Raw genomic sequence first — 144,179 nt, forward strand, 5'->3', positions numbered from 1 at the left:
AAGAAAGAAAGAAAGAAAGAAAGAAAGAAAGAAAGAAAGAAAGAAAGAAAGAAAGAAAGAAAGAAAGAAAGAAACTCAATCTGGTAGTGTTCAAGAGAGGCCAGAGTCAGTCATGCAGGTGCTGGGAAGAGGAATTGGTATTTGGAGACTCTGTTATGGCAGTCATGAAAAACAAAGATTTAGATATGGGGCTATTGGTGTGTCTTCCTTCCTTCCTTCCTTCCTTCCTTCCTTCCTTCCTTCCTTCCTTCCTTCCTGCCTCCCTCCCTCCCTCCCTTCTTCCCTCCCTTCCTCCCTCCCTCTCAACATGAATTCAAACATTTTCAATAACTGGTGAATTCTCACTGTTGCTGTTACATTCCTCCTTCCTTGGAGTACCCCAAAAATTCAGCAGTTGCTATAGGAGCAATACTTCAGGGCTTTCAATACCATTAGTCTATCCTATAAAAGCACAAGCAGTTTAATAGCTGAAGGCTGCCAAAAGATTCAGTAATTTGTTGGAAACCTGAAGTTCTGTGCACGTGTCAGAGTTAGTCAATGTACACTAAATTTTAAAAAAATAGAAAAAGCAAAATTTTTACTTGGAAATGACTTGTGGAAGGAACCTCACAGAATCTCTGAATATTTTTAAAGGGAAAGATGTAGCAGATCATGCACAGGATGACTTGCAGATTCAGCCATGCCTGCCCTGAGGGCCGCAGGAATTCTGTGTGTCACTGAGTGGCAGTTTGTCCCTGCAGGGCTTGGAAGACATGGTAAGGATGAAGGGCCATCCTCACAGTGAGTAAAACATTGCATCAGGTTTGGGTGGCTTCCAGGAAGTTCTCTTATTTTGCTCATTTGCTTATTGCTTTACCATTTCTGCTTATTAAACCAGCCAGAGTGAAGCTCAATTTGCAAATTAATTAATTAATTAATGGATAAATACTCAGTGATGCAGAAGAAGGCTGGTTAAGCCTGAGACCTGAGGAGCAGGCTGCAATAAGGCTCTTTGCAGACCTCCCCCATAACTTTCCTAATGGTTGGTAGAGGGAACCTATAGAAATTTACTCTTTGATTTTTGGGCAGTGTGAAAATCCCCAGTAAACTTGTATAAAGGCCTGACCGTGTCAATAATGGCTGTAATAAGATTCTAATAAAAAAAACAGTGAAGGGTTTTGTAAGTAATTCAGTCTGTAAGCTTAAGAAGAAGTGAGATTTTTTGTTTCTTAGAGCTCTACAGCTGCAGAGTTGTTGATTAAGGAATCACTTTGTGGATGAGAAGTACCCTGATTCCTGAGTGCAGTTCAGTTTCATCATTCTGATTAAAATATTCCCATCCTGCAGTGATAAACTACTCTTCAATATCCTGGCCTTTGGCCATTTGAATTCACTGTAGGATTTTTTTCACCCAGTTTATTTCTCAGTGTTTTGGATTATTTAGACCAAAAAAAAAAAAAAAAAAAAAAAAAAAAGCAAGCAAACAAAAAAATGTTTAATTTCACAAGAAGATGAAAACTTTCATAAAGATTCATGGAGTACAGATCCTTGTACAGGGAAGATCTCGGGAAATGCTCTGGGAGGAAAAGGACACTAGATTCAGGGTCTTTTGAAGCCTCCACTAGGCACCAAAGAGCTTTGAAGTCCTTTAAATGGTTCTTTTATAAGCCATTGGCACCAAGCTCAGTTAAAGCCCTTGGCTAATTTTTAATCAGATCTATGGAAAAACATAGAATAAGAATATGGATTTATTTTCTGAGGTTTGTTGGCTTTTAGAACAGTGCAGGGAAAAAGGCAGCTGCATTTCAGTGCTTAATGTGCCTTAATACTGCATGACCAGAAACCATTAGGTTCTTCATCTCATAGGTGATTAATTTCCAGGGAACATATGTTTAGAGAATAACATATATCCCCAGACTTCCTTCCCAAAAAGGTTCTCACCAAGCAATGTTAATGTTTTGTATTTACTGACACAAAAACGGGATAAAAAAGCCAACAAAACAGAGAGATGAAAAATCAGAAAATTATATTTTTTAGCAAAACTAGCTTTAGTCATTAGAGGGAAGACAAAATATTTCCCTAATTTCTGGAAAGTTCTGTGAAGCAATATGGTGGTGATGAGCAAAAAAAATATTGCAGCTAACTTTATGTGAGCATGAACTGCATCATCACTGTTCCCTGACTTCTGAAACTGGGTCATGCAAGTTCATAAAATGACTGTAACTTCTTAGGAAAAAACTCTATTTAATCTCCTTTCAAATAAGCAGAAATGTCATCATGTTGCCCCTTTCCTGCTTTGAACAGACAGCTCAGTGCTCAGGATCCTTTGTGGGGGCTGATGCTGAGCCTGGGGAGGACAGGGACAGGATGGGAAAATTGTCTGCCCAGACTCCTGAGAGAATTTGGCTGCCAAGTGCTAACAGGTCTTCACTGACCATCTGTAAAGTGAGTTTTATTCCCCTCCTCCCCACCCAGGCTTAGGCATCTTCTATATGGGTTTTCTTAGGGCAGGATCCATGATGAATGTACGAGGTTATCCAGGATCCTGCCAGCCTCCACAGCCCAGCCCCTGAGCAATGCTGACATTCCATAAAAGAACTGTTGTCAGGATTCTCTCCATCCTAGCTCTGCCTTTTCACTGAAACTTTTCACCTGCTTTATTTCTCCAAAACTTTATTGTTTTTTAACTAAACCTGAAAACAAAATTAATCTAAATAGTTTATATTTGACAATTTACGAATGTTTGTGTGTGTATTTGTCCAAGGCAGATCTTCAGTGTGAGGTTCCAGCACTGTCTCCAGTTACTGTGTAAGGACAGCCCAACAGGGTTTTCAAGTTATGCCATGCAATTGTTTGAAATGTTATGTACAGCTAAGTCTGTCTTTAAAACTCCCTGTTTATTCTGTAAGCTTTCAACATACGGACCTAAATATCAGTATTGAAGTCATCTATTTCACCTGTCTCATTAGAGAATTATATGTAAGAGCCGTAAGAATGTAAGGGTTATATAAAATTGTATCCACTATTTATGTATTATTGTCTCCAACACATATGTCCTTTCCATATGGGATGTTCTCACTGTACAGAACATGGTCGCTTCCAAGTATAACTTAACAGAAGCACTCAACCTTTGATTTTAAAACTGTGATCATCCCCACTTCAACAGCCCACGCTGGGAGGAGATTCCAGATTGTGGGGGGGAAATGGCTGCCAATCTGAATGAGGAGAAACGTCGTCAGATGGCAGGGAAGTATTTGTACGAGTTGTATTAACAGAAGCACTGACCTTTACACACTCCATAAAAAAGACAGATGGGCCTTGGATCACAGCACCCATTTGTCGAGCAAAACTCCTGAATCATCTCAGGCAGTGTTCAAATACAGCCAGGAGAAGCCTGAACACAAAGATCTCCCCTAAAATACAGCCCTGAAGCAGCAAAGGCACACCAGGTTTTGAGGTAACTGCTGTTCAAACCTTCAAATTCTAGGCAATATTTTGTTGCATAAATTTCAGCTTATCCATTGTCTGAGATGGAAAACAGATGGGCTGCAGTTTAGCTTTGCAGCAAGAATCCAAATTCAATTCTCTGGCTTGTTCTTAAGAGAGTTAATGAAAGTTGAATAATATGCACTGGCAGCCCCTAAAACCCTCTGTGGTTTTCTTTCTCTTTTCCTTGGCAGGGCAAGGCCATTCTGCATTAAATTTGCATATGGCCACCTTTCTCCCTAGAGTACTCCAGTGATTCATCTGACTATATTTCTGGTGGATAAGGGCCCTAAACTTCAGGAACTTAGCCCTCACAGAGAATCCCCATGTTCCTTGCAGCTCCTGCAAGTGAACCAGAGGGTCCTGCAGGAGTCAGCAATGATTCTGTATTTACCCTGTTTTTTCATTAAACTGGTGAGGGTGATATTCTGCTCCTCCATGACAACACTGATCTTTAACTGAAACAAATTAAACTTTCTTAAGGCAGAGAATGCACTGAGTTGTGGATGTTCATGGCAGGGATATTAATAGAGTGCTCAGGGTGGTAAACAGAACACATTTTAAAAGGAATCTAAAAGAGATCAAGAAAGAAAACACCATTTTTCAAGGAAACAACAACAAAAAAAAAACCCCAGACAAATTGAGCACGTAACCTTTGCTGTGAGTAGCATGAGTAGAGCAAAAATAGTACATTGGGTTCTGCTAGGAGAACCTGGAGGAGAGGAAGAGCTCACATGTGAGAACTCAGAGCTAAGAAAACAACACAAACGTTGCAGTCTTCTGAATTTAAGTGATGATGGGATTCAACCTGACAGACTCATTTTGAAGTTTCTGAGAGGTAGAAACTCTTTGCCAGATAAATAACTGTGAATTTGGCCTGTTAGGAGTGAGAGCCTTCTTCCAGCTGGCTGCTGCTTCCTGCCATTCCACTGTGAGCACGGAAGCTTTCCTGAAGGAAGGACTGGGAGGATTTATCCTGCTTTCTGTTTTCTGACCTGCCTGGCTCTCTGCTCAGACAGCAGCGATGTGCTGAGCCCACAGGGAGCCCTGGAACACAAGAGGGTTGGGAATGAACCCTATAGAGAGGGGATGAAAGTTTCCAGGGGTCTCTCACTCTCCTCAAAGATCAATGGGCTTGTGAGAGAAAGGGATTTTAAGAGCTGCAAGGTAACATTTGAAGTCAGCTGAGATCTGGATTCTTTCAAAGGATGCACCCTCAACAGACCTGCTGTCAATGGAGCTGGTAGGGTAGATAGCAGCCCTTTCCTGTGGCACAGAAAGCACCTTGCTCACCATGCCTGTGTGTCCCCTGTGCTCTGGAGCTGGCTCTCCATCGTGGCCGTGCAATCCAAGTGGTGGCTCAGGTGGGCATTGAGGCCTGAGTCCCTCTCATGCCTCACACACACTCAGCTTATCTCTCCTGCCTTGGAGGCTTTGATTTCTCGCCCCATAGGACATTGAGCCAATTAGACCAAAAACACTTTTTCTGAATTTTTTCTCATCCCACTCTTCTCTGAAAGAGTTTTCAAGACAAAGAATAAAGCTCAGGGAGACTAGGATGGTTTAAGGTGAGCTCCTCCTCCTTCCACTGCTCTCTGGTATTTCCAGGCAAGCTCCCTTCCTTAGAAATACTTCTATTCCCTTGCTTCCTGACTCCCCAAACTAAAAGCTGTTATTTTCTGTCTGAAGGGTGGTGGTTTTGGTTGTGTGGTCACAGTACATCATTCTCTTGGCAGATGCAGCTCTGCATTGGCTCACCTCGACTGCTGCCAGGGCAGCCCAGGTGTCCCATCCACTGGGCAGGGAGCCCTGAATCTCCATCGTCCATCAGTGGCTGTTCCAGCTTGTGACTCCCAGGAATATTTCACAATGTGGACCTCAGAGTGTGCAGCCAGCACAAACTGAAGCAGAGGATGATGACACCTGCAGGGTGTGAGGGAGGACACAGGAAAGGGCACACAAAAGGGCAAATGAAAGGACACAGGGAAGGACACAGGAAAGGACCCAGGAAAGGAACCAGGAAAGGAGCCAGGAAAGGGCACAGGAAAGGACACAGGAAAGGACACAGGAAAGGAAAGGGCACAGGAAAGGATCCAGGAAAGGACACAGGAAAGGGCACAGGACAGGACCCAGCCTGGGCTGGTGGATATGGATGATTCCAGTTACCTCCACAGCACCGACCAACAGAGAGCCAACTGCTGCTGGGCTTGGCTCACCTCTGTAACATGTGCTGGGAAGGGGCCATGTCTGCAGTGAATCACTGACATCTGGCTCCCTACACTGCATGGAGGGGCTGATTTAGGCACTGAGTTTTATAGGTGCACTGAGAGTCTAATGCTCTTTTATTAGCATGACTCCATCCTGACCTCCATGCTAAAAAAAGCAGGAACTTTCATTTCATCTCATAATCCACCAAGGGCAAACAAACAGTCAGAAATTCTACTTTTTCCTTTTCCCCAATTCTCATTAAACCCATGGTCTCTGTTATTACCATGCAGATATTTTGGACTAGTTTTTTATTACAGTCAAGTATAGATGCCCTTTGTATTTTGAGGCAGAGTTAATAGCAAAGCTTTTTTTGCTAAAGTTTCTGATTATCTGCTATGGCTGAGAGCACTTTGCCAGCAATAGTCTCCTTGGAATATCCAGGGTTATGCACAGCTTTTAATTCTTTAAAGAGTTTGGTGGTAAATAGTTTGTGTACACTGTGATCTCACTTGAAAAGCAGCCAGCAGACTTCTGAACGTGCCTGTCCGCTCTCCCAGCACCCAGACACTGCATCAGCAACCTGAAGCTGCTGAGGCAAAAGGCATATCATGGATTTAATTTAGGGGATTTTACAATGAACCATTGGGTACAGCATGCCATGCCCCATGTCCATGCATTTGGTGCATCTGGGGCTCTGTGCTCTGTAGGATGGCTCTGTGCTCTTTAGGATGGTTCTGTGCTCTTTAGGCTGGCTCTGTGCTCTGTAGGATGGTTCTGTGTCCTGTAGGATGGTTCTGTGCTCTGTAGGATGGTTCTGTGCTCTTTAGGCTGGCTCTGTGCTCTGTAGGATGGTTCTGTGTCCTGTAGGATGGCTCTGTGCTCTGTAGGATGGCTCTGTGCTCTGTAGGATGGTTCTGTGCTCTTTAGGCTGGCTCTGTACTCTGTAGGATGGTTCTGTGTCCTGTAGGATGGTTCTGTGTCCTGTAGGAGGGTGCTGGCCTTGCTGCTCTCATTTGGACGTGGCATAGAAAAGGGGAGGAGAGAGCATCCAGAAAGAAAACAAGCTCCTGTTTTGATCTGTATGCTGGAAATGCACAAGGCCAGGCTGGACAGGGGCTCAAAGGAGCCTGATCTGGTGAAATGTGTCCCTGGCCATGGCATGGGCTGGGAACTGGATGATCCTCACAGCCCCTTCTAGCCCCCAGTCATTCTGTGGCATGTTGATACAAGTGGATGGAGGCTGACCTTGCTGGCGATTTACTGTCTCTCAATACAACAATTTTCTGCTGAATTTTTTCTTTCTTTTTCAAAATATTACAAAGCAGCTTCTATTTATTTTTGTTTTATTTTGTTTTTACCCTTACTACAGTTGTGTATTTTTACTTAGGTGAGTGAAACAGTCAGCTCTCTTTGAGTGGCCATGAAAGAAGATCTGCATTTCTAGCTGTTCTGAGTGGGGAACTTAGGTACTATTGGAGGAATTTTCCTCATGAGAGGAGTGGTTCGTGACTCCAGGCACTCCAGAGTAGTCTCCAGTGCAGCAGCAGCCTGGGTGGGCACACAGAGTGTCCACATTGCTTCATTTAATGATTTTTAAACACAGTGTGACACACAGCCTCCAGGAGTGTGGGAGCACTTGGATTCCAGTAGTGCTCCCTCATTCCGCTGACTGTTCTGAGTGCTACCATTTACTCACAATAGTAAACACTGTGCCAGAGCGTGTACACAGCATCCAGGCTTTACAAAATGATACAATTATGGGAACAATTCTGAGAGACTGTGCTTAGGGAAAAGCCTTTGCTGGAGCATTGTGTAAAGCCACAGAAATGGGCAGTTCTTGGATGTCAGGAGCTTTTCTGAGGCTTTTTACTCAGATGAAATTCTGATAGAAATTAAATGTCTTCGATTAACTATGATTTGTTAATGAACAGAATTGCAGAACTTGGGGCAGTGAGCCATTCTATACCTGAGCTCCTCTAAGACTCTTAGCAGGGGTGATGGATGGCTGGATGAGGACAGCTTTTGAAGCATAAACTTTTACTAAATCAATGGACAAGATTTATCAAATTTTCAGTCATTTCCCAGAGCTTCTGCAGCCCCCACAAACAGCTGCTCTTTCATTAATTTTGTGCTAGAGCCACATAAGAGAAGACAAAAATCACGTTCTCTGAGGTTTTATGTTTTAAGACATCCAACTTTCCATTTTAGGAAGCAAAGAATGTAAACAATGGTTTTGCTTCTATGTCTGGCCAACGTACAACAGGTCCAGAATCAGTAACAGAAAATGTTCCTGAGGCCCAGCAGACCTCAAAGAGATAATGTGCATTGGCCATTAATGGTAGGTCATTATGGAACTTATTAAGTGAAGCCTTGGGACTGTCATAGAGCCTAAAGGTTGGCATAAATTTTTCATACACATTGAACTTTGCTAAATGTGCTTGCATTTGATTAATGATGACTTTCTCCAGTGCGCTAATAGGAAGAAGGAAAATGTGAGCTGGGGATGCAGCAGGGAGAAAGGGCTCCTGGAAGGAAGAGCAGTGTTGGCAGCAGGAGAACAATGGGGCTTTCCAGAGATGCCCTGCCAAGCTGGAGGAACTTTATTACTCCCTGACAAACTGCTCCTTACCTCCCAGAGACAGGACACTGAGCACAGCATGAAAGCCAGTTTTGTAATTGTGGAAGTAAAAACATCATAGCTCCAAAACACTGGCAGAAAAATCCACCTTCCATCCCTCTAAAGCCCTCATATATCACAGAGAGCAACCAGAAAACCCAACCTCAGCCCCTAAAGCCCCCCATACATCACAAAGAACAAGCAGAACTCCACCCTCAGCCCCTACAGCCCTCCTATACCACACAGAACAATTCAGAATTCATGTACAGAAAGACAGAGGAGTGGTGTGTCTGCAAGTCCTGCTGGAGACAGAGCTGCAGGAAATTTGCCTTGGCAGCCAATGCAGTGACTCACAGACTCATGGAATGATTTAGGTTGGAAAAGAAGACAACAACAACAAAACAAAGCCTTCACTTGCAGCTAGGTCTGGACAACAGCATATGGATTTGTTCAGTTGAAATAAACATGTTTTTCCCTTGTTTGGAAGTAGAACAAAAAGGGAAAGCAATCAGCAACCTCAGTCCAAAGCAGTCACAAAGTCCAAGATTCTTTCACTAACCACCAAAAATGCAAGATATACCCTAAAATTCAACTAAAATTGAACTCTTAAAAACTACAGGGTAAGTTTCTTGGGATTTTTTTTCACTTTCTAGTTTTAAAGTTGCTAAAGGTCAAACTTTTAAGCTTTTATTTTCTTTTATTTTAAAAGAGCACTCCTTTGAACAAGAGTCTGCCAAACAGTCATAGCAAAGAGGACTCAAGATAAAGCCTTCTCCTAGCTTAGATAGGTGAGCAATCAGGTATTGGTCCTGATTTTACAAACACAAAAGGAAAAAGAAATGCAGTAGGGATATGGCTATTCAATCTCCTGGCAGTGTGGTGTAGAAGACAAAGATTGATTCCCCATCACCAGCAGCCATAAATCTGCCATTCCAGAGCAGTTTTCCCACAGCCTTGGAATGCTTTACCCACAAGCCTGGTTGGTGTTTCAGCTGATGCTGTTCTTGATGCAGTTATGAACTACTGCAAATGGACTAATAAGATACAGAAAACAAAACAGGAAAAAAGTACTAGGCTTTGAGTTTGTCAGTTAGAGAACTCACAAGGACTTTGAAAATCTCAGGTTCAATTCCCTACCCCGGATAATATTTAGTTATAAAACACAAACTGTAGAGTCTGGAGTTCAGACTCTTGAGAAAGAGCTTTGCCTGACCTGGAAGGAGTTCTCAGAGTTACACACAGTCCAAACAAGTCTCTCCCTCTTTGTGCTGGCTGTTTTCTTTCCATGGGGAAACATGAAATGCTCCATGCCCTCTGCAGAACCCCCATGGATCAGGAGCTGTCCCTGCCATGCACGTGCCCCCAGCAGAAGGAGGTCTGGGGTGTCAGCAGAGTCTCCTGTGTGTGTCTAAGATTATGCAGAAAATAGAAAAAAAGATTTTCAAATTACTATGAATCCATGAATCAGAGTGGCTAAAATTGTATTAGGAATTGTAGTTGTAGCCAGTCCAGTTCAGTCAGGTTTGAAAGAACAGCCTTTCTTATCAAACACAGAGATCAGTGATAATAAATAATGGAAAATTTGTGCACTTGCACGCAGGGAATGGAACTGGGTCAAGATGGTTGATCCTCAGTTTCAGCCTAAAAGAGTGAAAACAATAGCAGAGCTCCAGAGACCTGCAGCTCACTCCTTGAAAAGCTCACTCAGACCCTTTTCCAAAGGGTTCCTTTTGCTTTTCTCTCTCATCTTTTTCCTTTTTCTCTCTTTTTCCTTTTTCTCTTTTTCTTTTTCTTTTTCTTTTTCTTTTTCTTTTTCTTTTTCTTTTTCTTTTTTTCTTTTTTCTTTTTCTTTTTCTTTTTCTTTTTCTTTTTCTTTTTCTTTTTTTCTTTTCCTTTCTCCCTCCTTGAGACAGAATGTGATTCTGATGCCATAATTACTCAATTTGTGTTACAGTAGCTCAGTATTTTAGATCAAATGCCAAAGGGAAACTTGCACAAGTTCTACCTGGATTTTTGCTTACCAACCCTTTCATTACAAAACTAATTCTGACAATGCAGCTAGACGGGGAAGACATAGAAGAATTCCACACTTTTGAGTCCCTAAGATTGTCCCTTTGTAAGGCTTATTTCAATTCCTACGCTTTTCTTTCTCTCTGAGCTTACTAGCAGCAACATGGAACACTTCAGCATTTTGCCAGTCAGTCAACATGGAGCCAACAGAACCTGCAAGCTTTTTAATACGCTTTTCTCATCTGAGTTATAGCAGCCTGTGGGTCAGGATATCACCAAGATCACAGAAATGCTGGTGGTGAGCTTGCAAGCTCGTACCCCTGGACATTGTAACAGGAACACAGCAGAGGCAATGTGAGGATTCCCAAACAAGCTCTCCCCTTCCCTATCAGTGCAATTGCTTCTTGCCAGGAGCAGGGACGGTATTCTAAGGCACTGCAGAGACACGGGAAGGAGCAGCACCTTGGCCTCCCCAGCTAGACAATGAGCTGAGCAGTTCTGCCAGCTGGAGCTCGGCATGGGCTCGGCTCACAGAGAGTCCCTCTGGAAAGGTGCTGTCTGTGACTGATGGAGTTTGGAGAGGCATTGTAGCTCCTCAAGTGATCCTCAGGCAGGACTTGCAAGAGGGAACGCTGGCCAAAGCACCACCTGCACTTGCCACTGCCCCCGCCTTACCTGGCTCTGCTGTGGTGACCCTCCTTGTGGTTAGGGTTTTCTCCAGACCCACTGAGGCTTTGATTGACCTTCCAGCTGTCTTCCAGGGATGGGAGGCTCTGTCCTTGGGGCAGGCAGAGCTAAAGCACTGCAGCGGGTGAGTCCCGTCCCAGGTGGGAATGCTGCAGTGACCTATGGCCCTTTTCGGGTGTGCCGGGACTAACCCAGTGCTGCCATGCTGGGCTGGGTTTCACCAAGCTCAGACTGAACAGCCCAGGTTCCTGTGAGCGCCGCAGTGAAGCTCAGTGTCCTGTTGGGTGCTCGTCCAGGTGCTGCCGACGGTCCGGAGTGAGGATAATTCCCAGCACTGACATTAGCAAGCCTAACTTGAAAAAAAGCACTACCATAATTGCACCTTCACTGGGAAGGGAAAAATAATCAAATGAAAAAGGACAAAACCAGCAGGAAAAGAAAATTTATTTCCAAGCATCTACGAGAGTGCTACAAACAATAGAGACTAAAACTCAAAGCATTTGAAACTATTTAAAAATGTAGTTGACAATGTCCTTCTTAAAAATTAAACATAAAAATGTAGAAAATGCAGTTATTAATTCTAAAACTTGCTCAAAAGTGAAATAAATCCAGATAGCATCAATGAGAATGGAGTCCTACGAATTACCTTTTTTTAAACTTTATTTCAGTTATTTAATTTTGAAGTGATACTAATTTATTTTTTTTTAATGTTTATTTAAATTTATAATGGAGAAATGTGCAAATCTAGCAAAATATTCTTTGGATTATAAACAGAGAAAAATCAACAACCAAAGAAATTTGAACCAAGTTAATAATAAACGATAGAATTATATAGAATGCATACAGCTATAATAAAGTGAAATTTTACAATAAATGTAGAGCAAATCTGCTGATTTAGCAAACTCTGCCTTATGAAACATAGGGATATAATGGGAGAAGTGAATAATGTTATGGATATAGAGCTGAAATACCAGTCATCATTTTAAGGAATTAAATTTTAATCTAACTACATATATGGGGAGTCTTCAGAAAAGCAACACGCCAACAAATCAGATTTCCTCTCAGACCAGGCAGTTTGGTACCTGACTGCAAATGAAGAACAGGGTCTGTAAAACTAATGTAGGAAAATGTAGATAATTTCTATTTATTGCCTCTTCCCATATTGCAGCTGCTGATCTCTGACCCTAAACAGGCAACTATATTAAATTCAGCAGAGGTACAGCTGTACTCAGATGCAGAAAATGTTGATGTGCAGAACATATCCCAATCCCTTCCTCCTCCTGAACTAATATTATTAAAAAAAAAAAAAAATATATATATATATATAAAAAAGTATAGATCCCTTTTTGGAGTAAAAACATGCATTAGAAACAACAACTCTGAGAGCACTCTCTATTTCTGTTGTCACAAATGAAAATGTCTCCCTATCTAGAGACGATGCTATTCTACTGGAAATCAGAGGGGAGAAAAAAAAAAAAAAAAAAAAAAAAAAAAAAAGAAAAATAGGAGTTAAGTGCTGGAATCTTAATTACTACTCAGGTAAGGTAATTGTCAGGTAGAACAGTCCTTAGGGAAGTCATAGCAAAACTGGGTCAGATTTCAGTCTCTAGAACCCGCAGAAGCTCAGCCCAGATGCAGAAACTCACCAGGCTGGAGTAAAGTGTAAGTACAGATTACTCCTGTCCACTCACAAAGTCACTCCTGAAACCTTGGGAATCTCTAAGATACAAGATAAATGCATATTATGAGGGAAATATTGAAAAGTATTACACTTAATTTAATCCAGGAGACACAGTAGGACTATATGATGATTCTTACTGTGTTCTGGGAGCAGCAACAAGCTGTAAATAGGGTACAAAATGTTCACCAGACGTTACATTTGTTTCAATCTAAAAAGCATTTGTAAAATGTACTTGATTTTTAAATAATCACTTAACAAGGCAACAAACCAACTACAAACACATAATAAATAAGGCTATTAAAAGGTCACAATTGTAGTAAATTAGTCAGAACTATAAATGGGACATTAGAAACACTATGTCTTTCCTTATATGCTTAATAACCAGAACAAGAATTAAAAAAGAATCAGTTTATTTCAAAGTCTGCTTCTTATATTGAAGCACATATTAAAGCAACAGTACAATGTTCATAAAATATAAGTGTGATGCTGTAACATTTTCTTACATGTCAGAATACTGATATTTGTATGTATACTAAAATAAGAATTTTAAAATTGTACAAATAGATACATTAAAAATGACATAGAAATCGGGCGCCTCCCACCGCAACAAGACAGAGTTTTTATATCTGGCACGTATTAGTTCAAGATGAAAGAATAAGCAAAAAGATTTACAAGAATCAGCAGTAACAAGTTTGATGCTCAAGAGACATAATAATTGTACATTGTACTGTACATACATCATATGGGTTTAAGCTGGCTGAATATTATATATTTCAAGTTTAAAAATGCACTACCATATAGAGTGTCCATAGTTTAAGGCGAAATTACAGCTCAGAACTGTTATCTTTTCTAATTTGTGGAAGCTTCTTTGACATAAAAGATTTAGATGTTCGTAACACATAAAAGATTTCCCTTATTTGTAGGTTCGCTTTTAGCATTTTCCTTCATTTAAATATTTCGCATTTCTTAAGTGGGTTTTCTCCTTCAGTGAAGCTGGCAGCCAACTTCCAGATTTGCCTTTTGTGGGAAAAGGTACTTCACAGTATTTACCACTTTCATGTCCCTTTTTATCAAAGGAATCCTCTCTGTCAAACTTAAATGTCTGAATGAAATTTTTCTTGATTTTTAAAAAAATACCTGCTTACATTTCCTCTGGATTCTTCAGAACTTCAGACGCAGTTCTTAAGGCCAAATCTTAAACTTTATTGTTAAGAATCATCATCGAAAGTGTCTTTGGAGCCATACAAGTCTGCAAGTTTCTTAAATCGAGGTCCCCAGTTTTGTAGATAGTCGTAGTCCAAGTCAGAATCTGTTGTCGCTGACTCCAAGGAGCTGAGGGACCCAGCCACAGAGCCCCTGCCCTCGTAGCCATAGATCTGGATGGAGTCATAGGGAGGGGCCGTGGGGTCGTTGTCAGCCTCCTGTATCCTGGTGTTGATGAAATCATCCACGTCCACGCTGTTGGGCGCAGGCCTCAGCCCTGGCCTGGGCAGGTACTGGTACTCAGGCTTGATGTCCTTGCGGGGCATGAAGCCGTTGATGCCGTCGGGGTTCTGCAGCGTGGCAATGTCAAACGCCTCCGTGTCCTCCTCACCCCCGCCCTCGTCATCGTACGTGATGATGTTCTCCCGCACGTCCTCCTCCTCAAACACGATCAGGGGCTCTTTCTTCTGCCGCTTCAGGGTGACAAACAGCACCACAATGACTGCGGAAAACAAAACACGGGTTAGACTGACTGTCGAACAGCAGCTCCCTTCTAAGGAATTACTGCATCCCCAAGCCCTCGCCTCTTCTGCTGAATTGCTGCATTTTCAGGACTCCTTCAGGTAAAAGCAGCGATGTTTGTACACAGAACTGAACACAGTGATCTGAGGCTTTCTGTCTGGGCTGCATGCCACTGCTCTTGCTAATTGCTCATTACTGCGACACTAATTCAAGGGAAGAGTTTGTGGGGCCCCCAGTGCTGCAGAACACTGTGGCACTGCCTTTGAGCAGCCCAAGCACATGAATGTCTGCAACAAAAAAAAGATGAGTCTTTATCTTCTCCTGTATGCCCAAAGCTTCTCTCTAATCCCAAGTGTAATTTCCATTAAAATGGAATTTTTTTAAGCAACACCTCCAAAGACGTATTTTGTTTGTGTTCTCACTTCAAATTTCTATAAAATAAAGTATATGAGAAAAGAAACACTACAAAACACTACAGGGAAATTAGAAAATATTGTATAAGTTTTTTTTTCCAAACCATCAGGAAACACTTTGCAGCACTTTCTTAAAAGCAGGTCTTCCACTGAGATGAGAAGCTACTCATCTGTCTTCAACATGAGATGGGTTTGAGGGAAATAGCTGGCAGGGGCCATTAATCCTGGCTGACCTCAATAAGAAACTTGCCATCCAGGGAAGATCACAAAGCTTGGAATTTTATGTCATGACCTCCTTTAAGCAGTGTCCCTGATTAGCTGGCATTAGGCCACAGAAGGACATTCTCCAAGCACATCTACACAAATTCAATGGTTTAGGATAGAAGAAGAGGCTATAGAGCTCATCTCTTTTCATCCCCAGCCATGGCAGGGACCCCTCCCAGTGTCCCAGGCTGCTCCAGCCCCAGTGTCCAGCCTGGCCTTGGGCACTGCCAGGGATCCAGGGGCAGCCACAGCTGCTCTGGGCACCCTGTGCCAGCCCTGCCCACCCTGCCAGGGAACAATTCCTAATTCCCAATATCCCATCCAGCCCTGTCCTCTGCCACTGGGAGCCATTCCCTGGCTCCTATCCCTCCAGCCCTTGCCAATTGTCTCTCTCCATCTTTCCTGCAGCTCCTTCAGGCCCTGCAGGGCCCCCCTGAGCTCAGCCCAAAGCCTCTCACAGCCTGGCAGATCAGCACTCCCTAGAAAAATCAAGATTCCTTTCTCCATCTTGGAGCTGAGGGCAGTATTCCTTTTTGGACCAAGCCCGGGGAGCAGCAGGGAAGGGAGGCATTTCACCTAAGAGGATGACGATGCAGGCCAGGATGGCGATGAGCGCGCCGGTGCTGAGCCCCGCGCTGAGCGCATAGGCCTCGGCACTGCAGGAGAGCAGGGAGCCGCCGCCGTCGCAGCCGCACACACGGATGCTCAGCGTGTTGGTGCTGCTCAGCGGGGGCACACCGCCATCGCTGATCACGATGGGCAGCAGGTACAGGTCCTGCTTCTGCCGGCTGAACCCCTCCCGCCGCACCAGCACGCTCGCCGTGTTATCTGGTTGAGGAAGAGAGAGAATCGTCAGTAATTCCTGCACAGAGTCCTCCTGGTCAGTATTGAAAAGGAAATTATCGTGCTGCAATTTTCAGGGGCTCTAGCGTTATTTCTATTATAAACCAGTAGAGAGTGTCGCCTTTCTAATGACCCAAGAGCAATTACAGCATTTTATTAATTCATACAGCACCACACTCAGCTTTAATTCTTTAATTAACACAAGCAACACAGATAATCTCTGTCTGATAGCACCTTTTAGCACCTGTAACTTTCTGAGTAAGTCATAATATTTTTTCAACTATCCAAATGGTTGGACCTTCTTATTGCTGTCTGAGCTGGTTTTAGTGTCTCTCCACAATTAAAGCTTTCAGTGGAGGGATAACACCCATATCTCCCTTACGTGTTCTTGGAGTCACATCTAAAATCATGGTAGAGAGAGATCTGTCCTGAAATGGGCTCTGATAATGAAACTCCCACCAAAACAAAAGCCAGTATTTGCTGTGTATGAGTAAATTTGAGCCTTGTTGTTTCAGTAAGGAATGCTGAAGGTAAGTGTGTTTTATCAGAATCTGGTTTTCACCCAAAGTTCCAAATTCAGCGAGCTTGATCATACATGCAAAGTATGTCTGGGCACATTTTGAATTACATGGATGTGAGGAAGAGCTGAATCACAGAATCAAAGAATGGGAAGGGCCCCTGGGGATCCCTGAGTCCAACTCCTGGCAGTATTTCTGTAACTCTATTGCCATTGTCCTCATGGGAGGTGACCTGCCATGGTGCGGGGGACCAAAAATGATCTGCCACCTCATCACAGGACATTTTGGACAGTCCTGCACACTTCCTCTGCCTGAAGCCTTGAAGGAGGACAGGGTGAGATGAGACCCTGGGCTGAGGCAGCCTGTGCTTCCCGCTCCCAGGAGAACACCAGCAGGGCTCCCTTGTTGTGCCCCTCCTCTCTCTCTCAGCTCAGCCTGAACCAAAGTTTATAGCAGCTGTAAACATCCCAAAGTAAATAAAGTGAAGCAATCATATCCCTGGTTTTCAGACCTTCAAAAGCCAGTTTATATTGAAGATTTATTCCACACAACCTTTCCTGGCTTGGTATGTTCTTTATTTTTATCTATATAACAGAAAAGGGGAAAAAAAGAGAAGTTCTTTTATCTGCTGAGGGAGGGCTGTTCACCTCTGAAGATACCCACTTTACTGCTGCCTCAGGCTTCTGCAGATTAATCGTTTTCCTGTTGAAGAGTCAGCATAAATCCCAGAATTTAATAATGCAAACCATAAAACCTCTCCTAATGATCTAATCACTGCGATTTCCATGGAAATCTGTGAATAAATTATAGAGAAATATAGAGAATATAGAGAAAGAGAAGCATTTTTGCCTTGCATTAACCACCCTTGCAGGCAGTGCCTCTGATGTAGGACAAGGTCTGAAACTGTCCCCAGATGTGGTCAGTCTATGAAATGAGGAGGATGCTTGCACTGCTTGACTCTCCCAGGAACTTCACCAGAAAGGATGAGTATTTTAGATAGGAGCTGCACATTGCATACCAAATGAATGCACACCCCATACATTCACCTGTCCTGCCAGCCCACACCCTTGGTGCCCTGAGTGCCCACCTGGCCATGACACAACTGTTGCTTTTTGGTGCTGAGTCTCACAAAAAGAACAGCTGGGTAGAAAGCAGCTTGTTAACTTCTCCTTTGCACAATGTCACATTTGCTAAGGACAGAGATGCTAATAAAGATCTGATTGTTTGTTACTCGTGGCTCTAGGAGGTGCCCTTTGTCTCTCTCAGAGTCCTCCTAATCTCCTGAATGTTCCCCTGCACCTCCTAAACTCTGGGGCACAATTTTTTACAGCACCTGAGCAATATCAGTATCTGCCTGACAGGAACCTTATCTTAGGACTTTAAATTAATGGGTTCATAGCAATTTGGTAAAATAGGAATACATCTAATATCTATTAACCTATCAGCTAGCTTAAACTAATATACTGATCCAGAACAAAACTGTTCTACAGAATCCTCTAAAATGCACTTAATAATTAATTTCCTCAATGGGAGAACCAAGATCTGTTCCATTAAATGAAAAATCACAACAGGGCAGATTATTCTTGTGGCAAAAAATATGTACATTAACAGGGGGCTGAGCTACAGCTGTCGTCAGGCTGCAAGGGCACTGTGTAAGGAATGACAATACCATATATTAGTACATGTAGTCTTTGGCTATGCATATTTTAGAATGTGTTTTATTTTTCTTGCCTTTTGTCAGCTGAAATAGTATCCCTAATTAGAAATAAGAAAAGGATGGCAAATTGTTCAGCTATTGTACAGACTGGCCTGGTCTAGTGCAGTCACTTAAACTAAACAAAGATGATTTTGATCCAATGGCTGATTTATATGTTTTAATGGGAAGTGATTTTTAGTTTAACATAAATATTTTTAAAGAAAAATCCAAACAACATGCCTGGCTAAAGTTTAAAAAATGACTACAATACATCAAGCCTAAAAGGCCATTTTTTAAACTTTTACTGTTTTATGTTCACTTCTCACATTTAGAAGAAACATAATATCTGTAAGAGAAAAAAAACAAACACCCCTTTCTTACCTAGATAAAAGATAACATATAATCCTAGCTAATATTCTCATCCTTGCTTTTTTATTATTTTCAAGGCCCAGGAGTAGAACTGTAATCCTGGCAAAATGGCATTTTTTAAGCCAACAGAAGTTAAATGTCAATACCAGCTTAAAACTATTACTTAACACACATGGGAACTACTTGACTGTCAGTCCTAATGAACACAATGGGGGTTAACACAAGAAGGAAAAGAACAGTCATCTCAAGGCCATTCCCAAAATTTCACATTTTTCCAGCTATTATTGCCTTGGCTACCCAATATCCAGAGGTGTTGCAAATGAAGATTCCCTGTGCTCTCTGTGAAATCCTCACAACTGGAAGCTAAAATTGCATTATTTTTTGTGATCCTTATACTGATCTACCTGATCTTTGATTTTTGTCTTTTTTTCTGGTGATCATATTGACGATTTCCAATTTTTCCTGTGTGCATAGGCAAATGTATCTTAGGTTTTGTGGGCTTATTAAAACATAGGTTGTGTAAGGAGGATTCTAGATTACAGGAGCTAACTGCAGTGTGAATTTTATCACCTATATCAGGGATAAGTGCTGATTAAGCCACAAAATGAAACAATTCCAGGGGTCCAGTTGTCTAAAATCCTTCCCAGGAGTGGCAATAGCTGCGGATAATCCATGGCAAAATCCTGTGGCTTGATTGCGTGTTTCAAATTTTTTTTGTTGAAAAAATGTGAAGTATGTGTTTGAGTGTAAAAAGCAGATTTCAGGCACAGATTTTTGGGGGCTCACAAGTTTAATTTCAGGCTCTTTCTTGTGAGTTTGGGATTGCATCCCTTCCAGCAATTCCAGGCTGAGGGAGCCCAAGGAAAGGACATCTTAGCACAGGAGCCAGTAGGGTTAAAAGCAGGAAATCCATTTACTCAAAATCTGCCTCTCTGCTGTGAAGGGCCACAAGCCTCTGCTGCTCTTTTGAAGGCCTGACTTCAGTGGGGGAACTGAGCAGAGCCTGGGCAGACAGTGCTGTTTGTTTATGAGCTATAATATAAAGAAACAGTGCAAAAGTAATTCTATGTTTTATCCCAGCATGGGCTACGCCATTATCTCATGTTTTCTATGGGAGATGGGCTCAGCTAAAAACTTGGTAACACAGTGGGCTATTAATAGGATGTAGAACATGATTATGCTTTTTTGGATTACTGCAATATGTGATTACCTTCAGGAGCTGGTAAAAAGAAACTCTATTAAATGATAATTATGGGACTGTATTCACTTTAAAGTTCTGTAATAGGCCCAAACACTGGAGTTTTCATTAACTGTTCTCCACAGTTAATAAAGCCATTTTTCTCTGAAAGTAGCAATTCCCTCTGAAAGCTGTGGCATGGCTTATAGAATACTCAGATTTACAACTGAAAAAAATAACTTTAAATGACCACAGACATTATTTGACTTGAAAACGGTAGCACACTCTCCCTAAGAAGTTTTTTTATATGAGAGTACACAGAATTTTAACTTTTTTACTTTGGTCTAGAATAATTTACTTTAATAACCCACATGAAATATGCAAACTAACAACATCATTGCACTGAGGATTGAACAAAATGAGGGAAAGAAAGGATGGAAATGGATGATTTCCCTCAGACTTACATCCAAAACCCAAAATTATATGGGAAGATTCAATTCCTTAATACTGTCTTCTTGCAATAACCTTTTTCAGTATTGTCAGGTAGAAACAGACATCATAATTTTGACTAGAATGCATTTTTATCTGGGTTAATTTTGCCAGTAATGAACTGGCTGCATATGGAAATGAAGGATGAGTGGGATTGACTGGAGTCAGGAACCATAATATCCATCAGAGTATCTCCACTCTGACCTATGCTTCCTCTGCTAGATTATAAAATCTAATCTACTTTCAGTTTGATGTGGTGACCAAAAAATGTATTTTATAGTGAAATCTGGCCTCCAGGTCTCAAGCAAAGAATACATGCTTATTTACTCCTCTCTAAAAATACACCCATGAATTTTTCAAAACTTGTGTTTTACTACTTTAAAGAAAATAAATATATGCCCTGCACTGGTTCCTTTATAAATTGCTTATGTGTGTACAAGTGTCAAGCACTAAGCAACAGCATTACTTTGATCAGTCAGGAATAACAGAGATTTTGTTTGGGAGCTCTGATGATAATTGCCCTCCCTTCAGATGTGGAGAGCAATATAAAGTGTGCCTCAACAGAACAGTTTTTACTGAAATCATGTATCTGGATTGTGTTGCCTTTTGTACTTCTGGCACTCTTGGATTAATTATTTAAACCAGTTCAACCAAGTTTTACTTTTCAGAAAACAGTCAAGTTTCCTTCAAACATTCAAGCTTGCTAATCAAAACCAATTCCTTAGAAGCTAAAACAGTTTTTTCCCTGAGAAGGGAAATAAAAAATGAACATTGAATCAGAATACAATGAAATAAATTGAATAAATATGTATAATGGCCAAACCTGACTTTTTTTTTCAGTTTACCCACTTCCCCTAGCTCGCTCAGCCTCTGGCAAATTCATGTCACTGATGTTATTATGTTGTGATCAATTGAATTTTGACACTCACCCAGGCCTGAGGGTTTTGCTTTCAAATTTCTTACATCTAGCCATCAATCTGAATGCAAAGCTCTGCTTTATTTTGTGAATATCAAACTGGCAAAGGGATCAGGATATCCAGATCCTGAGGCAGCCAATCCAGGTATGTTCCACAGAACAAATCCCCATTTCATTTCCTGCACCAGGCAGTGATTTAATTTCATTGGAAATCTAGCCCATGTCTCTTGTGATCCATAATTTACAAAAGTTGGCAGGCACAGTGGTGAACAAATACAAGCAGCCTAATAATTTATGCTGTCTCAGCTAATTTTAGGTTTCTCTAAATCAAGGAGATCTGCCAATTCCATTTACTGAGAGTTTGGCAGTGGTTTTATCCCCTTCCTGGGAGATAAAATGGCAGTGGATTCTTCCTGTCGGGTATTATTATGTAATTTAAAATATGCATTCAAGAAAATGCAAGTGAGTTAACAAACATCCCACTTTCTCAAGAACATCATTGCATCTCAGCTGTATGCTTTTGCCTTCTTCTCCTAAATCTCAGAGAAAGACACTCTGCTAAAGTTAATGACAAGGCTGTTGCATTATACTGCCCATTAGTTCTACTTTGTAATTTCTTTGGATTCTGATACAGTGGGAATCTTCACACAAACCTCTGTTGTCTCTGAGTGTAAAATTTGGATTATGAATAATTTCAGGTGGTAAACTGAAGATAAATCTTGGTCCATTGGCCGAGTCATCCTTGTCATCAGCACTAATTGTAATAAATTGCTGTAAAAGAAAAGCACTCTGTAAACAAACAGCTCCTTCTCTGGGTACATCACATACAGACAGCATTCTGAGACAGCCCTTGAGTAAGAATTGTGAAATAGCAGAACCCCCCTCAAATACAAATATATGCAATTCCAAACACGGAGCTGACTCCAAAGTACAACAGCCAATCTCTACTTACTATTGCATTAATCACCCCAGAGTTACAGCTGTAAAAGCACACACCTTTAACATTCTTATACACAAATATGTGTTAATGGTAACACAATAGATTAAATACAATTCTGCAGAAAACTCAGCAGCTGAGAAAGTCCTTTTTAAACTGCTATGCTGACTGCAAAGGCACAGAGCATGTGCAGAGCTCTATTTCTCTGTGCTCCTAACACCTCACAGATTGCCACGAATAAATCTGTTGGCTAAACTCTACAAGCACCACACTGGGATTCTTCCCATAAGACACTGAGTAGTTCCATAATATTTAAACCAGTCTCATAACTGGGAAAGCTGCCCTCAGCCGACTCCACTGCCCCTGTGCTGGTGGGAACTCTCAGCCAACACCAATCCCACTCTGTGCACAAAGCACTGGATAACTGTTGATAGCAGTTCAGAAATAAAGTGCCTTTCTGGGTGCTCAAGGCTTTCTGGCTAAGGCCTCAAAACAAATGTTCATTTATTCCCTCTCATTGGAGCTGACAGGGCAAAACTGGGCTAACCCCCTGCGGGAAGAGCCGTGTGTGGGGAGGTAGGGAATGGGAAGGTGCTGGACAGAGACAGGCTGTGGGAACAGGAAAGGTGGTGGGCACAGGAAGATGTTGGGAATAAGGTAATTGGAACAGCAAGATGGTGGGCACAGAGCAGTGGACAGAGGAGAGATGGTGGTCAGGGGGAAGATGGTGGGCATAGGAAAGGTGGTGAGCACAGAGCAGTGGTGGGTACAGGGGGGCACAGAGATGGGCACAGAGGGGGGCACAGGAGGTGAGCAGAGGAGGTGGGCACAGAGAGGGGCACAGGAGGTGAGCAGAGGAGGTGGGCACAGAGGGGGGCACAGGAGGGGGCATGGGGGGGGGCACAGGGGGCAGCCCGTACCTGATTGCTTCGGGCATTCTCACACACGAACGCGTCGTAGGCCTCCGCAAACTTGGGAGCGTTGTCATTGACATCAATGACCTTGATTGCAACGGGAACTTTGGCTTCCTGGTGCTGTTTGTCTGCAGGGGAGGCAACACCAGGATGAGACAGGAACAGGAAAATCCCCCAAAACAAACAAATTCCCAGCTGCATCCAAGAAAAGATCAAATACGCTGAGATATTTCTGCTGAGATTTCTTGCAGTTTATCAAACTGAGACAATTGGAGGATTACAGGATTCGTAGCACTGATTCTAAAACACCTCAGTGAAATACTCACAGACTTCAACTGCAAAGACAGAGATATTATGCCAAGCCATTTCTTCCCTATCCAGAGTCTTTATTGTCTTGATATTGCCATCTTCTGCATTAATAACAAAATACCTTTCAAGGTCGGTGTGTCGATCAATTGAATATCTAAAGAAGATTGAAAGTCAGTAATTAGAGACAAGAAAGACTTAGAAGTTTCATGCATCCAGATTTGTTCTATATAATCATAATTTCTAAATGATTTTAAGTAGTACACCTATTGTTGCCCTCAATATCATTGTCAAAAGGACAATTGTGTTCTTTTAAAAGGAAAATCACCTGATTGGTTTCTACATTTAGAAAAACAGTACATCAGAATGTTTGTAATAAGTGAAAATTGCTGGTATTTGAAGTCTCTAAATCAAAGCCCTAATATACTCTATATTTTCTTCTCTTATAAAACATGATAAAAATATCTACTGAGATATTTTTCTCTTCTGTTTCATGTTAATCATGGTGATCTTTTAAATCTTCCAATCATTCATTTACTCAGAATATTAATTGATCATGCCAATTTATCAAGTATTATCCACTCTCTGCACATTTGTACAGCTTTATACAGCTCTGACTTTCATAATTCATGTTGAAATTCCTTGAAATGTTAAGTATATCCACAAAAGAGGTCTTCATAATTTAAGTTACACTGAGGACATGACAAACAAAATTAAACTAATAGAAGGCTATTATAATATAATAATTCTTTACTATGAGGATGGGCAGGCCCTGGCACAGGGTGCCCAGAGTAGCTGTGGCTGCCCCTGGATCCCTGGCAGTGCCCAAGGACAGGCTGGACACTGGGGCTGGAGCAGCCTGGGACACTGGGAGGGGTCCCTGCCATGGCAGGGGATAAGAATGGATAAACCTTAAGGTCCCTCCAGCCCAAACCATTCCATGATTCTGTGATTCCAAGACAATCCAACACAACTGCAGAAAGTAGGGGTCTGTGTGGGCTTGTCTTTAACAATTAATACTTAACATTTACCCAGCCCAATCCCTAATCTACATTCTAGACTTTTGTATTTTGAAACATGCTGTGATAACAGTATATTTGTGGAAAATTTAGTTTATAATAGAGTCTACCAAAGATGCTTTTAAATATATTTTAATTAGACATAGCTATAGTATGATACAGGCTTTGAGAAACTGGCTTCCTATGGAACAAAGATGGTTAAAGTTTCAATATTCTGGGTGTCTGTAGATCTGCTGCCCTGTCTTCAGATCGCCCCTATCAAACCCAAAAGCTAATGCACAGAAAGAAACAGGAAATGCAGCAAACCTTATAGCACTGTTGGCAGCATCAGGGTCTTTGGCATGGACTTTTCCAACCACAGTACCAGATGCTGCATTTTCCTGTACTTCAAAAATGTAACTTGGCTTCAAAAACACTGGTGGCTCATCAGCATCTTCCACTGCTATTTTCACTGTCACTGTGTCCTTGAAGGGCCCGTTACTGATGAACTTAGGGTCAATGTGGACATTGGCTGCCTCCACCTTCAGGCTGTAGGACTTTTTGGTTTCATAATCTAAGGTCTGTGAGAAACAAGAAGACAAGTGCATTCCAGAGTCAGGGAAACCAGGCTGTCAGAGCAGCAGGCAGCACCCTAGTGTTCAATGACATCAAACAAATGTGAGCATCTGTCAACAAGCTTGGACTGAAATGTGTGTATTTAAAAACATAAAGACTCAAATGGAAGGAGCTACATTCTATGTATGGAGCAGCATAGGAGGGCACTCAAAATATCACCCCAGAGTCTTGGTCTTTCTCTTGTTTGCTGTATTGCTGACGAAAGCATCTGTACTGGGCAAATTAACCTTGTCTCCATGCAGCCCTCCAGGCAGCACAGAAGTGCAAGGGATGGGAAAGGGGCTCCCACAAGAGCCAAGCTTTATCCAGGCTGGCAGGTATTCCATGTGGATGTAGTCTGAAGTGCTCCTGGGTGCACCATGAGATAGCACACAGATAATTAAATTATTTAGGTAGTGGGGAAACTATGAAGATAGTTTGCAGTGCTTTCATTCCTGCAGTTCTCTCCAACCACGGAATTCATAGCACTTTCCAAAGGGCAGGTGGAATAATGTCCCTTGGAACAAGTCCTTTTGGGAGCCTGATCAAAGCCAGAATACCTCTGTGCCTGCATTGGCATGAAGTGGCAGCAGGGCTGCACCTCAAAATGATCATGCAGGTGGCCAACCACAACTCACAAAGTATGTTAACACCAGAGACTGGGTGGAGTGACAGTTCACCCACGTTTCAAATTACACAAAAAAATCCACTCCCACCTCTAGAACAGAGACAGAAATCTAATCAGGGCAGTTTTGAGCAGAGGAGATCTCTGAGACCCTTCCTGAGGGACTGCCCCAAAGGGCAGGGCAGGGCTGACCAGAAGCTGCCCAGGCCTTCTCCTTTGAGTTCTGATTATCTCCAAGAGAGATAAATAGTTCTAAAGATACAAAGGGCAAAATGATAATGCTTCTATAATGATAAGATTTATGTTCTGTAATTGCAATTTAAAATTAATTTGATAACACTTTCAAAGCTCTGCTGACGGGCTGTGTGTGAAATCCCTTCTGCTGCTTTTCCCATAGCCTGTGACTCCTTCAGAACACTATTGTGGACAATGCACAGCAGAAGAATTCAAACTATAGGTCATGAGGCTTTTCAGACTGAACATAAAGCAACAGTGAATGTCTGCTACTTATCAGCACTAGGCAAAACTTCATTAACAATGAAGCTGATGGCATCGTATTTTACCGTGACTTTTTATTATGAATTCATTTAGTTTGTGCAATTAATCCACTGTACAGTATTTATGTAACTCTTCTTGGTTATTTTCTTCCATTCCAATTCAGCTAATGGGGAAATGGAATATTAAGAGTTAATCACACCTTGAGAAATTAATTAAGTGAAATTTGCATTTACTAATATTTTAGCTTAGGTGGTAATCCATTATTACCAAATATTCTGTCAGCAGCAAAGAACACTACATAAAAGTAGGCATCACTCACCTTCTTAAGCTTCACAACCCCTTCCTGAGTCTCATAATCCGTGGTGATTTCAAACATGTCCATGCCATCCCCATCGATGATGCTGTAGGCCACCAAGCCATTCTCCCCAATGTCAGGATCTTTGGCCTTCACTCTCCCCACCTCCTCTCCCGGCACAGCCGCTTCCGACACCGACATCTGGTACACACCTGGGGCAGGGACAGCAGCACAACAGGCAGTGCCCCGAGTGAGCAGGCTGCTCCCACCTACTTGTTCACTCTTTCAGCCTGGGAGTTCCCAGTAACCACAGCCCTTTTTGGCGTTTTCACACCCCAAAGGAATATTGTGTTCTGTTCTGTTCTGTTCTGTTCTGTTCTGTTCTGTTCTGTTCTGTTCTGTTCTGTTCTAAAGAGCTTTGAGCAGCAAATCAGCTGTGAAACCTTAACCCACATGGATAATGTGTAGGACACAACCTCCTTCCTGCTACCCCTCTGCCCAGGAAGGGGCTTAAAAGGACAACCAATCACCCAGAATGCAGAAATTGTTGTGGCATCAAGGCAACCATCAATAGCAGAGGTGTTATTTCAAAAATAGAACGGAAACTCTCTCTTGCATGATGCATGGTAAAACCTTCACCTCTGCTGCTCATTTCTGCCCATTCATCCAAGATCCATAAATTGTATACAGTAAATTGGATAAATCTTGCCTGCTGTGCTGGCTAAAGTATAAAGCTGCTGCTCTCTGTGGCTGAATTTGGATTGTGAATGTAGAGTAACAATGATTATTAAAAATTCACACCACAGAGAATATGTACCAATTTGTATGTGATTTCATGCCAAGCAAAAAATGTTTTTTCCAAAACAAGCTCCAGTAGGAAAACCATCCCCAAACATCCCTCAGGTGTTTCCCTGAGTATTCAGGAACACCAAAGGACAGCAACACTGCTCCTGGAAAAAATCTGTCTCCAACAGTTGTCCTTTAGGCACTATTGATTCCAAAACTTTCCCAACCCCCTTCAGAATTCAGATAACATAACCTGATCCTAAATATATAAATCTATGTCAGCATTTTCTGCCATATCATCAGCAGTAATAAATTGGAGAGGGGGAAACAAAAAAGGATGATAAAATAAAATAATCAAATTTACTCCCCTTTGTAATTGCTCTTTTTTGCTCCATGGGCAACCCTGAGAATATCAGGAGACTTACACCAGGCAGGGACGTGGCTCATTACCCATAAAAACAATTGCCACATGTCATTGAAACAGATCATTAAATCCAGCCCCAAAGAACCCAAAATTTAAGCATTTAACTTATTAACAGCTTGAGCAATGAACATTAGGAAGAAAAGAAAAGAAAAGAAAAGAAAAGAAAAGAAAAGAAAAGAAAAGAAAAGAAAAGAAAAGAAAAGAAAAGAAAAGAAAAGAAAAGAAAAGAAAAGAAAAGAAAAGAAAAGAAAAGAAAAGAAAAGAAAAGAAAAGAAAAGAATAATAATAAAAATATCAGTAATTTGGCTGTTTATACTGACCGCTAAACCTTGGTTTTGAGTTACAAAGCATTCCAAATGCAGATTTAACCTGGGGGTGAATGATTAAGTAGAGGAACTGCTTTTAGGCATTTCTGATAATTTAAAATGTTCTTGCAAAACACTCAGTAAAAGGACTTGAATTCGTGGAGAAAATTCCATCATTTGATGGAGTTAACAAAATATTGTATCCTGATGTTCCAGGTTATGATGTGGAGTGAAAGGCTTGTTTGTAAGGCATGCAAAAGCTGATTTTTTAGGATTTAATAATTTTCTTTTGATGGGTAGATAATGGTGACACAGAATTTTACATTCAGCTCTTGAATGAGGAGCCAGGGAGCTGCAGCACTGGAAGAAGAGCTGTGAGAGCTGTTGGAGGGGTGGCCATGGCCAGAATATGTCAGGGTCAGAAGTGCTGCTCAGAGCAGAAACACAGTGGGCTGAGATGGAGCCTGCCCTGCACTCAAGAAACCCCAAACCCTCACAGATATGAGCTGCAGAACAGATATGTGGGTCCATTAATATATTTACACCCAGCTGTGAAGGCTGTGTCTGGTAATGTCAACCCTGATTAATTTTATATGTGAAAAGCAAATTGATCAGGTATAAAAAATTGCTGCATTTAACCTCCAATAATACACTTTAACAATTGAAAAATGTAATTGTGCTAATTTTAGTTTGTTTTGCCACAGTAACTATGAGTCTTGAAGAATATATATATGTCTATCTGCTCATATAAATTACACAGCATGGCCCAGTATCTTAAAAAATGAAGTACAGGGACAGGAATCTTTGCAACTTAATCCTGGCCCTAAAAGTTACTCACTTTGCAACACAAAGCAAATAATCCAGACACTAAAGTTCCATATGTTACCAGCAAAAAATGAGTGACTAAGACTTCTTTATTCACGTGTACTGCAGTAATCCAATCCTTCTCACAAGCCTTGGGTGTATCTGATATTTCACAAAGGTGGGTCCTGGTGGGAGATGCAAGAAGGATTGTGCTGGGACTCACTCTGTGGGAACTTTGGTGGGTTGTCATTGACATCTGTGAGCGTAATTGTCACTTTGGTTGTCCCTGAGAGGCCTCCCATGTGTCCTCCCATGTCCTTGGCTTGGATCACCACGTGGTACTCCTCCTTGGCTTCTCTGTCCATGTTGGGAAGGGCAGTTCTGATGATTCCTGCAGGCACAAGGGAAGGTGGCACACACAGCTTTAATGAACACCTGGATGCTGCACTCACAGTGCACAAACTCAGCAATGTTTGCAGTGATGGGGGAGCTCTGCCTCCCCTGAGCATCGCTGTGAGGAAAGCTGCCCTGATATTCCACACAGAGGACAGGCCTGGAGAATTACAGTCAGCACAGAAACAGCCTTTCAACCATCACAGCATACAGAACACACAGAAACAGCAGCAACTTTGTGGCATAGCAGCTCCAGCAAATGCCAGGAGACCAGCCTGCAGCAGAGCAGGAAGCTTTGCTCAGACACATCAGCAGCTGCACCCAGTCAGTGCATTCAGCTCACCTCTGGTCATGAGGTGAATCAAAGAAGCTGTTTAATAATACCTGTTTGAGCCTCCACCGAGAAGTAGGGCTGGCCTTCAAGGATACTGTAAACCAGTTTGGCACTGTTCCCATAGGTAGGGTCATCAGCATCTGAAGCTGTTACCTGAATAACTGATGTACCTAAAAATGGAGAGAAAACACAGGAGGGAGAGTCAGAGGCTTTCAGTCACACAACAGAACTATTCCTAAAATTTTTTATTTCCACGTTTGATAAATGAAAATCAAAATTACTTGACAATTTCTTTATGACAAAATGTACTTGTATGATCAAAAAAGATGTCACCAGCTGTGATGTGGATTAATGCTGTAACTAGAGAAGATATAAAAGTCAGCAGTCACTCTGCACTGTTATGGGTTTTCCCCTCAGTAGTTTAAGCCTTATATTGCTTTTGTTGTTAGACAGCCAAACAATAGTTTTCCTTTACACTTTTCTCAGTAAGTTTCAGACAAATCATTCCTATAGAAATCTCTGAGATGGACACAAGCTCAAACAGGAGATGAAAATTGAATAGATGGGGAGGCAGTAACTTCCCACCTTTATTACACAACTCTGCCAAAGGAATGATCTTCATGTTTACCCCAGAGGATTCACACTCCATAAATTCCAGGGGACTCTCATGCTCCTTTCTAGGAGGAAAAATAGTTCTGCTCTAGGAACATTGCCCAGTTAGGAGCTGTGCAGGGTTTCATTTGGCCAGCAGATTAAACACATCAGGTGAATCACTGGCTGAACACAAACGAAAATTTCCTTCCCCAAATCCTTGACAATAAGAATGAAACAATGCTGAGATGTCCTGGAAGTGCAGCACCTTCCACAAGGGCAGTACTCACCTACATTAGATCTCTCGGGCACATTGGCATGGTAGTTTTCATGGAGGAACTCGGGGGGGTTGTCATTTATGTCCTGAACTTTGACAATGAATTCAGAAGGGGGTTCCAGAGGTCTGTTGGTGTTCCTGTCCACAGCCTGAGCTGTCAGGGTGTACTGAGCTCGCTCCTCCCGATCCAGTGTCTTGGTTGCATGGATGTTCCCTGATTTGTCATCAATAACAAAAATGATTCCCGCTCCTTCACCTGAGAGAATGTATTTAATGTTTCCATCTCCAGAATCAATATCTGAATGAAGCTACAAAAGGAGAAACAGACACACCTTAGCAAGGGAGCACGCATTTCCTGGATGCATTTATGAAACAAAGAAGTGCAGGAAATTGCCATCATTTCACAGATTTCAACTGTGGCTTCAACAGGCAATAATCCACCGTCAGGAATATGCTGTGACCACATGTACCCTGCATCCAGGCAGTGCCAGCCCAGACATCCTCCTGCCAAATGCAGGGTGCTGCTAAACCCCAAATTTCAGATTTAAGGAGGAAAATACACGAGAAGATACTTATAGCAGATTCTTTATTTGCATGAAGTTGGTAGGAGGAGTAATTTTTACAAAGATTTTATACATTGCAATGAATCATGTTCTACTGGGTTTCATGTAAAAAGCTCTTAAAGGACAAATGGGATGAGTTAAGTGATAAATGAGTGAGCCCAGCTGTGCCCAGGGGTGCAAGAAGGCCAAGGACACCCTGTCTTGTAGCAAGTACAATGTGGCCAGCAGGAGCAGGGCATTGACTGTCCCCTGTGCTGGCACTGCTGAGGCCACAGCTCGAGGGCTGTGTCGAGTTCTGGGGCTCTCAGTTCAGGACAAGAGCCCTGGAGAGGCTGGATAGAGTCCAGGGAAGGGAATGGAGCTGGGAAGGGGCTGGAGACTCAGGAGGGGCTGAGGGAGCTGGGCAGGGGCTCAGCCTGGAGAAAAGGAGGCTCAGGGGCCCTTGTGGCTCTGCACAACTCCCTGACAGGAGGGGACAGCCGGTGGGGTCGGGCTCTGAGAACAGGAACAGGGACAGGAGGAGAGGGAACGGCCTCAGACTGGGCAGGGCAGGCTCAGGGTGACAGCAGCAGGAATTTCCCCATGGAAAGGGAGCTCAGGGATTGGAACTGCCCAGGGAGGTTTGCAGTGCCCATCCCTGGAGGTGTCCCAGGAAGGGCTGGAGGTGGCACTCAGAGCTCTGGGCTGGGGACAGGGTGGGGATGGGCACAGCTGGGACACCATGGGCTGGAGGGCTTTTCCAGCCTCACTGATCCTGGGATTCTGGGGGTTCTGTGACTGCCAACTAGTTTTTAATTACATGCTCTCTAATATAAAAGAAGCCACAAATGCTTACTAAATATTATCATACCAGAACCAGTGCACACTTCAATTTGATGAATGAAGGAAACATTGAGCTAAATTACAGATTTATTGATTTTATATTGACAGCTAAAAAATTGCACCATTTTACACCAGAATACCAGCATGGTATTTGCTGACATTGATCCTGTTTCTCCACTCTTTTTCTGCTGGGGTTAAGTCAACACTGTTCTGCTTCCCATTTAGAAACTGGCAAATATACTGGTTTATTTATTTGTTTGTATTTTATTAGTGTTAGACAGTAACAGAATAAAAAAACAGTCCAGGATGTGTGTACATACACACATGTACACAGATATTTACCTCCCTCTATACATAGCCCTCAATATATTTAATTTTACTGATAATTTGAAAATGAGAGGATAAAAGATATCTATTTTACTGAGCTGCTGTGTTATACATTAAAATTTTAATTGCTGTTTTTACAGACCTGAGAATTATATTATTGAGACATATTTTGATATTTATTGAGACATATTTCTGTTCAAGTTGTTGGTGTTGTTCTTGCTGTCTTGCTGAGTAACAGCCTGCACACCTTCATTCAAGGACTGCTGAGGTCAATGGAAATATTTTTATTGACAGAGGTAGTATTTTGCTTCGCACCTAAACTGAGCTACCAGAAAATGAAGAAGCAATGTATACAGCACAGAGGCAAAAGCAAAACAAAATCTACAAAACCCCCTCAAAAAATAAATATTCATAATATCAATAAAATAATTTCAAATTAAGAATATTGGCTGGAAAAGGAATCCTTCCTTACCCTTCCCACCAGCACAGGATCTGGCCCCGTGTACTCCTCGATGACAAAGAACTGGTTCCACACCCAGCCTCTCTTGGAGCGGTGCAGGAGCTGTCCCTCCTTGCCCTTCTCCAGGTGCCCGTGCAGCGAGGGGCTGCCGTGGCTGAGCCTCTCAGTGCCCAGCACCTGGCTGCAGCTCAGCACCCCCAGGCACAGCAGGGCCACGGGCAAGCAATGCTGTTCCTTCATTTTTGGTTATTGTCCCAGATTCCACCCTTCCGCCTGGGCACTCAGAAAGTGGGGCCACTGAGGAGTTTCACACCAGCCCTTGTGCACATAGGATGGCACCACGCACTGAACACATCCCCTTAATGCTCTGCAGCTTCCCAGCTCAGCTCCTGCAAAAGGGAAAATGGGAAAAATCGTCAGTTCCTTGAGGATGTAGTAGGGGTTTTTATTTAGCAAAACAGAACTAGGTCTTTGCTAAATATCAAGATAAGATTACAATAAATACATCAATACTGATTAAATTCTAAATAATGAGCAGATTTGATGTTTTGCTACACAGAGCTGCCACCTTGCAGAATCTCCTGGCTGGCTGGTTTGGCCACTCAGTGGCTGCAAGTTGAAAAATACATAGGAAATAATATTTTCTTAAGATCCTTTCAAATAGATTTAGCCCAAGATGCAAGATAACTGTAGAAATACCTAATTTAGACCTAATCCCTCTTTGGATCTTAGATAGAAGCCTTAGATAGAAGCTGCTAAGGCAAGGTCCAGATATAAGGGAGATCCCAAGACCTACCAGGAATGCAATATTTCTCCACCAGCCCTTTCATGATCAACAGATCCCTGTGCTGAACATAACCACCCCTGTTCTTCTTGGGCAGGAGCAGGCACTGGCAGAGATCCAAGGAGCCCCAGTTTGGATTTAGGCCCTGGAAGGACCTCTGAGGATCAAGGCACCATCAGCACTGATTGCCAATGTGCTGCTCTGGGCTGGGCATCATAAATGCCACAAACCAATAAAAATGCATTCAGACATTTCTGACACTGTAACAATTGATGTAACTGTTCATTTCTATTTTCCCTGGGTGTCAAATTACCAAAATTACATTGATCTCCTACTTTTCAATACTTCTTAAAACACTAGATCAGATTTAATATTTGAGGGAGAAATTGCATAATACAGGGGAACCTGAACTAAGCGGCCTCGATCCACCACAAAGGCCACTTTCTCTTATCCTGCATGTTGGAATACATTCCAACATATTCCCCTTGAATCTTTGCACAACAACAAATTTTGCAAGGTTCCTACAATGCTTGGTTTGGTTTTCGGTGTGATTCACTTTACTCTTCTGCAAGATACTGATAACAATCTTACATTTACACAGACAAATGTATAAGTATGTGCTACCATCAGCTGTAAAACAGAATGATTTTTAAATGTGAAATAAAGAGATCTGAATGGTATTTTTTCAGCAGAGAAAATGTGAATATAGACAAAACCTAAAACCTTGAAGCTACAGCACATTCTGTAACTACTGCCATAGACAAACATCCCACTAGTCCCAAACCCACTCATTTGGGGCTGTCTTTCTCACATCCTATGCAGTCATGTCCTTCTTCTACATCCCTTTTACAGTTACATAAAAATACATTGGCTGACAGGGGTTCATGAAAAAGGAATGAAATATCTGAGTTTATTTCCTCAAAAAAAGATCAGCTTTCAATTTTATTTTACTGAAAACTGAAACCACCTGAATTACAGCACCAAACTAGTTCCAGCACAATGAGTGAAATGACATTCTCACACATAGATGCAATAAAGTCTGGCTTTCCCAAGCAAATTTATTAAAGAGATTTGATATATCCATTTGACTTTTTCCTATTGTTACATCATGACACATTACAGATTACTCCAACCAGCATGGAAGACATGGAAAGGAAAACAATCCCTGTGATTTTGATCAGGAAAATGCTCTTGTTTTGACACAATGTATATGTGTGGAGCATTAGGTCTGTGGTTTCTATTTCATGTCTCCATCTTGCTGAGGGGTACAAAGCAATGTAAGACTTACAGGGCATGGAAACTGAGATTTAATCTATTTTGGACACGTGTTTTGCACCCAGCTTTGCATAGGGAAAGAAAAATAAAGCTATGGGATCACTCATGTGCAGCAGTAAGAGGGCATTTGGCACCCAGAATGTTATAAAGAACCTACATATTCCAAACATGGAATAAGAAGATATTCTTGGACAGCTGTGCATTTCTAGACCTGCTGTGAAAAAAAAAATTAAAAAAATCTGTAAATAGTCTACTTATGTTAATAGATTTGGGGTGCATTTGAAAATTAAACTCACTGACAGTCATTCATCATTAGCATCACAGAATGATCTCAGCTACAGAAAGAAGTAAACAAATGCCCTCGCCCTTCTCCAACTCCTCAATACTGTTATGTAAACCAGCAAACACTTTTAAAAGCTGCTTAACCAGAATGGCAGACCCAAGCTGATACACACACTGCTTATTATCAGCTATTCAAGTGTGAAGTGCTGGAAAAAGAAAAGTTAATCACAGATCCATGCTTATTTACTAACAAGAGTTTAAAGCAATAATTGTTTGTTATCTTTTTTTTATCCTCTACTTGTCCATGTACAGAGATGAAGCAGCAAGGCTCCATGTCTTCAAGCTAAAGAAAACTGTTGTCTTTCATCCACCACTTGAGAGAATCCCAGAATCAAAGCATGTTTTGATCTGCAATGGACTTTAAATCCCACCCAGTCCCCCCTGCTATGGGCAGGGATCCCTCCCAGTGTCCCAGGCTGCTCCAGCCCCAGTGTCCAGCCTGGCCTTGGGCACTGCCAGGGATCCAGGGGCAGCCACAGCTGCTCTGGGCACCCTGTGCCAGCCCTGCCCACCCTGCCAGGGAACAATTCCTAATTCCCAATATCCCATCCAGCCCTGCCCTCTGCCACTGGAGCTATTCCCTGGCTCTTGTCCCTCCAGCCCTTGCCAATTGTCTCTCTCCATCTTTCCTGCAGCTCTTTCAGGCCCTGCAGGGCCCCCCTGAGCTCAGCCCAAAGCTTCTCCTCTCCAGGTGAACAATCCCAGCTGTGCCAGCCTTTCCTTCAGCAGAGCTGCTCCATCCTCTGCTCATCCTGTGCCTCCTCTGGGCTCTCTGCAGCAGCTCCAGCTCCTTGCTGGGCTGGCCCAGGGCTGGGGCAGCTCTGCAGGTGCTCAGGGTCTCACCTGAGGAGCAGAGGGGCAGAATCCCCCTGCCCTGCTGCCCACACTGGCTCAGCCCAGGGCAGGGGGGGTTCTGGCTGGGCCAGGTCCCACTTGGGCTAAAACCAAGTCCGTAAGGCCATCTGTGGCCGTGGCTTCTGGTTTGGGTTATAAAGGCAAAGGGCTCAGTGATAGCAGCAGTTCCAAGCTGGTTCTTTAGAAAGTGACCCCAGGTAAGACTGGGAAAGCTGGAGCTGCAATTAAGGGTCCCTGGCCTCCTTTATGCCACTTCTTCCCTCCTGGAGTTCATGCTCTGCTCACTCACATCATTTTCACTCCAGCAGTAAAACCTCTGACTCTTATCCTCAGAAAACCTAAAATACCATAAATCAACAGGCTTGCACTGAAGGCTGTGAAATTACCGAAATTCAAACCAGCAACAGTCTGGGTTTTGATTAATTACTTGTATTCTAAAAGACAAGGTGCACAAGATGCCTTTAAGTTAAAGCTAAAATAAACTTCATTAAAAAATGAAGCAGTAGCATTAACAAAACAAAACAGAACAAAAAAACCCCAAAAACAAACAAAAAAACCCCAAACAAACAAACAAATAAACAAAAAACCAAACAGAAAAACCCCAACCAAATCTCCTTTTTTTCCCCTTCCTTTATCCTCCAAACAATCTACTTAAAACATTTCAAACATTTCAACATTAACCCAGCTGCTGAAAGCCTACCATTTCCTTCCACTTCAAGCAGAAAACATGAAAAAACCAGCAAAACAATTTATAAAGCAATTCCTTTTTATCTTGGGGGGGAAATACCTCATAATCCTGAGAGTTTGCAATACAGATGTGAGGATGGCAATTGTTGCAGCTGCTGGACTGCTGCCCCAGTGAGCATCTGAAAATTCTGTGTGCAGCACTTGGATTCAGGCACTGCACAGATTTAGACTGATTTGACATGAAAGGTTGCAGCCTTTAAAAAAAAAGTCACAATCTTTGATGCACTTGGATACCTCTGCCCCTCAACTGCAGCAAAGGCAGTCTCAGTGGGCAGCTGACCAAACTGCAACTGTTCTGCTTTTGGCTGGGATAGTGTTAATCTTCTTCCTGGTAGCTGCTTCAGTGGGTGTTTTGGATTTAGGGAGAGAGTGATGCTGATAACACACTGAAGTTTGAGTTGGTGCTGAGCAGTGCTTACACTGAGCCAAGGACTTTCCAGCTTTCAGCAGGCTGCAGGAGAGGCTCCAGTGGGCATCAATAGTTTTGTTTATTAAAAATCTTTCCTCCTTTTATCACTATTTTCTTCCTTTTCTGTCCTATTAAAGTGTCTTTATCTCAACCAGTAAGTTTTCTCACTTTGACTCTCCCAAATCTCTGCCCAATCCCTGGGGAGGAGCAGGGAGTGAGAAGTGCCTGTGTGATGCTCAGTTGCTGGCTGGGGTTAATCCACCACAAACATCATGGTTTTTTGGTTTTTTTTTTTTTTGTTTTTTTGGGTTTTTTTAAACGTGATTGTTTACAGAATTGCACAACGTATAGTTTTGAAATCCAAAATTTTCCTAAAAAATCTGTAAGAAAAGCTGTTTCCCACTTCCTTGAGCACAGGGGATTCCAAGTTTCATGAAAGCACAGAATATCCAGAGGGAAAGGGACCCTCAGGGATGCTGGTGCAGCCCCTGTCCCTGCCCAGACCCCCCAGCAATCCCCCTGTGCATCCCTGGCAGCGCTGCCCGAGCTCCTGGAGCTGCGGCAGCCTCGGGGCCGGGACCATTCCCTGGGGAGCCTGGGCAGTGCCAGCAGCTCTGGGGGAGCAGAACCTTTCCCTAAAACCCAGCCTGAGCCTGGGCAGTGCCAGCAGCTCTGGGGGAGCAGAACCTTTCCCTAAAATCCAGCCTGAGCCTGGGCAGTGCCAGCAGCTCTGGGGAGCAGAACCTTTCCCTAAAATCCAGCCTGAGCCTGGGCAGTGCCAGCAGCTCTGGGGGAGCAGAGCTTTCCCTAAAATGCAGCCTGAGCCTCCCTGGCCCAGCTCCAGCTGTTCCCTGCTGCTGTCCCTGGCCCAGAGCAGAGCTCGGAGCTGCCCCTGGGGAGGAAGTCTCAGACTGCTCTGGCTGAACCAAGATGAGCATTTCCTCAAAAGCATGAACTCCATTAATACCCTTGAACTGTATACAAACCAATATTGGAAATTTTGGTATTGAATAACAGCATTATCAGGGGGAAAGGGTGAAGAAGAGTTAATCAGCCACACAAGGTCTGATCTAATCAGCAAGGCACAGGAATGCAGTGAAATCCCTGAATATCATTTGAATCATTCAGGACAGAGAAATATTTTTGAAGTCCAGTCCACACTCTATAAAACAATCTGCATGGGGAGGTGTATACCAAAATGTGTGCATGGAAATAAAATATGTCCCTAAATAACAGTGAGAACAGGCCTGCTGGGCATTCCTGGCTGCACAGACAGCATGCCTTTGCTGTGTGTTTGTAGTTGTTAATGCAAGCCTTACCAGTTTTGATTTTAACAGAAGAAAAGTCTGTTCTTTGACTGTTAGAAAATAACACCCATTGATATTCCTAATGGAAATATGCTGTTCATCTAAGACTTCAATGAAGAACACAACACCTAAAAAAATAATATATCCTTGTCCACGCAGAAACCATAGTGCAAGCAACCACTCTGCAAAGTCAGTGTGCTGCACACAGCTTCACACAGAGCTGAATGACTGTTCCAAGATATCAACAACAAAAAATGAAGAGGCAGCAGAGATGATTTCAATGACAAGAGCAGTGGCGGAAGTGAAGTCTAGCCAACTTTAAATTCCTTTCATTATTTTTGTAGCAACAATAATCCCCAGTGTTCACCATGATTTCCTCTGTGCTATTAAATGACCATATGCCAAATTATAATAGACTAAACAATTTTTTCTGATTTGTCTAGGCCATAACTTCTGGATGATGCATTAAAATAGCAATTGTTCTCAGGAAGACACTTGGCAGAAGGCAGCCGAGATCACAGTGTTGCAATATAATAATGGATGATTATGTTCTGAAATGTTTTGCAAAAGTAGCAAGTAAATATAGCAAACTCCCAGTCTAAATGAAATTTTAGCTGTAATTAAAATTAGCTGAAAAGATGAAGGATTTATTCTACCATAATTTTATCATCAGAAAAGGAAATGAATAGCTTTTAAATGACAGAATAAATATTGGATCATATTAGTTCTGGAGTTTAGAGTGCCTGAGTTTTGGGCAGAGGGGTGGAGGTAGAGCCCTGGGCTGCAGGGAGGGACCTGCAGTGGCCAGGTGATGTCCCCACCTTCCCCCATGGGATCTGGCTCTGCAAAGCTCCTCAGAGCCTGGACAAGCTCCTGCCTTTGGGATGGGCTGCTCTGAGCAGCCCCAGAACTCCCTGCACAGTTTAACCCCAGGGCTCCCTTCCCCAGAGCCCTTTCCATGAGCTCATGGAAAATGAGCAGCTCCCATGGAAAGCAGGTGGGGAGCAGATCTCCAGATCCAACAAACAGTCGAGTTCCACTTGGTTAATCTTCAGGACATATCACAAATGAACTGCCTTGGGAGTTTTTAGCAAAACACACGAGGTGAGGGATGTGGAAGAGTTCTGTGCACAAGGGTTTCATTCCTCCTGTGCACTGATGAGTGTGGGAGGAGTTCAGCCTGCCACAGATCCTCATCCTCCTGCAGACTGCTCCATGCAAACCCCTGATGCCTACCAATTTCAAGAAATTTGGTGTACATTAATAATAAAAGATTTTTGAAGGATAAAAGTTCTTGTTGCAAAAGCTATTTAGCCTTAACCAGTCATTCTCCCACATTAAACATTTGATTTTTTTCCACTTCAACAAAATGTTGCTCTCTTCCTTGAGTCATTTCAAGAAAATGACATTAAAAAGTAAGTTGATAGCCTATTCCTTATTTATGGAACAAGAAAAAAACACCAGGAATCCATACCTTGCACATTTAACTTAATTCACAGAGTTAATTTTTGATTTCAAACTGTACTGCATTGTCAGACCCATCTTTGAATAGTTTTTAGCTTGGACTTCATGACAAACTTGTGCAAAAGAGGGCCTCTCATTTTATTTACACAAAATAATATTATGATATCAAGATCTGCTTTGCAGTACATTCAGTTGCATGACACATATGGCAAAGCCAGTTCTTCAAATAAACCCTTTAGTTCTGAAAATGGCTGAAATTTTAAATTCCAGGTATGCCAAATTTGGACAAGACAAATTAGGATTACTACATTTTTCCACTGGAACTAGAAACCAGGCTGAACTTACCCTTTAACAGAATTAAGGGAGGTGCAACACTGATGTGTCAAAATTTTCAAGGCCTCCTTTAAAAGAGCAGCTGAATGGGGAGATGAGACAACATCAGCTTTCAGCTGTACTCCAGCAGCTGAGGGCTTCCTGTGTATTTCCAGTCAGGAAATCATCCCACTGGGAGATGGAGTTTTGTTCCTCAAAGAGCCCCTTCTCCCAGGGCAGCACTGGGGCACGGCAGCAGCACAGTTCCCTCTCTCAGTGCCAGCACCACAGGTCTCACCCATCCCATGAGGAACAGCAGAATTGAAAACTGCAGGATTCCCTCTGGATCCAACTGGCTCCATGTGACCAGCCCCAGAGTCTGGTTATGGATATCTGTGTGCGCTGAGAACCAGGCACCAGGAGTGTGGAATGACAGGACAACTGACAGGGAGAAGGTTTAGAGCAGATATTAGGAAAAAAAAATTGTTCCCTGGCAGAATGGGGAGGGCTGGCACAGGGTGCCCAGAGCAGCTGTGGCTGCCCCTGGATCCCTGGCAGTGCCCAAGGCCAGGCTGGACACTGGGGCTGGAGCAGCCTGGGACACTGGGAGGGGTCCCTGCACATGGCAGGGGTGACACTGGGTGGGACTTGAGATCCCTTCCAAACCAAACCATCCTAGATTTTTTTAATGAAGTCCAATGTGCACTGGTCTAATGTAAAATGCTTTTTTTTAGATGACAGGAGCTCTGATCTCTGTACATTCCTGCTGTATATGTAGATGGTAAATCTCATTTTTCCCCAGTGTGTGATTCCAAAGCAGACCAGCAGTCAGAAACTCCCTGTGAGCCCCTCTGTAGCTCTGGGTCCCTCTTGCTAGAGCCCATTCCAGCCCTCACTGCAGAGAGCAGCAAACCACCCTCATCTGAATGCAAATTGATACCAAGTTTTCTGTGCCATTCACGAAACATGATTAGTCTTATGAGACAAAAGTATTTCGTCCAGAAAAGGAAATTCTTCATATTTAAAGATACTTTTGGTGAAAAAAATCTTGTAGTTGTTGCACTGAATAATGAGAACCTCACACTCCTCCAAGTTCATGTTCTGTGTTTTACACTGCAGTGTAAAGGATTAGAATTTGAGGCTGCAGTTCTGCAGAAGTAATTATATATATATATAATTTTATATATAACTTTTTATTTGGTGAGCAAACAACCAAGATTTTAGAGGTATCCTACCACAGAGGAATTCTAGGTCATGGCAATATTTGTATGTATTAAATACATAAGTGAAATCTTTACAGAAACTGGTGGTTTTCATCTTGACAATAGACGTCACTTCAAAAATGCTAAGCAAGTTTTGTAGAATCCTATTCTGAGCTCTGTAGAATCCTATGAAAGGAAATCTTAATCCTTTGCATTTTTAAATTATGTTTTATAGCACTGTATTGGATTACTGAGATGTTTAAAGCCAATAATCCCCAGCTGCTCCAAAGAAAAGTTTTGAAATGTGGTCGTGTTTTCCTGTAGCAGCTTTGAGACTCAGAATTACGAAACCATAGACAAAGCCAGAAAATGATGGCCCTTTGAAAGCAGAAGCCATTGTGCAGGGAAGAGGAAGAGAAATAACCCCCTGAACAGTGTGATGTGCTATCTGTCAGCATACACCTCTGAATTCATCATGGAAGGAGGGCATTTCCCCCAAGCTTTGATTTAATTTGCACTCGTTGGGGAAGGGTGAGATTGCTGCTTGCTGTACCTCATATAAAGCAGGAGAAAGCAAGAAGACAACTTAGTACATTATGGAGTGAATGACACAGAAATAAGCCTGAGAGAGTGATATTAAAAGGTTTGGGAAATGAAAAATGGCTGTAAACAGAGTTTTACATTTACTTGCTGCCCTGGGGAGATCCACTTAAGATAAATGTGACAGAGGCTGTCTGGTTTTAAGCATTAACTCTAGAGGAAAACAACCAGCATAAGAAAGGTAGTCTTATTAAAGAACATGGTGATTGATAGAGTCCTTTCAAGTAATGACTAAGCTTTTGGTAGAGTTTATTTTAAATAGTAATTGTGTTCTTGTGCTTCTCAGACGAACTAGAATTCTCATAATTCCCTGGATGCTCCAAGGCCAGCGAGGCTGCAGCCCAGCCCATGTTAGTGTCAGTTATTTTGTTATTATGTGAGTAGCTATCAGTGGCACTCTGAGGAGGACATAAATGACAACTAAAGTCAACTTACTGGCAACTACTAATGCTGTACTTACATGCAAAGCCAACCCTGAATATTTTTTCCCCTAGGAATAGATATGTATGAATATCTGAATAACACTTGTGCTGTGAGTGATGGTCTCTTTGGTTTGTGCCAGAAATGAGACAGTCAAGATTAGAGAGTGAAAACCTATCAAAAACTAATGATTGCAGGCAGGTCTGTTGAGCTCTCAAACCAAGGCAGACAGAATTCCAGCCAGCAATCCATTTCTGCTTGGTTCCATAACCTCTTGCTGAAGGGCTGGCAGCTCCCACACAAGCAGAAATCTAAATTCAGTCTGTGGTTCTGCACTAACAGCTTCATTTCCAGAGGCAGCTTCAGCAGTGCTGCCCAAGTGCCAGACTATTAAAGCATCCTGGGTGGTCTTTGTGTGTTCCTGTACAAAACATTCTTCCACTTTGAATTTAATCCTGCTGGACTCCTCAATCCCCATGTCCCCTTCAGTTTGGTCTCCCTCGAGCAGCAAAGCTCCTACTGAAAGACTTCCACATTGTGACTCGTTCAGAGAGGTTCACATTACAGCCCCTGGAACATTTATCTTTATAAAACTCAACAAGCTAGGGAATTGCTGAGAGTCCCCTTCACAAATACATTTGCTAGAGAGAGAAAGGTGAGAGCTAAATTCCCAATCAAGAGCCTTCTCCTTTCCCCAGCTTTCTTGGAGCTGCAGAAGGAAGAACTCAGATCCTTTAGCCGTGCCCATGGAAGGTTCTTTTTGATAGCTTGCTTAACTATTCCAGTTTAGTGCAAATTCCTTCCATAAAGAGCATAAAAGCCACTTTGAGATTTTTGAATGAAAAATTGAATCAATAATTAATTTTTGCCTAGGCACAGATTGTCTGTGAGGAGACCAATTTTGGCTCAAAAGCACGAGATAACAGCCTCAGAATATTCAAACACATGCTAAAGCAGCCTCAGTGGCACTAATAAAGGAGACCATCACTGTTTAAACACCTAATGGGAGGCTACAGCTGAAAAGAACAAATCTTCACATTTCTATTATTATTTGCAACCCATTAAATCACAAAATTATAATTAAAACAATATTTGCATGAGTCTTTTCTGAGATGCCTTGCTGTAATTATTTTAGGTTAAATATTTCCATTTAATCTAAAAAACCCCAAGTATAAATCTGAGGAATTATATGGATTTGTGAGGTTCATAGGCTCTAAGGACTAAGGCATAATTCCCAATTTATACTGCAAACCCAAAAATCCAGCAACAGGTGCTAGGATGATGCAATGAGATTCTAAGCATACAAACAAATATAATAATAGCACCAAAAAAAAGAGAAGCGCCAAAAAATAGCACCAAAAAAGACAGGCTGGTGTCAGCTTGCAATAACAATTTGTTTTTCATTCAACTGATCCATTAAAAAAAAAAAGGGCAAATGATTCAGCATATTTTTCATGAGCATAACTAATTTTGAATTAAACTTATTTATCACAACTGATCACATGAACCTCAAACACATCCCAGACATTGTTTGACACTATTTCTGACCTGTAATTACAGATGATGGTGACAAAACATTTCACTTCTGTTCTTGTGACACAACCAGTAACAACAACAGATTTAAGGCAATGTCTTGCTACAGCTGGAATGATACTTGGTGTCATTGTTATGATGCAGAAAAGGTAAATTTTAAATACATTAAAGTGATAATTTCATAGAGGTTTTGGTGGGAAATTGGACATAAACCGGCACTTTAAAAATTAGATTAGTGATATTCATAGCTGAATCTATGAATCAATTTTATTGGAAGTCTATTAGGGATTTTGAGGCTATAAATACCTTTTGCCACTATTACTCTGGTGCTGGGGCAAGTCTTGGCCTTAAGAGAGCAGTGATCATGTCTGGTAGGGTGTATCTGCATGTCCTGGAACTCCGACCTCATTTCTGCATCCTGCATCAGCAATGTCTTTAACCAACAGGATAAGATAAAAGTACTGCAGTGGGAATGAACCTGTGTCCAGTCAGGTAAAGCTTCAACTTCCACTTCAATAACAATTATACTCATTAATGAAAATCCATGAATTTGGGGAAGAGAAAGAGGAAAACCTAACATTTGGTAGGACTGCTGGATTGAGAACAGTTTAATTTTTTGATGAAATGACCTTAATATAAGGCAAGCAGAGGGAAAAAAATTACATTTATAGAAGTGAAATAAATCCAAAACCCAATAATTAACAAAATCCCATGCATGTACAAATATACACATAAAAATACTGAAAGCTCTATTCTCCAGAGCAGGATTAGACTTTTTTTTCCTCCACATTAAACACGCCCTTACATTCAGCATATTTTCTACCAAAATGTTCTTTTCAAAATGTTGCCAGGGTGATATCACTACTTCAATCCAACCAATTTCCTTTGAAGTCTCCCATAACAGTAATTAAATAAATTGGTCTTGGAGTAATTATGGGGTTTTTTTCTGGAAAAGGAACTATTAGGTTAAAGAGAGATGAGAGAGTCTGTCACCAAACATAATCTTTCTAGAAACATTGGTGCTTGCTACATTTATTGCAAGAAGGATGGAATACTTAAAAACTTTGGACCTTTTTAGCTTTTTAAAGGAAATGTCGACTTCCCAGCTGAAATAAGCAGCAAGCTAAAATGACTGCTGACAGTCTTGGGAGTGCAGGGAGAGAGAAAATGGAAGTTGTGTCAATAGAAAGCTTTTAAATTCTATGTATTAAGCCCAAGAGGGCTGGTGAGAACTGGAAGGCTAAATTACAGTGTTAAAGCAAGTGGATGGTGAACAAGATGAAGGGGATGGAGAGCCCAGGACTGATGATCCAGTGGAGGGCACAAAATGGAGCAGTGCATAAATCCATCGTGTTGGAGCCCTTGGAGACTGGGCTGCTGCAGTTGAGCAGGTTCAGTGTGTGGCCATCCATCAGCTCCAGCAGCTGGATTCCCCCCTCTGCTCTGGGAATCTGAGCAGCCCTGAGCCAGGGAAACAGGGCTTTCACAGCCCCATGGAGTTCACAATACCTAACTTGATGTTCCAGCTCTGCTCTGGCTTTGGCTCCACGTCAGGCTAAAATTGTTAGTGCAGCCTGTTGAGCATCCTGTGCGTTTTTGGGGGTTTCTCCCCCAGATTAAGTTCCTTTACCTTTGCTAAGGTAATCCCCTTTATTTGTGGGGATTTGGTATTCATCTGATGAGCAGCACTGATTTAACCCTCAGAACAAGCTTAGCTAACCCTCACCTTGTTCTCTGGCTTAATCTGGTACCTCAGACTTCACAAAATTGAAATTCTGGTGCTTGCTGGTGCAAAGCTTGCTTTGCTTCACATTGCAAAGAACATGGAGCTTTCCACTTAAAGCTTTTCATTCCTTGGCTATGATTTTCTTCATGTGTGATGCTGAAACTCCCACCCTCCTTTTCCTTAAATCTCTCTAGTATATGAGATAATGTTGCATAAGAGTAACCCACATGGACTGGTATCTGAATTTCCTTAGAGAGCCTTTTATCCCACCCAAGGACAGTGACACTGTGCTTGTCTGCAAAGCTAACCCTCTGTTTTCTCACCACTTTGAAGACCCAAAGACAGTGTTTTCAACTTAAAAACTCACAAGGGTGAGCAAAAGGACAATAAAAAATAGCTTCCTGGAAATCCAGTGGTCAGAGGGAATAAAGCACTAGACAGGCACCAGCTGGAGAAACTGGATCTGGGGATTCATCCAAGAACAGGGAACATCTTTCTGAGCAGACAGACATATTTCTTGTTCCAATGGATGGCTGACAGGGTAAACATTGCTATAAAAAACTGAACATGATTTTTTTTTTTTTTTAACCACTTTGTGCAAATTTGGTGAACCCTTTCTGGCTTAAACCAGTGAGCTTAAGTGAATCAGACCCAAGGAAGGGCAAATCAGAATAATAAGCAGGAAGAATAATTATGAAGGTCATGCACAGGCATATGTATTATGTTTGTAAACACAGTTTTAACTAAACCCAGCTATAATACACGACACAAATGATGGTGTAAGCATGAGATTGCCAATAGGAATGTTTACTAAATGCTTATTTAATAATGGGGCTTAAATAAATAGTGTAAAAAATAATTTTCTACATGTTAAGGTGAACTTGTTAAAATTCCAGCACCTGGTACCTCCTGAGGGTAGTGTCACCATTTCTTGTAACATGCCCAAGCTGGAGGGAGCTGCCAGCACAGGCAGCAGGACCCAGCTGGATTCTTAGGCAGCTTCAGCAGCACTTTTGGCCTGTCCAGCCCTTGGGTTTGGTGAAGTTTTTTGGCTGTAACAAGTTATCCAAGGACCAAGGGGCCATTGCCTGACTTGCTTGGATTTTTGCTTAGCTCAGGATGACTGTGCTGTAACACAAGCAGGTTCATGTGCACGTTTGAATGAAGGGGTAAAAATAGCAATGCACTGGTCCACACACAGTGAGCTACCTGTGCAGCCAGGAGAACAGGGGAAAGGGGCAGATCTGACAGTCAGCTCCAGGAGAGTGGTGGGGCTGGAAACTGCTGCACTGCTGGACTGCTCCCCAGGCTCAGCCATGGAACCACTGCAACCTGGGAGCTGCACACAGCTCAGGGGCAGAGTTCAACATCCAGAAAATAAGCTTCCACAGCAGCACAGGCTGGCTGGTGCCCTGCAGAGCTGAGGGGGAGTGCAGCCACATAACAGTGGCTCTGGAAAATGCAAACACAGCAGTGGCTCTGGGTGCAGGGAGGAGGATTCATCCCTGCCTTCTCTGGGATCAGGTCCCATATCCATCCTGCCTCAAGACCTCTGCCTGAGGCAGCTGATGGTTCCTTTCCATCAGAAGGCAGGGGCTGGGAAGCTCCTGTGCACCCCTTTTAACTCTACATAACTTGTGTAAGAGCTCAGTGAGGCTAAGCTGTTGATTTTCTGGTTAGACTCTAGAATTTAGGCCAACAGGACATTCTTGGCTTTTAATTTCTGTTCTTTTTGGTTAGATGAGCTCAACAAGCTGCAGCAGATAAAGCTGGTGGAGACTTAGACTTAAAGGGCCCTGGACTAAGACCTGGAGTAACTCCACAAATGCTCAGAAGCAAAGCACTCATCTGGACAAAAGGCAGTGTGTCAGCCTAGTGTGAGCTGTGCAGAGGGAACAGGAAACAGAGTGGGGAGCAGAGGCAACCTGGATAACCCTAACCCAACCCCTGATTGGGACAGTTATTGAAAAGTCATTACCATTCTATTCTTTACTGGGAAGATCTCCCGCTTAAGCAATTAATTATTTCTGTATTTGCTAAATACAAAGCAAATCCAATGACCTTCAAGGAGAAAAGTGGCCATTCCATTTGTTGAACACACAGCTTTGGTGTCATTCTGCTGATGCTGGGAGCAGCAAGGGGGTGATAACCAGTGGGTCAGGCAGCTTTACTGGGAGAACAGCACAGCAGTGTCTTTGTTGGGCTGTCCTTGGGGTGATGACCAGCCCTGCTCCTGGACTGATGGAGCTGTTCTCTCTTGGGTGTCACACATGGCAGAGGGGGACAGGAGGCAGAACTGCATAGCAGAGCAGTGGGGGCAGTGAGGCTGCAGCTGGCTCCCAACCTTGGGATGAATGATTAATGAGTGCTAAATGTTTGTGTGAGAACATCCACTGGAAGAAATAAGGAATATCTTCTCTGCAGTGTGCTGCAACTCACACATGTTGCCTGCAGTAAGGAGTATGAGAGCAGCTTGGGAGGTCAAGGCAGAGCCTTTGGGTTGGTTGGTTATTTTTGCTTCAATGCAGCCCTGGTTCACAAACTGTAGCTGATGGCAGGAACCCGAGCCAGAACAGGCAGGAGCCTCTCACAGTGGCCAGGCTATGCAGGTTACATAATCTGCTTTTCTATTTTGGGGAGAGAGAAGGGAGAGTTGGAGGCCAAATACCCAAGTTCTCCTGTAAAAGTAGGGATAAAGCTGCAAAAAGTACAGGGGGTCAGACCTCATGACCATGAATACTCAGTATTTTAGGCTGTTGTTTCTAAAGTAAGATCATGTTCATAAACAGAACCAGAAAACACCCTTCAGGGTCAGTCCTGCTTTTGATTCCAAATGTTATTTTGGCTCAGACTTCCCCTTTCCTGGCCTCTCCTGTTATCCCATTGAATTAGGAGGCTGTGGCTACTGGCCAACAGAAACGGGTAATGCATCCCAGAGCCCATATTCTTTGAAATATCTTCTGAGACAGGAATTTATAGCATCACTATAATGAAACTCAGATTACAGCATGAAAGTCTGTCTGCTTGCCACACGTACCAGAATTATACAGAAAATTTGAGCCACGGAACCCTGAGGAAATTGGGGAAAATGTGCACTCCCATCGAGAGGGAGGCTTTAGGACTTGATTGTTTAGGACTTGGTTTAGGACTTTAAGAAAAGCCTCAAGCAAGAGAGAAATCACACATAATGTTACACAGGCAGCAGCAGAAAGAACTGCCATGGAATCACAAACTCTTAGGCTTTGGCACATGGAATTCAGCAAATTTAGCCTGGTCTAGAGCAATTGCTACCTCCTGCCCCTGACCAGCCCTGAGACGTATTTTTTCTTTGATGTATCTGTTTAGTGCTATCTTAGTTATTCTTTGATGCTCTGTTTATTATTATGTATTCAATGATTATCAAATTGGTGCTTCTTATCCCAAAAAATCCCCATTACTCTTCTGCAGTAATTACAAGTATTGCTTTTATAGACCAGAGACTGGAGAGCTTTTTTTCCTGTAACGAAACAGAAGGAGAGGCTTCACCTAAAACCTTGGAACAAACTTTCATTTATGAGACAAGGGAATAATTTTTATTCCATGACATGAATTCAGTGGGCTGCCACAGGCTAGTCATAATCTGTTATTGTTTCCCTACAACCTTGTACTATTAATTTTTCTTTTTAATGAACTGTCCAGTCTAGTTTAGCTGTGGGAACTATGATGGAGCTGCAATAGAAATGGTTTATGTCATGCCTTAGTCAAAAAGCTTTCCCCTACAGCAGCAGAATGTAATTGAAAAGCCGTTTTAAAATAAAAGTAACTGAGTGGTTGCAAATGCAGGTTGTCAGGAACGGAGAGGGAAAAACCTTTGCATTCCATTAGATTTTACCAATCACTACTTGTGTGTCTTTATATGTGTTTATACAGATGAGGAAAGCCACATAGATTGCATTTGCTGCATGCTTATAGCAACAAGTGTTCCTGCAAGATACATTTTTAAGAAGTTTTTCTTCAACTGTGACTAACAGTGTAGTAATTGGCTGGATTAAACACCTCAAAAGAATTAAATACGCTAAATTTTGATTTATTTTATGGCATATAGAATACATCCATTTTTGAGACATCAATCTAACATCTGAGTACAATTCAAATAGCTTTTATGGCATATGAAACCTTGAAAGGCAGAGTGCACAGCCATCTTTTCATATGTAATATATATACCAAAGGCACACTATTTAGCTTTCTCTTGGGTTTATTTTCTAGCCCTGGATGTGTGTATATTTCCTTGGAGACACTACAGAATAAGTTTTAAATATGCTGTTATTCTCCTCCTGACCCTCACTATTAAAACACAAGTGAGCAAATATATAAATATATATATGTATATAGGTATATGTGTATTTTAGTATTTATTGTGAAAGCTGACAACAGTTTTCTCCATAAATTCCTTCCCATTACAATTGCTCCAGTAAGACTCAGATTTAGCTTTTAGTTGCCACTTTTCACCTTTGAATCAACTGAAACTTTGGCCAGAAGTTCATTTTGACAGAGCACAATTTCCAAGTATTTGAGGTTATTTCGACCAGAAGTGGTTGTAGCTTTGGGGAGTTTTTCAGCCAATGGATCAATCTTTCAATGCTCTTTCTCCTCTGCTGGCCAATCCCTGCAGCCTGTGCAAAGATTCCTTAGGGAGTCTCATCCATGGCAATGGGGAATTTCAGGAGCTTCCCCTTCCTTACCCAGCCAGGCTGCTCCAGCTCCTGCTCCAGAGCTCCACCCTGCAGCCAGACAGGGCTGGGGTTCCCCAGAGAGCTGGGAAATACAGGGATGAGTCTATGATGACTCAGTTGTTTCAGGATTCTACCTGGAACAAACTTTTTGCAAAGAAAAGCTGAATTTCAGCTCAGGTGCAAGTTTGTTGTTTCTAAAAATTAATCACTCATTTCAGTATTTTTCTACATTCATGGTTTTTTCAAGGCAACATAAGTTTTTATTAAATAGAACAAGTTTTTATTAAAAAGAAGATATGAAAATCTGAAATGTCCATGTTAGGAGGTACTGAGAGACAGGACAGTGTCAGTGCATTTCCCCACTTGATGTTTTTGAAGCCTTTGTAATTTTAACAAAATAATTCTTCTCCAGTATCTATTTGACCAGAATATGTTTTCTAATGATGCCAACAGTGTTTCCAAAGGTTTTTCAGCTCAAAGTCTTCAAGAGAGCCAAAAAGGCAGAAGTAATAAAGTCAGACTCATCTCATTGCACAGAATATGTGCAGTGACAGTAACTCTTCTCAACAGTTCACTCTCAGCCTCTTTAAGAGCCACCAAGGGATTATTGTACTTTGGAGCATCATCCTACTAAAATCAAAGCTTTTGCCCTCACATATGTGCCTATTTCATTTAGATTACTGATATCCACTCTAAAATACATGTAATGAGCCAAACCTTCAGGTACACTGAGTGACTGTTCTGTGGGTTGACACAGAGAATTCAAAACTCAGGTTTTAAAAACCTACAGAATTGGGTATTTGTAGAGAAGTGAGAGGTGTGAGACAGGCTAAAACAGGCAGCTGGAGGGGGCACACTCTGCTCTGACATGTAGGCCAGGTTCAACATGTAGGACAGGGACAGTGGGAGGTATCCCTGCCATGGCAGGGGTGGCACTGGGTGGGATTTGAGGTCCCAACCCAAACAATTCTGTGATTCTCTGATTTTATTATTCTATCAGAGGACTCTTTTTTTGGGTTCCGAGAACCCTTTATTCATGTGGGATGTTTTGCAGAGTAATAGAATCACAGGGAGGTGTATGTGTTGTGCTTACCCTCAGTCTCTTTTGAAATACAGTATAGAAAATCCAACCAGCACGGGAAGGAAATGTCCAGTCAGGATATTCCCAGCTCCTGAAGCTCCTGGTCACCTTCTGTAGTGACTGAGCCAAGGCTGTGTCACAGCCCCCAGCAGCTCAGCAGGGCCTTGCTGCTGCTCTTTGTTCCATGAACAATGGTTAAACATGAATATTTTACCTTCTCAACTTTTGTCATTATCCAGATACTGTAACAGGAAATTTGCATTCCTGAATAGGCACAGCTGGAAGTAATTTAAGAAAGATCCTTCAAAAGAAGGGAAGAGAATTTAGGAAGCATATGGAGTCACAGGTTTACATGACAATCAACAAAAGCAGCTCTTGTTCCTCCTCTTTTGCAGGGAGACACTTCACACTCCAAGCAGAGGGAACATCCCACAGTCTCTCTGCAGGAAGCTTTCTTTCACAAATTATTTGCTTTAATTCTGAAATGCAAAGAAGTTTATGAAAAAAAAGACAACATTTTGTCAGATAAAACTGGGGTAGGGACCCAGTTAAAATTAATTTATCTCACTAGTGAGAGTGATGGGCTGTTTTCCCTTAAGCTTATTCCTCACAGTCCTTTAATTTTTAAAAATTAAGTCTGTTCTTGACTTCAGAGCTACTTCCAAACAGAGTAGAAAGGGGGCTGATTTGCACTATAGACTGAGATATTAGAAAATGCCAAAAGAGGCAAAACAGTGATGAGAAAATTCATGTAACAGAGACATGCAGAACTAATTTCAGATACTTTCTCTATGTCTGGATGCCCACAGATGGATTTGAAGCCCAGTCAGGAACCAAACCAAACCCTCTTTAGAATCATTCCATTGAGAATTGGGATCTGATCAAGAGCTGAGCACTTTTTGCAAAATGTGCCTTTGGTGCTCAGGCAGGACAAGACTCTGCCATGCTGAGGAGTTAATGAAACCCAGAGCTGCTGCTGTCACCCAGCCTGGCAGCTGCAGTCCCCAGACCTGGGGACACCACACATCCCATGGAGCTGCTCACAAGGATGTCACCAAGGGAGGTCAGTCCATTTGGCTGCCAGAAATGAGATAATTGTCATTCAAGAACATTTTCACAGAAATGAAGCATCTGTCAAGCAGGACCTGAGTGAATTGAACGTAGAAACTGTAAATGAGACAAAGAGCTTTAATATCCTGGCATTGTACTTTTTATCCCACAGAATTCAGGTGGTCTCCTGCCTTTGATTCTGTACAAATGACAGTGTTTATATATTTAATATCTATTACACTTAATCTGTTTCTGTGTTAAAAACAATGGACACTCCTGTAAGTGAGCAATCTTCACCTCTGTGAAATTGCAGCACAACTGAAAGTCACAGAGGATTTGAAAAAGGCATCAGAGCAGCAAATCCAACTATTTCTAGGTCTAGAGTTTCCTATACTCTCTATTTCTACACTTTCCACCTCCTCTGAAGCCTAAGGGTCACTACAAAGTTCCTTTCCCAACCCAAGTCTGAGCAGTTGTATTGAGCTCAATGGTGTTGCACAAAATACCAGAGAGAGTCCAAACATGGAATTAATCACTCACAGACAAAAATAAGGAAAGTATGAACCTGTTTGACTAATCACTTCCAGCTGTAATCATATAAGCATCAGGAAAATCCTAACATTCCTCTTCTTTAGTGCTCCATTGCAGTGAATTTTCAAGTGATACTCTGATGTTTTAAACAAGAAATCCAACAAAAGGGATTGAAAACATCTTATCCCTTAACCCTTCTCAAGCTGGGCTGTACACTGGTAGAAGGATGGTCTGTGTCCTACAGCTGGGAGCTACCAGGAGCTCTGCCTCATCTCTCTGAGGGACCAGTGGCTGCAGAAACATTCCCCATATTGCACAAACATTACAGACACCAAGTCCCAGCCATGGACCCCTGACACCCTCAAGAGATCACAGGCTTGGATGCAGGACTCACCTTCACCCACTGGAAACCTGCTGCCAGTTGATGTAGCATATTCCACACATCTGAAATGCCACCTCAGGAGCTGTGACACCTGTCAGCCCTCTGCTGCCACTCAGCCACTGCTTCAGCTCTACCTGCAAAGAAGGAAAAAGGCCATTTGAAATCCAAACCAGTGGTGGGACCATAATAAAAGGAAACTGAAGTCTGGCCTACAGACTACCACAGCAGCCTAAAGAGAATCTAAGACAAGCAATTAAATACTGCTTGCAATTAATAAATAGCCTTTACCTTAAATCACAGAAGGCCAGGTTTGGACAGGACCTTGAAGCTAACCCAGGGCCACTCTGCCATGGGCAGGGACACTCCCACCATCCCTCCCCTGTCCAGCCTGGAACATTTAACCAACTCACTTTTGCTACACTGTTCCCAGAACTAAAATGCTTGAGGCCCTATCAAAATTCTTTCACATGTCTTTTGTGTTATCTATGGAAAAAAATCTGTTCTGGCAGCGTTACCCAAGACAAGACACACTGTAGTAAAAAAAAAAAAGGAACAGCTGCAGATGACATTAACCAGCAAGATGTGCTTTGAACAGTTCGAAGTGCTCTAAAGGCATATTAGAAAACTAGTGGGTTTATCATTGTGACAGAAAAGAGAGCAGATTATTTTAGGAAGTAGAACTGCCACTACAGTAGTGAAGAAATACGCAAGATAAAACATCTGAAGAAAGAAAAAAAAAAAAAAGATGTGTGTCTCCCTATAAGAAGTTCATCCACAGCTCTTTCAGTGGTTACAATTCTTTCATAAATAGGGCAGGAAGTTGAGTCAGTCTGGACAAAGGGAGCAGAAACAAAAAGAAACCTGCTGAATTATTTCACATGACAAGTCTTGAATTTAAATTGCTAAGTTAAGGATGGTCACAATTTCACAGAGCAGCCATCCTCCCACCTCATCATCCCAGGTGTTTCTGACAATGTCCTCACACAAGTAAAATATAAATAAAATATAATTATTGTGACTGAATGCAAAGCAAATACTCAGTGTGATCTGTTGTTACCACTGCATTCCAGAGGTTCATTTGAGACCTTGATAGACACTTAAACAGCCCAAACTGAATTCTAGGACTAAGATCCATTCCAGCCAAGGAAATGAGGCTAGATTCCCCAGTAGCTCCAAATTTGTTAACTGAAAATTTTTAGACCTAATTATTGAAAACTAGCCTCTGTAATTTTCGCTGATAGACCAAAGTCAGTAATTTTCTGTAATTAATTTAACTGTTACTTTAAGATACCTCATCTGTATCAATCGTTCATTTTATACCCACTTTTCACCCCCATTAAACCAATCAAGTTTTAATTGGGAAAAAAAAAAAAAAACAAACAAAAAAAACCAGTTCAGCAGCACAGGTAGAATTTCAGATTCCCAGCACAAATGTTGAAAAGGAAGCAGGCATTGGCTGTCTATTTTATATTCACTATTGCACAAACATATTTCACTCTTGCTCCAACAAATGAACAAATGAAGTCCCGTGGAATCTGTGGCCCCTCACAACTACAAATACATTTGAGTCCCTTTTAAAAATCTGGGATGCACATGCCATAAAAGCACATTCCTAGACAGGGGATTTTGTTAAGTTCTGTGGCGTGATGGTTTCTTTGATGACTGAGCCACTAATATAAAAGCACTTGATTTGTAAAAGTAATCCACACATTCATGGTATGAAGGACGTATGGCACTTTAAAATATATTCATTTTGCAAGCAATTTTTTTTTTTCATAAAGGACCCTTTTGAACTGATTCACAATTCATATGAATGACTGACACTGAATAAACTCCCTCATTTCAATAATTTGTTCAGTATCTTTACAGAAAACAACATCCTTATGGATGACTTAGTAGCTCAAGATTCATTTATGCCCAAGACATTTGAATTTGTTTGGATAAGGACTTCTCAAAACGTCCTCTTAAATTTCTCTACCATCCAATTTTTTAAGCTCTTCTTTTGCTTTTAAAAGCCTCAGAGATTTGATAATAGACACTGCCAGTCCCCAACTGACCTGCAGCTCCATGAATTTCTCCCTGTGCATGCACCTGGCCACCAGCAAAGTGACCAGTCATAGAACCACAGATTGAGCTGGGCTGGAGGCACAGGAATAATAGATAATAAATAATGAACAATCATTTCACTGCCAATTGCAGCCTCTATTCTTCAGTCACACTGCATTTTGACAACTATCAGGGGTTACCAACTGATATTTTTTGTAGCATTAACCATTTTGTAGCATTAACCACACTAACCATTATTTAAAAGTAATAAAACCTTCATATTAACACCAAGCAAGGAGAAACTCCTCCAGATGTCAATTTTCACTAAAAACATGGCTTGAGACTATTTCCATCCTTGTGACTGTAGACAGTTTAGCTGAGTAATTGAGATTTAAGTACCAGATAACTCTTTACTTCCTATTACCATTTCATTTATCAGATGCCTCTTATTTACTGTAAAACATTTTTTGTTTTCCTATTTTCTCTGCAGCTGAATATGCCTTCAGTAGTTCAAATAACTTTATAAGGCTCAAAAGGGCAAAAAGCCAACCCCCCCCAAGTGCTGTATTTACAGAAGGCTGTTTCAAAGTCCGATTACAATTACAACAAAACTTTAAAAAACCAAAAAAAATTCCATTGAACAGTTCCAGTGCTCCAAACAGATTTGCCACAGTGGCTTTTTACACCACATGGCCTAACAAGACTTTTTTGGGGGGAAAGAAGCCGCGGCTCCAGAGCTGGTGTGTGCCAAGTGGAGCAGTTTGGGAAGGAGAGGGGAAGGAGCCCCGGGCCATTGTCACTATGGCAATTATTGCACAGAGCTGATGTGAGACGGGACGGGACAGCGCCTGAATCCCGCATTGTCCTCGCACCACAAAAACATTTGGGAGCCTGAAAAGCAGAGGAACGAATCTCACAGCTTCTTAGAGTCCCCTCTGAAAGGGCCATTGTACCATCATCATAAATCCTGGGCTCCCCAGGCACTTGACAACTGAGGCGGCGGACAATAGAATTCTTGTGTTGAACAAAACACTCCTTGTCTGCCAAAGGGCTTATCTGCTTCATTTACAAATGTCTTTCATTGTACCCAAATAATTCCCTATTAGAAAAACGATTAGGAACAGCACTAAATAAATATTCACAACTTTGTGGGCCGTTTGGCAAAGTGAATAAACCAATACAATCGAGTTGCATGCAAACGATGAGATTTGCACGGCAGAAACCCAAAACAACCCCAAACCTCTGTTTATTTTCATTTTCCCTTTTCCTGATCCACTGCACACACATTTGTCCCTCTAAAAAGCACCCACATCAAAACACACCCTCTTCAAAATAGATAAAAAAGTACTAGAAATCCACAAAGATCTCAAATTGGAGAAAAACTGTTTCTACTATGCCCCTAAAATTAAATATTTCTGGAAGAGCAGTTCCAGAAATAAACTTGGGAGCATATCTGAGAGTTTAATGAAATAGAGACAAATTGCTCACAATCATAAAAGGATTTAAACTATGGATTTCTAGCTACATATGTTTAGGTCCCACTTACTGAGAGATTCAAAGGCATCAGGGATGAGTTTCTGAAATTAAAAGGTGCCAGATTTTTGCAACTGTTTTCAAGCCAAATGAAAATTCCGGTAAATATCACAGAAACGACTGAAAGAGACTAAAATATTCCATATATACGACACTTCAAAAAGCATTTCTAACATAGTCAGAACTCCATTGCCTCAGGTTTCCACATAAATGGTTTTTTGGTTGCAATTTACTGGCAAAGTGCCTATGGAAACACAACTGACACCGAACACAGTGATCAAAAAAAAACCCCTAAAAAATTCAAATTATTGCTTAAGCAAAGAATTCACAGTGCCAAAGCCATCTGTGTGGCTGAATTAAAACCTGGAGAAGTCAAAACTTCTTGACTGAATTATTGATCATAAGCTACTTATTGAAATCCAATACAGGAACAAGGTTTTTACACAGCTCAGATCAATGGACTGAGTGGCTGAAGGGCTATTTCTCCCCTTTTGATTATTACAAGCCTGCAAAAAATGCAGTTATTTATAACCTGCACATTAAACAGATCACTCCTATTAAATATTCAGAATTATGCAATAAACAGCAACAATAATGATAAAATTTAAAAAAAAAAAAAAAAGAAGAAAGTAAAAGAAAGGAAGCTGATGTAATTTAAAATAAAAATAATGCAGATTTGAGCTCAGAATCACAAAGGTTTAGGAATATGTGAGCTTTCCACGTTTCCATCATGAATTGGCAGTCTGGCCCTGCCACACGTCACTTAACCTTAGAGGTATTGCTGGAAGTGAACAAAGGCATAGTATGGAACATTTCACCTCTGGAAAATGCACTAATCCATATAAAACTCAGAGGGAAGAGGCTGGAGCTCAGCGCTCCCACACGCCAGCTGAGCATCTCTGCTGTTTGGGTGCAGAGCTTCCCCATTTCTTCTCTCACTTGTCTCCCCAGTGAATAATTTACTGTTCTAAAGATGTATGAATAAGATCTGTCTTAAAATAAAGTTTAAACTTGACTTCCCTGATGCTGTTTTTGGGTGTTTGCTGTTCTGTGCTATGCACTGCCCAAACTCCCCTTTCTTCCGAGGCTGGATCATCTGTATAAATATAATTTGCATTAAGTTATTCTGATCATTTTCTGCAATTTGCATTTCAGGAACACAGCTTCAACAAAATTTGTTTCCTGCCAGCTTTCTGAGTTTTATTCTAGTCCCTACTATATGCCACAGCTCCACACCATATTTTTATATAGAGTAATCTCTGTTTAAGTATAAAAAATTGGATCTCCACTGGGGTTTAGGTCTCAGTGTACAACAGGGATTTTTTAACCCTTCTAGAGGACACAGATTTGAGGGCCTTGACCAGGAGTTGTGCCCTTGTCTGTGTAAAAATTGCTCCTGCTTGCCATTATCTTAGCAAATAAGTAAGCTCATGCTTGGAATCACCTTGCAGGAGAATATCTTTTCCCTCTCATTCCAGGCAGCTGAGCCAAGCAATGAGAATCCCACAGTCAGCAACCAACAGAGCAGCCCAGGATAATTCAGGTGGGAAGGGTCTCTGGAGGTGACCTGGTCCGACTGCACTGCTGAAAGCAGCTCCAAATTCAAAGTTCATTTTGGTTATTAAGGCTGTCACTTAATTAATGCCCACAGCTGACATCAGCAGCATGAGCAAGGTCTCTGTGTGGACACTGACACGTAAGGGTTCCAGATCTTGGGCTAAAAGATGGTCAGGTGCAAAGAGATGGAACAAAGCAAAGGGCAAGAACTGGATCAGAAAGGATAAAAGAGCAATTTGGATAATCTGCATTCCCCACCCAGACAGAGTGATAGGGTCTGTTTGGCAGGACAGGGTGAACAACTGATTTCAGAGCTGGGTGCTCTCTGGCCTGTGCTCAGTGCCAAGCCTGCAGCACCAGGGTGGGCTCATGCTGGGCAGCAGGGACAGGAGCACACTGCCCCCCACTGCCTGCAGCTCCTGAGAGCAGCCCTGGGGCTTCTGGGCTGGGAGCTGCTGCTGCCTGTGTCACACACAGGGCTCAGTCCTCAGCAGCTGCTCTCAACTCAAAAAGCCTGACATACACAGAATTTGACTCCAAAGTTGTACAGTGCTGTACCTCCATGCCGAAGGAAAGCATCTCTCCACTCGAGGGGGATGCCTTGTGCAGGCTACACAGGAGCAGGACAAAACACAAGAGCTGCAGAGAAGGTTTCATACAAACAAGATTCTGCTCTAAGCAGGTTAACAGCCCATCTCACTCTTATGAACTATTCTGACTTGACACTCAGCCCAGACATCCCCCCTGGTGTTCCCATCCCTTGCCCACGCACACTGCCTGTGCAGTGGTGCAGGCAGGGTCCCAGGAGAGCAGAGCAGATCCCAAACCTGCACCCCAACATCATCCAGCACCCCAACACCAGCTGGGAGAGCAGAGCAGATCCCAAACCCTCCACCCCAACACCATCCAGCACCCCAACAGCAGCTGGGAGAGCAGAGCAGCTCCCAAACCTGCACTCCAAACCCCGGCCAGCTGGGAGAGCAGAATGGAAGCAGCAGCAGAGTTGTGTGCTCTCATGAGACACAGAACCACATCTCAGTGCTCTGCAGTGTTAACAGCCTGCAGACTAAAGTCCAAATCTCACCCATCTGAGGCCAAATTACCCAGCAGGACAAAAAAGGTTCCTGTGGGCTCACAGGAACAAATTAACCTCCCTCCAAAAGCCCTCTGCAAACCACAGGAGTGCCAGTCCTGTGCTCACCCAGGACAAAATGACTTCATCAGCTTTTTCTTGCTGCTGGGTCACGAGGGCCTGGAGGCAGGCCATGGGCCCTGGAGGATGCATTCTGTATTAATTATCCTCATGCTGCTGGAGCCCTATTCTACCCAGGTACCAGGAATGCAACTGCATTGGGAGGCCTGAAGGCAGGTGTGTTCTGTCATTTTCAATATCACAAATCAAGCCCTCTGTTTCAATGTTTCCAACTTCCCTGAGCTTCCTCTAAAATCTAAATTTGGAAGCATTTTGGACCCACAGCAAGCAGCTACAGACCTTTTCTGCACACACACTTATATAGATATATATGCACATAAATATGAATTAAAAATTATACTTTCTCATGCTTAAATATTTCTATGCACCACACTGTACATAGTTCAAATTACCTTCATGTAGGAGAAGCACTTCATTTGTACTCTAAAACTTGACTTTTTATTTTCGTTGTTGAGCAGATTATCTTAAACCTTTTGTTCTTGAGCTGCTACCAGTAAAAGGCTCGTATATATTCTCTCTTGGAAAAGCAAATTCTACATGCAGAGCATACTAAATCAGTTCCTGCCAGTGCAGGAGGCACACAGAGCTGCTCTGAAGCCTTCTGAGTCACACTGGAGCTCAGCCTCCACTGGCAGCAGATGTCAGACACCACGGACTGGGAGCTCGTCTGCACTGAAAGATTTTTATGGCAAATTTGCCCTACAGTTTTGGGGATTTTTTTGGTTTGCTTCCTCCCCTTGCCATTTTCCTATTCTTTGGTGTTTTCTTCCACTGAACATGAATGTCCAGATCCTTCCTCTAGAGTAAATCCATAGCAGAGGCTGTCCTCACTAGCATTTGGTGCTCTATTTATATTATCTTTCAGGAGGCTGTTCTCTATTTCTTTCCTCTGGCTTTCTTCTGCTCTCTTTTATCAATCTCTTCTAGTGACCTGAAAAGAAGCCTAAAAATTGAGAGCCACTGAAGTATATGCTGAATGCCCCCATTAGTCAAGCTGTAGGGGACACTCAGCACTGAAAATAAATTCAACTAACCTTTGGAAAAATCTTTATGTGAATGTTCTACAAAATCATCCTGCTGGTTCCAGGTCCACTGGAGACACCCAAGGAAGAATAATTCTGGGACATCAGAGATACCATAAAGGAGAATAGCTCAGAATCTGTCCAAGAGACTCAGAGACAGATTTCTTTGGTCTCAGGGACATTTTTTCCTACCTTCTTCCTTTTATTAATAAATAAAGAAAAGAGGAGTTGTTCAAAGCCACCACAGAGATCTGATGCTTCGGAATTTCTGTGAGCCTCATTCAACTCAGTGAATATCTCTGTCAGCCCAGGAAGATTCATGATTCATTCTGGGGAGCCTATTGCAAACCCTGAAATGACTCTTCAAACATTTGTAAGGCTTTTTAAAAAGTTTCATTCAGTCTTATTTCTGGATCAAATATATTCCTTTGCCTATTCCTATTCCATTCTCCTCCCAGACTCCCAGAGGTCACAGCTTGTCTAGATCTAGGGAGGGTGGCAGGAAGGGAAAATTGATTGTAAATTCATTTCAGGTCACCCAGAAGCCATTTGGTCTCCGTCCTTCCTTGCTGGCTTTTCCTCATTTCCTTTTGTGCTTCCTCAAAGGACATTACACACTTGGCTTCTCAATCAAGGACAAGGCAATGTCAAACACATTAATTTGACCATGAAGCAGTCTTTAAATATTGACAAAAGAAAGTTTAAAGAAAGACAGACAGCAAGGTAAGCATTATTAATTAAAATTTAAAAAACAAAAAAGCAAACAAACCCCTCAAAAACCCTAAATCTTCTTTAACTGATAATTTCAGTTTTCAGGACTGAACAATACTCAGTCACTGATACTTTGATACTGTCACAATATATTTGTTTATATATAATATATACACATTTTTATGTGTATTATATATATGTATATATATAATATTTAAGAAATTGCCATTAAAAACAGAGCTAAATATCAGTGAACTTGGGAGATTAGGAAGGACTAGGAGCATTACTTGATGCCTGCTGTGCAGTTCCAACTTACAACTAATAGAGTTTTGCAGTATTTCAGCAATATTTATAGCAAGAATGACATGATTTTCTGCCACCTATCATTTCAGGATCTCAGTCCAGAAATTATAATGCACTTACATTTTTTACGGAGTTACTTTTTTTTATTTCTAACCTGCCTTCCTATCTGTTCTTAGAGCTGAAACTTGAGCACATATCTGTATTTCAGCTGTGGCAGGTTATGAAGTGCCCACAACACTGTAGTTCACAGCCATAAAGAACCAGAATAGTTGACAATATTAATATTTAACATTTCTCTGCTATTTATTATGCCACCCAAATAGCACCAAGGCTTTAATTTTCTGTGGTGTAATTATTGCAAGATACAAGCAAGTGCATTAGCAGGTTTCTTCCAAACAATGGTTGTGAAGGAGAAATACACACAAGCAAACAATAACAGAGCAAGTGCTCTGCATATTCCAGAGAAACTGCACAATTAGGGAAGAATTCCTGCTGGTATCTGTCAGATATTGCCTAGTGGAGATAGTCCTAGGTGCTGTAGGCAGTTCTTTAAATAACAATAAATGAGCTCCAGGGTACCACTGGTAATTATGTAGTAAACTCATATTCAACCAACAAGAGGATGTATTTAGGAAAATAAAAGGATTGTAATAAAAAAACAACAAAACAAAAACAAACAAACAAACAACATAAAACAACACTAACAAACCAACAAACCCTCACCAGCTGGAAGCTGAGAACCTGTCTCCACTATTCCACCAGATTTCAGAAGCACAGCTACTCTCTGAGTTTCAGTGGCTTATTTTGGGACTGAGCAAGGAGCACCCAGTGCTAACATCCCTAGAGAAAAAGGAAGACTTCATGGAAATAACCTCACTGGGAGCAGAGAAGGGGCTCAGCCTGGAGAAAAGGAGGCTCAGGGGCCCTTGTGACAGGAATTTCCCCATGGAAAGGGTGCCCAGGGGTTGGAACTGCCCAGGAAGGTTTGCAGTGCCCATCCCTGGAGGTGTCCCAGGAAGGGCTGGAGGTGGCACTCAGAGCTCTGGGCTGGGGACAGGGTAGGGATGGGCACAGCTGGGACTCCATGGGCTGGGAGGGCTTTTCCAACCCAAATGATTTTATGATTCCATTTTTCCAATTCCTGATAAAAATTAATGATAACTTTGTAATAATGAAAGGAGCAGCTCTGCAGAAATGTGACTCTCCCTAAAAGTACAGAAAAGTCTGTTTGCCAAAAGCTTATCTAAAACAGGAAAGTGCAATTATTTTCATACAGCAGTAACATTTTTCCTTTTCAACAGAATTGGACAGGGGTGGAAGAATGTTCCAGGTCATAACTGAAGCCTTCTAAGTGGCCTTGGGCTGCTTTGCTGGGAGTATCTCCAGGGTGCATTGCTGGCAGATGTGAGCTGTTCCTGCCCCAGCTGCAGGCTGAGCTGGCTAAATGTGGTGAGCACAGAGCCCAGCCCAGCCTAGGGCTGCTGGTCAGAGCTGCTCCCTCAGCCCTGGCATGGCACAAACCCCTGGCCTGGCTGGGCTGGGCTCAGGTGCCACCTGTGCCAGCACAGCCTCTGCTCCTCAGCTCCAGGAGCTGCAGCAGCACTCAGTGCCCAGAGCTGGGGATGTGAGCTAATTGACACCACAACCAGCCATGGGATGCTCTAAACCCAGAATGAGGTGGCCACAGAATCATTTCTTCAGGGAGCCAACCTTTTTCCATATGTGTGCTGTGGAATTGAGCCAAACTGAGGCTGTCTGCACACTTAATGTTCAATTTGGTGAGCTCTCCACTTGGAGAACATAAACACACACTCGTGTCTGTGCTATCAGCTTCGAGTTTGGGAGACTTATGAGCACCACCTGTAATTTAGTTTTCAGATAGTGCCAACCTGAGTTATAGGGAAACAAGCTCCCTGAGGGGTTCACCTGAGAGTGAGGACAACTCAGCTTCAACACCTCGCTGGTTCTACAGTCACAGAAATGATAATTACACTGCAGCCCTTTCTAACAGACAGCATTCTGCATGCTAAATTATGGCTGAACACTACATAAAATTCATCTGAGAGGTTTCAAATGGCAATAATAAGCTTCCCCACTCCCTTTCAAAAAAAGAAATCTAATTATTCATTCCGTCAATCTCATGCAAGATGTTCATTGTTTTTACATTATTGTTTTCTTATTACTGTAACTGCAGTGCCCAGAGAAAGAGAGCATGAGGAATAAACCACAGAAACTTCACTCTTGGGGTTTTTTATTTCAATTTTGGATTTTTCCTTTTATAGTTTGCATTTTATCCAAATGCTGGGTTTATGCTCTTATTTTACAGGGCACAGAAACTGCTCCAGCCACATTGGAGAAAACAAACCTGACCAGTCCTCCACATTAAGACAGTATAATTTTGAACAGTTACATAAATTACCTTCCAAAATACTTTGTGAAGAAGTATCTTGTGGTATTGAGAAACACCCACTGCTGTAACTCAAAAGGTCAAGATCTCAGGGTCTAAAGCACTGCTCATCCCCAAACATGGTGCAATGGACAGACAAAAATGACCAAAAGTCACAATTTGCAGAGCAAGATCTGGTGTTTCATCAGAGAAAAATCTGGATGAGCCACAGTCACATGCTGCTTTTCCTTTTCTATGTCATAATCCACAATTTCACCCTGCTGGCCTGGGGCAGCCTCTGAGGCACACAAACCTGCAGAGCCAGACTTATGGACACAGATATTCTCCAGTGCCTTAACAGGCACTTAACAGGGAGGAAAAATGCACATTATCAGAAGGAGAAGCACGGGCAGCTGGAAGCTGAGCTGTGGAGCTGGTTTTTACCCCTCTGGTTGCTTTGTGCCCTGGAGATTTCCAGGAATGGAGTTACCTCAGTGAAACACAGGAATATTTCAATTAATTAAAGGTAACAATTGGAGAAAAGGACATTAGAGGGAAGAAGAAGTAATCCAAGGCATCAACGATTTTTTTGAGCACAAATTCTCATGGGAGTCTAATGGTTTTGTACAATTAAATCACTTTGACTTGGAAAACACTTGAGATCCTGTACATTTGAAGATCTCCCCCCATACCAGCAAACTCACACACTTTAGTTAAGTAGCAATAAACCTACATCTGCAATGAAAGTTAAGTCAAACTGTTCAGCACCATTCAGCAAATGTCATTTAATTGTCAGAGCCAGAGCCAGCACTGGGTTTATGCTCTAGAGAAAACCCAGCTACCCTGTGTGTACAGAGCTGCCTGAGGATCCTTTGGGAGATCCCAAGCTCATCTCAGCCTCCCTGGATTTCCCCATCTGCCACTTTTAGGAACAACCTGGGGGCTCTCCCTTGGCACAGTGGGGGCTGCAGAGGACCCTGGGCATGCCAACCTCAGCTCTGAGCATAACACAGCAACTCACCACACAGTTTAGCTGTCTTGAGGAATTGAAAAAAAAACAAAAAACAAACCTAAAAAGATCTTTAAGAATGAAGCCAGCAATCTTGGAAGAGCCAGCAGGCTCCCATGTCAGCCATATGCCTTCATATGTCTGTTCTGGAGGAGTGTTACAGCTCCTGCTGTTCCATTCTTCACTTTTTAAAGGAAATGTTACAAGGCCACAAGGACTCACAAACATTTGTTGACATTTCTTCTGGGTCAGCCTTAGGAGGCCTGCAAGAATTTAAACATATGGCAGTATTTAGCTGCGTGAGGGAACGGGCTGTTTCAAAAAAAGCAGTATTTAGTTGCAAAACAGTTTAATCCACCATAAAGGTTTTAAATTTTTTTGGCCCAAATCCAAACTTTTTCCTCATTATAGTTTTCACATTATATTTTTAAAGCAACAGCAGCTTACTTGCTGAGCTGGTATTAGGAAATACTGAGATACTTCACAATGTTTTCTCCACACAAATAGTATCTTGATGTGGGGTTGCAGATCTGATTTGAAATGTGTTTAAAGAGGCGGAAAAAGAAGAGATAATTTGAGCACTGAAATGAAGGTCATTGTCCACACCTAAAGGACACAGAGCCTTTGAATTTTGAACCACAAGATAGGATTAATTGGGTTTTCAGCATGTTTCAGTGGCTCTACACATACATTTGCAAGGCAGAAAAATGGGATTTGCAAGGCTTTGTCTTGTTCTTCAGCTCCCACTGCTCAGTCAGCTGCTAGCAGAGGGACAGTGGCTCATTAGGTCTTGTTGATAAAAGATATACATTGCACACCAGGAGCTGAGCTGAGGTTTGTCTCAAATAATGTAAAAGGCAGCACAATATTGAACTTCCTCAAAACCACACTGGGAACACACCTGACCCAGCTGCAGGATGCAAGGACCAAGGCAAGGTGCAGCCTCTTTTTTCTTCATTGCTGGTTTCCTCCAACACAAAGCTTACAACCAAAAGAGCTCCTGCCACTCGTTTCCCTTCCACAGACTTGTCTGTTAACTGTATTGCAGAATATTTAAAATGAGCACTTCTAGCTGCTGAAATGGAATATTTTGCATGAAAAACAAGGATGCAAGAGCCACTCTCTGTTTTTGGGGTTTTTTTTGCCCACCAAACTGTACAGCAGACATGGTTTTTAAAATGAAGAGCAGATCCTGAAATTATGCTGTTCCTAAAACATCCTGTTAATTAACATCTCCTCTAACACATGAACTAATATGAACCAGGAGGGGACAAACCCCTCTGGTTTTGAATGGTATTTTGGAGCCTCAGAAGGAACCCAATATTACTTTCCTGAAAATATTTGTTAGAAATTAATATATGAATGAGATGGATACAAATTTTATAAAACTATGAGAAAAGCAAAAATGTCTAATTTTAACAAGTAAAATGCATAAATAATTAAAACCTCTGGATGAGGAAGTTCAAAAGGGAGTCAGCTCTTCCTTGGGCATTCATCAGCTGGCAGCAGGCAGGGTTTAGGTGCATCACCTGTGCTGTCAAGCAGATGGAGGAAAGTTCCTTATAGGTCTTATTTTAACTCAATTATAGGCTGGAAAACCATCAAACATTCTGAAATTTCAAATGAGTCAGAGGAAAAATGTCTGTTATTACAAATTAGTGTACACATAAAAAAGATGTGAATGAAACTTCAAGGTCAAGTTACTTTTATCCAACTTTCATAGTCCCCACCAAACTATCACCCAAATTTGGTTAGAGGGATCACTGTCTAAAATGCTGCAGACTGTGCAATCCTTACGAAAAAGAGCATATTCCATCTGGTAAAGCTTTGCAAAAAAAAGAGAAAGTTTTTATAATCTTGCTAAAATTAAGTTGACATTTCCTGAAAGTTACCTGCTTACATTTAACCTTTATCCAAAATTGCCTTTTATTCTAAACTCTTCAATAATAAAATGCATGAGGCATTAGGGGAAGGTAAAAGCTGAATCTCAGAATCCAGTTATCAGCAGTGACCACCATGAGGAAAATGAAGGTTATTCTGAGAAATTTCCAGTAACTCCAGAAGAAACAAAATCAAAAACCCACTGATTTTTAGTCACCACATAACAAATACTAACATTTAGGAGAGATTTGTACTTAAAATCTGAATTGGACAATGATGAAAGGTCCTGACTAGAAGATATTGAAGGGAATGAAGAATCTGATGACCTTAATGCAAACAGCTGGAAAGTATTGATGTGATTAAGTAAATAAAAATTAGAAGGTGAAAACAAACAGTCTAAGTCTGCAGTGCTTAACCTTGCAGCTGAATTCCAAGTTGAAGAATCTGTGGCCAGGTAGATCAAAACATGCATCAGCAGCACAGGAAAAGTAACAAAACAGTGAATAAAAGGCACTGGATGACTCATGCAGATGTCAGGGAGAAAATGGCATCAGAGACCTGAAAGCATCAGCTTGCAACAATAAATAAAAAAGGTTAAAAATAAGTTTTATGTATTTAAAAACCCTCAGGAGGGTTTAGCTGCAAACTTTATGGTGTTTTCAATGGCAAGGGTGGACAGCTTTAATCAAAAGCTGGGAATTCTAAAGAAATTTTAAGAATTAATTTTTCTACAAACACTTGGTGTTAAATCCACTTTTTCTCAACTTCATGATACAAGGCAAGACCCACAAGTCCATTTTTAACTTTGGGTGAGGAAAACGATGGAAATATTTTAAGTGCCCCACTGAGAGGGGAAAAAAGGCTTGTTTATATTCTTGAGTCCACTGATATTTTTTAAGTAGGAAAAAAAGAGATGGATCCAGTTCTGGATCTGGAGATAACATAAACAAATGTAAAAAATGTGAGCATGGAGCAGCAAGGCTGACTGGGGCATCCACAGGAGTGGCAGTTTCTGGTGGGATGCTGAGGGTTTTCTCACAGTGTGAACATGGTGCTGCTGCTGGTTGAGCTTGATGATTTTAAAGGACTCTTCCAAACTTAATGATTCTGTGACTAAAAGCAGAACTATGGATGTCACTGCTTTGCTGTGCAGAGATAAACATCTGTGCCTTGGGCTCCTGGACACAATTTCAGCCATCAGTTATGATGAGAACCTCACTCCAACCCCCTGAAAGCAGAGGGGTTTGTCTGTATTCAGCTGTTTGCCCCAAGTAATCAATTCTTTTTCCACAATAAGAAAATGAAAGTAGTCTGATACGCCCATGAGCCATTATAAAAGCTATGCAAATATTGCCAAAGCACTATAAATATTCATTTCAGATTTAAACATTTTGATCAAATTCACACACTTTCAGATCCTATATCTACAAATGCTTCCCTGAATCCAGATTATCAAGTGCATTTGCTGAAACAGCATATGCTGTGTAACTATTCACAGCAGCCTTTCCAGTTGTCATTGTTAATATTCCTGTCAGGATCCAAACTCCAAGAACTACACACCCATTTAGGAAATGGAATGTTATCACACATCATTTGTACATCACGTCAACCCAGCCCAAAATGCACCAAACAGCGCACAAAAAAAAAACCAAACCCAAATAAACACAATTCCACCAACAATGCAATGACCTTGAACAAATGGTCAAGTGACGTGAGAAAAGTTGATGACATACACAAGACTTTGCTTAACATTTTGCTGAAATTAACTCATTTTCAATTACTATGTTAGCATGTAATTAGTACATGAACCTACTGCAAATGGAAAAGCAGGATGACCTTCATTAAATGAGTTCTTGTAAATTAAGTAATGCTATTAAAATAATCTAAAAAAATGACTGCATGTTCTTAATTACACCAAATCAGCATATTTCTCTTTGAGTCACAGAATCACTGAATGCTTTGGGTTGGAAGGGACCTCAAATCCCACCCAGTGCTCCCCCTGCCATGGCAGGGACCCCTCCCAGTGTCCCAGGCTGCTCCAGCCCCAGTGTCCAGCCTGGCCTTGGGCACTGCCAGGGATCCAGGGACAGCCACAGCTGCTCTGGGCACCCTGTGCCAGCCCTGCCCACCCTGCCAGGGAACAATTCCTAATTCCCAAAATCCCATCCAGCCCTGCCCTCTGCCACTGGAGCCATTCCCTGGCTCCTGGCACATCCACCCATTTAATTTTAACACATCAATTCTGAGAAAGGAGAATGTGTGACTATGATTTTATGGCAAGATAGGAGCATCTGTTTGGATAAACTGTAACAATCACATTTAGAATTTCTCATTAGCTCCATCCAGGTGAACACCCAACACTTCTGCTGTCAAATCCAAACTAATTGTATCCCAATTTACAGCAATCATTAGTTCCAATTAGCAGACAGGATGGCTGCCTCCATCTCAAACAGCACAGTGAGGGGTTGTAATTACCCCCACTTGGGCTGAAATGCAGGTTTGGTCAAGATTACTTCCATTGATGAGAAGTCTAATAAGATATATCAGCTCAAGCATTATTTTTATTAACCAACAATATAAATGTCTTAGTTGCACTGAAACAACAAACACCAAGAGAGGCAATCAGGTGACTTCTGATTTATACTCATATTTTAGGCCTGAAAAATCAGGGAAAAGGAGACAAGCTGAGCACAAGTTCAGCTCATTAGAAGAATTATTAAGAGCTATAGCCATGCTGGTGTATTATTCTGTGCTCTTGGTAAGATGTGAGCAGAAGCTCAGGCTGCTATTGGAGCATATCTGCAATATTTAGCAAGCACTCCATCCTCCTTCATCACCATTTAGTGCCTCTCCAAATAAACAGCACACAGCTGAGAGTAAATTCATCCTGCTCTTGGGAAGGAAGAACTGCAATTCAATAAATCGATGTTAACTTTTTTCCTTAAATATGTTTTCAGTACGAGTTCGAAGTCAGATTTTTAGCTGGAGGTAAAACATCCTGTAACTGCTCCCTGTTTAAGCAGGGCTCAGGATGAAACAGCCCCAGCTGGAGGGGAGGCAGGGTGGGGTTCACAGTGTCTTTAGGAAGAGCACAGCTTTTTCTGGGTGCCCAAAATGCCATTGCCAGGATCTCCTCAGTACAGCTGCTGTGCCAAGGCATCACCTGCCTTGCACCCCAAACTCAGCAAGTTTTAAATGCCTTAAAATTTTCACAGCCTTAAGAATCTTCTTTGCATCTGCATTGGTAATTCTTTTGCTTTGGCCTAACTCACTTTCAACATCCTAAATCCCTAAAACAAAGAACATGTTTTGCTTAATTCACGACTTTTGTATGTAGAAAAGGTGGCACAACTAATAAAATCCAAAGCAGTCTTTGAAACACAGAGCAGGAAAAAAAAAACCAAAAACCAACAATGAAAAACACTGACTCAGAGCTCCCTCCTCTATACACAAAGTAGAAATCAAAACTGCAGCCCATTTTCATTAAATGTAACTTTTGGAGAAAGAAGGACAAACAAACAGAACAAAACAGAAAATCATGGTAAAGACAATATTGCCCAAGGAGTATATATTACTATATATACTAACTGTATAGTAATATATAAATGCATTATGATATAAATCATATGTTTATCAAGCACTTTTCTCAACCTACCAGCAAAGAAAAGATCTGGTGCCAGCTGATGCTCACCCTGCATTTGTACTCCATCCCCACATTATAAACTCACATTTTCATTGCTTACAAACCAAAAATGCTGAAAGGGAAATAACCCCACAAACTCTCTACTTATTCTTTGTCCTACCTCTCCCTAAACAGTCCTGCCTTCAAAAAAACACCACAGGCCTGGAGTAAATAGGTTCTGCACTTACAAGCTTATCCAGAGGAAACTGGAAATGGAGTTCTGCACTGAGGATTGTAATGCACTATGTGTCAATGAGACATTGCTTACCAGCAGTGGATTAGCAGCATTTCCAAGCTAAGAAGTGCTTAATTTTACTAATTTAAGAATTATGTAGCTAGTGAGCTACAGCTCCTGCAGCTTCTGAACTGAAGGGCACTGCTGGTCACTGTTACATCCCTGGGTTTTTAGGTTAGCACATGGCTCTTATGTAAGAAATGTCTTACCTATTTTAGATTACTTAGATTAGAAACTCTTCTGGTTTGACAGAAGGCCCTATCTCCCTAAAGCCTCTAGATTTCTAAAACCATGTGCAAACATATTCCAAGAGATGGGCACAGGCACCTGGGATGGTGTAAAGAGAAGAATGGCCTGGATAAAGGCCATAAAACAAGTCACTGAAAGAATCCACAGTGGTTGGAAAAGAACCCACATTTTTTACTCAGATCTCTCTAGATTAGCAAATGTGACATTAACCATATAGTCTATCAATCTTTTCTGTCAGTTCTTACAAGACCTTAAATCCCTTTGCACTGACACCTCTCTGTGCTGGTGATAACAGTGTTTCTTTAAAATTGTGACTCTGGAAATAATGTCTAAAAAATAGCAGAAACTTTAGAGATGTCTAAATTAGCAATGTCTCACTTTCCCTGGCTCCCTGAAAATTTGGGTCCAGTCTACATCAGAGATGCCTCAGCCCCTCCTGACAGTGTAAGACAAAAACCTAAGAAGTTTTTCAGCTGGCAGAACCCAAGCAATTTCTGCCATATGAGTTTTATCCATGAGCTGATAAAAGCATTTCTTTGCCAGCACACTCTGTGCTTGAAATAAGGAGCCTTGTTGATACAGCTATCCTGGCAGAACTGTACAGCAAACACTTTCTGCTGTAGAACAGGACCCAAAACATATCTTCTTCATGAGAATTTTTTTTCTTTTTCAAGTTTAAACCACAAGAAAACCCCTCCAAACTTGGAGCAGACTGTTTGGTGAGAATACAGTTCTTTAAGAGGCAACATCTCCATTTGAAGAAAATTCTGTTTCCTGCTACTGTCCTGACATAAAACTAATCACAAATAGTAGTATTAAAAAAAGGAATAGTTTCAGGCCTGTGACCTGTGAGGTGCACCTCTATTCCATGGCTCCATGAGGCTGTGCTAGTGGATTTTTCCTGTTCCCATCTCTCTGAACAGAGCTACTACTGCTGTCACACCCAGCAGAGGCTCTCCCACCAACTGCACACACATTCCCATGCTCCATACGCCTTCCAAGATATCCACATATTCTCCTACAGAGAAACAAGGGGCAGACAAAGAAATAAATTTGGCAAGTGGTGTCAGCTGAGTCCAACTGACACCCTGTGGGCGTCAGCAGTTCCTCTGAAGTTCAATCTTGTGTCTTACCCAAAGACAGATTTGCTGCTGCCTGAAAACTGTTACATGAGTCATTTACTAAGAATACTAAGTGATGGAATTAATTTTTCCTCTGAATTAAAAATTCAGTTTTTTTTTTTTTTTTTTCTTCCAAGAAATAAGTAGCCAAAATTACAGCAAGTCTGTCGCTTTATGATTTTTGCTTGTTTTAGCATCTGAGAAACCAACACTTCAAGGTAGTAAATGTCTTTTCATTTCTGCATAAAGGATTGCAACTACTGAATTTATGTGTGAAATAGATACCTGACAACATTATCCTAAAACAAGCTGGAGAAAATAATAAGAGTTTAAGAAAAAGAAAAATAAATATTGCAATTTTATACCACAGTATCTGAAGAAAATATTTGAAACAAATTAATACCCTGTATTAATTTAATGCTATTTCTTTTGAAAACTTTAATGGCTTCTTGAGATATTATTGCAGATTTTTATCTGAGTTTTTTCTCATTCTGTGGTACTCTCAACCGTCCTCAAGGGATATCTTACTACAGGAATAAAATCTTTATATTTCTTCTATTTAAAATAAGGCACAAGTAATCAGAACTGAAATAGTCATACCAAAGTAGTCAGAAAAAAACAAATTAAATACAGGGAACATCTTGTGAATTGATACACTTGGAATAATTTTTACAAAATTTAATTTCAAATTATAAGGACAAAGCTATAAATTTCACTAGAGGTCCATTAATCAAAATACACCTCTTGGTTTTCCCAGGCTCTGTGGGAATTCAATAAAATGCAATATTCAATTTGAAAGAGCAAACGGATACTTTATATAGAACAAACATAGGTTAAAAGATAGGCACTAGAAAGGTGAAAGATGAAGCACCACTAGGGTGAAATTTCATAAATAAAAATTAATTTTATATCTGTCTTTCACCTGGCAGTGTGCATATGGAGCAAAGAGGATCCACATTCTTCTTGCCTACGGCACTGCTCAGTCTATTTTATATTTCAGCTCTTATGGTGAAGCCATAAAGAGCTTCCTGCAGGGCCAAACTTTACATGAAACAAAGATTTTAGGTACAACACCTCCATTATCTCTGTTTCTGCCTGCATTTGACCCCATTAACCATCCTCAAAAGTTGTGATGCCTTCCACACAAATGTGTGCTGGGATTCCTGTGATGTCCAAGAATATACAAAGTTATTTATCATTCCCTATTCCAAAGCTGTAACTGCCCAAGACTCCCTGAAAGCATTTCAAAAAAGAGAAAGAAGGAGCAGGTGTTGGTAATAGCCCAGCACGAATTGTATTTGGAGTGAAGGGTCCTTTCCCTACAAATCATAAGAAATTCTAGGGAAATTTCTGGAAGGAGCAGAGCTCAGTGGCACGGAGCAGAGCCCAGAGATAATCACCCTGCAAGCACAGAGTCAGTGTGGTGTAAAAAAGGTGCCAAAAATCCCAGTGCTGTCATTAACAGCTGCTGGCTGCTTGTCAGCTGCCCTGCACTGCTGATGGGCAGGCCAGAACACACCTGAACACGGCAGGATATTTATAAAATCGAATCATGCAGGGGAAAAAATACAGCCATTGCCTCACAAAGGCTTGTGGCACTTATTTCAGGTACAAGACATCTCATTTCTCCTCTCGAGCTGACAGTGTCATTTTGCTGATCTTTCCCTGATTTAAAACTAAGCTTCCAAAAACCTATTAAATAGGTTTTAATAGGTCTAAACCTACTGGATTTTTTTATAGTCCCTGGATTGAAACAGGGTCAAGGAGAGAAATAATCATTAGTGGAATGTTTTGTCTACTTACAGGAGATCTATTTCATTTGGAAGCTATCAGCACCAATATTTTTAAGAGTTTCAAAGCAGCCTATAAATAACAGCACTTAAAACAAGGGGTTTCTACTTTCACTCCTGTCTTGTAATGTAAATTACCTGTAATTGCCTGTATGCACTACTGAATAAAAAAAGGAACACCAGGAATTTCTGGACTTGGACAGGCACAGAAGGACATCAAAAGCTGCAGTTCCTAATACACCATCACACGCAAGCGCCATACAGGCTTGAGTGTAGGAAACTCCAGATGTGCTCTAGAAATGAAAACCTAAAGTGCCATAAGAACAGAGCCTGAGAAACCAAGCAGTTTCTTAAGAGGAATATGTTTTGTTTTTTTTTTTTTTTGTTTAAGGAAAAAAATAAATCCCATTCCATGTTCCAAAGAAGAGGAGCACAAACTGGAAAACAACCCCAGTGAGTGACCCAAGCCTGTCTAAATCTTGTCCAAAGCACATCAGAGTCAAAGATGAGCCATCCCCGTGTTCTCCTGCCTGGGTGTCAAACTCTCCCTCCCAGAGTTAGAAGGAAGGTGCAGTTGCTCTTTTAATTACCCTAATCTAGGCACTTCTCTAATTGGATTAGCTATAGCCTTTTAGAAAAATCAAAGTGGTCCTGTTTAATTGTGCATTACAGCATTTACAACAAATAGCTGCCATCTCAACTGACTCATGTACATTTGGCTGCCCAAATTCCGTAGCTATTTCAAGAGACAACTCACTAAACTTGTAAAACATTTTAACTTTATCAGATTTTGCTTTCATCTCTCACACCGAGTTGTAAAACACATTTTTCTTATTCACAAAGACTGCCACAGACAGAGATTTGGGCTGGAGCCTGATCTACGTGACAGCTGCTGAAGCCACGGACAAGAAAAACTGTATCTGGAATTGCAGGGAGCAGGATGGGAGTGATAGCACCTGCAGCAGCCAGGAGCTGCTGAGCTGGGCTCAGACACATTGCCCTGGCTGTTGCATTTTATTCTCATGGCAGTAGCAGCCTTAGTGCACTGTTCAGACTCCAGCAGCTCTGATTCCCCTAGAAAGCAGCAGACAGAGCCAGTTCAGAGGTGCTGCTGCAGACTGAGAGTACCCGAGCTGACCTGGCTGGTTTGATTCCCTCTGTTAATACAAATACAGAGCCACTCCTGGCTCCCCCAGGTTCAATTCCCCGTGTTAATACAAATACAGAGCCACTCCTGGTTTCCCCAGTTCAATTCCCTGTGTTAATACAAATACAGAGCCACTCCTGGCACCCCCAGTGTCCAGCTGCAGCTGCCCAGAGAGGGCACGTCCTCGGATAGGATAAAGTGGCATTGTCCCTAATATATCTTCACATATTTCAACTTCTCCCTGCTTTTCCTTGGCTTTTCACAGCCATTTTCACCTGGACAGGCTGGCTCCCTGCAGGTGGCCAGGAGGAGCTCTGGGGACATTTCCATTTCTGGGTGTTTTTTCAGCTGGTGCTTAATCACCAGCAAGATGTGCTGATGCTTGAGCAGATTCCAGAACCTGTTGTGGTTCAAGAGAGATTTCAATTTGACAAGAATATTCTGCAAGGCTCCCAAGTTCAGTTTGGGGTGCCTACAGCTGTGCACAAATGTTATGGAGGGGAAGCCATTAAAAAAACTGTACAGATTCCCTCACCTCTGAAGCTCATGCAGGAGCACTCTAAGGATGTGAATCATAAGCGCACACATTGTTTATCCCTGAGAATAGGGCTGGGCAAAGAGACAACCAAGACTGACTTGCCCTTTCTATGTCTCTCTGTAAACTTTGGGAGATCCTTTCAGATTTTTAAACAGCATTTAATGGATGTGGAGAAATGGTAGGAAAATAATAAGCAAGTAAAAAGTTGGAAAGTAGGCAGAGGAGCTGGAGAGCAGAGGGAGATGGCATTTTCAAAGACTGCAGCACACACAGCAACTTCTGTGAAAAGCTGGGGAAAAAAGTGACCACTGTTAGGGCTTCAGAATGTTACAGCCTAATCACCTGCTCGGGGTTGAGTGCTTTTCTGTTACTGTGTCAATTGAAAGAATTTTTCCCATTATCATGCCAATGGAGCTGGCCGGGCTACACCCAGGGTCCCTGATGGGTCCAGACAAAGGGGGTGGGTGGGGACGGCCCCCGGAGGGGCCTCTGAGGCTTCCGGGAGGGCACTCGCGTTTCCGGCGAGCTGGGAGGAGGACGCCTGGGATCGTTCAGCCACGCGGCCGAGCACAGCAGAGCCAGACCCTCTGCGATCACCTGCCCTGCATCTGCCCCGTTCCAGCCTCCTGCCTCTGCGGACACAGCTGATCCCCCGGACACACACGGTGAGCGAGGAGCCGCCGCCCTCGGTGAGGGTGAGCCCGTTCCCGCCCGAGACCGGCGTGGCTGCTGCTGCCCCTCCCCCCTCCCTCCTGCCTTCGTTCCCGTCTGCCCTCTGGCAAATCCGGGCTCTGGACTAAGTACAGAGACAGCGTGCTTGCATCTAAAGGGACTGACACCGAGTTATCTATTTCGTTCTGTTAGCAATTTTAACTGTTATTGTTTTCTGTTTGTATAGTTAGATATATTAGTAAAAGAGCTGTTATTCCCACCCCCCCTTATCTCTGCCTCAGAGTCCTTGATTCAAACAATCGTAATACTTGGGGGAGGGGAGTGGAACCAAAGTCTCTATTCCAAAAAGGGAAACTTCTGCCCCTACTGGCAGACACCTGTCCTTTCAAACCAGGACAGATTTTGACGCCCAACGTGGGGCAGAGGGCACTGAGTTCAGAGTTAAGACAGGAATAACAGCTCTCTTAACTGGCAATATGTTGTCTGGTTTAATCTGGTTTGTGTTCCATATGGTCACAGCCATCTCCCTCCCATTTGTAAGCCCTTTTTTGAATTTGGGCCCCCTCACCAAGGTTGCTGTGGCTATTGTCCGATTAGTTTGGTGGATTGATTATGTCAGGAATTCATGGGTTTTTAATTTTTTCTGGGAAGCGGTTGCATGGATCCGGAGCTATCGTACTCTAACTGCGTGTTTCTGGGACTATTTCAGTAATGGTACGTACTGTGAGGTAACGAGTGCAAGGGAAATTTTTTCCCAACCCATCACCCAGTTTTTTGAGGCTACCCCACTGGTTCTCAAGGATTTCAGATCTGTTTTAATTGCCACTGTTATTATACAGTGGCTGGTGTTGCTGATTGGCCTGTTTTACTTAGCATTCAGAAACAAGGGAATATTGGTTTGGATGACAACTCTGATACCTGCCCCAGGGACTAGGGATGATGCCCCACAGCCCACTGCAGAAATGAGCCATCCAGAGTGGGTGGGGGCTCTAGTGAAGGATATAGGCCAAATGCTGAAAGAGCATAGCCAGATGATGAAGGAGTATTTTTCTCCAGCTGGTGGGAAACCCTCCCCCTGCCCTAAAGAGGGAGAGTCAGATGGTGCTGCAGTGGAACCCGTAGATGTTGTATCTGTCCAGGTCCCAGCTGGATCACAGGAGCAGCCACAGCCAGCAGCAGTTGCTCCTGTGGAAACTAGGAAATCTAAGATTAAAACGAGGCACTTAGATAATGGGGATCAGCAAGGAGGGTCCTCACAACCAGCAAGGGAGCCAGAGGTTGAGATTGTCACCGAGTCCCTCTCATACGATAGTCTCTGTAACCTGCGTAAAGACATTGCTCGGCGGGGCCGTGAGCCTTTTACAACTTGGTTACTCCGGGTCTGGGACCTTACGGGAACAGGTGTTCAACTGGATGGAACTGAGGCCAGGAATTTGGGATCCTTGGCCCAGGATTCAGGTGTGGACCAGATATTCGTAAGGGAGCAAGGCCTCCTTTCCCTCTGGGACCGGCTTTTAATGAGTGTGAGAGAGAAGTTTTTACACAGAGAGAGAATGCAGGAGCACCACCGTAGGATGCGCTGGAAGACCCTTGAGGAAGGGATCCAGCAGCTGAGAGAGACAGCAGTATTAGAGGTACTCTTTGGGAGGGATGGACAGCATGACAATGACCCTGACAAGGTCAAGTGCACAGGGCAGATGTTATGGAATCTGGCAACCTTGGGTCCATCTCAATATACCACCTACATAGCAATGATTAATGCCGATAACAGTCCAGAGACAGTGTGTTCTGTTGCCAACAAACTCAGAAATTTCGAGAGCATGATGAATGGCCCAATGCAGGCTAATGTCTCTGCCGTGGCCAGGGACCTCCAACAAGTCGAAGATAGAATGAAGGATATGAGGGAGGAGATGATAGAGAGAATTGAGGAAGATCAGCGTAGCATCAGTACGAGTCACAGGCCCCCAAGTCAGAGCTTCACGTCCCCCAGCTAGGGAGAGAGGGTACACCTCACGAGCTGACCTGTGGTTTTTCCTGCGAGACCATGGGGAAGACATGGGAAAATGGGATGGGAAACCCACTTCTGTCCTGGCAGCACGGGTGCGTCAGCTCAGGGAGGGAAATGCTAACCAAGGGAGCCACACTAAAATGAAGGTAGCCTCAACCTCCCACAAGCAAGGTGCAGGGTATTACAGCAAGGAGGATGTTCTGTCAGATCCCCTGGAAGGAACCTCCACTATGTATGCCCAGGAAAGAAATAATAACCAGGGCTAGAGGGGCCCTGCCTCTAGCCAGGGAGAGGCATGGGATGACAGATCTATTGGATAGTGTGGGTGCGATGGCCTGGCACGTCAAAGCCACAGAAACATAAAGTGTTAGTTGATACTGGTTCACAATGCACCCTGATACCATCAGAACATGTGGGGAAGGTACCTGTTTCCATTGTTGGGGTGACGGGGGGATCACAGGAATTCACTTTGCTGGAAGCTGAGATTAGCCTGACAGGGAAGGGGTGGCAGAAACATCCAATTGTAACTGGCCCAGGGGCACCGTGCATTCTAGGCATAGACTTCCTCAGGAACGGCTACTACAAAGACCCAAAGGGGTTCAGGTGGGCTTTTGGAATAGCTACTGTAGAGACAGAGAGCATTAAGCAGTTGAACACCTTGCCTGGACTGTCAGAAAACCCCTCTGCAGTAGGACTCCTGAAAGTGACTGAACAACAGGTGCCAATTGCCACCATGACCGTGCACCGCCGGCAGTACCGGACAAATCGAGATGCTGTGATCCCCATCCACAAAATGATCCGTGATCTAGAGAGCCAAGGGGTGGTCAGCAAGAGCCACTCACCCTTCAACAGTCCTATCTGGCCTGTGCAGAAATCTGATGGAGAATGGAGACTGACTGTGGACTATCGGGCATTGAATGAAGTGACTCCACCGCTGAGCGCTGCCGTGCCGGACATGCTGGAACTCCAGTACGAGCTGGAGTCCAAGGCAGCAAGGTGGTATGCCACCATTGACATTGCAAATGCATTCTTCTCCATTCCTTTGGCAGCAGAGTGCAGGCCTCAGTTTGCTTTCACCTGGAGGGGCGTGCAGTACACCTGGAACCGACTGCCCCAGGGGTGGAAGCACAGCCCCACCATCTACCACGGACTGATCCAGGCTGCACTGGAAAAGGGTGAGGCTCCAGAACATTTGCAGTACATCGATGACATCATTGTGTGGGGGAACACAGCAATGGAGGTGTTTGAGAAAGGAGAGAAGATCACCCAGATTTTACTGGGAGCCGGTTTCGCCATTAAAAAGAGCAAAGTCAAAGGACCTGCCCGAGAGATCCAGTTCCTGGGAGTGAAGTGGCAGGATGGACGGCACCAGATCCCCACTGAAGTCATCAATAAGATCACTGCAATGTCCCCACCAACAAGCAAGAAGGAGACACAAGCTTTTCTAGGTGCTATCGGCTTTTGGAGAATGCACGTCCCTGAGTACAGCCAGATTGTGAGCCCTCTCTACCAGGTCACTCGCAAGAAGAACGATTTCCATTGGGGTCCTGAACAACAGCAAGCCTTTGCCCAGATCAAACAGGAAATCGCTCATGCAGTGGCCCTTGGCCCAGTCAGGACAGGACCAGAGGTAAAGAATGTGCTGTACTCTGCAGCTGGGAACCATGGTCTGTCCTGGAGCCTTTGGCAGAAGGTGCCTGGTGAGACTTGAGGCCGACCCCTGGGATTCTGGAGCAGAAGCTACAAAGGATCTGAAGCCAACTACACTCCCACAGAGAAGGAAATCTTGGCTGCCTATGAGGGAGTTCAAGCTGCCTCAGAGGTGATTAGCACAGAAGCACAGCTTCTCCTGGCACCCCGACTGCCAGTGCTGGGGTGGATGTTCAAAGAAAAGGTTCCCTCTACTCACCACTGCACAGATGCCACATGGAGCAAATGGATTGCCCTCATCTACAGCGCGCCCATATTGGGAACCTGAATCCCCTGGGATTTTGGAGATAATTACGAACTGGCCAGAAGGTGAAGATTTTGGTCTCGCTGATGAAGAGGAGCAGAAGCAAGTGACCCGGGCTGAAGAAGCTCCACCGTACAACCAGCTGCCAGCAGATGAAACACGCTACGCCCTTTTCACCGACGGTTCCTGCCGCATTGTGGGGATGAACCGGAAGTGGAAAGCTGCCGTATGGAGCCCCACACGACAGGTTGCACAAGCTACCGAAGGAGAAGGTGGATCGAGTCAACTTGCTGAACTCAAAGCTGTTCAGCTGGCCTTGGACATTGCTGAGAGAGAAATGGCCAAAGCTCTACCTTTACACTGATTCGTGGATGGTAGCCAATGCTCTGTGGGGTTGGCTGGAAAGGTGGAAAAAGGCTGACTGGCAACGTAGAGGAAAACCAATCTGGGCTGCTGATGAGTGGAAAGACATTGCCACTCGGGTAGAGAAGCTCCCCGTGAAAGTCCATCATGTGGATGCCCATGTTCCCAAGAGTCGGGCTAATGAAGAACACAGGCACAACAAGCAGGTAGATCAGGCTGCACAGATAGAGGTCTCAAAGATAGACTTAGATTGGGAACACAAGGGGGAATTGTTCCTGGCTCGATGGGCCCACGATGCCTCAGGCCATCAGGGCAGAGACGCCACCTATAAGTGGGCACGAGACCGAGGGGTGGATCTAACCATGGACAGCATCTCTCAGGTTATTCATGACTGTAACACGTGCGCTGCCATCAAACAGGCCAAGCGGGTGAAGCCCCTCTGGTATGGGGGGCGATGGTCCAAATGTAAGTACGGAGAGGCCTGGCAGATTGACTATATCACACTGCCTCAGACCCGCCAGGGCAAGCGCTACGTGCTGACCATGGTAGAAGCCACCACTGGATGGTTGGAGACCTACCCTGTGCCCCACGCCACTGCTTGGAACACCATCCTGGGCCTGGAAAAACAAGTCCTCTGGAGGCATGGTACCCCTGAAAGAAGCGAGTCAGACAATGGGACTCATTTCAAAAATTACCTTATAAACACCTGGGCTAAAGAACATGGCATCGAGTGGGTGTACCATATTCCCTACCATGCACCAGCGGCTGGGAAAGTGGAACGGTGCAATGGTCTGCTTAAAACCACCTTAAAGGCACTGGGTGGGGGGACTTTCAAGAACTGGGAGATCAATCTACCAAAGGCCACATGGTTAGTGAATACCCGAGGTTCCACTAACCGAGCAGGCCCTGCCCAGTCAGAGCCCTTGGGAGCAGCAGATGGAGATAAGGTTCCAGTGGTAGACCTGAGAGGCATGTTAGGGAAAACTGTCTGGGTGAACTCTGCTTCCAGCAAAGACAATCCTGTTCGTGGGGTGGTTTTCGCTCAAGGACCAGGTTGCACTTGGTGGGTGATGCAAAAGGATGGAGAGACCCGATGCATACCCCAAGAGGACCTTGTTCTAGGGTGAACTATATATGATACTGTGCCTGTAACTACATGTATGTATATAATTTAAAGGTTTCAATATGATGTAGCATGATGGCATGGAAAAATTCGGGGTGGATAATGTTCGGGGTTGAGTGTTTTTCTGTTACTGTGTCAATTGAAAGAATTTTTCCCATTATCATGCCAATGGAGCTGGCCGGGCTACACCCAGGGTCCCTGATGGGTCCAGACAAAGGGGGTGGGTGGGGACGGCCCCCGGAGGGGCCTCTGAGGCTTCCGGGAGGGCACTCGCGTTTCCGGCGAGCTGGGAGGAGGACGCCTGGGATCGTTCAGCCACGCGGCCGAGCACAGCGGAGCCAGACCCTCTGCGATCACCTGCCCTGCATCTGCCCCGTTCCAGCCTCCTGCCTCTGCGGACACAGCTGATCCCCCGGACACACACGGTGAGCGAGGAGCCGCCGCCCTCGGTGAGGGTGAGCCCGTTCCCGCCCGAGACCGGCGTGGCCGCTGCTGCCCCTCCCCCCTCCCTCCTGCCTTCGTTCCCGTCTGCCCTCTGGCAAATCCGGGCTCTGGACTAAGTACAGAGACAGCGTGCTTGCATCTAAAGGGACTGACACCGAGTTATCTATTTCGTTCTGTTAGCAATTTTAACTGTTATTGTTTTCTGTTTGTATAGTTAGATATATTAGTAAAAGAGCTGTTATTCCCACCCCCCCTTATCTCTGCCTCAGAGTCCTTGATTCAAACAATCGTAATACTTGGGGGAGGGGAGTGGAACCAAAGTCTCTATTCCAAAAAGGGAAACTTCTGCCCCTACTGGCAGACACCTGTCCTTTCAAACCAGGACATCACCTTAATGGGACCTTCTAGTGCAGAGCCCAGTGCAAAATGAGCCTCCCCTTTCTTGGGATTTTCAGTCTCTCTCAAAGGCTAAGTGGCTTTACATTTGTCTTCTGCACCTCTCTGAACCAACTGAGCAACCCTCTCTCTAGGCATTAATCTTCAAACTTTGATAATGTGAACTCAGAGTGCTCCCTCTCTTTTTTCCTGTGCACAGTTGTTGCACCCACAGCAACAGAGCTCTGAAAGCCTTTTGGCAGACTGGGTGCCAACAGCCTCGTCAAAGTTTCACTCCAGCTTCAAGCAGAAGATTGAGAGATTCACAAATGTCAAATTTTGTCTGCTGCTCTCCTTATGTAACTTGCAAACACAAGTCATGTACTACACCCACAGCCCCTTTTCTTAGCTAAAAATAATACAATGCACATTGGGAGTTTTAAACTCTTCACCTCAGATGAGGGATTTAAGGCTGTGTTAATAAAATTATCTGTATGAATGTTTCCTTAAAGGACTGGAACACCTTTCCATGTGCTCTCTCATACAAAGAGTGTGGCGGTCAACATCTAAGGATGTTCTGCATTTCTGTCAGGAGCTTTGCTTTGATCAAAGGCAGACAAATCTTCTACCTGAATTTTGAAAAATTCTACCTGAACTTCTGTTCATGTTACTGTTGGATTGTAAGATAGCTGGATAAAACAAAAATAGGTGTAAACTCCTACATTTTATTCTGACTATCCTTGGGCAGCAGAAGAGAGAATGAAACTGTGCCACATGCAAAACTCACCAACTGAAGATCTAAATGATAAATCTTAAGCTCTGAGATGCTCTATGGAGGGCCTGGGTATCCAAACCAAAGGATGCATTACATCTCTCATTTAGATAATATTTGTAGCTCCTACTTTTTTTTTTTTAATTTTTTCCCTCTATGTAAAGTATTTTCTATGTGCTAAAAGTATTTTCTATTAAAAAAAATATATATGTATATTGTGCTAAGCCCTTCATTTTCATAAAGCAAACATTGGCCTTCGCAGACAACAGTCTATGATGGTGTTTTTCACTGACAGCACCTTAATTGCTCAATGGCTTTTTAGCCACTAACTTAGTCCTGACAGTTTTCATAGGAAAGAGTTCTATGTAGGAATTGCCACTAAACAAACATAAAAGGCACCTTTCCATTCATCCTCTGAATGTTCACCTTTACTGCAACAGCAACAATGGGCTTGTATCAGCTGTCTCCCTAACTCAGGAACCACAGCTCAGTTTTCAAGGCTTTCCCTTAGCCCTTCTCATCTTTTAGTATGGTATTTTATCCACTTTTTAATTTGTATAGGGATACTTCTCCCCACTAAATATTCCAAGGGACTCAAAGTCTTGTGTAATTGAATTACCAGGTTTATAGAAAATGAGTTATAGACAAAATTGCCAAGGTGGGTGTGGGGAAAGAAGGAACATTTCAGCAAGATGTGGCCCATTATGCAAATTTGTCACCACATGCCATACATAATGAATAAACCTTGTGCTCTTAACACTTTGATTATAGTCTATACAGACAATGCAAATTAAAATTCCTGCTGCTCCATAAACGAAATGAGAGGAAATTATGTAAATTCTAACACATTAGATTGATTTGGTTGAAACAAAACCTGCTCCACTTGATGTTTTAGGGGAAGAGCCACAATTACAATGATTGAGAAAGTGGAGCGTTAATGAAGTGTGTTATTGCTAATCAATTCCTCCTCCTCTGCTCATGGCACGGCCACAAGCTCTGCCACTGTGTCACCACTGCCCACGGAGCTCTGAGCCCTGGGGCACACACTGAGGCTGCCAGAAACCCCTGCTGGCACAGCGGCTCACAGGAACTCTGAGACTGACAGCCAGGAGGGCTCTGTGCTCTCATAAAGGATCATGGAACCGGGATGGGGGGGAAAAGATGCTAAACATCACCCCCTGCCATGGGCAGGGATGCCTTCCACAAGATCAGGTTGCCCCAAACCCAGTCCAACCTGGCCTGGAAGAGTTTTTAGCAGTCCTGCCTGGCTGACTTGGATGCTACTGGAAATCCTAACCAAGCAACTTGCAAAATAATCACCTTTCTGTGGCTGACTTTGCAGAAAATAAGGAATAAGAGTTTCACCTGGTAATAAACTGATCATGTTTAATTCACGGAAATTAAAAGCAAGGTCTTTCAGGCTTAGAAGTTCCCTGTCCAAATTAAAGAAACTCAAAAATGGGACTCAACAGTTTTAAAAGTTTCTAATAAAACATTCTTCCAATAACAGTTGCCTGAGTTTTGTTGTAGGAATTTGGAATGTCTCTAAAATGGAGCTCAGTTGATTAAATTCTGTAATCTGTAGGGAACTGATATGCACAGAGCTGATAGAGCTGTTCTACAGGTAATCAATAGATGAAGGTTACACCTTCTTTACAAGAAGCAGAGCAACATCTCTCCAAACATCCTCTCACCATGTTATACAAAATTCTCTGTAGAGCTCCTCACCAGAGAGCTGCAGAATACCGCATTGCCATCTTAATTATTCACTGTGCTGTGTAAAATAATTAAGTAGTTTATTTATCATATTTCACATTTTGCAGCCCTTCCCCTAAAATACTTCCATCACATTTTTAAAGAAAAAGAATTCATTTGCAAAAGGATCTGCACCATTAGAAATTTGTGTCTCTTATTTCACAGGTAAATACAAGCAGGTGGAATGAGCCACTGTTTTGTTTTCTATTTAGATAACTTTTATATCATTTTCAGAAACATTTGTCACTGTATGTAGTGACTGCATTTCTTCCCTCTCTCTGCTTTGTCTCCCACTAATTTATTTTGGCTCCTGCTGAGACACGAGGAGGCACAGAGACATCTCACTGCCTTCAGCAGCAGCTTCTCACACAAGCTTGGTGCAGGTTGTGAATAAAATGCATCCAAAGCACATCCAAAGCAGGGCAGCACAGGCAAGGAGAGAGCTTTTATGCAGAAATGAGGGAGCACATCAACACACAGCACACACACCGAGGCTGGCACTTACCAGAAGAAATTCTAGTACTTTGTGTTTACTCCATAAACAAGGAAACAACGGGGCTCAGGCCCCAGCTGCGAAAGCAAATTTGGCAGACCGAGAAAAGAGAATGTAGAAATGAAAAGAGAAGGGAAAGACACAAAGCAATTCACGTCTCCTAGAAATAGTTTTGCGGGCGGAGGACCCATTCTGGCGGCAGCACACGCTTCTCTGCTCCGCTGGGGTTTAAAAATGCCGGTCCATTGTCGCCCCATTAATTGCGAGCTGCTGTGAGAGGCTCAGGGAGCGCTCGGACTGAGCTCGCTCCCGAATTTATCCCGCACTTTATCCGGGATGGCGGAGCCGCCCCCGCACAGGGGGGGGGTCTAATTGCACCCTGCTAATTAAAACCTGGCGTGGTCTGAGAGCCACTCGGAGCTCGGCACAGAGAGATCTGCGACCCAAACATCGTCCAAACCCGAGAACAGGGAAAACAACGGCACTGAGTGGCTGCACGGGAGCAGGAGCTGAGTATCCCAGCGTGGGACAGATGTTCTCTCCCGTGAAACAGACACAAAGGATCACAGCGGTAAACATCTCACCCCACAGGAATCATCCTCGTTTCCAGCTCACAAAGGCCTCTGAAAACCGAGTCTCTCCACATTAGCTTTTACTTGGATTCTTTGACTTCTCACTGCTTTGTTTATAGAAACAGGCTCTCTTTGATGTCAGAACATTGGAAGGAGTGAAACAATAAATTTCCCATATTCTAATAGCCAGGCATCCCGAGCTTGTTCAAGGACCCCTTGATTCATGAAGGCAAATAATTAAATTACCTGAGCTTTGATCAGGGAGTGCTGCAGTCCCTTTTTGATGTGGATTGTGATTGTTTGAAGCTGCATACACAACTGGCCCACACGGGGTTTAACCCTTTGGGCACCAGCAGCAGACTGGCGTTCCCCAGTGAGCCCCACGGCACCGTGTGGGAATGCTGCTCCAGAAGGAGCACAGGAGGCTCGGCAGGCCCAGGAGGATCCCTGCACCACACACCTGATGGGATGTTCACTGAACAGTCAAGTCAACCTGTCTTAAAAGCATTTTTGGGAGCCACTCTTTGCATGGCATGACACCGAGGCATGAAAGCAGCGCTGAGAAGCAAAGGGGTTTGGCTTGGCACTATAAGATATTCATCACATCCGTGCTTCCCAACTATTTCCCCCAAAAGAAATGGGAGTGGGCACAGACCCCTCTAGTCAGGTGAAAGAACACACTCAAATAGGAAAATCAAGTAGATTCAAGCCTTCCCTCTCCTCAAACACAAGCACCTGGATGGATTAATCTGTGCCATGACCAAGTCAAAGCCCTGGTTTTACTGCCTGCAGAAAAACAGAAACAGAAGTCAGTGCAGACACTGTGCTCTCAGCTGATTTCCATTCTGGATATGATTACTGAGAAAATTCCTCACATAAATGAGGAATTAGGCTCCTCATCATTCATTCTAAGATTCTTTCAGGACACGAGGAGGTTACTAAAAGAACATAATTAGAAGGCATAATTAATATATAGCAATCTCTCACTCGGTTCCCTACACAGCTCCAACAACACAGCCATGGATACACCCCTAATTTTAGCAGCAGTTCCATGGATTATGGAAATGACCTCACCAGACTACTGAGATGTGGCAAAAACAGTTCTGCAACACGATTTTTTCTGGTCTCATCCATGGCAGAAAGGCATCTGTCCTTCACAGAACAGCTGGGGAAAGGATCCCCGTCATGCAGAGTGACATCTCAATTCACAGGATAGAGACTGCAAAAAGCATAATGAACATGCCTGCCTTCCCCTAGATAATAGGCAAATTATTTTGAGGCATAAGGATGTAGATGGAAATTCATGTATTTACATTAAAATGCTTGCTAAGTTATTAAAAAGTTGGGATGTTTCTGATTTGTTGGAAAATAAAACTTGGGGCTTTCTGTAAAGCCCGGAGGGGAAATGTGTATTATGAGTTGGTGAGAATGAGAAAAGAAGTCAATGTAGACACAATTTTATGCATTTTCCATAAAGTCAAAGGAGCTGCACATATATCTAACATGAGAAAAGGCAAATCTTCCTCTTTGAGCAAACACTCCTGGTAGCACCAGTGAAAAATGTTAAAGGAGGAGCTGCTGATCTCAAATTCAACAAGCAATTAGCATCCATTAACTCAGAGTAATAAAATACCCAAGGCACTTATGGGTTAAATATAGCATAAAGAACATAGAAACAGTTAAAACATAAGCTTTACTTCGGTTTATTTTGAATTCTTTAATTTCTAGTAAAAATGGATGTGATTTCCAGATGGGAGACACCTCTAGGCAAAAACATTCTCCTTCTTTTCTCCAATAGGCAAAATGACTAAATACAAATGGAAAAGTCTTTTGTAGACATGATTAATTTAATTTACATTATTTTCTTAATAAAGAATCAATGACCTTCTGTAAATTTTGGGGGGAAAACAAGCAAATGACAGTTAAAAGTCCTGAGTTTTGGTAGCTGTCCTATAATGTACAACTTCCAAGAAATTATTTTCTGGTTGCTCATTTCTGAAGGGAAATACCATCAAGGCTGAGCTGTTCTCCAGCCCAACTCATTTCACATTCAACTTGACTGGATAATTAAACACGTATTAGTGCAACTTCATCCATTTGATGGAGCACTGAGAGCATTCCTAACACTGGTAGGACCAAAACCTGGCTGAGCCCTGGGATGCACAACTCCATCTAAACTCAAACACAAACTCAGGGTAGCCACCAAAATACCCTGAAATGCCACATCAAGGGTGCTGCTCAATAATACCAGTGTCAGTGCATAACCCCATGGACTCCAGCACCACTTCTCTGCTTCAGATCTGCTTCACCAGTCTGAATTTAACCAGGAAAGTGCAAATGTCAGATAAACAGCTTAAACTGGCCTGCTCGTATGCTAATCACAGCTAACAAAGTTATAACAAATAACAGCAAAATTCTGAGCATGTATTAACCAAGGTGGGCATTCCCCACACCTTCCAGAAGTACAAATCCACCCTGAAGGGCACAATAAGGTGGAACTCAATGTCAAGCCCGTGCCATGAGGAAAAAAAATCAGCAATTTGACTTCTGACTTTTGATTTTCCTCATGTGTTTTGACTGCTCCTTTAAAGCTCAAGCCAGCAGCCACTTGGTAATTTGTGGTGCTCCAGAATGACAGCACATCACTGCAGCCTGGAGTGAATCCTCGTGCTGCCTTTTCCATGGAGTTCATTATGTCCTAGTTCCATGTGACAGCTGCATATTGCACTTCTCTAGTGAGGCAGCAGGGCTGGTTCCCACTTCCTCTCTCAGGAGAGTGCTCAGGTATTTCTCAGATCACACTCTTGCCTCATTTAAATGTGGGGTTTTCTTTGTCATGGAGTAAATAATTATTGAAGCCATTGAATATGCCAAGAATTAATTTTAGCTTCTCGCAGCACTTTGATATCTACTGAGACACACAAAAAAATGAACTTCTGCTGTTGGATCCAAGAAGTGAAATAATGTCAGCAGAAGATCACTGGACATCAGCTCCAAGCTCATAGTGGATGTGATTGCCCTGCATGCTGGACAGGAAAACCTTGCTTAATTTAGGGGGTAGGAAGAGCCAGAGAAGGCAAATGTTGGATAAGCCTGACCCAAGGAAACTGAGAAGAATGTCTCCACTTTTGAACACAAGTGGAGCTCGCTGAGTAAAGGAGAAATATGAAAACAAAAAAAGGGAGGTCAGAAGAGGTCACTGTACCTGCTAAAGGTGAGGTTATGGGAGGGCAGAGCAAAGTTTGCATTGCAAAGTGGGAAAGTCTGGGTGTGAAACGTTCACTGAATATTATATTTGGAGCTGCAAGGAGAGCAGGATCTGACAAACTGAGGGCAAGGAGTCTCATCCACACCTCAGCAAGGTGAGTGAACTCCACTGGAGGTGCAGGAGCCTGAGCCCCCGAGACAAGCCCAGGGCACAGGCAGGACTGGAGGGCACAGAGACATCAGCCTCAGCTGTTGAAGGTGCTTGTTGTGAGCCAGGGCATGCAGATGCCACAAATAGCTCTGCATGTTCCAGAGCAGCCTTGGCTGTCCAGGGCAGTGGACTGGGACCTGCAGCACTGAGCAAGGGATCAGTTAAAACCAGTTTCACTTACAGGGCTGCAGCCCAAGCACCACAGAAAACCAAAGATCTTTAAGAGGATTTGTAACTCAATACTTGAAACATGAACATAATGAATTTGAGAATATTCTTTTTCATAGAAACATTACAAAATTCATAACTTTAAGGACAGAAAGAACAATTATGACCATCCTGTCTGACCTACAGCCACATGTATTGCTACCTAATCAGCCCTTTTGTATGTAAATGACAAATTGTTTGCATGCAAATGCCACTGCCTGCTCTGTTTTCTTCTTGCTTTTGAAAAAGAAATGCTATGGAAATTGCCACCGTGCTAAAAAGAATTGAAATGCATACTAATCAGCCATATTCTCCCAGCTATACCAGCTATAATTGGAACAGTAACAAATAAAAAGGCAACAATCAGCACTGGAAAAAAATTTTCTATTTGAATCGCAGCCCCAAGTAAAATTATTATTCAGCTGCTTTTCAAAATTTTCGAACCTCTTACGTCTGGAGAAATTGGGTTTGAAACTGTGAATGAACACGACTTTTCACTAATGTGAAATATTGAAGATGTCTGGAATTTCAATTGCAAGAAAAATACCCTGAAAGAGAATGGGAAGGAGCCATTATCATAAAAAATATCTGTTGTCTGTGTGCACTGGGTAAGTGTTGGGGTGATTCTCAGTTCCACCAGGCTGCTGATCCCTGTGCCTCATGCAATATGGAATGGGAGGGTTTGACCAGGGCTCTGCACGTGCTGAATTAACCTGGCAGCATTCAGCTGCTCCAATGTTGCTCCTTGCTGGAAAACAGCTCACAGCCATTCCTACCTGACCAGCAAGTGCCCTGAAAGCAAGAAATGCACTAAACCCTTGTCCTGAATGGTGATCTACCACGAGTTGAGTGATGCTGAGAAATCCTGACCTGCACCAGTGTGTGGTCAGTCTCTGAAGGGAGCATTGCTCTGAGGAGGGTGAGATTAAATCCTAGAATTGAATCCCACCATTTCAATTGTGTTTTCTATTCTAATTAAATAATTTCTTAATTTCTAAATGCCATTCAAAGTCCTGCATTTGCCTCAGGATCACTCTCTTTACCCTTCTCTTTCTTTATCTCTCTCTTATTAAATTATGCCCAAAAAATTAGGGATGAACTTTTTGAATGGCATTTTCCTTGAGCAATATAAAGGTTGCAGTTTTAATCTGTTACTTCCACCAAAGTTTTCCAGTCACCTCTGTAAATGAGTGCACAAAATGCGCATAAGACAGGTCTGTGACTAAAAAGGTCTGGGAGCCCTTGTTTGGGGGCTGGCATGGTTACAGGTACATTGCTTGGTCTAGGAACATTTATTTTTGGTTCAAATGCCAGCCAGCTTTGCTCAAGCTCTATTCCTTTTGTTTGCCTTGCAATGTCAATACACACACACAACCCCCCAAAAAAAACTTAGTTGATAACAGATGAAAGGAGTAATAGAGTTATTCATTCAGCAGCTAAGATCTGTGAGATAATTACTTTAAATCAAGAAGGGGCAGACCATTTAAATTTATGACTTAATGCAGACACATGCATGTATTAATAAAACAGCATTAATGGAAATAGGGTTTAGTCTCCTGATTCCAATAGAGCCATCATTTCTGCTTTGCACTGAACTAATGACTTAGCCTTGGTAGAATTATATGTATGCATGTATTTAACTATTTAACTTAACCACTGAGACCAATTAATGTGTTTCTGAAGTTTGATTTTATTTAAAAGTATATATCAGCAGCCTCACTGGGATCAAAATTATGTTGAACCAGAGTTTATATGGCAGCAGTTTAACCTTAAGCGTGACTCTCTTCCCTTGGAATATCTGACGTAAAATTAAGAGCACTGAAATGTGGGGCAGAAGAAGCAGCCCTTCAATGGGATGGGCAGCGAGTTCAGGAAGTTTTTGGCTTCCCAGGCTAGCAGAGACTGTGATTAGGGGCTCATGTCGAAGGGAGTGGGGCTGTGAGAGGGCACAGCACTGATTTACTGCCTGTCCCAGCCTGGAGGACAGGACAGGGACAAACCTGACTCAGCCAGGCTGAGCTCGAGCTGGGCTTGCTCATAGGATACGAAAACCTGCACCATGTGCACCATACAAAGACAAAAACTCTGTTTTAAAGGGGTTTTGAATCAAATTCCTACTGCTCATCTCTCCAGTGTTCCCCTGCACAGGTGGTGTCCTCAGCATATCACTGGAGGCTCATGGCAATATTGCCAGTCTGCACCAACACCATTTAATGAAACCTTAATTGTAATTACTGCCCTGACAGGCATTTCCTACAACTGACATTCACATATCAAAGTCCTGTCCAATTTTGTCTGCATTATCATGCTCCATGATCCACTATTTCTCTTAGTGTGTCTATAATGTGGCTACAGACTACCTGTTGATAAACAATTAAACATCATTATAATAATGAATTATATTTGGAAACCTCTTGCTGCAGTGTTCACCAATCACTCTGGAAAAATCCTGGCTCCTATTTTACATTCGGTTACTTGGTTCTTTTCTTTTAATCCATTCACATTGATTTCTACTACTCCAACTCTGCCTGCCATTGCATTCCAATTAAGAATTCTGATGAACTCTTGCTGATTCAGAAGGGAGAGGGCTCTCACTCATTGCCAAACTTTGGAGGGAAAAAAGCAACAAACCGCACACACAAAACCCTCTTTAAGAATTTGCTTAAGCCAGCACTTCAACACCGAGGAGCTAAATTACGGCTGGGGGAGTCAGCAGAGCCCGGTGGGACAGGGATGCCCGGGAGTCACCCACCCCCGAGCTGCAGTGGAGGGAGCCCCGACGCCTTGGTCAGGAAAAAAAGAGCCTGGACGGCACCTGCCCCCCGGGCACTGCTCAGCGGCACGGCTGCAGGCTCCACACACTCCTCTCTGATCCCTGCTGCCCCTCCAGGCACCGCCGATGACCCTGCCCATATCCCTGCCCATGTCCCTGCCGTGCGGGATCTCGGGAGGGCCTTGAGCAGCACTGGCAGCTCCACGTTTCCCTCCCAGCCTGAGCACAGGAGCAGCTGAAGGGCTGTTTCCACCCCTGCAGCACAGAGAACGGGCACTCACAGGTCTCCTGTGCCCTTTTCCCTTGAACTTGGATTAGAACTTGGATGAGGTGCATTAATAAACTTCTATGGCTGCACCCAGGAGACGTTCTGCAGTATTGTAGAGTTCTGCATTTGGCACATCTATGGTACATCCTTCTTATACACAGCAATGTGGTTAGTCTGAATCAAATCAAGGATCCAGTCTGTAGGAACACCCCAAAGGGCATGTCTAGAAGAACATCGGAAGGCAGCAGCTGGAATAAGCCTCGTTCCATGCCTGCAACCATTTCAAATTTATGTGATCATATATGTCCTTCCTGGTCAGCATAGATGGGCTTTGGAACAGCCAGGGATTGTGGAAGGTGTCCCTGCCCATGGCAGGGGGTAGGGGGTAGAAAGAAATGAGCTTTAAGGTCCCTTCCAACACAAACCATTCCATGATTCTGTGGGTAGTAACAACATATTTTGTATTCCAGGGTGCTGCAGGATACATGCAAGTGATTTGGACCAAAGTGCTTTTCTCAGTCTTTCAGCTGTAAGCGCCACTGACCTGGATGTGAACAGATAAAACTAGTCCAATTTAGCCTAATATGTCTTTTTTTTTTTTTTTTTTTTTTTTTCCTCCTATCAAGGATGTCCTTATAAGAGCTCTCAAATCCGATATTACGTCTGAAATAAATATATTTTGTTTCACTGTATCGTTTTTTCCCGCCTTTAAACTCTTGGCATGGCGTGAACCGACGCTGCCTTTGAAAAGGGCCGAAAGAGCGAGCAAAGCCCCTTCGAGAGAGGCCCGCGCTGCTGCTCCACACCCAGCTCCAGCTGTGGAGTCAGCTCGTCTGCAGACGAGCCGCGCTTCCAGCCCCCCCGACTCCTCCGCCAGAGCCGAGACGGTACCCGCGGCCGCGGTGAGGCGGTGCAGGGGCTGGAGGGCGGTGCGAGCCCGGGGAGCGCGGCGTGATCCCGCGGGCACAGAGCCGGGAACGCTCCGGGAACACGCGGCGATTCCGGCCCCGCATCCCGCGGGCACAGAGCCGGGAACGCTCCGGGAACACGCGGCGGGTCCGGCCCCGCATCCCGCGGGCACAGAGCCGGGAATGCCCCAGGAACACGCGGCGGGTCCGGCCCCGCATCCCGCGGGCGCTCCCGGTGCGGGCACAGCCGGGAACGCTCCGGGAACACGCGGCGGGTCCGGCCCCGCATCCCGCGGGCACAGAGCCGGGAATGCCCCAGGAACACGCGGCGGCTCTGGCCTCGCATCCCGCGGGCACAGAGCCGGGAATGCCCCAGGAACACGCGGCGGCTCTGGCCCCGCATCCCGCGGGCACAGAGCCGGGAATGCCCCAGGAACACGCAGCGGCTCCGGCCCCGCATCCCGCGGGCACAGAGCCGGGAATGCCCCAGGAACACGCGGCGGCTCTGGCCCCGCATCCCGCGGGCTCAGAGCCGGGAACGCTCCGGGAACACGCGGGGCAGCACCGCCCCCTGCTGCCCGCCTGCCGCAGCGCAGCCCGGAGCGATCCCAGCCCGGAGCGATCCCAGCCCCGAGCTGATCCCAACCCGGAGCTGATCCCAGCCCCGAGTTGATCCCAGCCCCGAGCTGATCACAGCCCTCCTTCCCCCGAAATAACGCACTTCCCGGATCGTACACTCTGAGTCCTCAGCCTCAAAACAGGGCTGACACATTTCCTCCTATAATAATATAAGAAGCTTTACTCCATGCCCAGCATGTATCAAAGCCGCGGGTACCGTGCTCCTTGACCGGTAGAAACAAGGCATCTGATGTAGAAAGATATAGATGGCATTAAATGGTCATAAAGTCCTCTTAGTTCACCCAGACAAAGCGCCCTACCCAATCTCCACTTAAATCAATGGCCACCTTGTCATTTCTGTACCCAAGCCCTGTGTTGGCCCCAACAAACAAACAATGAAAGCTGAAGTGCCATTAAAAAAAAAAAAAAAAAAAAAAAAAAAAGGTATGGCATAGGAAATTATACACAGATTTTAGCTTAAAATGCGGGTAGAAGAACTCACGCACACACACACACAAGTGCAGGAAGCATGTTGCTAAACTGTTTCAAATTAACTGATTCCAGATGAGACCTCTGCTTCTCACACACTGAAGATATTTTGCTGAACACCCAGCTCACAAAATGGCTTAAAAATTCAGTCAGGGGGATTCACCAAAAAGAAGAGATGCCAAGTGTGAGGTGACTTGAAATTTCTATGTCTGAGCTAGAAATAGCTTCTATTGTGGAATTCTCATCACTCAAAGGTTTGTTTGTCAAGTTATGTTGTTACACTACAGCAGTTGGAGAAAATAAGAATGTTAGTCTCAGTCTACTGTAACTCTGAACTTCACATATGTTCCTTACACTAAATTAAATATGTCAGATGTTGTCAGAATAACTTATTAATTGAAGCTGAAATCACATGATGCACTTTAAAGCATTTTATCAGCTAAATCACAGAAATCACTCCAATGTTGGCAGTTTCCCTATATTTTTATGCAGAAAAAAAATTAATTTAGCTGCCCTATCTCTCAATCAACCATTTCTATACATATTTTCCTCTGAAACTGCTGCTGATAAATTGCAATGACTTATCTCATCCCCTGGCATGTCCTATTGTAGCAGCATTTCTGCTAATGAAGTAATCTAGTTCCTACTGATTTCTTTGGACAGGCAACACTTATAATTGTAGCAAAGTTAAAGCTGATGTAGAGAAGCCTATAAATAGCATTCTCTGTCCATGCTTATTCTCAGCTGTACAAAAAAAAAAAAAAAAAAAAAAAAAAAAAAAAAAAAAAAAGGTGAAAAATCCTATTTCAGGGCCTAAGAACAAGAGCCTGCCAAAGAAAGACGTCCTTTAGGTAAAATTTTCCTAAAGGATTTCAGAGTTATTTACTGAATATCTTGTTCTTAGTTCTGTAACTTTATTTTGTTCTTCTGCAAGAGGCAGGAGAACTGCTTTTGAACAGCAGCCAATTCTGTTTTCTAGAGCACAGACTCTTCTAGAGCCAGAAACGTGCTCCAAGAATGCCTTGTGTGTTAAGGCACGGAGCTCGGAGCAGGCTCCTGCTCCCCCTTCCCCTGCTCTCACTGCCCCTCTCCCTCTGCCGGGGAGCTGCTGCTCCCGAGCAAACATCTGCAGCTTCCCTGCCGTGGACTCGCGTATCTGTGCCCCCAAAACCAGCCGAAGGACCGAGCACAAGCGTCGATTTGTGCTCCAAACCTCGGCAGACAGACCTGGCTGAAGCAGGTGTCAGGTTAATTATCGCAGGACTTCTACACTGAAAGGTAATTTATTCCCTGGGATCCGTTAGCCAGCATGGAGAAAGAGAACAAAGTATTTACCTGGAGAATCACACAGACTTTGGAAACACTGAGGCAGACGGAAGAGCAAGGGAGGGAAAAAGGAGATGGACATCCAGCAGCGCCTGGTTGCGTGCTTCCCTGCTCCCCAGCCCGGCGGTGACTCTCTTATTCAACAGTTCCAGGATTAAATAATTCAAAACATTTAATTTCTTAACAGGGAGGCACGGAGTCTGTGAAAACCTTCTCGTATCACCATCACAAATCAACAGGAAGAAAGTCTTTCCCAGGGACTTGCTAGTAATTGGAACGTGAAAAAGAAATGAGCATTCTCCTCATAAAGGGCCAATTTCTGAATTAGTGACCTCATTTGCTAAAGAGCTTCCTTTGTCACAGATATCTGTGTAGGTAAATACTGTGTTACACAGCCACTCCGTCCTTTGTAGCAGCGGTACAAAGAAGCTCTCCCAGCATATACTGGTTCTCTCCTCACCAAATGAATATTTAAAAGAGTAGACAATAAAGGGGTACTTCTATAGGAGGTGAAGGCGTTTGTATCATGATGTCAGACTGCTATATGTGCTCCCGAAGGGCTGCACAGGAAGCACTTTTATTCTGAACTTAATGGTATTTATGGGGACCCGCAGCCTGATCTATTTTACCTTCCTTGGGGATGTGCTTATGCATGCATCACCCAGGAGTCTAATGCTTTTTGGACTAGCCCGTGTTAGAGACAGATACCATTTTGGTACCTTGTGAATAGTAATGCGTTTGAAAGCCAGCAAAAAAATTAAATAAATAAATAAGGGGGGTGGGGGGGGAAGGGTATAAATCAAAGTCTTTGCCTTTTTCATTCTGGCTAGAGTAGCCTTCATTTCATGCACTCCTAATTCCTGCATATCTATTTTGTGCCTGTGAGCTACAGCGCAAGTAAAAGATTTTCAGTTCGGGGCTTTCGGCATCTGCTTCTCCTGAGGAACATTTTAAAACGGCCAAACGCTAGCCCTCCCTCCCCCTCCCACCCGCGAGCAAGAACCGAAAAGAGGGTGAGAAAAAAAAAAAAAAAAAAAAAAAAAAAAAAAAAGGCAGCGTCTGCCAGAGCGTTTTCCTTCTCCCTCCGGAGCGCCGAGCGCGCCCCGGGGCCTCGCGGCCGCCGCAGCCCGTCCCCGCTCGGCTCCGCACACCTGCCCGGCCCGGCAACTCCGGGGCACCGCCAGCATTCCCCTGCCCTGTTCTCACCTGCCCTGTCCTCTCCTGTCCTGTCCTTCCCTCCCGAGCTGCCCACGCTCTGCCCCGCCGCTCCCTCCCCTCGCCTTTCCCTGCCCCGGCGGGGCTGCCCCGGCTGCCCCCGCTCACCTGCGCTCCCGCGGCTCCGGCCGCGTCCCTCGGCCGCCTGCGGAGCGGGGACAGCAGGCGAGTCCCATTCACAAGTGGCTCGACAGCATCTTCAGCCTATTACACTCCAGCGGCAGCGGCGGCGGAATGAGGCTCCGAGCTAGCGGCAGGAATTAGAAAGAGGGAGGGAGGGGAAAGGGGAGAGGGAGGGAGAGGGAGCGAGGGGAGTGAAGCAAGATTAGAGGAAGGGAAAAGCTGGAGGCTGTTGCTTCGTCTCGATTTTCCTGTCCCTTCCCCCAGCCCAGGGGGAGCGCAGCCCCCGGCCCTGCCCTCCCGCGGGGCCGAGCGGGGCTGGGGGGGAGGCGAGGGGGCCAGGAGCCCCGGGCAGGAGCCCCGGCAGCCTGTCCGTGTCCCTGTCCCTGTCCGCGGGCGGGTGTCCCCCTCCCCGCGGCTCGATCCGCACCTCTCTGTCACGCAGGCAGCCCCGGGCGCGGCTGCGAGGGGCGCGGGGACCCCCATGCTGCGGCGCTGTGCCCTGTCCGTGTCCCTCTGTGTGTCCCTCTGTGTGTCCCCGGGTGTCCCCTCCCCGCCGCCCCTCCGCGGGCTGCCCAGGGCAGGGAGCTCCGTGCGCGGGGACAGACGCGGGGCTCGGCTGGGCGGCACGGACAAGACAGCGTTTTATACTCAATCCAGTCATGTTTCCTGTCAGGAGCAGACATTTGTCCAGGAATAAAAAAAAAAAAAAAAAAAAAAAAAAAAAAAAAAAAAAAGACAAAGTTCCTCAAGCATTTCTGGATGTGGAAAAATCTTGATCTCTTACAGCTCACAGCCAGACGCTGAGGCCAGGCCTGGAGGTGTGCGGGGGTGGACTTTCTCCTCAGCCATGACTTTCCCTCTCCCACTGCCCGTTTTCCTCACCCACCGTGATTCCAGGTGTGGCTGAGCTCCAGGAGGCAGGGAGCAGCACCCTGAGCCCATCCACACCCAGGGCAGCTCACAGCCCCACGGCCATGGGGGCATAGGTGAGCCTGCAAATAAATTCCCTCTGCTCCACCAGCATCCATCCTATCCACCCTGTGTGAGCCTGTGAGCTCAGCCCAGCCGTGTGGCTGTGGGGCAGGGCAAGGAAGGATTAATTCATGGCCCCTCCAGAATAAGGATTGCATTCACTGATGGAATAAACCTGGTACCTCTGTGAAGCTATTCTGCCCACCCTCAGGCAGCCCAGCCCTCTGCTCGTTCCCCAGGGCAGCACTGGTGCTGTTCTGGGACCACACCACTTGGCCCTGGAGAACAAGGCTTTTATATTCTCTGTTAATTAGCTCTGCCAATAACAAGACAAAGAGGAAAAAAAAAAATGGCACAAAAGCTGCCACTGTACAAACAAAGAATTGGGAAGGAGGAAAGCTGATAAACAATGCATCCTTAGGAGGCTGAGGGACACTGAACACAGTGCAGTGGAGCACTAAGTCACGGAATTGTCCAGGTTGGAAAAACCCTGCAAGATCATCAAGTCCAACTGCTCTCCTAGCACTGCCAAATCCACCACTAAACCCTGTCTCCCAGTGCCACATCCACATGTCTTTGAGTGCTTCAGTCACCACTTCCCTGGACAGGCCTTGACAACAATTTCAGTGAAGAAATTTTCTCCAGTAACCAATCTAAACCTCCCTTGGTGCAGCCTAGGGATATTTTCCTTTGTCCTGTTTCTTGTTACTTGGGAGCAGAGTCTGACCCTCACCTAGCTATGACCTCCCAACAGGGAATTGCAGAGAGCTCTAATGAGAGGGAGCCTCCTTTTCTGCAGGCTAAATAACCACAACCCTGCCCTGTGGCAGGCCTGGGCAAACAGCAGGATCCTTCTGGCTGCAGAGCTGGGGCTGGGAGAATTAAGGAATAAACCTGTTCAGGGCGTGGTCGAGAGTTGCCATTTCAGCTCAGAAAGGCCCAGCGACAGGTCTGGGTGTGCCATGTGGGGGAGGATGGGACTGGAGCATGGACTCAGCCCCAGATGGCTGGAGAGGTGAGAAACAAGAGCAGTGGCAGTGGTTGGGACAGCCAGGAGCAAACCCAAAAACACCCCAGGGACTGAGCTGATAGCATGAGGTAACAGCACAGCAGAATAATTACTACTGAAGTAGTACTATTAGTACTATTTTGATAGGAATATGGTTGAGACAACATGTTTTAGGAGTGGGTTTTGAGAGAGAATTCAAGGAACAACAACAGCCATCAGGAAATGAAACATGGAAAGCATCGCTGGAGAACATCTTTAGGGAGATGTGCATGAGGAAGGAGGGTGGTGCACACTAATTTGAAATTGTTTTGTCAAGAAATTGGTTTTGGACAGAAACCAGGAAAGTCAAGTATGCCTCAAAATGTATTATATAGATCCTGTCCAAAGCTTCTGCCTTCAATGAATGCCTGTCAATGTCCTGGTGATGGTGAAAGAATTACCATTCAGTTTTGTCATGGGTACAGTGCAGTACTAGTGAGCTGTGCCTGAACTGCCCCCAGGCTGAGACCTGAGAGCTGGCTGAAGAATTTTTTCCCTTTTCCCCTTTTCTTGCTGGCTCTAGCAGCATGGTGGGGGGATGACTTCTGTAATTCTCTTTTTTAAACTGCTGAGATCAGATTTTTTTGAATATAAAGGAAATGTGAAAGCAATTTCAATCTAATTAAGCATATACAATAGGTACCCATAATATTCTCCAGTCAAAGAGCATATTGATCTCTATTGAAAGGTTTCATTAATTCCATTCAAAGACGCACGTTAACAAATGGGTGCAGTAACATCTGATTTGGAGAGAGCCTTGCATCTTCCCTTCCTTCTGCATTGAAATCTCAGCATGAACTAATCAGATTCTGCTATTATTTTTCTCATTTGTTCATCTTCCCATAGGATCTATGGATAGATGGTCCTTATCTGCAAACAAAATTGAAGCAAAACTCCTGCTTCTGTGTTTGCACCTCTGGATAAGTCCCAAGGCTGATTACCTGAATAACCACTGTGGAATTAATTTCACCTTCCTTAAGCCATTTTAAAATTGAGTATCTAACAGGCTGGCTGTAGAAGAAGTTCAGACAATGTCAATAAACAGTGCCTCTAACTGGGACAGACCATTAGCTGGAGATGCTTCTCTGTATCCCAAAGACAACTTCCTCACTAAAATCCTACTACAGCCAGCCAGAGGAGAAGAGGCGGGACCTACTTTTTCTGCTAGACAGAAAGAAGTTCTCAAACCAAAACCAGCCCACGATGCTGATAAATGGTGACATTTGGAATACCCCTTCAGGCACTGCAGTTCCCACTCTGGCAGCTCCAAGCTGCCCTGCCATCCTTCCAGGAGAGCATTGCACAGGGACAGCAGGACACACAGAGGAGGATGGGCAGGGAGGAAAGGCAGCTGGAGTGGCTGCAGGGCTGCCCCATGAATTTCTGCCAGGCTTTGTGAGCTCTCAGCCTGCACCTGGATATCCCCAGCACACACCAGGACAGGGAAAAGAGGATTTGCTCCTCTCCACTTCTGCCTTTGGTGGCTCCCCACCTCCAGAGCCCTGGGCTGGTGGTGGCTCTGTGAATGGCACAGTGAACCAGGCTAAACTCAGTGTCACATTCTCTGCTGGGAAATCTTTCTAAATACGATTGTCAGCTCTCTTTGCAAAATGTTAGATGCACCTCCAAAAACCAGGCTGTGCCCCCCTGCTGTCAGGGAAGGCATGGGGAGCAGCAGGGGAGCACACTGAACCCTGCAGTTAGCATTTCCAGCTGCTTGAAACCTGGAGTCAGAATGAAATCAGTGTCAGACATAAATAAAGGAAGTTTATACATATTTTAAACAGTATTTGTTTTTGCATATCCATATATTTAGGTTAAGAACATCTGTGATAACAAATCTGTGAAACTAAAAAAAGGGTTTCTTTTCTACTCTGGGTTTACAGAATCTGAAGTTTTAAAAAATTATGCTTATGGATTTTTTTTTGTTTGTTTGTTTGCTTGAAAAGAAGATGGCTGCTGTGTTTTCTAAGCATCTGAAGGGATACATGCACTCATTGGAAATTGTGGGTTTATAAACTAAGGGCAAGAAAGTTGCAAGTTTAAATTGAACATTTTTATTGGGGTGCATGAAGAAGTTTGAACTGTGAACTTCAGGAACTGAACTGCAAAAAACTTTTTGCAATTCAGAATTTATCAGTACCCCATTTACACACCAGCTTGGGCATATTTACACAGGAAGTAGGAAAGGAGAAACTTCTTTCTGTCTTTTGACCCTATTTTCTGCAGCCCCCCAACCCTTTTTGTCTTTTCCAACACACACTCTTCCCTTTCAGCTCCCTTTAAAAGACCTTCAATTTCCTTCACTTTTCTTCTCACCTGGAAAATATTAGAGATTTAAGAGGCTCATGAGTAGCACATTGCTATCTGCAGGAGCTGGGAGCTCAGGAAGGAGCAGGAGAGGCAGAGGTTTATAGGAAAGAATATTCCACAGAGTCAGAACAGGTTTTTTTGTTCAAAATGCCCTTCAATTTCAGTGTCATTTTGCTAATGAATCAAAGTACAATTTGAATCCTATGTGGAAACATGAAAGGTGGCCAGGATTGAATGAGAGAAAAAACCTTGTTCTTAATAATGCCAAAAAAAGGAAAACTAATTAAAACCACAATGCCAGCCCAGTGAGAAGACAAGTGTGTAAAAAGAGTATAACTAACAGAAGTGTTTTTCTTGTGGTGAGGAAACAAGGCTTTTACACCATAAATAATGAACAGCTCAAAGCAGCTGCTACCTAAAGCCATTTCTTCCAATAACAAATGTCTTCCTTGTAGAAATATAAGAATATAACAACATGTGTTTACTTGAAAAAGGTTAAAACAAAGGCAATACCACTGAGGTTAAAACAAATATACACAAAACAACTCCACAAAGTTAGCAATGCAAACATTTTCCAGGGTTCCATTGAAACCTGGAGGGAAAAGGAAATTTTGAAGTGGGAAGAGCATCACAGTAAAAACAAACTGAACTATGGAAATAGTACAATCATAAACAGAAGATTTGGGGGTGGTTTTAAATTTCAGATGTGCACATGGAGCTTCTTGCAAGGGCACAGGCTACACTGATAAACAATCAGCTGGAAACGCCTATCCCAAGTGGAGCAGCTATTCCATGGAGATGAAAATCCCTCTTGTCAGCCTAAGAGGCATCCAGGCTCAGGCCACAGAACCAGCACCTTCCTGCCCACAAAAGACAACAGAATGGAGTCCATTTCATTTAGGCTGCAGTAGAAAAAAGCTCATTTTCCTCCAGTGTTCAGAGACAATTAAAGCTGGGTCTGTTTGCGTTAAGGCTTTGGTGGGAGACCTTCCCTCATGACTTTGTTTTATAAAATCTGAGGACGTTTGGCAATGCATGGCCACTGAAACATTGCTGTCACTGAGCTTTGAGATCATCTTACCCTCATACAGTCCTATGAATCCTCTGAGCCTCTTTTATTCCGTTTTATGAGGTGGTAAGTGACTGTTGTGAGTGCAGCAGTGCTCTGGCCATCATCCCATTTCCTCAGCTCTGCTGGGGCACTGGAGGCCAGGCAGCACGGGGCTGGTCAGCTTGCCTGTCCTGAGGGGCTCTCTCAAGCCTGGGGGTCTCCAGAAGCACTGGGACACTTTTGGCTGCCTTGAGTTGCACAGTTGGCCCACACAGGGGTCAAGCCCCAGCTGGGTGATTTTCACCACACTGAAGTAGATTATCACAGAGAATGTTAGTGGGAAGGACAGTAATTCAAAAATGCTCTTCAGAAAGGGTCTGCTGACCAATGTAGATTCACAGCTATGGACTATTTATAGCTTCCATCCAGTATCCAAAAATTATACCGCAAGAATCCAAGGGGAAAAAGGGCTACATGGGTGAGTCAGACCGACCTCATAAACTTTTTAATGTATCAACATCTTCTGCTAGTAAGTTCTTTAGAAATGCAGATACTAAAATTAAATTTCTCATTTAGACAAGGTATTATTTAGTTAGGAACTTGAGGCTCATTTATTTCTGACGCTATGCATTAAAAGAAAGAAATGCATTTTTTTATATGTGTGAATGCACAAAAAGGGACAGGCTGGGGATGAGAGACTGGGGAGAAGCCATGAGAAGGGACCTGGGGGTCCTGGTGGATGGCCAGGTGGATCTGAGTCAGCAGTGGAGGGACAAATGATCCTTGTGGGTCCCTTCCAACCCAGGATATTCCATAATTCCATGGTTCTGTGATTCCAGCCGTGTGTAAGGCACTGTCTGCACAGGCTGCCAAGCAGGATAACACCTCCAAATATATTCCTCTAATGTAGTCAACTGATAGCTTATTAATTTATCCTGTTAGAAAACAAGTTAAAAAAATCACTGCATCTTCCTAGAGAGCATGCACAGCTTGTACACACATCATCTGACAGTAAGATATAGCACAACTAAATAGCTGCTAATAATCGTGTCTTTTCACTCCAGGTCTGAATGTCAGTTATTTTGTGCAGGATGTGCTCTACAATAACCATTGACTCTTTCTTCCAAACTCTAGGAAAAAAATATTAAATCTTCACAATGTTTCATTTTTATCCATTCTCCTGTTTTGTCTGCAGAAATCACATTTGATTTGTTAGCATGTACTTCTGCTGGGAATACTCTTTCCATGTGTGCTGGGCACACCTACCAGGGTTTGTGAGCAGCCCTGGCTGTTCCCAGGAAGATTTAGAGGAGAGTTCTGTCCCTGTAATCTCCCTGCTCACCCTCCTGTCATGCTAATGGAGCACAAAGATCTTTCTTCACCGAAGCTCGAGATAGGCAATCTCACCCAGCGTGTGCCTGGAGTATTTCAGATTGTTCCTGGTGATTTCTGTCCCTGTCCCCTCCAAGCCAGGGGATGGCAGCTGCACAGCTCTCCACAAGGCCATAGTCAAAGGCATTTTCATGTCTCTACATGAACAGCCATGATCCAAGAGTCCAACCACTCTTGAGTTCAGTAAACAGCTATAAATTGTGCATAGACTAGCAAAATAATGGCAAAATTATAAAGTTTTATCCATCAGTCACATGCTGTCACTGCTTTCACATCTATCTGCTACTGGAAAAAACATGTTGGCTTTAATGGAGTAAAAAAGTTATAAAAAGAAATATGTTCGCTTTGCTATTTAAAGTCTACAAGATTATAATTCTTTATTATTGATTTTATCAGGAGATAAAAATATAACAGACTTTGGAGTTTGTCAGATGAGTCACAACTGAAAACATCAGATGATTCATACAATAATCAATCACAAAACAAGAAAGCAATATCAGTTATTAAACTTGTTAAAAAAATGAAATGGCACCTCTTTATTATAAATCTGCCACAGGGTTTAAAATCTCATTGATCACACAGCACAATCTTTTTAAAATCCTGTGTATAAATGGTATCTTTTTGCTTGAGCCCAGATAATTATTTGAACATTCTGCTGATTTTTTTCCCCCTCCATTTTCCAATAATATAAATGAAATATTGAATAGCATTTTTAGTTCCATGTACAAGCAAGTCAGGGGTCATAAATCCCACTCAGAGAAGGGATGCCTGAAAATGACAGGCAGGAAGCTCAGCCATCTATTTGCCTTTAATTCTCACCTGTATAGATAGGCTAACAAGCTTCCATGGAAAAATGTGTTGTCCTTTTGGCATCTATGGAAAATCATGAGAATACCTTTCTGCTGCTTGGTCATTTGCTGATTTTGATTATTTATGTGGTGATGTTTTTTATATTTTAAGAAAAAAAACAACAAAACCCCCTACAAATTTTCTGTTGATTCCATAGAGGATATGTGTTGCTGTTTGCTTTCCATTTTTCAAAATCAGGAGGTAGATTAACACAGATACTTAATTCATCAAAGAATGCCAGGGTTTTTTCCAAGTGAAATATTGCGAGTGCTAAGAAATGGTGAAAAACATCCCCAAACTGTGCCTGTGATATGTCAAATGCACCCAGGAGATAAACATGTTCTATCTGAGAATCCAGTGCACCCCACCTACTAATTTGATCAACAAAGGAAGAAAACCTATTTAAAAAAGAAACAAATGGGAATTTCCACATGGACTCTTCGGCCTCAGTTCAGGTTATACCACAGAAAGCAATGCTTTGCAGAAGCATTTCATACAATTTAACACAGCTGAATGGCTCTTCCCTAGGAGTATTGGAGAAAATTACATATGTTCTGTATCTGCAGAGCCCTTAATCCATGGAAAATGCTTTCATTTCCATAAGACCTACTCAGAGAAAGCCTCATCTTTCTGCATTTTCCACTGCTGCCATGCAGGAATGTGCAAGGAGCCCTCACTAAACTGTTTAGCATCTAGATGAACTCATTTCCATGGAAAGCAGCACCTGCAATGCTCTCCCATGTAGAAACCTCTAAAAGGTTCTCTGTAGATGCTTCTGCTTGCAGGGATGTATTGATGGCTCCGACTCTGTAGCTTTCCCAAACATCACCTTGGACTGGGGTGACCCCTGCAGCTTCTCTGCCACTGCTGCCGGCTCCACAGCAGGCACTGGGACCTGTCCTGAGGGAACCCACATACTGGCCCAGTTTCTAGAACATACCCACAGGATGTTAAAATGAGCCAGCAACTACTTTCCTAAGCTCTTAAGTGTCAGTTATTTCAATGTGTTCCCATCTGGACATTAGCAATAGTCATGGGTCTGGCAGCCTGCCCTGGGCTGAGCCAGCGTGGGCAGCAGGGCAGGGGCATTCTGCCCCTCAGCCCCTCAGGTGAGACCCTGAGCACCTGCAGAGCTGCCCCAGCCCTGGGCCAGCCCAGCAAGGAGCTGGAGCTGCTGCAGAGAGCCCAGAGGAGTCACAGGATGAGCAGAGGATGGAGCAGCTCTGCTGAAGGAAAGGCTGGCACAACTGGCATTGCTCACCTGGAGAGGAGAAGCTTTGGGCTGAGCTCAGGGGGGCCCTGCAGGGCCTGAAGGAGCGGCAGGAAAGATGGAGACAATTGGCAAGGGCTGGAGGGACAGGAGCCAGTGGAGCTCCAGTGGCAGAGGGCAGGGCTGGATGGGATATTGGGAATTAGGAATTGTTCCCTGGCAGGGTGGGCAGGGCTGGCACAGGGTGCCCAGAGCAGCTGTGGCTGCCCCTGGATCCCTGGCAGTGCCCAAGGCCAGGCTGGACACTGGGGCTGGAGCAGCCTGGGACACTGGGAGGGGTCCCTGTCATGGCAGGGGTGGGGATGGGTAGACTTTGAGGTCCCTTCCCACACCAACAATTCTACCACTCTGTGGGTTTTATGGTATCATAATAAAGTCCACAGAACTATTTTATTTTTTTGTTTGATAATGCAGCTTGGCATTGTTTTCAAGATCTAACTGGACTGCACTACTTGTAGTAGAACACAGTATTTGAGAGTTCGACTGAAGAATACCAGGAATAGAGAATTTAAATACTATATTCATAAATAACACCCCTATATCCCCAAGAGTTTCATATTTATACATTTAAAGTCTGGACCTAGAGACATTTTTGAACTTTAATTGTAATATTGAACTTAGTAATAATGATGCTTACAGTTGTCCAACAAAACCAAGATTAGAAAAATATGCCTGAATACTTGAAGCTCCTGATCATGCAGTGAAAAGAGAGATTAATTTTCTTTCATTGCACTGATACATGCAATTAACTTAATATTGTCTCCATACCATTTCAACATCTCTGTTCTGTTCAAAAGGTGGCTAAAAAAGACTCTATAGGAGAATTGCAAAAAAAGAGGCAAACAAAATGAAGCAAAAAATTAGGAAACTTGATTATTAAATATTAATGTCACAAGTCTCCAGGTCAAGTCCAAAAAAAGAAAACAAACCTTTTGGCTGGTAAAGATAAAGAAACAAGATCACAGGATTCAGAAACTTTCCCACTTTTGCTCCCTCAATGAGCGAAAACACAAGGAATCCATGCCAGATTCTGTCCTCATGCCATAAATCCAAAATAACACCATTGGCTTACTTAGATTTTACATTGACTTCAGGAGAGTTACTGTGAATTTACATCACTGTAGGATCAGGATCAAACTGCTGAGAGGATATTAAAAGGAGATTAAACATGATCTTAAACAGCAATTTCCCAGGAGATCCAAGGATTTTCAATTTGCAAGATTTTACAACTGTCTGAGACTTGGATAAATTTCAAATGCAGTTGCTGATAAGAGCATTTGCAGCTGCCAGAAGAACCTGTTTTAAGGACATGGAGGTTGACAGAGGAGCTGAACATCCTGGGAGAGTGTAACAGAACAAGGGAGGCTTTGAGGGAAGGGAGATCCCAGAGCATTTCTGGGAGCACAGGGGCACTCCTGGATTGATTCTACTCAGATATGGGATAGCTTTTTACTGGTCACTAATTCAGTAAAACTCTGAGTCTGTGTTTAAAGCACAGACATCAGATTTTAATATCATTCAGCTGCCTGACTCCTGTTCAAGATAGACTCATGCTGAAAGAACTCAGAAAACTTTTAAATACTTCTGTCTGGGTTGTTTTGCTTTTTCCCAGGCACAAGACTAATATGCAGCATTTCCATGTCTGGGTGTTGATTTCATCCTTGATGCCTCATCTAGCTTTTCCTTCATTCATTAAACAGGATTTCTACAGAATTTAAGGGCAGCCTGTGTTCCTGGGTCTCTACAGGTGCAATTTGCAGGGAGCTCTCAGAGCATCAGCAAGAGGAGTGCAACAATCCAATCTGTAATTCTTGAAACACAGTTTCATTCCACTCAAATTAATTTCTCATCTGCCATAAGAGGACACCATACCCATCTTCTGATACTTGGAAAGTCATAGGCTGGGTTGATAAATTTTCCTGAATAAATGAAAACCCCTAAGAACTGATAAACAAGGAGTGAAGCTTGGTTTGGGGCTGGTCTATGGGTAACAGATATAATAAGAAATTAATGCTCCATTGCACACTGTGTGTGCAATTCTGAGCATTGTGTGTCCTTTAAAGTACAAACTGACAGAAATCAGGTTGAGCAAACCTACAGATGCTTTTTGAGCCCAACTCTAATGGTTCTGTACACCAAAGAATTGAATGAAACACACACAAAGCAGACATACACAATTTTTTGTACCTTTACCCTGAAATTCAAGCACAAATTATCCTCTTCAGGGATATGCTGTAGTAACTAAAGTATGCAGATTTTAAAGATACCAAGAGAATAATTTTAAATAATCTAAACTACATACAGACATGATACATTAAACATGAAACATTATATAATGGGCTAATTTGAAGAAGACCCTTATTTCTACTGGCCTTAAATTTGACTGAGGAAAATCCTTAAAGAAAGCCTCTTCTCTAATTCACAAGTGATTTTTTTATTGTTTGTGTTTTATGATGCAACAGTGACCTAGTTCAAATTTCATACAATTATGTAGTGCTTTTTCTGGAATGAAATGAATCTGAAATACACATACAAGTAAAATAGTTTAATTTTATTTCCCAGAGAAATTACAGCATGAAATCAGACAAAAAAGGGGCAGAGCCTGCTTTAAAAAGACCAAAAAAAAGTATTCAAATGTCAATATAACTTCATTCTCTAGAAACAAATCTGGCACTGGGAAATGGAAAATAGAATTTTTAATTCGCTGCAATAAAAATCCCAAAAAGAGTATGGCAGGTACTGAAGTGTGTCTCACATGACATTCCTGAGTAATCCATTAAATGCCATTATTTCTCCATTATTTGCAGTTATAGCCATGGCGTCCATTTATTGCACCACCCTGTCCCAAATCAGCCCTCGTGGCACCCAAGGTCTCAAAGCATTTGGCAATTCAGCTTTTCCCCAATTAAAACCCCAATTAACAACAGGGATGCTTCTTTTCAGCACAAAATATTATTTCCAATTTGAGCCTGAATTTGTATGTCCTTTTCTCAGCCTCTGTTTAAATTGTTCATTTCCATAAGAGATTTACTTGAAGTTTTCTTTGTTGCTAGTCAAAATATTAAACTGAAATTTTAGCAACAAATTATTGGTAAATTGACATTAAATCCAGTGTGCAAATGGGATTAAGACAAACGGAGCAGGGAAACATTTTAGACAAGTCAAAACATTGTTTTCATATATTTTAAACAAAATGTGTGAAAATGTTATTTATAAATGCAAAATGAAATGTAACTAAAAAATGTTCCCAAAATGAAATGTAACTAAATTTCTGAAAGCTTAATGTTTAAAACTGTCTTTGAGCAGATTAGAATATTTAGTTTACCTGTAAATACATTTTGGGAGTCTCATTTCAAAAAGAAAAAATGTTTAAATTTTTTCATTGAGTTACCAAAGTGAAAAAAAATAGTTCTTAGTTTAAATAACATTTATGGGAGCACCTAAAAATATTAGTAACAAGTAATATGATAATGACATGCACAGAAATATTCCAGTGAACTTGTAAATTATGAAGTTCACTGGTTTGATAAAAAAGTATTTCCATGACCTTTGTTCCCCAGGATCTTATGGGTAGGTTCTCATGTTAATGTACCCAGCATAAATATATTTTTATAATTTACATACTCCCAGAAAAAGAAAAGAACAGCCTAATTTTACCTATCTCCATACATATTAAACAACTAGAAGGCAATGAAATGTGAAAAGGCAGCAGTTAAAATGTGCAAAACCAAACATTTATAAAGATATGATCAAGACTGAGCACAAATGTCACCCTATTCATGGTGCAGATTACAAGGCACCTGAGGATTTATGAAGATGGCAAAGTCAGGGTCTATCAAAAGTAATGCCATGTTCAAGATAACAGGGTCATCATTCCATTGTGCATTTTGGAATGGCATTAATAGAAAAACTCATTGAGGGTCAAAATGCTGTATTGCAATCAAAGTCCTTGAAAGCAGCCCTTTGAGAACCTGAGCATTCAAATGGCAAAGAGGGGGTTAGATAATCCATTTTATAAATTGCCATAAAACAAGCAAATTAGATAAATGCATAAAAATAAGAGGAAAATTTGAGTATTAAGTGTTGCTGATAACTACACAGTATGACTCTTCCACAGAAAACAGAAGCACTGCATTGGTCTGTAATATCAAGAGGCTGCACTCAAAAAACAACAAAACAAAAAAAACCCACAAGAATTGATTCATCTGTCAAAAATAGAGCTTTCTCCAATGACTGCAATAGGCATTTCCTGGGCAAAATCCAGAACAACCATTAAACACAGGGTTGACCTGAGTGTGCTGAGGGTGGCTGAGATCTGGGAGGAGACATCTCAGTGCATGGAGGAGAAACTGAAAGAGGCGAAGTTTAGATTGGATTTTGGAAGGAATTGTTGCCTGGCAGGGTGGGCAGGGCTGGCACAGGGTGCCCAGAGCAGCTGTGGCTGCCCCTGGATCCCTGGCAGTGCCCAAGGCCAGGCTGGACATTGGGGCTGGAGCTGCCTGGGACACTGGGAGGGGTCCCAGCATGGCAGGGGTGGCTGGGTGGGCTTTGAGGTCACTCCAACCCAAATAATTCTGTGGCTCTGTGATTCTAAGAATTACACATCTTCTTTCTAAAGATGAAGATTTTTGTCGAAAGAAAGAAATGTTTCCAAAGTATTTTTTGAAATATTTTGGAATACTAGCAGTGGCAAGTGGAAAGAAAACTTGCAAGTCTAATCAGATTTCCAGCCATTTTAATCTACAGAATGATGATCGACACTAAGGAAAGCGAAGAATGACTAATTTAAATTTAACTTAATTTAATGAATCTACAAGCTTGCCAATGTATTAAAAACTTATGCACTGCCACCTCAACAAACAAGATCCCATCACTCCAAAATGCTAAAAATTGGCCTCAAAACTCATGAGTTCTAATGAGAGTTGTCATTCATCCCCTTCACACAAGACATGATTCATTATGTTTGCAAAACGCTTTGGAACCCTGAGATGAAAGGTGCCAGAGCCACGCAAAGCACCACCATGATGATCCAGAGGGGTGTTAGCATTGCCATCAGGAAAGGGCTCTTTGCACAGCAGTTCAGTCAGGATTTTAATCCTCACTTAGTCCCGTGGGAGCCCCTGCTGCCATCAGATCCAAACCTGCATCCAGGGAGGGAAACTGCCAGGAAGAAATCCTTCATCCCAGCCCCAAGACTGCTAAACAGAGCATTGGATCTGAAACAGAGCTCAGCAGGGTGCAGCATCCATTCAACATCCACCTCTCTGGGCAGCAGCTCCAGATCTGGAGCTCCTCTCCTGCAGGACACAGGGCACACAATTCCAGAGCTCCTCTCCTGCAGGACACTGAACACACAATTCCAGAGCTCCTCTCCTGCAGGACACTGTGCAGACAATTCCCAAACTCCCCTCCTCCAGGACACTGGGAAAATCATTGGCTTCTTTTGAGTTCATACAAATGCTGTTCAAAATACTGCACAGAGAGTGCCAAAATAAAAATATATGCAAATGCATAATATGCAAAAGGGAAAGTTAATTTCTTTTCAATTTATTATCATTATTATATATTATAATTTTTATTTTAACATCTCCCTGAATGCAGCAAGCAGTTTAACTTCACAGTTCCACTGAACACCTCCAAATTTTCTTCAGTATTAGCTGAGGATTGGGGATTTTTTTTTGTCATTCTTGGCAGGAATACAGGCTCACTTTGACATCTGTGCCATTAAAATAACAGGGCTGTGCTGCTACTGAAGGAGAGATTGAGGTTCCATCCATCAACACCAACTCATCCCCCATGACACAGCAGCAGGATTTCCACAGCCATCATCTGCCCAGGAGGAGGAATTTGTGGGAAGCTTTGCAGGAGCCCCCATGTGCCCAAGCTCTGCCTTTTGCCACTGCTGTTTCTGGTGATGAAATATTAATGATTCCTTGCAAGGTTCAGCTATGCCATGCTGGTATTCTGTCCCTTGTACTCACTTATCTGTAAGTAAGCAAATTACATCAGTGGTTAAAAGGTTACATTTTTTATTGATCTTAAGCCACGATCTGACAGATGTTACTTCCTTTCCATAGATGCTGTTTTTGGCAACACACCTCAGCAGAATCACCCTGAAATTAAATTCCTGCTTTGGTTCATTAGAATATTCAACAAGTGAATATATTTATAAATCATAATTCACTTCTCCTTTCTGTTTTGTTTCTCTCTTGAATTTTTTTGCATTCGTTTGTTACAGTTTTAGGACAGAGAGAAAATATGTCTATTAAACATTTTGGAAGTCTCCTGAGAAAAAAAGTAACTTTTATTGATTGCTGCTGAAGGAATTTGTTCCTGCTCGGAGAGGACCAAGCTGCCCTTGTCCTTCTCCAGTTAAACTCAAACCAGTCCCCAAACTTCTACAGCTGACCTGTCCCAAATCACACCTCTGGCTGTTAATTCTGTTCTTAACTCACAGAACAGTTTTGAAGTTAATGGAGCTGTGCCAGTTTTCATGTGCAGAATATCCTGCCCATTATTTCTGACTCCACACAATTACAGGCTCCTTGTTTTTTATCAAGAAACAGTTTATTTAAATCAAGTGTATTGTATTGTATAACTCTTTAAAAAAGGCTTAAAAAACCAAAGTAGAAAGAGTAGATTACTGTTTTACTTACAATAGGTGGATGGAAGAGCTTCATTTTGATGTAAATTCCTCTGAGGAATGATGGGTTCATTTTGCCTTGATAACGTTCAAGGTGTCAGTAACTCTTTGTGGAAACAACAGATCAGACACACAGAGCTCTCCATAGGAACACACATTTGTTACTTTTAATAGGCTAAAGAGACATTTGGGAGCAGCTTCTTTTCCTTTTGCCTTTTTCTTTCTGATGGTTTGGGGAATGATGATCATCACTCTCATGTCTCAGCAGAGGATGGTTTGGGGAAAACAAAGGACACATGGGGCATGAACAAAGGGTGGGCAGCTGCTCTTCCTCCTGACCCTGCCTGGCCAGCAGAGCAAACGGGGCAGAGCTGCTCCTCCTCCCAAGGGATGATCAGCGTGGAGCTAATCCTGTCTGCTAAGTGCTGATCACGGTGCTAAACCCCTCAGGTGAGGAAATTGAGGATTGTGCTCCTGGGGTCGCTCATTTCCACCCGTCTGCTCCAGACCGCAGACGTGCACCTGCCTGCCACAATCTGCCTCTGCTGGGCTGCTGAGGGTCAGCACTGGGTTCAGCCTTTCCAAACATGATTCCCAAAGACACTACAAACATTTAAACATGCCTACAATCGATCTGAGCCCGCCTCCCTTGAATCAGGGCAAATCAGGGAGTAGATGCATGCCCAGCCCTGCCCTGCAAACTCTGCTCCCCTGCCATGGCACCAGTGCAGCACCTGGGACACACCCAAGGGCTCGGGATCAGGGGAGTCCACACCACCACCCCTGGGAAGCTCTGCCAGAGGTGCCAGCTCGACAGCTGCCTGTGATTCCTATCCCTCTACCTGGGAATAAGAGCCAGCACTGGGCTCTTGGCTTGCAGACCACCAGCTCTCCATGGAAAGGCCACAGGGCTCACAGGGAAAATAATGTGGCTTACAGCACCATTTGCTCTCCCTAGCTACTCATTTGGATCATTGCCCTGGTTTGGAACACAATTTCTCTTCCTGTGCTTCGGTTCTTCAAGTCACAACTTAACTCATTTGCATTTTTCCCCCTGGCAAAGAACAATGTTGTGGTTCTGTCTGTGTTGATCCTTGTCCCTCTCCAGTTCACAACATGATTATAAAAAATCGGTGTAAATTAGTGTTGATCCTCCAATAAAACATCATCTGAAACACTGTCCAGGAACCCCAAAAAAACAATATAAAGTGAAAGGAAAGGTAGAGGGGGAAGCTGCATATTGCTGCTTCTGTTCAAAGCCTAGACTGCCTGAAAGAATCCAGTGTGAATATAACATTGAAGTGACCTACAGAAACCATAAATACTTGATGTTTGATTCACAAAAGAGAAGAAACCTAGGTAAGACATCAAATACAGTAAAAAACAGCACAGAATAATAGCTACAAGGCAATGTACAAAGGTGAAAGAAGAGAGATATTACAAAATCCTAAAACAAAAAGGTGCTAATTGCCATTCATTTTGAAAGTAGGCAATTTTCCAAGGCACTGTAACTAGCCTTCGTCTTCCTGTTAGATGAAAGAATATCTCAGGTAGAACACTTCAAATACAAAGCAAAATCACATGCCTCAAACCTCAAGTAAGAAAAAAATTCCCCCAGAATATTCTGTCTAAATTGCACCATAACTCACTGTATTTGTAAAGCAAAACATGAGAATCCAGTTCAGTGTTTAATCACTGCAGCATCCTGTCAGTAATGACTTAGTGAGCAGGTTAACGTGATTATTTGTATCATTTAGCACAACCGTCTGGAGATACAGAAAATATTGTTTAAGGACTCCTAGGGCCTGTTCTGTTCTGGTTCACCTTACTTTGAAACAAGGGCTTATATTTACTGTTAAATTAAACACATCAGAATGCACTTCCTGCTTGATTTTTTGGTCTCCTGTTCACTTGGCCAATAGAAATTTGCAGGAATATATGTTCCCTGCTGTACACATTCCAGCCATGGAAACGTGGAGGGAGATTTGGAGCTTTTCCTCTGCCTTCAGGGCCCTAATTGAGTGGCTGAAATTGCTCCTTTGTCTCAGCAAACACTGGCTGGAGTTCACTCTTGGTGGCTCCTTGGGGAAGGTTTTGGGGCCACCAGGCTCTTCCTAGTGTTCACACTCCAGCCTCTTCTGGCAGGAGAACTGGCTCTGCTTTCCCCCACGGATGTTTGAACACGGAGAGTACATTTGGATAATGTTTGAAGTCAAACATACCAATAGGTCAAGGCCAGCAGAATTAATGATCTGCATTAGTAAATCACACAGTCATGTCTGTGCTGTTTTTCCCTACGTGGAGAATAAAAGTAATGTGGTGTGCAAAGCAGAAATAAACACCAGATACTTGTAGCTTTCCTTTCTGGCAGTGTTTCACAGGATTTTGGGATAAATTCTTACACAGCCATTACTCTTTTTGTTCTAACCTCTACTGAGCTCTCCACAGCACAAAAGGTGGGGATACTGGGCTCTGTTTTGGCTTTTCCATCTGATCTTCCTGCTTCAGGAATACTGAAGGAACTGATCTTCACCTTGACATTTCAATCCTATTTCAGCTGAAATACTTACTCCAAACCAGATTTAAGTCACTTTTCCAGGCTTAGAGAATTCCATTTCTCCTCCATCCTTTTGGCCAGGCCATGCTGGGATCTGAATTACACGCAGCCTGTGGAGGTGGAAAAGCTGTGCCATGGCCACTTTCCTCCTTTGAATTTTCTTGTATAAAAGGACTAATTTATGAGAATAAACAACTCCACAAGTCCAGCATCTTGAGGGCTTGTACTTGTTAAAGTCTTAGCACATTCCCCAGAGGAAGTCTGAACTCCTCAAACTTTGACAGCACTAAGGGATTTATGAGGACTAAAATATCCACCAGAACACACTCAAACATCCAGTGAAGGGATGTTTGCTTTAGACATTCTGATTAAAATCTCCTGTCAGTCTGACTCCATCTGTGACATGTTGGTGTTGACTTGCTCACCACAACACAGCAGCATTGACCAACCCAGTCCAAACCATGCACAGGTTACACATCTGGGACTTCTGCTGGATGGGACAGTACTTTCACCTGGGAAAACTCACTGGGAACAACAGCAATGGAAATACCATGAAAAAGTGAAATGTTTCCATTTTGTTATGCCTTGAATGAAGAATATGGCAAAGAAATAAGTTGGATTCATGCTGTGGATGCAGAATTGGCTGTGAGGAGAGAAAAAGCTGTTCCAGTGGCAGGAGATAATCATGGCCAATGACAGGACAGCTCATAATGTCACCTGGGGAAAAAAATTGACCCAGGCTATCAATAAAATAATTCTACTTTTTATTTTCATCTTTGTCTCAGCTTCTTCTTTCTTTGTCCTTCCTTCCTTCCTTCCTTCCTTCCTTCCTTCCTTCCTTCCTTCCTTCCTTCCTTCCTTCCTTCCTTCCTTCCTTCCTTCCTTCCTTCCTTCCTTCCTTCCTTCCTTCCTTCCTTCCTTCCTTCCTTCCTTCCTTCCTTCCTTCCTTCCTTCCTTCCTTCCTTCCTTCCTTCCTTCCTTCCTTCCTTCCTTCCTTCCGTCCTTCCCCCCCTCCCGCCCTCCCTCCCTCCCTCCCCCCTCCCTCCCTCTTTCCTCTACTCTTATTTAACCTTCAGCTCATCATTAAAGTAACCACTGAGCAGCAGCAACAATTTTATAATGTGCTCTATAATCTTCTTGATTTTGGCATTAATCTCAGGAGTTTTTCTTCCTTCTAACATCACTTCTTAATGTTTCCAGCATGATAAGGATGTATTCTCTGCTACTTGAATTGCTTTCTATTGGTACTAATTATTTTCCAAAATTTGAAAAATGCTTCAGTGCCAGGCAGTGAGACCCTCAGCTTAATTCTATCTTTCTGCCGAAGACTAATTTTGGATTTGTGCAGAACTCTAGACCTGGTTGCGTGACAGCAACTCTGCAGTCCAACTGTAACCTTCAAAAAATAAATAAGAATTTCATAAAAGTCCTTGGGGCTTTCACTGATAAGGTGACACAAAGGTACCAGAACACTGGTGCTGATGTAGCCCCGAAAAAAAAAAAAAAAAAAAAAAAAAAAAAGTACAAGCTTAAATTAAAAAATAACACACCTAGTTCTCAGTTTTGTTGTAATTCTGGATATCCTATTATATTACCTATTACCAGGGACTTTTATGATTTCAGTTCTGCAGAGTATAAACATCACCTTAACAGAATTAATAACTCTAAGTATTTTGGCTGCTAAGAAAGTACAAGCAAAAACTCCAGAAAGCATTAAAGATATTAACATTAACATTTAAGACAGGCTGCAGAGAAATCAAACTGAAATTAAATAAGAATCTTTCTGCTGGCTCTTCATTTTAAGGAAATCCATGAATTTCACTCTCAGGAATGCTATTAGGAAATTAAATTGACTGTGCTTGCCGAAAACGTTGTGAGCCCCAGAGGATGAGACAGCACAAAGAGGTGACAGGGGAAGCTTTGTCCTGACCAGCCCCTGCACAAAGACAGGGAGCAGCTCTGGAATTTAGGGGTGGGTTTGTGGCTGGAACTGCCCCACCCAGCTGTTTTTCCTGTCACAGTGACAACGGGGGCTTCAGGGACAACTGGAGGGTGTGACAGGACAAATGCTTGTTTTACAGTCAGTTCTCTGGCAAACACGGTGAACTCACGGGCAGAACACTTTCCTGGGGAAATGCTCAACACACCTGGCACACATCTGCTGAAATCAGACAGATCCCAACCAGGCATGGCTTAGTGCTGGCTAATTGAACACAGTAATTAACAGCAGTAATTAAGGACAGGAACCTTCATCTTCTCCCATCGAGGTGCTGCTCCTGTTCAAGTGCTATTGCCTCCCTCACATCACAGGCCCAGCACAGAAAAGGAAAAGGGCAAGAGTTATTGCACATAAAAGGTCAAACAGGTAATCTAATGGTTCCAGCCAATCCTGAAATTAAAAACACTTTTATTTACTTGCTCTCTGAGCTCTATACACATGCACATTTTCAAAAATGTCTGTGCTGCAGGAGGAATTTCCTTTATGTGCTCCTTTATTTGCCTTTCTTATTGTTCTCCGATTAATTTTTTTTTAATGAAGAAGAAACAGTATGGCAAAAGAGGTCTATTAATTTTAAAAAGATACATATTTAAATAAATATTACATATGCTTCCTCACAGCTTTATGGCTGGTGTTTTCAATATAAATATTCCAACAAAGGGGGTGAATGGTCTGGAGTAGTCAGTCAAAGGCCATTCACACTCCAAAGATGAATGCTGCTCAAAGAAAAGGTTTACTTTATGTATTTTTATGTAAAAGAACCTATTTTGACTTTTTTCCAATCCAAAACCTCTTTAATTCTGAACAAAAGAATGCACCAAAATGAATTCAAGGTGAGTTCTTAGAATTAATAAAACCAGGATTTATGTGCTGTCTACAGAAATCTCCAAGATGTGACTTGCCAAGATTACTTAATGTGGCATAAATACAAATGAAAGAAATCAAATCAACAAAACAAAACCCAGCAAAAAACCACCATACCAACAAATCTAATTTTTAAACATTCAGTGAATATCTTTGTACAGAAGAAAAGTGCATCAAACAATGCATGGATCCCTTCCACCCCAATTTTTATGGCTGGAAAACTGACAGAAAGGAGTAGGGAAAGGACAATATTCCCAGCATAAATATATGGCATAGATAATCACCAATGCTATTTTTATGTCAAAAAATGTGTGCCGTCAGAATGTATTTGAGTCTTTTTGCAGCTTTCCACCCAAGCACATGCTGAAAGAATGTCACTTTAAGGGTAATAAAAATGTGTTCTAGATTAGAATTGCACATAATGAAGGAAGAATTCCAGTCAAAATAGAATGATTCTCATGTTACTTCCTTGGGTTCAAGAATCAGATACAGTTTCCCTCCTTTTTTTTTTTTTAACTTATGAATTTGAAAAATGTTTCCTCTTTAGGATATAATCAGGAACATGTGTGAGAAAGATCTAAACTGATGATACTCTCACAAAGCACTGAAAGAAACAGATTTTCAGAGGCAGGATTCTGATTTGGTAATGTATGTACATAATTGCAACAAGGAAGGTGAAAGCATAAATTGCTACAGGCACCTGCACTCAATCCACTTTAAAAAGCAAATAGAAGAGCTCTAAAATTCCATATTTAACCCCTAAAATGTTTAAGACCCAATCCTGTGGGGAACAAAATATCTTTAAAATATATCTAAATAGCTAAATATTTTTAATAACTCGCTTTAAAAACCCAATGCAAAAGAACAAAAAAATCTCCACTGGATCTCTGATTCTCTAAAACACAGTTTAAGGATTTTACAACTCTTCCCCTTTAAAATTTAATCTGCATGTTTTTCACCAGTCACACAGTTTATTGTTCTGTCTAAAAGGCAGAAATGGCCCAGAGTCTATTTGTGTTGAGGACAACACCCAAATTAGTTCCAATATTTTTTTGGGAAGATTTGATTTTGCAAGTCTTCAAAGTGATCACTGCTGAGAAATATGGATGTCAGACAGAAATTATCCTCCATGTAGCACCTGGAATCTGAGTGCAGCAGGTGAAACCACATCACAGGAGTGAAACAGACAAGAATCAGGGAACTCAGTATCTCAACTAATTTCTGTTCATCTCCACCTGCACCCTCTGCACTGAGCCACATATTGTGGCCAAATACCAGTACTCAGGAGCTCTTTGAGGGAGCTGGGGTCAAGCACAATACAAATTTCCTTCAAATTTCTCTTCAAATTCTTCCCTATGAAACAAAAAAGTCCCACCCTGACCATTCTGCTCCTTTCATACACATAATAATTAACAGAGTTAATTTTAATCTCCCTTATTCTCTTCATTCTTTCAGAGCAAACTTGGGATTTGTAAACAAGTCAAGCAAAAAAGATGAAAATATGGACACTGGGAAACTTGGATTTAACTAACTGCATTGAGGACAGGATTTTCCACCCTTCAATTTATAGAGGATATTTATGAGATACAGCACAAAAACACAGTCATGCATTGGGTAAAGCTTAAAAAATAATAATAATAAAAAAACGCTTCAAAGCAGTTGGTATTAAGAAAGCTGGTACTTTGCTTCCCTCCTTGGCCTAAATATTTCTGGGAATTTTCTGAGCATAGATAAGACTCTGGTCTGGTGCAATTGGAACACAGCAGAAGATGTGCCCTTATAAGACAAACTTGAAAAATCATATAAAAACCAACCCAACTGAAGGAGGAACACAATTCCAAGTGCAACGATACTGATTTAAGAACAAACAATAGTTCTGTTAGAAACTGGCAGCATTCCCAATAATAATATTTAAACAAGCAAAGACAGAATACAATATGCACAGGCATACTCCAACTATTTTTAACTGACATATTACTGTATATTTTCTGAGAAAAGTTCAACGAGATTTGTCAAATAACTCAAGTCTGATGATTCAAACCTCTCTGCACAGAACAATGGCCTCCTTTTGCAGAGCTGCCTTTCTGTATCCCATTAAAAATGTGCTGAGGAGCTCCAGTCCCAGTGGCACCAACAGGAGCATCACACACATTGTCCTGCCCAGTCTCCTGTGACAAAAAGGGGGTTCAGTTACTGATGTGACATTCTGATTTTCACATTGGGGACAAGCTGCTTCCTGCCTGCCCATCCTCAGATATTTGGTTCTTCAGGGAGACACTTTTGTTTTCTTCAGGAAAAAAACCATCTCTGGTGACCAGCTTTGCTCCAGGGTCTGGAAGTTTTCAGGGAAGCTACTGAAGATTCAGAGCTGTGTCCCAACAAAAAATACCAGCAAAGCTCCCTGAGGTTTAACTCCTTGGCACCCAACTCATGGCATAATTGGAAATTTTTAGGCTGACACAGATTTTTAAGATCCGTCTGATACTTAAGGACGTCCAAGAGTTATGGCTCCATGCTGGGCTTTTCAAAGATTTCTTGATCTCCATGACCAAGTGAAAGCCATCAGTGCAACCCATGGATGAGATTAGATATGTTTTTAGGTCGCAAGCTAAAAGCTTGCTAATGCTTACAGGCATTCCTTGTCTAGAAATGTTTGTTAATTTGAACTCCCCTCCCTTGCTGGGTTTCTTTAATCTCCCAACCAGCTGTCTCCCATAAAAAGATATTTCTGTTTTTAGTTACAAATCTGTTTAGAGATAAAACTTGCTCATAAATACACAACTACATCCATGGTTGGGTTTTTGTTTTTGTTTTGGTTTTTTTGCTGACAGTAAAAAACCATTTCCAGATGAAAAATATTGAACTTTTTTTTTAGGGTCAGAACATGTTTCCTACTTGCTCAGAGTATGGTGCATGTGTAATAGATGCTCTCGATTTTAGGGCTGGCATGACACTGTGAAAGAACTCATTGAAACAGCCATTTTTGTCACCTTTTCAGATTTAGAGCTCATAAGATGGGATAAACAGAAGCTCTCTCAGAGACTGGCAGTATTTTCACCTGCAGAACACCCAAATATATGAAATGGACTCAGTGCAAACCCCCCCCCCCCCCCCCCCCCCAAGCCTCACAGCTTTTGCTTTTCTAATAACAACAAGCCTGGGAAATTTCTAACTTGCTTCTCTTCTCTTAATTTCTAGATTTCAACTAAATAAATGGTACCTATTTCTTATTTGTATATTCACCACAGATACATTAATCAGCACTCCTGGGACAATCTGAACACAATTAAGGGCTATGAGCCAGAACCTCTGGTTAAAACACACACATTCTGGAGGTTTTAAAGTATTTTCACTACAATGTGATAAGAGTTCTTTAATTTACCCATACCATATTCCTCTTAAAGCGACCTCCATCTTCTGAATAATTCTGGTTGCCACTAAAATGATTGCCAGGTATTTTATTAGGGATAAATTTAAATACTTCTCCTTGTAATTCAAGCCAAGTGTAAAGAAGCAATAGAATTCTGATGATGAATTTTAGTGCTGCAGAAAGTAACATTTCAGTGAAACCCCAGCAACAGTCTCAAAAATGCTTCTACCCATCACACTTCATACCTACAGGAAAACATCTACTATCCCAAACCTACACTTCCTCCACTACTAATGTCATCTACTAATTGAAACTCTGGAAATTTATCTTGCAGTATTAGTTTAGGATTTAGCCACGAATATTTCTGTATATATAATATTCCAGCACATCTTAATAATTAAAATACTATTTCAAATGTCTTTTCGTTAATATTTACTTTACTCCTGCTGCAGTTCAGCACACAATTCAGTAGAAAACTGATTAAAAATATAGTTGCATGAAATATATGAAAATTAAATTCTACTTGTCTCAAAATATCAAGATTTTATGGACAATGTGCCAAAACTCCATGTTATAGTGTAGAGTATAAATATTTACAATTGAGTTTATATATTAGCAGTTAAATGCTGTGGGATGTATTCATTGTCCCTCGTGAATTCCCATCTGAGGACACTCTGCAGTCAGTCAGTTCATTATTCCACAAAGTTATTTTATCTAAACTGTCTTCCATGGGAGGCCTGTATCATTTAGATGCTAAGGTGATATGTGCCTTATAAATGCCCTGGACTGATAAAGGTGACTGACAGGAGCTAAAAGAAGGCAGAAAACTAAAGATAAAAGAATCCTTCCCTGCTGTTCACCTCAGCAGTGTTTTCCAGGCACAGGAGTTCCCTTGGCTCCTGCCAAGGCCGGTCCTCCAGCTGTTCCATCACAGCTGGGGCTCCAGGGGCTTTCTTCTGTGCAAGGGGGACCAGCTCAGAGAGACAGAGCCAGGAACCAGGAACTTCAGCTCTGGAGGAGAGGCAAAATTACCTGAGGAAAGGATCACAGAGTGGTTTGGGTTGAAAAAGACCTTAAATCCCACCCATTCCACCCCCTGCCATGACAGGGACCCCTCCCAGTGTCCCAGGCTGCTCCAGCCCCAGTGTCCAGCCTGGCCTTGGGCACTGCCAGGGATCCAGGGGCAGCCACAGCTGCTCTGGGCACCCTGTGCCAGCCCTGCCCACCCTGCCAGGGAACAATTCTTAATACCCAATATCCCATCCAGCCCTGCCCTCTGCCACTGGGAGCCATCCCTGGCTCCTGGCGCTGCAGTCCCTCTTCAACTTCCTTCTGGAAGGAGCTGTGAGCTCTCCATAATCTTTCCTTCTCCAGGCTGAACAGCCCCAAACTTGGGAAACTGGAACCTTGGAAAGTTTGAGGTCTTCTTACAATCCACCTTCACACAAACCATGGAATAACTGTGGGATTGCCTTGTCTCAAAGAAGTCTTGAAAGCAACTGGAAGCTGAGCTGGTAGTCAGTAACAAGAAAAGAAATTCCACTGTCTCCCACCATCCCTCCAGTCCTACTGTGCTCACACCTAAACCAGAGCAGAGCCCTGGAACCCTCAGAGCTTCATCATAACAAGATTTTACCTGGTGCAGAATGAACCCTCCCATGAAAAAAACAAACATTGGCAAAATGCAGACTTTGCTGAAATTTATTTTTAAAGACAATAAACAACAACATGGAACTCCTCTGTGTCCCGTCTATAAACTAATTAAAGAACTTGTTACAGGGAGAATGAATATCACACCCAGGCCTGTGTGGCACAGCTGAAAAATGATCTGACAAACATGATGTCTCCAGAGGAATGAGCTGGCAGTTAAAGCAGACAGGTTAATACCCTTCCTACAGCCACAAGACACTCACTGCTCCCTTGGAGCTGCTGGGCCTTGAGACTAAAAGCTTTAGCCAATAAAAACCATTCAACCCAGGCAATAAAACAATGTCAGCCACAATAGACCAGATGACTCCAGATCAATACATGGTATTTCCTCTGGAAATCATGGCATAAGGACTTCAGTCTGAAAATATTTAGAAATGCAGAAGGGAAAGAAATAAAAAATAAAAAATAAAATTTAGTCAGGCTTGTATTTAAAGAACCCAATCCAGAGGGCAACAAGTAGAAGAGATTCATAGTGAAATGGCTCTCCAAATGCTAAAAAATATACAGAGACAGCTGTGGGGTGGAATGGACATGGATATGTCTTTGTAGGGCCAGTGGACTCATAGATTCACCCAGAGCTACACTTTGCCTTTAAATACATAGATACATATATATTAAATAACAATCCAGCAGATATTTGACAGAGTGTCTTCAGTTTTTATCTAGCATGCAGCAGGAAGAAAATTACTACTGAGAGCTGAAGCCAAGTAATTCCTCCCTGGGACTCAGGCACTGCAAACACAGAATCACTAGGCCAGTACTAGGCAAAACCACTTTGCCATGAAGCAAAACTCCCCCAGGAACTGAGTGTTCTGGGTTCCCTGTGCTGGCAGCACAGAGCTTTCTCTGCATGTGTGCCCCTCCACACCCCTGCACAGTCAGAAATGGAGATTTTTACCCCTCACCAGATCTCCATCACTGTGGGGATTTGCATGTTCCCAACTTCATTAGGATACTGCTGGGAGCCAAGAAAGCAGCCCTTTCTCAGGCTGCTCAAGGACAAGGAATTATAACAATGATTAAACACCTGCTGGAGATGTGATGTTTTGCAGAAAGCATGTTTTCAAAGAGGTGTTGCCTTCTTGGACCAGTGAGCCTTTTCTGTTTTGTATTGCACCAACTACCCTATATATAAGTGTAGAGTTTCTTGAAATAAAAATTCTCTTTCTGCTTCTCCATTGCACAAAGAACTATATTGCATTCTCCTTTCTTCTGCTCCTATATCCTTCCTGTCCCTGTTATTGCTGCAGACACGGGTGTTATATCCACACAGACATTTGAGCCTAGCTAGGCAACACCATGCTTTGTTTCTTTATGAAAAATAATAATAAAAAAATGATGTAAAACCATGATGAAAGCTTAATTCTTAACTGAATGACCCCTTTGACATCAAATTACTCTGATATTTCAATTCCTTGTGCCTTTACAAGGCAGCAGCTTTATCTCTCTCATTGTTAAAGGCCTTGGGAAGTAAGATCAGCCATCAAAGTAATAGAAAAAGCAATACAGAACGTATATAAAACTGAGCTGAATATCCTCAAACATTTCTCAGCAGGTTGGCAGTTACAAGATCAGGCACCTGGATAGTAAATTACTGGAGTTTGATTTGTGTGGCAGGTATTTTTGTGTGTGGTTGCCAAATTAGCAGAAACAATCCAAAAATTCCCCACAGTTACCGGTGTCCACTTTCTGTTTTTGAAATGTCATTGCAAGTTTACTTGGGAAGGAGCTTTGAAGGGCAGTTTTCCAGACCCAACTTAAATACATTTTCATGGGTCAATTTCTAAAGAATATTATTGTTTCTATTCTGAATTGTTTGACCTTCATGTTATGAAAATCAAAGTCATGCAAAGCCTTTTTTATATAAACTGAAATTAGGAAAATGTCATTTCTTACACTGGAAAGGGAGGTTCAGAGGCACACAAACACACATATACACACTGCATTTCAAATCCTAGCCAATTTTCTGTTCCAGTAAATAGGGGGAAAGGGAAGATTTATGGCAAGAATAGTTTCAATTTCTCTTTCCATGATTTGCTTTTTTTTTTTTTCTCCCTGTTATCCATGTATCAGAGAAAATATATTCAAGTAGAATAACCATAATAAAAAAAAACAAAACCCAACCAACCAACCAAAAAACCCCAGCTTTTTTGGAACAAATCTCCTGTAGCTCCTATCTGCTTTTTATTTTTTCTTTGTAGAAAAGGAATGGTTTGGGGGGGGTGGGGGGGGGGGAGAGGGTGTGTAATTAGAGCCCTCATTTTCAGCCCACAGGAGAAAGCAAGGTGAGGAATTTCTCCTGCTGAGAGAAAGCATCAGGTCAGGAAGAGGAGAAGACATGGGAGGAAAAATCCTCCCCCATGCCACCTGACCCCTCCTTGTGGAATCTGAAAGATTTTGTTCTTCTGAGTCTCCAAGTCAATAGATGCAAGAACATAATGACCAGATGACCTTAATGAGCAATAAAACACTTGCACTGTTTTTCCTGTCACTAATACCACAAACCCTTCATGCTTTGGTGTCCTCTCCCTCCCTCTGGCACTGCTTGTCTTGAAGTGTAACTAAGGTCACCTTTATTAAAGACAGTTTCTGCCTATTTCTAGTTGGAAAATCAGAATTCAGCCAATGCATTTAAAGATCCCACTGCTGCTGTTTGTTCTGCTCCTACAGCCACAGACAGGTCAGACAGAATGACACATAGAGAGAGAGGGGAGCACTAATATCTCCCAAAGTAGAGGTGAAGACAGGCAGGTATTTCAGGATGGCACTGCTACCTCACAGTGCACATGGCTCTATCATTAAACCAGGCAAATGATTTATAACTATAGATTTTAGCCTGTTTTTTAAAGTATTTTAAATGCCTATTGATTTGCAAGGCAGCATGACTGGAAATTGTGCTGACCTTGGGAAGGCTGAGAAGGCAGAAATTTTCGTGTTTTTACCAAATGAGCTGCAATAGTTCCAGAAGCATTCCATGAAACTGAGAGAGCCCCTGAAGCCTTGCATCACCCTGGGAATATATCCCAGACCTGCACAGTGTCCATCCACTGGAGCTTTAGGAGGGAAGGGCTGGTGATATGTCCAAGGAGACAGAAAAAGTGATTAGTGGTGGAGAAGGGAAGGTGGAGAAAGAAGTGTCCCTTCTTAGAAGGAGGTTCTTGTTTCCATTGGCTGGATTAAAGGCCAAGGCTTGGATATGAGAGTTCAAAAGCACTCAGAGGACTGCAAAATTAGGGATGAGAAATGCATAAAATTCCAAACAAATGCTGGTAAGGCTTTTGTACCCTGAACCATCTCATATATTCTGTCAAAAAAGTATTTATTGAAAGACAAAAAGGAGTTTTAAAATAGATTATTGAAACTATTTTTGCAGCCTGTGCCCAGAAGACCCTGTTTTCCAGTGAGTGCCAAGATTGAGGGCTCAGAGGGAGAGGAAAAAAAAGTGAACCAATAAATTCAGCTTTGCTTTTGTGAGTAAGGCACCCCCTCCCAACCCCATGCTGATAAACCTTTTCTGCCTCTCTCTCGCATGTTCCCCCTCTCCCTCAATTTTAATTTGAGTTTTTCCCACCTCATATGTAGCATATGCAGAATCCACGATGGTGCTGGGAATAAAGGTTTCATTAGCACTCATTTGGGATGCAGCAGAACTCCCTACTGATTTCACAACATGGGAGTGAGGGAGCCATTCCAAATACCTCCTGCTGAAACATTTGTAATGCAACCAGCGCTCTCCCACTTTGCCTTTCACTCCCATCCCCTCTCCACCCACACATGCTGCCTGCCCCATTGCAAACTCAATTTTCTGTGCTTCCTAAGACCTGAATAAACAGACCACAGCCATAAAAATGTGCATGCAGTCCCTGTGTCTTCATGGAGATTAATATAATTTTAACTCCTCTGCTTTGGTGGAGTTTTGGTGATGGTTTGGGAGAAAAAAACTAGAATGACTTTACTTTAAAAAAGAATTGATAACCCCCATCTTAATTTAAATGACCTTTCAAATTATTGGGGGGTTGCTTTTTTTTTCCTCATAGAAATCCTGTTGAAAGCTCTTGCAAGAATTTAGTTAACATTTTCCTTTTAAATATCACACACATTCTGAGGAATCTGTATATTAGAAAAAGTTTCTCCTACAAAAAAGCTGAAAATTTTAGCATTTTAGCAAGATGCAATTGTGGGTCTTTACTTTGCTTGCCATGGAAATGAGAAGGAAATGTGTATTTATTTTAGCTAATAGGTAAGTAAAAGTCTCAGGATCATGTCTTTGAATGAATCTGTCATTTTAAAGTTAGGTACTATACATAGTCCCTAATGGTACTGCAGGAACTGTACTGTTATGAAAAGCTATTAGGAAGAGGAGAAAACTTTTGGGTGGAATGCAGTGTTAATGAGAGCTCATTATGTTATTGCAAATTTTGACATAGTGCATGTTTTTCTTACAGCCTCAGCTTCCCCAAGCAAGGCAAGCCTTAGTTCTCTAAAAAGGTAAAATAAAATTATCCTTCCCCTCTGCCTCCAAAAATAAAAGCGGAATAAAAGGTTCCATAATTTAGATCCCTATTACCTGAAACTACCCTAATTACTCAGGATAAAGAAATTTATGAATTCTAAAAGATTTGACTGGCAAAACAAAGAATATTTAATACTTGTCACCCTGAAGAGTGGTGGGGAACTGCCTTTCAGGGAAGATGGATCTGCCACTCCCTGGCTCCAACCCTCTGGCACTGCTTTGCCAACAGGAGCCACGAGCCTCATTTGTTCAGTGTTTGCTTTTGCAGCTTTACCTACTGCAGGAAACATGAGACCATTACTTCTTCTGAGTTCCAAACTAACAGTGATTTAAGAATGGGAGCTATTTTTATTAGTCTGGGACAGTTTCTTAATGACATGATTTATAGAGGTTATTTTGGAAGGGTAGAAAAATGTACAGACCTTTGTGCATGGAGGCACTGCCTGTGAGGAGTTCTGTGGTCACACCAAGAAGATGGGCCTTTCCCACCAATTCAGTTATAATTTGAAGCATCTTAAATAAAAAGGGTGAGTTTTCCTTATTCTTCTTAACTTTTCCAGTATTAGACAGCATTGGAGCAATCCAGATTTCCTCTTCCATTCAAGTGACTGCTTGAAATTGCTGCATGAAAGGGTGACAAAATTGTGAACAAAATGAAAATGATACTGAGATTACATTGCCCAATCTACATGTTTGTCTATCGTGAGCCCTTATGGAAAATCAAATTAGAAGTATAATAATAATAATTTTTTAAAATGTATGCAAAAAGACCTACAAGCAACCAAACAGGTGGTGTCCCATCTAAGACATGTCTTTGAAAGAGACTGGGCTCCTCTTATAACTTCCCAGAAAAAATATTTTAGATTCTTTTGAGAAGAATACACACCATTTCTGCTCCTGGATGACTAAAGTAAACTGTTTCATTATTACAGCAGGAGCATCACAGTGACACAGTCAAGAGTCTATAAAATCTGATAAAAAGTCTATTCTTCCCTGTCTTACAGCTGGACCAGAAATGAAATCAAGTCTGAATTGCAGCTTACAATAGAATTTTTCTGCCTATTTGTATTCTTTAGCATATTTTACAGTCTTTTTTCCACCAGAAAATTAGAAGTGATTTAGTCCATTTCTCTTTTCTTTCAATATTCAATTTAAGGCATTCTTGTGTGCATAACTCCGGCACGAGTTTGTTTTGCAAACTTAAATTCGCTACTCTGTACATTCTAAATTTAGTCTAATTACTGTTGCTGTTGAGCAGATAATGCCCAACACAGAAAAGTGCCAGAGCAGCTCTGGATGTGCCTCTGTGTGTGCAGAGGTGAACCCAGCAGCAGAAACTAGCTGGATTCCATTGCAGAATTACAAACACATTTCCTGCTTTGTCTGTGTTTGGAATGCAGCCCCTTGCTGCAATGCACTGACAAAGCACGCACAGCTGAGAAAAAGCTGGGAAATTCATTCTGCCTTTTACAGGGTCTAAAACAGGAGGAGTCTAATTCTAACTGGTCTTTTTGGACACCACCTAAATCAATAAGGAATGGCAATAGGAGCAATCCATACTTGTTCTCATCAGCCTTTACTCCTGCTGCTTATTTCTGGTGCCCTTCAGCAAGGAAATAAAAAAATATTTTTGCTTGTAAAGTTCTGTTTGTATTGCAAGTCCTTGGGAGGGGATTTGAAATTTGACATTTCCTAAATTGAAATTCCTTCCTTCCTTCTTTCCTTCCTTCCTTCCTTCCTTCCTTCCTTCCTTCCTTCCTTCCTTCCTTCCTTCCTTCCTTCCTTCCTTCCTTCCTTCCTTCCTTCCTTCCTTCCTTCCTTCCTTCCTTCCTTCCTTCCTTCCTTCCTTCCTTCCTTCCTTCCTTCCTTCCTTCCTTCCTTCCTTCCTTCCTTCCTTCCTTCCTTCCTTCCTTCCTTCCTTCCTTCCTTCCTTCCTTCCTTCCTTCCTTCCTTCCTTCCTTCCTTCCTTCCTTCCTTCCTTCCTTCCTTCCTTCCTTCCTTCCTTCCTTCCTTCCTTCCTTCCTTCCTTCCTTCCTTCCTTCCTTCCTTCCTTCCTTCCTTCCTTCCTTCCTTCCTTCCTTCCTTCCTTCCTTCCTTCCTTCCTTCCTTCCTTCCTTCCTTCCTTCCTTCCTTCCTTCCTTCCTTCCTTCCTTCCTTCCTTCCTTCCTTCCTTCCTTCCTTCCTTCCTTCCTTCCTTCCTTCCTTCCTTCCTTCCTTCCTTCCTTCCTTCCTTCCTTCCTTCCTTCCTTCCTTCCTTCCTTCCTTCCTTCCTTCCTTCCTTCCTTCCTTCCTTCCTTCCTTCCTTCCTTCCTTCCTTCCTTCCTTCCTTCCTTCCTTCCTTCCTTCCTTCCTTCCTTCCTTCCTTCCTTCCTTCCTTCCTTCCTTCCTTCCTTCCTTCCTTCCTTCCTTCCTTCCTTCCTTCCTTCCTTCCTTCCTTCCTTCCTTCCTTCCTTCCTTCCTTCCTTCCTTCCTTCCTTCCTTCCTTCCTTCCTTCCTTCCTTCCTTCCTTCCTTCCTTCCTTCCTTCCTTCCTTCCTTCCTTCCTTCCTTCCTTCCTTCCTTCCTTCCTTCCTTCCTTCCTTCCTTCCTTCCTTCCTTCCTTCCTTCCTTCCTTCCTTCCTTCCTTCCTTCCTTCCTTCCTTCCTTCCTTCCTTCCTTCCTTCCTTCCTTCCTTCCTTCCTTCCTTCCTTCCTTCCTTCCTTCCTTCCTTCCTTCCTTCCTTCCTTCCTTCCTTCCTTCCTTCCTTCCTTCCTTCCTCTCCTTCCTTCCTCCCCTCCCTTCCTCCCTCCCTCCCTCCCTCCCTCCCTCCCTTCCGCCCTCCCTCCTCCCTCCCTTCCTCCCTTCCCTCCCTTCCTCCCTTCCTCCCTTCCTCCCTCCCTCCCTCCCTTCCCTTTCCTCCCCCTCCCCTTCCCTCCCTTCCCTCCCTTCCTCCCTTCCTCCCTCCACCTAGCACTCCCCTTCCTCCCTCCCCTTCCCCCTCGCCTCCCTCCCTCCCTTCCTCCCTCCCTTCCTTCCTGGAATCCTTCCTTCCTTCCTGGAATCCTTCCTTCCTTCCTGGAATCCTTCCTGGAATCCTTCCTTCCTGGAATCCTTCCTGGAATCCTTCCTTCCTGGAATCCTTCTTTCCTGGAATCCTTCCTTCCTTCCTGGAATCCTTCCTTCCTTCCTTCCTTCCTTCCTTCCTTCCTTCCTTCCTGGAATCCTTCCTGGAATCCTTCCTTCCTGGAATCCTTCCTTCCTGGAATCCTTCCTTCCTTCCTTCCTGGAATCCTTCCTTCCTTCCTTCCTTCCTTCCTGGAATCCTTCCTTCCTTCCTTCCTTCCTGGAATCCTTCCTTCCTTCCTGGAATCCTTCCTTCCTGGAATCCTTCCTTCCTGGAATCCTTCCTTCCTTCCTGGAATCCTTCCTTCCTTCCTTCCTTCCTTCCTTCCTTCCTTCCTGGAATCCTTCCTGGAATCCTTCCTTCCTGGAATCCTTCCTGGAATCCTTCCTGGAATCCTTCCTGGAATCCTTCCTTCCTGGAATCCTTCCTTCCTTCCTTCCTTCCTGGAATCCTTCCTTCCTTCCTGGAATCCTTCCTTCCTTCCTTCCTGGAATCCTTCCTTCCTCCTTCCTTCCTTCCTTCCTGGAATCCTTCCTTCCTGGAATCCTTCCTTCCTTCCTGGAATCCTTCCTTCCTGGAATCCTTCCTTCCTTCCTTCCTGGAATCCTTCCTTCCTGGAATCCTTCCTTCCTTCCTGGAATCCTTCCTTCCTGGAATCCTTCCTTCCTGGAATCCTTCCTTTATGGAATCTTTCCTTCCTTCCTTCCTGGAATCCTTCTATCCTGGAATCCTTCCTTCCTTCCTGGAATCCTTCCTTCCTTTCTTCCTTCCTGGAATCCTTCCTGGAATCCTTCCTTCCTGGAATCCTTCCTTCCTTCCTGGAATCCTTCCTTCCTTCCTGGAATCCTTCCTGGAATCCTTCCTTCCTTCCTGGAATCCTTCCTGGAATCCTTCCTGGAATCCTTCCTTCCTGGAATCCTTCCTTCCTGGAATCCTTCCTGGAATCCTTCCTTCCTTCCTGGAATCCTTCCTTCCTGGAATCCTTCCTTCCTTCCTGGAATCCTTCCTGGAATCCTTCCTGGAATCCTTCCTGGAATCCTTCCTGGAATTCTTCCTTCCTTCCTGGAATTCTTCCTTCCTGGAATCCTTCCTTCCTTCCTGGAATCCTTCCTTCCTTCCTGGAATCCTTCCTGGAATCCTTCCTTCCTTCCTGGAATTTTTCCTTCCTGGAATCCTTCCTTCCTGGAATCTTTCCTTCCTTCCTGGAATCCTTCCTTCCTTCCTTCCTGGAATCCTTCCTTCCTGGAATCCTTCCTTCCTGGAATCCTTCCTTCCTTCCTTCCTGGAATCCTTCCTGGAATCCTTCCTTCCTTTCTGGAATACTTCCTTCCTGGAATCCTTCCTTCCTTCCTTCCTGGAATCCTTCCTTCCTTCCTTCCTGGAATCCTTCCTTCCTTCCTGGAATCCTTCCTTCCTTCCTGGAATCCTTCCTTCCTGGAATCCTTCCTTCCTTCCTGGAATCCTTCCTTCCTGGAATCCTTCCTTCCTTCCTTCCTGGAATCCTTCCTTCCTGGAATCCTTCCTTCCTTCCTGGAATCCTTCCTTCCTTCCTGGAATCCTTCCTTCCTGCAATCCTTCCTTCCTGGAATCCTTCCTTCCTTCCTTCCTTCCTGGAATCCTTCCTTCCTTCCTGGAATCCTTCCTGGAATCCTTCCTTCCTGGAATCTTTCCTTCCTTCCTGGAATCTTTCCTTCCTGGAATTCTTCCTTCCTTTCCTGGAATTCTTTCCTGAAATCCTTCCTTTCCTTCCTGGAATCCTTCACCCTCCCTCCCTCCCTAAATGTAAATCATCCCATTGGGATTCAGGAGATGATCCAGCTCAGTGTCCTCTCTGGATACAGATTTTTTCCACGTAGATGTAGGACCTGCTGGTGCAACCAAGAAAAATCAAACCCCAAAATCAAACCCAAGCAAAGTACCCATGAAATGCTTTGAGTAAATGAGTTTTCAGAATGCCAGACAAGAATTGCCCTGTCAGGACTCTCTTCAAAGTGGTGTCACAGAGCTGGCACCCAGCTGTTCCCTTCAGTGGCTCTGCCAGGCCTGCAGAGGCAGCAGGAATTCCATCCCTGGTGCTGGGAACGCCAGGCATGCTCCCCCCACAGAAACAGAGACTGGGAGGGAAACAGCCCCCACCACAGCAAAACACTCCAGTGCACACCCTCAGGGACACAAACACCCGGGACACGTTAACTCGTGATGCTTCAACCACTCCTGAAGGGTATTGTAAAAAGCCTCTCTCAACCCAGAGCCATTTCCTGGTCCTGCTCCTTTTTCTTTTCCTCCACTGCAGCAATAACAGCTCATTTTGAAACTGAAGATCCAGTTTAGCACAATTGCACTAAGCTCATCCCGTGCTGGAAAAATAAGAGCCCAGTGTTTTCTCAGAGGGTCAGCGAATTCCAGGTCAAAGCCAGGCAAAGCTACAAGAGGTACACAGGGTCTGGTGCCACCAGAAGCAGAAACATGAGGCCTCCAATACCTCACACATTATATTCTGTTAAAGAAAGATGCATTAATTTGAAGGAAATATCTTGATTATATTTCAGTGCAAACACAACAAAATTCTTATTTGCATAGCCTACAGTATATACTAGCACACATTTACTTAAATAAACATTACCTTTTAGCACAATTTTTCTTCATTTATATGTTTTTTCCCATGAATAAGCAGAGATGACAACAAAATAAGTGACTAATTTGACTTCAAGCCCATTTGCTTTGATGATAAAATACAGTGCTGTAGGTATTAGCCCGCTTCACCTATGCTAATATATTTTTAAAATATATTTTCAAAATATCTCAGATGTACCTTGTCTAACTCTGAAAGCTGCTCTTTATTTCCAAGTAGCTGCTTACAAATAATCAAACTCTATTTTGGATGCTGTAGAGTAACTGTAAAACTCTTGGGTTTTTTCTAGGCTCAGAGTTTGATTTATAGCTCTGCAGGCTGGTGGAAGCCCCGTTCTGCCCATCCATCACACGTCAGGGCAGCCCTGGGAGCATTCCCTGGCACTGGAGGGAAAGCCAGGTGTGAGCTGCCATCCTGCAGGGGGGCAGGGCAGCACAGCCACGCCGTGCCCTCCTTCCAGGCACCAGTTCCCTGCATTCAGGGATGATCCTCACCTCCTCATTAATAACCAAGACTGCTGTGATGAGGAGGATTTAAGGAACTCCCACATATTGATGTGCTACAGAATTTCAGCCTAAAAATGGAAAGCATGGAGAAGAACAAAAAGTGCCAAACTAGAATGAAAACAATATATAAGTCAGCAAAGTTTCTGCTGCTAAATTCACTCGGTTTGTACTTTGATTTATGTCAAGCTTCAAAATGATGCCCGCAAACGTGGAATTATTGAAAATCACAGAATAATTTGGGATGGAAGGGACCTTAAAGATCTTCCCCTTCCACCCCTGCCATGTACAAGGACCCCTCCCAGTGTCCCAGGCTGCTCCAGCCCCAGTGTCCAGCCTGGCCTTGGGCACTGCCAGGGATCCAGGGGCAGCCACAGCTGCTCTGGGCACCCTGTGCCAGCCCTGCCCACCCTGCCAGGGAACAATTCCTAATTCCCAATATCCCATCCAGCCCTGCTCTCTTTCCCTGTCCCATAGGAGCCAGAAATCCTAATTCACAACACTGCTTGGAGCAGATGAGAAGAAAATCCAGCCCAGCAGCACCCCTTGTACTTTGCCCACACAATTAATGTGAGCTAATCCCTGAGGTTTAGGGACAATCACTGGCTGGATGATCACTAACTCTGATCCAGAAAATTGTGCATTTGCTCAAATTGTAGGAGTCAATCCCAGCTCCTGTGAACATTAACACACTGCATAACACACAAAATAAATGATGTGTTCTCCCACCACAGTCACTGCTATTATGCTTTGTCTGTACCAAAAGCTTCAAACACAGCTTTCTCTCATTTGTATTGCATGCAGGCAGGGCATTGTAGTAAAGAGTTCTTGACATAAGGATTAAAAGTGAGCTGGAGAGGAATGCAGAAATTTCTTCTGCAGAGAATTCTGGGTTTCTAAATGCCTTAATGTGCCTTTATTTCCTTCAGAGAGAAACCACAGGAATGAGTGTGAAATACTTGCATATCTCTGAAAGCAGAAACTCCCCAAATTTCATACCAGAAAGATACAGATGAGTGTTGTGTTGGCATGGCTCAGTGTTTTGTCATAAACTCACATTTTCACTTTCCCTATGGCCATCCTCTGGGCAACCTGGGGTTTGTCTTAATCATTAAAGAGATGATCTGCAGATTGCATCCCCTTCTTCTGCACATGTCTCTTCTGATCTCAGAACAAATTTATCAGCAGTAAACTCCTATGTCACACTATTCCTCAAATAAATACAATTATTCACTCTGGAACCACGAATCTGTATTAAAATATAACCAGTTGAAGATCACTATTTCTTTTTCTTCCACTACAACTGTAGATTTCTTGGGATAGGGGAATATGAAGAAAAAAAATATTCCAGGGTATTTCTATATTTCACAGAATCATAGAATTGTTGGGGTGGGAAGGGACCTCAAATCCCACCCAGTGCCACCCCTGCCATGCAGGGACCCCTCCCAGTGTCCCAGGCTGCTCCAGCCCCAGTGTCCAGCCTGGCCTTGGGCACTGCCAGGGATCCAGGGGCAGCCACAGCTGCTCTGGGCACCCTGTGCCAGCCCTGCCCACCCTGCCAGGGAACAATTCCTAATTCCCAATATCCCATCCAGCCCTGCCCTCTGCCACTGGAGCCATTCCCTGGCTCCTGGCACCCCAGATTTTGTAAATAGTCTCTCTCAGTTTTCTTTAGCCAGATGTGTCAGGGATTCTGCCTTGCCTGGCTGATAGAGAGGAAAACCTCAGGCCATGGCAATGAAACAGTGCAGAGCAGAAACTAAAACTGGCTCCAGAAGAGCCTGGCCCAAGTTTTCAGAAAAAAAGTCCTAATCCTGAACCCCCACATTTTCAACAGAAAAGAGAATAAATTTTGAAAAAGTAACTAATTTGGGCAGTTCCATAAAGACTCCACCTGTTTCCAGCATAAGGAGCACCAGTGGCACAGGGATTGCTCTGCAGAAGGATGGCAGTGAGGCCTCCTTAAACAGGTAAATCCAACTGTCAGCCAGGGTCACACCCCAGGGGAAAGCCACCAGCACCATCAGAAAGGTAAAGAAACACTTAATCTGCCAGTCAGAACGGAGAAAACCTCTCCAGCTGCACTTCCTCTGCCCCAAAGAGATTTTGGGCCACGTTCAGTGAACAGGCAGAGGCGATTGCCTCAGTCACCCCGTGGTCAATCTGACCAGATCATTGGTCACCCCATGCTGAGTCTGACCAGGCCATGGTCACCCTGTGGTCAGTCTGACCAGTCCATCACCCCATGCTCAGTCTGACCAGGCCATTGGTCACCCCGTGGTCAGCCTGACCAGGCCATGGTCACCCTGTGGTCAGTCTGACCAGGCCATTGGTCACCCCGTGGTCAGTCTGACCAGGCCATTGGTCACCCTGTGGTCAGTCCCCAGGCCATGGTCACCCCATGGTCAGTCTGACCAGGCCATTGGTCACCCTGTGGTCAGTCCCCAGGCCTGCACACTGCTCACCTCCCAAAGGCTCACACCTTGGTCAGCAAGCTCAGGGTAATTCTAACCATTCCACCAGGCTGAGGCTTTTATATCTGTTAAATAAATGTTTTAAGGGATAGAAAAATATATTCCATGAGCTAGAGATTCACTGAATGTGCTATGATGGTATATAGTGCACTTAGGCCCAGACTAAAATAAAAGAGGAATAATTGGTCTCTTGTCCATATTTAAGGTAAAAAAGTGCCTGGATTTCCAGAAGCGTAGAGCTCAGATCACTCAGAGTGAATTCAGAAAGTGCTGAGCAATTTTGAAAATGAGGACAAGCATTTTTTCAGCCTAAATGTGAATAAAATCAAATCCAAGGCTGCATTTCTCTGAAAATCCTACTGCCCTGTATTTGTTTTTCACTTATCTTCTGATTTTACATCCATACCCAGGAAAAAGTCTACTGTTTCCTGCCTCCATCCTGCTTTTTACAGATTCTTTTCCTGGTGGAAACTGAGTATCAATATAAGTCAGCCTCTCAAAGCTGTAAACTGAGTAAAAATCTGTAACCATACTATGGGAGCTCACTCTTTTCTACCTAAAATACAGCTTGGATTTTGTTAAAAAAAAAAAAAAAAAAAAAAGTTATGAAGTCATGATAAAAGCAGGGTGTTCATATGAAATATACACACCCAGTAGTTACAGTTCAAAATTTAATTACTCAGTTTTCCATTGGGAAGCACATCCTATTCTCCCTGCCTCTATGCTTGGTATTTACTGCTAAAGGAAAAGATTAATTCCTGCAATAAAGAATCAATAACATTATAGTTGCAACATATTTTCACTCTGAATTTAGACCCACATGGCTCACCAAGGAGTCTGAAGGGCTGCTTCCAGTCCTCTGAGGTGAGAATTCTAGAAACTTCAGCTTGCAATTAATAATTTCAGCTGAACAGGCACAATAAGTGAGAACTCCACAGCTTTTTAAGTTTGCCTGACTATAATGACTTTATAATTGTTGGAAATAAAGATTTGTCTACATGGCAGATGAATATGCAGCCTTGCTGTGTTTCACAAACTGTCAACATATTTTATATAATCTCCTAAGGACCTTTAAATGCATAGCTTGAGGGGGAAAGCTGCAGCTCTCCAAGCTGTCTGTGCTCAGAGCACATTCCCCTCTCCTTTCCAACTAAAGATGAAAATCAGAGCAGAAATTTCCCTCTGCCCCTTTTCAGAGCATAAATTTTTGTCTTACAGTATTATCAGAACCGCCCTCAGTTATCAAGTCCTGTAAAAATCCTCCACAAGCAAAGGAACCAGTGACTAATTTATATTCTTTTATGGAGACAATATCATGGACATAGGGCTGGGCTCCATGGCTGTGCTCTCTGCAGGCACAGGAGCCCCTGGCACCACCTCACCCCCCAGTCCTGGTCCAACCAGGCACATTTCTCACACAAAACCATGGATCTGAAATGCTACATAAGCCCATTGCTTTTACATGTTCTTCAGCATCTCCTCATGTTTGCTTACAAAACCTTCATGCTCGTATTTAAATTTAATTAAGAATGCAAATTACACACACACCTTGCTAGTCAGGAACACACAGGTTCCTATTTCCTGATCTGACTTCCCTCAGGAGGGTGGAGCAGAACATTAAAAGTACCCCAAGAATTCAGCAGGGAATGGAAATTACATTGGATGGAAGTGAAAGGACACTTACAACGATGGAATGATCAAACCACATTATTTCACATCTGGAAGTGCAACAACTTAACATCAAACTGATTGGAATTTCCAGGTTTTGTCCCACAGAAAATTATCATTTTTCAACCCCTCCCCAATGGAATAAGAAGGTAAAATATCAAGTCATTACAGAATCAAATATTAATAGTGAAATGTCAGGTCTAGTATGGAATCACTGACACGAGGGGCACTGCCCTGAACTCCAGAGTCTGGATTTGCTCTGGTCAAGGACCTGGGAATGTTTCTCCAAGCTCATGTAGCACCAAGGATTACTCAGATAACAAAGGCATCTCATGAGGTGCTGGACAATCACAAATCTTGGAGTGTGAAGAGTTTAGAAAGAAAACACAAATACTATACGGTCCTGAAGCAAACTGGTAATGTGTGTTTTTTTCACTACAGCTCAAGATACATATAATTACTTTTAAACATTCTGAAATCCAAAGTGACAAGCATTGTTCAATACAAACTAGAAAGCTTATATCACCCTCTTAAAAATGTAATTTTACCATTATAAAGAATTACCATTATAAAGAATATTATTCCAAATTACAGCAAGAACATGACAGATATTATGCTTGGGGAACGATTAGAACTATTCAAGCACCTTGGTTATTATGAAATAACCAGTAATGTTCCTGATACTTGATCTAATTAAAAAATTGCATTTAAGAGAATGTATCTAAGAGAAATTAGTGTTGTAAGAGTGCAAGTATAAAACCTATATTTGTTTCAATTGAACTACTTATTTAGCAACTAAACATTCACAGGTTGAAGCTATTTGCTCAAAAATTCTAAAGATATTTAATTTGTGAGTGATTTAAACACCTTTGCTGCTCAATATGGTTGTCGATCTCTACCAGGGCCTGTAGATTGCAATTAAAAATATATTGATCTATAATAACTTTATTAAGGTTGCTAATATTAAAGTGGGATTTGGGTTTAGAATGTCAGGTAGGATTTTGAGAGGGGTTGAAGGGGAGAAGAGGAAGAAAAATTGTATAAAGACAGATGATAAAACAATATTAAATTAAATACAAAATTCACTGGTGATAAGTGAACTTCACCAAGCTCAGAGTTGCAGTTTGGGCATTCTGGAGCTTATCTAGGCTTATCAGAAACAGCTAAATCCTCTGGGTCTGCAGAACTGAGCTGAAATCTTGCAAGAGCTCTGCTTCTGCTTAGAAACACTTCACAGACATTATTTCATTGCATTTCAACATTTTAATTATCACTCTGATTGGGACTTGGTAGGCTTATGAAAGTGAAAAGAAAAATGAGGTTGCTGTTTTTAGAACTTCCATAAAGATTCCTCAGTCAAAGTTCAAATTATCTTCAAAAAAACCCCAACCCACATGTAATTTTGGGATTGGATCTCAGAGGAAATGCCGGGGTTTGTTTGCTTTTTGGATTTTTTTTTTTTTGTAGCTCCATTTATTATCCAGACCTAGTCAAACTAATGAATCGTGGAAAGGGATATTAATTTTAGAACTCATCTAGCATTGTTCTGGGATCTGCTGGAAATGTCATCAATAATAGAGAACATTTCTAGTGTGAAGGCAGCTTGTCAACAAGATGACTGAGTCCTGCACTTTTAAATTGGTTATTTTAGCTCACATAAGTTCTTATTGACATGGATATATCTGAAACAATCCTCCCAGACACAGTCATGAGCTTTGGCAAGTTCTGAAGCCAAGATAAACTGTTGAGCTACATATTTCCAAAGGTCAATATTATTTATCTCCTTCAAGAGAGGAGCCAGTAGTGAGCAGGAGACTCCAGAAATGGGTGTCCTGGACATAGGAACACAAGCTACCCAAGAAGACATCTTTGCATTTGTTCAAAGCCAATGCTTTGAACAGAAATTTTAGTTATTTTTTAATGCTCCTCTTTGTTGCTGAAGGGATTTCTCTGGGATAAACAGGGCTTCTCAAGCACAGCTTTTGGAGCAGACTTTGAAAGCCCAGAGCTCTGCTGAGGCACAGTCCTGCTTCATCAGGCTCTGCAGGAGAGACCTGGACCTGCCCTGTCCCTGCCAGCACTGCCTCTTGCAGGAATTCTCTGTCCAGAGAGACACCCAAGTCCTGCTGGCAGACACAAAGCCCTCTCATTTGGAGGCTCTTTCATGAAAATCTTTAGTACTCATCTTGCCTTTCACATCTTCTCCCCACGAAAAGGAAGAACAAACATTGTGGGTTCATGGTGAGATTTCATTTAGCAGCTGCCTCAACACTCTCTCAAGCCAACAGAAAGTTTCCACTGACCTTGGCACACTTTGTTGGGTTGTTTTATTTCTTCTGCAGCACAACAGAGTTTTACAGGGAATGGTGGAAGAGTCACTTTTGTTATAAGTCTTTAAAAAGACACAGCAAAGACTGAGGTGTAACTATTAATTCCTAAGTCTGATATATTCTGCAATCTTTTGTGCACTTTGTTATCTACACACAAGAGCACAACTGCAAAACTTTGTCTGTCACCTGCCACTAACTTTAACTGGCTTCATGCCAATGCCTTCAGGTGCCCTAACAAGTGGATAAACCTCAGTACTTTCCTGTCCCAAGCTCGGTCAGTGGAAGCCTGAAGGAAGGGACCAGTCCACTCAAAACACTCCTAACACTCCCAATGCAAAATGAACTTCTTTACTGCCCGATTCCACCAACTGCTCTTGGGGTTATCACAGAATCCCGGAATAGTTTGGGTTGGAAGGCATCTTAAAGCTCATCTCATTCCACCATGGCCTGAAATACTTCCAGGTTGCAGCTTCTTTGGGAAACCTGTCCCAGTATTCTAGAGAGGAGAAGCAAAACTAAAAGAATTTTTAGACACAAGGGGATAATTTTAGGAAGCAGTCTTACCATGAATATCTTGGTAATCAGTACCCCAATGACCAACCTCATGATACAAAATCCAGGGCTGATTTCAAACCACAGCACCAAGCACTAGGTCAGAAAGTTCTGACACCTTCACTGCTCAGTACAGGAGAAACCCCTGAACTGATCTGCACTTATGTGCAGGTGCTTCAACGTTCCCTCTTCCAGCCCTTTTCTGGCAATGAAGCTCAGCCAGAACTCTGAGGTCACTCTGGCATGCAAAAACAATTCACATAAAATTATCATTACATTTTAAAGAAGACAAGTGGTTGTACAGAACTGTGCTTTCTGTAGAAACCCACAAGGCACAGAACATGGGCTGAAATGTCCCACTCTGAGCAACTCATTCCTGATCCTATTCAGTTTTCAAGATACTGATTATATATTAGGCTAAAAACTCAAACCCAGTGGACTTTCTGGCTATGAAGATTTGCAAACAGCATGTTAATTTCAGATGTACGTTTCTTTTTCCTTATTAAAAGACAACTCTTGCCGTGATGTGAGTGACATCAGACATTTATTTCCGAGTCACAACCAGGTGGTGTTTTCCCCCATATGAGGCAATTGTGGGAGGAGTATTTTACTTCTATATGTGTTTATATATATATATATGCATATGTATAAGTATATACACAGGATATACAGGCATATATATGTATGCATATGTAATGTATGCATACATATTGTACTTAGGAATAAATACATAAAAATTAATGTCATATCACAAAGTGAAGTTCACCTGGGGGTGAACCCCTGGGGGTTGGGTCAGCCCTGAGATCTGTCCTTGCTGGGGCTGAGCAGCTAGAGCAGCCCTGGGAGAGGCCTGGGGAGCTGTGGGGCAGAGCTGGGACCCCAAACCCCCCTGCCCTGGGCTGAGCCAGTGTGGGCAGCAGGGCAGGGGGATTCTGCCCCTCTGCCCCCAGGTGAGACCCTGAGCACCTGCAGAGCTGCCCCAGCCCTGGGCCAGCCCAGCCAGGAGCTGGAGCTGCTGCAGAGAGCCCAGAGGAGGCACAGGATGAGCAGAGGTTGGAGCAGCTCTGCTGGAGGAAAGGCTGGCACAGCTGGCATTGCTCACCTGGAGAGGAGAAGCTTTGGGCTGAGCTCAGGGGGGCCCTGCAGGGCCTGAAGGACCTGCAGGAAAGATGGAGAGAGACAATTGGCAAGGGCTGGAGGGACAGGAGCCAGGGAATGGCTCCAGTGGCAGAGGGCAGGGCTGGATGGGATATTGGGAATTAGGAATTGTTCCCTGGTAGGGTGGGCAGGGCTGGCACAGGGTGCCCAGAGCAGCTGTGGCTGCCCCTGGATCCCTGGCAGTGCCCAAGACCACGCTGGACACTGGGGCTGGAGAAGCCTGGGACAGGCTGGGCTTTGGGTGGGCTTTAAAGCCCCTTCCCACTCCACCCATTCTGTGACTGTGGCGTCACTGGAAAGCCAAGCACTGAAAGCCACACTTTGTCTGTCAAGCAGAGCCCTGCAGGAGTGTGAGCAGGCTCAGGACTGCCCTGCAGCAGCCCAGTGAAGGCTGCCCTGGAGACACTTTCTGTAGGAGTGGAGGTAATCCTGCTTCTATATTAACTTCATCTTTAGCCTTTCTCAAGCAGACTCTGGGATTGCTTTGGCAGGCTAAATTTTTTTCACTTAATATCTTCACAGGAGGAATACTGTTCCAGAAGTACCAAACTGAAACCACCAAATAGATTTCACACTGGGTTGGACCACCAATTAGATGGAAAGTTCAGCCCCATGGCACAAGTTTAGTGCTTTATTCATTCTCTTGTATCTATTATTTATCAGTGAGGAGAGACTGAAGAAGAAATGGAAAGAGAGCAAAATCCTGAAGTTTAATGCAAAGTCTTAATCTTTCAGATATGGGAGCTGAAAAGAAGCTGAAATGATGGACTGAAATGTGGTCAGTCACTTCACTGCAGCCCTCACTGGACATCAGGGTGAGAAGAAACTCCTTTTCCCTCTGAGGATTTCATAACTAGAGGCACAAGAAAAATGAATTAGTGCTTTCTCAAGGAAGCATGGGCTACTGAAGAGACAGTGGGGCAAAACTGAACTTCGAAAGACTTGTTAGGCAGAAAATCAATCTTCTTTTTACCTTATCTTAAAAAAGACCTTGTGAAAAAATAAGCAAAATCAGTTTAGTTTGAAAGCTCCCTCGCCTGGGAGAAGCAGGTCAGGGAAGAAGCAACAGACAGGAACGAAGTGCAGCTTTCAGTCTGAAGAGAGAAAAACCCCTGTGCAGAGCCAATGACACCTCACTGTTAATATTCAAAACTATATTAAAGGACTAAGATTCCAATTAAAAAATCCAGGGTGCCAATGCCTGAACCTATTGCTCTCACTCTGTTAGAGAAACAGCCTGAATATTCCACTGGCTGGGAGTGTGAAATCCTCTCACTCACTGGAGTGAAGCTCTGTGCACTGCTCCCCTGATAACCAAAGCATGGAGCTCCCAGTATAGCCCCACAGTATCCTTCAGTTCCTTTGGGATGCTTAGCTCATGATGGACATCCTGAATTATACATGGAAGCAAATGGAAACACATCCCAGTCCTCCAGCTGGTGCAGTGCATCCACATCAAACCAGCCCCACCATGCACATTGGCAGCCTTGCTTGGCATGGAGTGGACTCCAAACACATTTCCATGTTGAGAGCAGCAAGGCAATTGGACTTGTCCTAAGGAAGCCATGGATCCAGATGCAGAGGGGGAGATTTAATGGAGGGATGTGTAATTACTTTGCTGCATGCAAATGATGGCACATTTCCCCCCAGGCTACAGCTGCTGGCTATCTAATCTCAGCCACAGGGCAGGTACATAAATCCACTGTCCTGTTCCCCAGACTCCCTGGGAGAAGCATGTAACCTTTTTTTAACTCCCTTAGCACAGCTTTTCTCCAAATAAATCTAGTCCAATGGTTAGAGTCAGCCCAGATTTTAGTATGCAAACA

The 144,179-nt window shown here is 43.0% G+C and overlaps 1 protein-coding gene across 3 annotated transcripts; it reads right to left on the reverse strand.

The window, feature by feature from the left end:
- Positions 1–13,061: 13,061 nt before the first annotated feature.
- Positions 13,062–98,078, reverse strand: CDH11 (cadherin 11). 3 transcript variants are annotated; one of them, XM_079315880.1, is made up of 14 exons: positions 97,811–98,078; positions 97,369–97,507; positions 53,097–53,214; positions 32,365–32,741; positions 30,194–30,488; positions 29,363–29,482; positions 28,809–28,976; positions 26,291–26,478; positions 24,561–24,814; positions 23,256–23,392; positions 22,936–23,057; positions 21,732–21,849; positions 15,647–15,898; positions 13,062–14,373 (listed from the first exon to the last, which is right to left on the reverse strand). In XM_079315880.1, exons 4-14 carry the CDS (start codon positions 32,590–32,592, stop codon positions 13,877–13,879), a joined length of 2,379 nt encoding a protein of 792 aa, XP_079172006.1. In that variant the 5' UTR covers positions 32,593–32,741; positions 53,097–53,214; positions 97,369–97,507; positions 97,811–98,078; the 3' UTR covers positions 13,062–13,876. The 3 variants fall into 3 exon arrangements, with proteins under 3 accessions (XP_079172006.1, XP_079172004.1, XP_079172005.1); XM_079315878.1 differs by lacking the exon at positions 97,811–98,078 and having other exon boundaries at positions 97,369–97,690; XM_079315879.1 differs by lacking the exons at positions 97,369–97,507; positions 97,811–98,078 and adding an exon at positions 85,479–85,769 and having other exon boundaries at positions 53,097–53,218.
- Between the last annotated feature and the right edge of the window lie 46,101 nt (positions 98,079–144,179).

The sequence above is a fragment of the Erithacus rubecula genome (genome assembly GCF_903797595.1).
Source record: "Erithacus rubecula genome assembly, chromosome: 12".
NCBI classification, from domain to species: Eukaryota; Metazoa; Chordata; class Aves; order Passeriformes; family Muscicapidae; genus Erithacus; species Erithacus rubecula.

Excerpts from the sequence above, each read along its gene's own strand:
- CDH11 (XM_079315880.1), bottom strand. The coding sequence starts at position 32,592 with ATGAAGGAACAGCATTGCTTGCCCGTGGCCCTGCTGTGCCTGGGGGTG. Across the intron at positions 29,483-30,193 it reads GCCCGAGAGATCTAATGTAG|GTACATCAGTTATTCAGGTA; the intron begins GTGAGTACTGCC and ends CTCCATTTTTAG. Across the intron at positions 21,850-22,935 it reads AGAATGCCCGAAGCAATCAG|CAATTTATTACAATTAGTGC; the intron begins GTACGGGCTGCC and ends TTTCTTTTACAG.